The sequence below is a fragment of the Bufo gargarizans genome, chromosome 3, assembly GCF_014858855.1.
Source record: "Bufo gargarizans isolate SCDJY-AF-19 chromosome 3, ASM1485885v1, whole genome shotgun sequence".
NCBI classification, from domain to species: Eukaryota; Metazoa; Chordata; class Amphibia; order Anura; family Bufonidae; genus Bufo; species Bufo gargarizans.
This window is the reverse complement of record NC_058082.1, coordinates 345430137-345562145: the sequence shown is the minus strand read 5'-3', so window position 1 is coordinate 345562145 and position 132009 is coordinate 345430137. Positions and strand designations below refer to the sequence as shown.

General features: G+C 42.8%; 1 protein-coding gene across 1 annotated transcript; it reads right to left on the bottom strand.

The window, feature by feature from the left end:
* Positions 1–10479: 10479 nt before the first annotated feature.
* LOC122932952 (protein argonaute-1) lies at positions 10480–105255 on the bottom strand. Its single transcript, XM_044287644.1, has 19 exons — positions 105161–105255; positions 45787–45970; positions 43249–43369; positions 42978–43159; positions 42740–42876; positions 42290–42424; positions 39113–39200; positions 38884–39031; positions 32764–32883; positions 31822–31944; positions 30640–30773; positions 28444–28628; positions 26741–26900; positions 23395–23485; positions 23088–23282; positions 22865–22999; positions 22514–22615; positions 17604–17803; positions 10480–12265 (listed from the first exon to the last, which is right to left on the bottom strand). The coding sequence occupies exons 1-19, from the start codon at positions 105183–105185 to the stop codon at positions 12157–12159; spliced, it is 2574 nt and encodes an 857-aa protein (XP_044143579.1). The 5' UTR covers positions 105186–105255; the 3' UTR covers positions 10480–12156.
* Between the last annotated feature and the right edge of the window lie 26754 nt (positions 105256–132009).

Here is a 132009-nt window from a genome sequence, read left to right as displayed (position 1 = left end):
ACATACCATCTCTCATGCTACCTCTTTCCTATTCCTTTCTCAGGTTAATTATTGTTGGAAGCAGTTATACAGGAATTTTTATACAATAAAGTTTCTGCCCATAAGACAGGATAGAAATGTGTTATAAAATAGTGGAGAAGCAGAAAGGAACATTGGGGGAGATTTACTAATCCAGTCCACCATTTGGATAGTGTAAACCTAGACCAGTGTCTCTGGATGATAAATTTGGTGCATTTTAGACATCTTTGTCTAACTTCACACCAACATTCTCAACATCTTAAGTCATGCCCTTTGATGAGCGAGGAGCAACAAAAAGGATGGTGCATGGCATGTGCACCACAATTCTGCATCAGTTTGAGCCACAATTCTAGTGCGTTAGTAAATCTGCCTCAATATCTTGAGTTCTCGGGTAGAATCATAAAAACTGGTCCCTGCACCCCATGGTAATAAAGTTAAGAACAATTGATGGAAAAAAAAAGTCCATCCCTAGTGCTTCATTATATATACAGTGTACCAACCAATGTAATCCATTACAAATATGCCAGGCTTGGTTGCAAAAAAATAAAATTAATAAAGAATTTTTATTTTTTTTGTCCATATTTTAATCTTATGAGATTTAAGTGTCTGAATAACATTTGTATGCCCTCATCTAACACAATTCTTTGCTTAAGTGATTCTCTGCATTCAATATTACCAGAAAAAGGGAATCAACAAGGTAAAAGAGGAGAGAATATTTAAAAGAAGAAAAACTGCTACAAGAGGACATAGTTTTAAATTAGAGGGGCAAAGGTTTAAAAGTAATATCAGGAGGTATTACTTTACTGAGAGAGTAGTGGATGCATGGAATAGCCTTCCTGCAGAAGTGGTAGCTGCAAATACAGTGGAGGAGTTTAAGCATGCATGGGATAGGCATAAGGCCATCCTTCATATAAGATAGGGCCGAGGGCTATTAATAGTATTCAGTATATTGGGCAGACATTCTAGGTTTCTATGATCAGGGTAACTTGGCACATTTATATAATAGGCGGCTCTCAAATATATTTAATTGTAAGGCAGCAAGGCAACCTGGAATTGTAAATCATACTGTAAACTGACACTTTCAATTCACCATTAGGGAGAAAACAAAATTAGTGAGGCTCTATTTACGTCCTCCATCGACATTCTCAAGTGCTGTGACAGAAAGAATGGCGCTGCATACAGCACTATTCTTCCTGTGAAAATGACGTAAACCGCAACAGAACCTAAAGAACTGCATTATTTGCATTGTTCGTATCCATCAGAGTGCTGTGGCTTCCATTATAACCAGAAGCCACAATGGTAGAGTGAATGGAGTCCGACAAGATCCATACAATGTGAAATCTGTAATTAACACCAATGAGGATAAAAGTTTAAAATTTTCTAGACTCCTTATGAAATTGACTAAATAAAGAAAATCTTTACCCATAAATGTCTAAGAATTATATGACTATGTCACAGATCATGACTCCCAGAACAGCCTCTCCCTTAAATGTACTCTATAGCATTTCCTTTGCATCACACCCAGAGTGATACAAGTGCTCCTATATTTGTGTTAGGAGTCTCCCTTGCAGGGTGTTAACCCCTCAGGTTACTATCACTGGCGCTTCCCAGAGAAGTTCAAAAATAAATGGGAGCGGTCAGAGCTTTAATTGGAGTGAATCATTTTGGCAGAGGCAGCTTAAAGCTCAAGTAATCCAACTTGCCATAACAACAGAGGGTACAGTCAAAAATATATAATATGCAAAAGACTAGTTTTCCAATCATCTGTGAAAAAAAAGTAAAAACACAATTTGTTAAGTGCATGATAAGAGTATTAAAATGTAAACAATTCACTGACCTCAACTGAAATGGTGACTTTTGGAAATGGCCTATACATGCAACCCAAGCAAAATAGACCAATATGGACACATTAGGTCCAATAAACTATGGTAAGCACAGGCGGTACCTACAACTGATGAATAATATAACCTGTTGGCTACAGTGTCACAGGGAACAAATACCATGGAATTTTTAAACCATACATTTTACTTGGCTATACATTGAAATTTCCTGTGGCCACAAATCTAAAAAAAAAAAAAAACACTTAACTTTCACACGTACAGAAATGGTGTACGGAGTGGTTTCCATTACTGGGGACATGTGAGATAAAGTAATTATGATGGGCAGGCATGTTTCCCAGGAGACAATAGACTGTATAACTACAATGCAAATCAAAAAGGATAGACTATAGGTTTCCAGCTTCTTAATGTACCTACAGCTTCACAGGATAATAGCTGCTGAATAAATGACATTACATGCCTATAAAAGGTATGTAGCGAATAGGATTAGCATATAAAATTGGACTAAGCTACAGGTTTATGTCTATCTAAATGACTGGTAGAACACATCATTGGCAACTGCTTCACATAAAGCTTACTGCAATGTCATGACTCTGGACCCTATATAATCCCCTGCTTTACTCAAAGTATTAGGGCTCATGCACACTAAAGTATTTTCTTTCCGTGTCCGTTCCATTTTTTATTTTATTTTTCGGACTGTATGTGGAAAACATTCATTTCAATGGGTCCGCAAAAAAATGGAAGTTACTCCGTGTGCATTCTGTTTCCACATGTCTGTTCCGCAAAAAATAGAACATGTCCTATTTTTGAGGATCTGTGTTTTGCGGACCGCAAAATACATATGGTCGTGTGCATGAGCCCTTAAAGGGTTCACATCCTAACCTACAGGAGCCAGTAGGACTGAAATACCAATTAGATTCATTCCTAAACCAGAAATCGTGAACCTCCATTTCCCATTTTTGAACATATATTATAGGTCACATAAAAAGTTGGATGGCCATCCCATAAACAGTGCTGGGAACTGTTTATTCTTGACATCTATGATATTCTGAGCATCGGAATATGTGTAACAATCCCTTGAAATCAATGATTCTGTATAACTGCATGCTAGCAGTGGAAATAGGAATAGCACTCCAATGCATATAGTAGTGAGGTTGCCACTAAAAGGGTTCTTCAACCACATCCAATAGTATAAAATATTCAAGGCACTCTTGAGATAGACTTTTGATTTCATATATTTCTTTATTTAGCTTCTTATAAACAAAAAAATATTATATTTAAGTATTCCAGCAATTATTTCTATAACTAGATCCAGATATGGTAGATGACCACCTTTCGGTCAGAGTGACCTTTATCAAGTTCCATCTGTGTAGAAAGATATATATAGAAAAGACAATGTGAAATAACATTATATAAAAGTATTAATAAAAAAAGGAAGAAGAAAAATGAAAAAAGAGGAGAAAAAGAAGAAAAAAGAAGGATACACAGATCAGAAGTAACAGGAAGAAAAGAGGGCTGAGACCAAGCAAAGGGAAGATAACAAGTGGAGAAATATGCTGATGTAGAGAAATGTGGGAAAAAAATCTGTGGAAAGAATGTGGAAAAATTTGAAGGTAAAAGTGATTAAATGCAGAGGTAAAGGTTATGAGATGGTAAAACGTGTAGGAGTGGAGTAGTGGACTGGTGTCTGTAAAAATGCCAGCAGCAATTAGGAATAGTAAAGTAAAAAATCTGGTAAAGGGTCAAACCTGGAAAAGGAAACAGACTGCGTCCGATGTTGGAAGAGGAGAAAGGGAGCCGGATGCGGCAGTGTTAAATAAGGCTGATGGAATGTGTGGCTTCCAAGTGTGCGATTCAATGGCGCGTGCGCCGTCTGCACGCCGATGACATCTTGCAAGGGCGCGCAACGCCAGAGTGTCAGGGACGCATGACATCATTGCACTACAATATGAAAAATAAAGCAAAATATTTTTCATAATTTATAGAGACGGCACTTCATAAAGGTCCCTCTGACCGAAACATCGTCATCTACCATATCTGGATCTATGTATGTAAATAATTGCTGGAATACTTATATACAGGAGACAAAATTCTATATTTGTCTATCGGAAGCTAAATAAAGAAAGACTAGAGATTTCATATATATCTTGAGTGTGCCTTGAATCCTTTATAGTATAACTGCATGCTTCTCCCATAAAAACTACACAGGTTTTCCATGGAGTGATAAAAATAGCTGACACATCAGGACCATCTCTTCCACTCAGTAGAATGTCTAGATAATTATGTATCTAATTAACAAAGTGTCGATTTAACATGGAATTCTCCATGTAAATGATATATAGAACTGCTACATTAATTCACAAACGTTTGGTGGTGAGCGGATTTGGTTTATAATAATGGAAACTCCCCAGAAATACAACTTTTCAATCATCTAAAACTCATTCTGCTGAAAATCGATAGCCCACATTCCTTGCAGCTTTATATATCATGAAGTGTCCTGGACATAACATGTTCTAACAGATTACAGCACAGCAAATGCTCGGATAGTGTACCTTAAAAAGTCAGTAATGCGGCCATAAGTAAATAGGTGTATGGAACAGATCCTTCCATGTGTATTTTGAACTGGTAAAATGTCTTGTGATCTAGGTAAGGCCTCATGCACAACGTATCCGTTGTTGCGGTCCACAAATTGTAGATCCTCAAAACACGGATACCGGCTGTGTACATCACATATATTACAAATGTCTATAATAGGGCATGTTCAGTTTTTAGTTTTTTTTGCGTGGCAGTGGAATGGACATACAGATGCGAACAGCACAAGGTGTGCTGTCTGCATCTTTTCAAGCTCTATTGAAATGAATGGGTCCGCATTCAATCCGCTAAAAATGCAGATCAGATGTGGACCAAAAATATGGCCGTGTGAGGTCTAAATCTGTGATCTAAAGCATTGTGATAGAGGTTCTTGTACTAGACATTTATTCACAGATGAACTGAAGGAACAGAAGGACCTCTGATGATGACAACTGGCTATCTGCTCATAGCTTCCACCAGACAGGTCTTTCTATATAAGCACAACTATTAACCTCTCGGTCGCTATTTGTGTTCCTCTATTTTTGCTCTTCTGTCTTTTGGGTGGTGGGGCGGAATCCTACTCTGTATTACTGCCTCTGTTTCTAAATAAAAAATACAAAAAAACTGTTAACCTTCATAAGCAAAGTACAAAAAAAGTGATCAGTGGCCCTTGAAACTTAAATTGTACAGTTTTATTTCAAAACTGCTCTTACGCATTCAAATAAATAAAAAAAAAGTGAAAATGGATAAGCATCACCATATGCTTGGCCTGTTTGAAACAACTAGCACACAATAAGAGATTGTAAATGCCACGACTCACACCCGTCATCGCAGACACTGAAATGAAATGATGTAGCAATTGAAATTTGCTAATTCCAAACTCCTTCCAAAGTCAGACTTCAGCTTTGGTGGCAAAACTTCTGTAATTATAATGAGAAATGATATAGATCACATAGTGTAGCAGCCTTTCGCTTCCTGTAATCTCTCCTGACGTCTGTTTTAGTAACTACTTGCAGTCTCCATGTAATAACAAATTCTAGGGCATATATTCTTTTAACTCTATGAATGATTCCTACTAGACATTTGAGAATGAATTGCCAGCAGTCCGCAATAAAGGTCCAACTGGAAGTTACCAGTAGGGGGACGGTGTCCATGCACCGTCTGCCACTGACTGGATAGTGGTAGACTGCAGGGACACACCAACAACTTGTAACACTCATTTGGACATTTATTACAGACTGCTGGCAATTCATTCTTAAACGTCTAGTAGGAATAATAAAGGAATGGCACAACAGAGTTATATATAAAGATGCTCCAGAGTTGCTATTACATGGGGAATGCAAGTAGGTGCTGAACAGACATGTTAGAGTAGAGGTGACAGGTCTCTTTAAAGGGAACCTGTCACTGGGATTTTGGGTATAGAGCTGAGGGCATGGGTTGCTAGATGGTCGCTAGCACATCCGCAATACCTAGTCCCCATAGCTCTGTGTGCTTTTATTGTGTAAAAAAAACGATTCTATACATATGCAGATTACTCTGAGATGAGTCCTGTATGTGAGATGAGTCAGGGACAGGACTCCTCTCAGGTTAATTTGCATATGTATCAAATAGTTTTTTTTTTACACAATAAAAGCACACACAGCTATGGGGACTGGGTATTGCGGATGTGCTAGTGGCCATCTAGCAACCCATGTCCTCAGCTCTATACCCCAAATCCCAGTGACAGGTTCCCTTTAAATAAACATACAAGCTCAAGCAACCTTGGCATGCACATTTATGGCAGCGTTAGGTAGAATATTGGCCAGAAGTTATCTTATGTCTATAGTCATCTTTACAGGATTTCACATGATATGCTTAAAGGGTTTCTGTCACCAGATTTAACCCTATTAAGCTAGCTGACATTAGCAATGTGCTAATGTGAGGTAAACCTAACTAGCCTATTCCTACTTTTATCTATTCCCCGTTACGCCAGAAATCTAACTTTTATAATATGCTAATTGCCTCTAGGAGCAGGGGGAGGCGTTGTTCCTGCTCCTAGGGGCTCCGTTCTCGCACCTTTGTCACCTCCCTCCAAGTCCTGATTGACAGGGCCAGGCAGCGCTCGCATCTGTCTGCCAGCCCTGTGCTCTGGTGAAATCTCGCGCCGTTCAGTATTTGGCGCAGGCGCGGTGAGGAAGCTGGCAGCTTATGGCTACGTTGTGCCATTGTTTTGTTATGCCCAGAATTTTAAGAATTCTTACCAGTTGGGGTGGGGCTTGCAGTGAACGGCCAGTGTCAGACTGTGCAGGGACACACCCTGACCAGTAACGCTCAGTTGGCTACCCATTCATTAACTGCTACTAGGAATCATAAAGAAATGGCACAACATAGAGTCATAAGAATAGATGTTCTAGAATTGTCATTTAATGTGGAATTGACTAAAATAGGTATGTCAGGGGGAGGACAATATGGTTTACTTGTTGTTCTTGTGAACAGTTTTTAGTATATGCTGCATTCATATAAAGGGGTGTAGTATATTTTATAATTTCAAATATGTGTTTGCTTACAGAAGCTGCATGAGGTAAGCAGTGTGTACATACCTGGTACACTTGTCAAGCACTGGCTTTGTAGTTGTGTAGAGCAGGATTTGATTGCTCAAGTCTATTGTTCTAGCATCTGAATTAAATAGTGTTATGTGAGGCATATTCATAAAACTGTGGGAGTGTTTTCATGAAAACATGCTCCAAATCTGTACAGCACAATGTATGGAACAATGTATTTTGCCCACACCAACTCCAGTCATACATTTTCTATGGGCACGGTTGCCTGAAATGTATATACTTCCATGCACCAAAATCACAAACGTCCTGTACAAATTTACTGTCAACATTTCAGCCTGCCCCAGCATCTTTATGAATAGCCCAGGAAACGCACGTTCTCTGAACACTGCTCATTCATGAATGCATTCGTTCTTTGAACTAGATTACAGAAAAGAAGTTAATTTATTAGTGAAGGTCAAAAAAAATAAAAATCTAACTAAAAATAAATACTGACAAAATCATCATTTGTTTATATTAACAATGCTATTTTTTTAATAAAATAAGCTACTATGGTATTTACCATATTTTTGGACTATAAGACACGCAGAAAGACATTTTCAAGATTACTTGTGATAAAGGCAGAGAGATAATCATGTTTTTTGATTTTCTTTGTGTGGATTTTCTTGGTACATGAGCTTTAAACGGTATCTTCTAATGTCTTTCAACTAAAAAAAGAAAATCAGTCTAATAGTCAGAAAAAAATACAGTAAATACTTTCCTTTGGGTTACTAATACGTAAGCCAAAGGGAAATCAGGTCATCCAAACGTCATACACAAAAACAGTTCTCTGTGCAGGGATTGTTTAGGCATTGTCATGCCAGAGCACCCTTATTTGTAAGAGAAACCCAATACATTATAGTGCTAGCTGTCACTGAAGGTTTTATATCAAGTGCATCCTAGAAACTAAAAAGAGCTCTTAAAATATTCCATAGTGCTACATTATGAATACGTTGTTCTACTAAAGCCCCTAAAAATGTCTTACCACCTTTGTGCCATGCATGCAGGAACAGAACACTATGTTCTGGTTGTCAAGATGGAGAAATCAAAAAGGCTATAAATCAAATGATATAACCTTTTTATAAATGACATGTTACCCCCATGTCTTAACAGAATGAACTACGATAAAGATGGAAAAACAGAAACATGAACCATTACAGAGATCTAACAAAACATGGTGTAGTAGTGGCTGTCAATGTTACAGAGGATCTGTCACCAAGATGGACCACTTTTAATTTAAGGTTAAATAATCACATCCAATAGACAGTGTAATAACTCTAGACTAGTGGATGTAACGGTACCAACTGAATGCTCCCCTTAAGTCCTAAAAGGGCCCTAAAGGGAAGCAAACAGTATAAGCCAGGCATGCTCAACCTGCGGCCCTCCAGCTGTTGTAAAACTACAACTCCCACCATGCCCTTCTGTAGGCCGATAGCTGTAGGCTGTCTGGGAATGATGGGAGTTGTAGTTTTACAACAGCTGGAGGGCCGCAGGTTGAGCGTGCCTTGTATAAGCAAACCAGCAGCTATACCGTAGTGGATTGGCCCAGAAGGATCACTTGACAGCCTCAGCTATAAGAAAAGTACAAAGAAACCATTCAGGATATCCTTGGAAGCCAATCCAAAAACACAGACGTGCTGCTTTGAATATAAGCACATGACTTGTTTTGTTTGGCCTCCAGATCAGGAGGAGCCAGATCAGGGGTTTTGTGGGTACTAACGCAACATGTGGTTGGTGTTAGTAGTAAATCTATTAGTTGTCCTAACTTAGAAGAAGTCTGTCATGATGGCAGCCCTACTTTAATGTTAAACTCCAGTCTGAAGCCATTTTACAACAGGGAACTGCATTATCAGCAGTTCTGCAACCTAGGACAGATCCCATTAATAAGTCTACAAGTCTACAAGACACAGACCCTGAAAATGTTATCCTCACCATATATCAGCCTCTCTTCTGGAAATAACATTATGCCTATAATAACATAATAGGGGACTGTTCATAATACTGTTGCCTAATATATTATTTAAAGTGGCACCAAACCAGAACCGCATTTCCAGTAGGCAACTCCATGTTTTGGTTAGGAAGTGCAACAATTCACTGAGAGATTAGTTTCTGAACTCCAATAGTTTGGTGGGGCTTGTCCCGAATATGCAGTTTCCATATGGTATGGAAGTGTACAATGTAATATCATGAGTCTAGGGCTGCAACGATTCATCGATGTAATTGATGCAAAAAAAAATCCTTGATGCAGTTTCCCTGCATCTAGGATTCGTTTAAATCATGTGACCACGAAGCGTGAAGCCTTTCACTCACCGCTCCGTGGTCTCCTGTCGGCACCGCGCTGCAGAGCCTTGCATGCACACATAGTCAGCGCGCTGGCTGACCCTGTGTGTGACATCAGGTCCCTCCCAGTGCATGCTTGCAAGAAGACGCGGTCTGACTCCTGTGGGACTCCATGTCAGCGCACTGCCAGGAAAGGTAAGTATAAAGTTAGCACTATCAGGGGCCCAAAATTGGCTGGGGGGAAGGGGTGATGTTGGTGATTTGAAGAGGCTAATGGCGCTGAGGGACATGGATGGCAATGGCATGGAGGGTCTGATGATATCTGATGGCACTGGGGGAGTGGGGGACTTGGCATGGAGGGGCTGATGATATCTGATGGCACTGGGGGAGTGGGGGACATGGCATGGAGGGGCTTATGATGTCTGATGGCACTGGGGGGAGTGGGGGACATGGCATGATCTGATGGCACTGGGGGAGTGGACATGGCATGGAGGGGCTGATGATATCTGATGGCACTGGGGGAGTGGGGGACATGGTGATAGCATGAAGGCACTGGGGAAGGGGGACATGGCAATGGATGGCATGGAGGCACTGAGGGAGGGGGACATGGCAATTGATGGCATGGAGGGGCAGATAGCACTGGGGGAGAAGGGGACATGGCATGGAGAGGCTGATCTGATGGCACTGGGGGAGTGGGGGACATGGCATGGAGGGGCTGATCTGATGGCACTGGGGGAGTGGGGGACATGGCAATTAGTAATGGATGGCATGGAGGGGCTGATGGCACTGGAGAGTGGGGGACATGGCATGGAGGGGCTGATCTGATGGCACTTGGGGAGTGGGGGACAAGGCAATTGGCAATGGATGGCATGGAGGGACTGATCTGATGGCATTGGGGGAGTGGGGGACATGGCAATTGGCAATGGATGGCATGGAGGCATGGCAATAGATGGCATGGAGGGGCTGATGACACTGGGGGAGTGGGGGACATGGCATGGAGGGGCTGATCTGATGGAACTGGGGGAGGTGGGGACATGGCATGGAGGGGCTGATCTGATAGCAGTAGGGGACATCACATGGCAATGGATGGCATGACGGCACTGAGGGAGTGAGGGACATGGCAATGGATGGCATGGAGGGGCTCATGGCACTGGGGGAGTGGAGCTGAAGGCACTGGGGTGGGGGAGAGCAGAAGGCACTGGGGGAACAGAGCTGATGGCACGGGGGGAAGCTGATGGCACTGGGGGATAGTGGAGCTGATGGCACTAGGGGGAACTAATGCATGGGCTGATCGCACGGGGGGAACGAAGGGTGTTGGGGACTGATGGCAGGGGGTCTGATGAGTTTTTATAAAGGAAAACAGTCTATTAATTCATTTTTTCTTATTAGAGTACTTGATTATTTGTAAAAATAATCGATAGAATACTCGATTGCTAAAATAATCATTTGCTGCAGCCCTACATGAGTCTATGCAATGTTGAGAAGGAATCTCCATAGTGTAAACCCCCATTTACATAGCAAGCTAAATCTTTTCTTCAGCTGCTGAGATCTGTAGTAGTGACCCTATCCCAGGGTCTAGTATAGCATTCCTCTTCTGTATAGATCGTGTTAGGATGTTGCAGATACTATTCTCCCTTTTGTGTCGGCAGCATGGTTATTTCGATGACACAACATTTGTTTGTAACATTTTCATACAAATTCAACCATAAAATATCTCTGAACTCAGGAAAGGCAGGATGTGTAGTTCAGAGAAGCATATATATGCTTATGGTATCGCAACTGGGCAGAGCCGCTACATACAGAAAACACCATCTTGTAGTAATTGCGCAAAGACTGATGGACACAGCTCTAGCCAAATTATCAATGAGCTGGTGCTTCTAGTGCCAACTATGTACACACACTGCAGAGCTGGAGAAGCAGGATTATTTTCCTCTTGTCTAGCACTTTAAGGGTTCAAGGCACTTTGCACAATTCTCTTTAACCGCTACCAACTAAAACTAGTGACGTGAAAGTATCTGAATTTATCAAATGCATCAAACGGTTTCACAATATGAAGGCACGCTGGAGTCAGGTCATCACTGGATAAGGACACCCTATTGCTTTGAATAACCCAGCTCCATTCTGCCTCGTCATAAGAAGACCATATGGCACTATTGCATTCCAGGGGAAAAGTGGCAGGTATTTACTGTGTCATGGCAGTTGACTTTATAATTAGGACATGCTTGACTCTTTCCTGTAGACATTTTAAACCCGAAGTATCCCAGGACTTGCACCTGTACATCACCACAGAACTACTGGATGACCTAAGGTTAGCTGAGCAAGCCACATTCTTGTGCTGGTTACGTTCCATAGAACGTCTTGTGTGGAATACAGAACAAAGGAGCATTGTCAAGGGAGATCTTCGATGCTCATGGTTTACCTCGTAGATTCTTGGTTATTTGAATCAGAATTTATCTTTTGTTTAAGGCTCAAAACTGTTTGTCTTTTCTTGTAGCTCTTTTAGTATTTTTTTTGCAGTGCACATTCGATCTATTCCCCTGGAGAGAGGAGGGGGGCTCAGTGTAATTTTTTTCTGCCTGCAGTATTGCATTTCAAGTCTTCTAGAAATTTTCTGTGGCAATCAGAAGAGACCTGCTGAAGTGGTGCTCTCTTACATTTCCACAACATGCAACAACAAAAAAAAATGTAACCATTGTCAAATGTGATTCCAACGTTGGTCACAGAGGACCCCACAAGGTATTTCAGTTTATTTTGAGGTACCCTTCTTTTGTAAGGCTCGAGATCCCAGGAAACGCAACTATTGAGCCAATGAGGTACGGGATGTGGCAAACAAGTCACATCTAGATATAATCCACTAGGAAAGTGACAAGTCATCAGGCAAAATACATGGTGCGCAAAGTGTCTTGGTGAACTTGCACTGCCTTCGCTAAGGCCTGTGGATCTCTTCCATTGCTTTGTCCAGAAATGTGGCTGCCTTCTCCACTGCAAGGGAAGTGGAAAAAAACTGCTAAGAATTTTAGTGGTTAAACGGAAACAATTGTCAGGACTCAGATATGTGGAACATTTCTAGAAGTTGCTGTATGAAATCTGGTTTTATAACACTTCTTGTCCAAGGAAGATGTTTAGCGAGATGTTCCCTTGACATTTAAAGAGCATCTGTCACCACATACCTTCATATCAATCTAAATGAAATGTTAGCTGTGTGCTGGTCCTCAAGTAAAACACTCTTGATCCCATCCTGATTTTTGTCTGAAAATTAACTTGTTGATGCAACAAGGGGGTCGCCATTGCACCTTGGTGCACTAAAAGCAACGCTCCTTACTCCTGGTCTCCCAAACTCCCCCCAGGTATGATTGACAGAGCAAGATGTAGTCATGCCTAGCCCGGTGTTACCATGTGTGTGCTGTTCATCGGGAGCTGTCACATAGGTAGAACAACCCATTGCTTGCCAGGGATGAAGTCATCTGTATTGCGCATGCCTGCACAGTTGCTTTGGGAACTGGTGCATGTGCAGTAGAGATGACTTCAGCCCTGGCAAACAACAGGTCTGCCCTGCCCTGCGCGTGTGCCGATTCGTGAAGCAAGGGTGCACACCGTAACACAGGGCCAGAGACTACATCATTTCCCGGCCCTGTCATTCAAAGCTGCAGGGGTGGGGTGGCCAGGAGTAAGGAGTGTGGCTTTCAGTGCAACAGTGACGCCCTCTAGCGCTGACTAGTTAATTTTATATGAAAAAAAGAAGAATTTGTACAGAATGCGGGCAACAATCAAGATTGGATTAAGAGCGTTTTACTTAGGAGACCAGCGCACATATAAAAATGTATTCAGATTGCTATGAAGGTATGTGGTGACAGGTTCCCTTTAAAGGACCACTCCAGGTAAAAACATTATACTATGTGTTCTTCATAGTGCAGGGCCTGAGAGTTTGGTGCATGACTACTGTTTCTGGTGCACTCTTAATCTAAAAGGACTCATGCACATGTCATGTATTTTTTTGTCTGCATCAGATATGCATTTTTTTGGAGGTCGGATGTGGACTGATTCACTTCAACGGGGCCGCTAAAGATGCGGACAGCACACAGTTTGTCCATTCCGTTGCATTCACAAAAATATAGAACATGTCCTATTCTAGTCCGCCTTACGGACAAGGATAAGAGAGTTCTGCAGACGATACCCTTTTGTTTTTGCAAGACCCACAGGAGTGTCTTGGTGACGTTCTCAGGGGTTCGGGTTAACTGGGAAAAAACTAATCTTATGGTTTTGGATGTGCAGACGAGAGACATTTATACTGGGTATATCAAACAGAATATTTGGGGTTACAAGTAAATAGACAAGTAAGCACCTAATATGTAGATAATATCTTCCCTCTACTGCAAATGGTAATGGATATAGCCCAAATATGGAAGTCTCTTACCCTAGTGGGCAGAATAAATTTACTGAAAATGATGTTGCTCCCCAAATATTTATATTTTTTTCATGGCTCTCCCACTCTAATTCCCACTCTTATTCCCTGTAGTTTTTTCGGTACTCTCCGAGTAGATCCCTTCAGACGATTTTTCTGAGGGGAGTTGTTGTGGACCTTCTTTCTCTTCCCAAGCCTATGATGGTCACTCAAGCTGTGGGACCCTTTTGTTTTAAAGAGGACCTTTCACCTCTACTGACACGCCTGTTTAATAGTTAATTGCATTCCCCATGTAATAACGATTCTGTAGCATCTATTCCTATGACTTTAGGTTGTGCCATTCTTTTATTATTTCTACTAGAAGTTATGAATGAATTGCTATTAGCCTTCACTAAGGGTACAGAGGGATGGTAACCAGTTGGGGGAGTGTACCTGCACAGACTGACTCTATCCAATCAGTGCTGCCATTGTCAGACTGTGCAGGTACACACCCCCAACTGGTTACCTCCCCTCGGTACCCTTACTGCAGACTGCTAGCTATTCATTCATAGCATCTAGTAGAAATAATAAAGTAATAGCACAACATAGAGCCATAAGAATAGATGCTCCAGAATTATTATTATATGGGGAATGCAATTAGCTATTAAAACAGGCATGTCAGGCGTGGTGAAAGGTCCTCTTTATACTAGTCCCAGAGGAGGCATTATGATGGTCTTCACGCTTGGCTCAATCCCCGACTTCCCCATTTTGTGCGGTTCCCTAATTTGCAAATTTGGAGGAGACATGGTACTACTACTCTTGCACATATCATAGATGTGTGGTCCCTTTGTTCCTTTCAATACTTAAAGACTACTTATAATTTTGCCAGTACTGAGCTTTATAACTACCATCAATTGAAGCATGCGCACAGATGGGGGGAGGGGGGGGGGGGGTCTTGATTTCTCTCTCACCACTCCAGTTACAGAAGGTGAGTAAAAAAGACCTAGGGAAACCATTGCCTGCCTGTTACGAATTTATAGTCCAGAGTTTTGTACCCCTGCGAGATAAAATGCTACAGAAAATGGCAACGGGGAATTCTGGATTCGGATGATGATGATTGTAAAGCTCTCTTGACTGCTTCAGGTCCCCCACTGATTAGTGCTAGGGAAAATTGATGTAAGTTAAATTCACACACAGGATCTACTATACCCCTCATAAACTTTATGTTATGGGTGCGTCACCCTCGGCTGAGAGCCTCAGATATGGCATGATACTGCAGATGTTTTGGGAATATACAGTCTTGCAGGCGTATTGGAGAGAAGTACTGGGGTTTATGGAGACTTATCTGAGCATGCTGAACATATTAGACCCTTAAGTGTGCCTCTTTGGGCTAATTGATGACCTTCCTATTACTGTGGCTTTGCGCACTTTATTTAAACTATTACTATTTTATGCTAAAAAAATGATCTTGTATAATTGGAAACATCCGAAGAGACCTACAAAAACAGTCTTGCTTAGAGAGGTGAATATGGTACTCCCACTATATATGCTTACCTATTTGTCCTGATAAATTTGAAAAGGTCCGGGGACCTTGGTTAAGGATTTCTCCCACTGGCCTGGTACCTTTAGCTCCCCAACTTCTTTTCCCTTAGGGTCCATTCACACGTCCGCAAATGGGTCCACATCCGTTCTGCAATATCAGGAACGGGTGCAGACCCATTCATTTTCTACAGGGCTGGAAGGGATGCGGAAAGCACACTATGTGCTCTCCGCATCTGCATTACCGGAGCGCAGCCCCGAACTTCCGGGACGCGGCTCTGCAAAAAAACACAACATCTCCTATACTTGTCCGCAATTGCGGACAAGAATAGGCAGTTCTATGGGGGGTGCTGGCCGGGTGTATTGTGGATCCGCAATACACTACGGACATGTGAATGGACCCTAAGACAGTTGCACTTCCTTAGCCCTGCTCACCCCTTCTCTCCCTGCTTTTCCGTTATTTTATTTTCATTGTTGTTAGGGTATTCTTCTATGCTATATTACTGTTGGTGGCGGCTGGGCTCTCTGTTGATGTAGACCATACGCAAGTAACCTCATTACTTTGATGCCCATGCACGCAATGTTTGGTTAATGTTTGGGCTGAGTTAAAGAAACAGTGTTTATACATTTGGTAGCCAAATGTCATACTATCTGTGATTGTATATGTGACATGGCTGTGCTTTGTGCATGTCCTGTATACTGTATTTTTTTCATACCATTTCTTTGAATAAACATTCCTTTTTTAACCCCTTAAGGACCCTGAGATTTTCCATTTTTGCGTTTTTTCATTCCCCGCCTTCCCATAGTCCTAACTTTTTAATTTTTCTATTCACATAGCCTTATGAGGGCTTATTTTTAGCGGGACAAGTTGTACTTTCTAATGGCACCATTTACGGTTGCATACCATGTAGTAGGAAGCGGGGAAAGAAATTCCAAATGGGGTAGAATTGGGGAAAAACACAATTCTGATAAAGGCTTTTATTTTTATATTTTTTACACTGTACACTATGCGGTAAAATTGACCTGTTATCTTTATTCTGCAGGTCAGTACGATTACAACGATACCACACTTTGTATAATTTTTCTTGCGTTTTAATACTGGAATTTTTTTTTAAACCTTTGAGGAAAAAAAACTAAATTGTTTATAACCATATTCTGACCCCTATAACTTTTTTGTAGTTATGTGTATGGGGCTGTGTGTGGGCTAATTTTTTGTGTGACTATCTGTTCTTTTCAGTGATACCAATTTGAAGAGTGTGCGACTTTTTGCTCACTTTTTATAAAAAAAAAATTATTGGGTAGTTGAAGTGACAAAAAATGGCAAATTGGCTGCTTCAATTTTTTTTCCCGTTACGCCATTTGCCATATGCCATTAATATTGTTATATTTTAATTGTATGGGCAATTTTCGCACGCAATGATGCCCATGATGTTTACGGTATTTTTTTTATTGGTTTGGTTTATTGGTTTAGTATTTTTATTTTAAGGAAAGGGGGTGATTTGAACTTTTAATTTTTTTTATATTTGTAAAAACTTTTTTTCCCCACTTTTTTTAAGTCACCTTGGGTGACAATAACTGGCAATCATTAGATTGCCCACTGTGTTCATTGATGGCTACATAGACATCATTGAACTCTTCATTCATACCAATACAATGCTGCCACCTAGTGGCCTGTATTGGTATATTCCTGAAATAGGCTTCGGGCTATTTCAGTAATGTAACAGGTTCCCCGATCTCAGTCAGAGAACGCTGTTACCGAACCGGAAGCGTGCGACTTACGCTTATGGACTGCGAAAATGCCGTGGTCACATTCGACCACGGCATCTGAAGGGTAAAATGTATGCGATCAGCCTTATGGCTGATCTCATACATGTACGGTGGGTCTCTGCTATTTAAAATAGCATAAACCCGTGGGCTATGGCGCCCTCTGCACGTACGAGCGGGCGCCATCTTTAGGGACCGGACTTCCGCCATACATATACGGCGGAGGTCCTTAAGGGGTTAAGTAGTAAAACTGTACTAGCCCATTTTAAATGCTCTCACACTATTAGGTTAAGTTCAGTTGCGGAGCGAAAAATCCATAGTGGAACCCATAGTGAAGTCGGGCTTTCGTGGAAATTGTGCTGCAGATTTCACTGAATACAATGGGTTGAATCCACAGCTTTTCTGCAAAATAAAATCTCACAAGGGATAGAGCACAATGCTACAGTATGCCCTAAATTAGGCAGACTTTTTTTCCACTGTGCGAGTGGGATTTTTAAGAATTATTTTACGATTTTCATTTAACTGGCAAGGAAAATTTATTAATGTGACTAGGAGGGAATGGATTTGTATGCTTTTAATATCAAAGATATATTATTTCTCCACCTGAGCTTAAAAAAGTAAATGCCAAACACATACCTGTCATGTTCTTTGTCTACAAGGTGATATCGTGCTCTGAATGCAACCAGTCGAGCATAATATGCAGGAGCTGGGATAGATACAGACCGTGTACAGCGCACATATGTGTGACACAGCTGGTACGTGAGGATCTGCAACTCATCGGCTGTAAAACGGTTGTCATCCCAAAGAACATAGTAATGAGAGGGGCGGCTGGTGCCCTGCAGAGAGGAAAAGACAGCAAGTCAACAAAATTCATGATTCAAATAGTAACTCTATGTATAGGTTTTGACATCTATAGCAGCAGATTTGCTGTGCAGAATCTACACTGCAAATCTGCAGCAAACCCACCACATCAGAACTTGCCCTAATAATAGAAGTGCAGTTTTATTTAGTTTAAATTTCTATGTGAACAGATTTTCCACTCACAAAATCTGGATGTAAAATCTACGGCATATCTGATACATCTGAACATTCACCTAAGGCCTCTATAAGCGAACACTACTGCAGTTTACGGATCCTTAAAGGGGTTATCCAAGTTATATATATTTCTTACAATGTGCCTCATAATATACCACAATACTTTTGTGTGTATATATATATATATATATATATATATATATATATATATATATATATGAAAATGGGAATTCACACAGTGTTAAATAGTGTGAACAAGGATTTACAATTCACCTTGTCATTTTCTGACACGGAGATACAATTCCTGGATACCACAGTTCGGTTACTAGATGGCAAGTTGGATACCTCTTTGTATACTAAATCTACGGAACAATCTACTAAATCTACGGAACAATCTACTAAATAACTTTTTACGGTATGAAGGCAAACATCCTAGAAAAATGCTAAAACATCTCCCTTTTTCCCCAGTATCTCAGGGCCAAACGTATTGTCTCTGATCCTTTGGATCTTGATGGTACTCTAGACATTATGACTGATACATTTTTACAAAGAGGTTATCCACATGGCCTATTGCAAACACAGTGCAAGGAGGTTCGTGCGATGGACAGGGGAACTACCTTGATTAGGAATGCACCAAAAAATGTGCAAAGAAGAATTCATTTTATTTCTACATATTCTATGCACAGCTTAGCGCTTCAACGTATTATTATACGTCATTGGGGTACTCTTCGTGGTTGCCTGGGTAGGATACCTGAATTTTTAGCACCACCACTCTTCTCATACCGCAGATCCAGGAATCTGCGAGATCAACTTGTCTGTGCTGATATAGGCCCAAAAGCTAAATTGACACAAAGTTCTTTGACACAGCGTAGCATGGGCAGTTTCCCAAGCTTATGCTGTGTCAATTGTCAACACATCTGCAAAGGCAGCTCTTTTGTATATCCTACAAAAGGGTTGTCTTTTTCCATACAGTATTATCTCACATGCAACTCTAACTTTGTTGTATATGTTTTAATATGTCCTTGCAAACTTTTATATGTTGGTGAGACCTCCACTGACCTCAAGACTCAACTTAACAATCACCGATATACGATTCGAAAAAAGCGCTCTGATCTACCTGTATCTAAACACTTCTCGGATATGGGGCACACTGAACGTGATCTTCAATGTTGGATCATTGGTCATGTCCCCTAACCAAGGAGAGGTGGTAATCGACTGCTTCGTTTGAAAAAAAGAGAGATGTATTGGATTAATACTCTAAATTGCCTTAAACCATATGGGCTTAATATTGAATATAACCCGTGGAGTGTGGTTTGATCGGTGGGCTTGCCCGTACCCTGTGTGGCTTCTGTTCCATTCTCTTCCTATGTAATAGTTAGATGTAGTTGGAACACGTACACTACTGAATTGTGTCTGTATAGATAAGTAATTGGTTTTATCTCTTCTTTTTTCCAGTATTTATGGACTATGATGCAGGAGAACTGGGAGAAGAGGATTGTGCATACCCAGCAATTAGACCCTTTGCTTCATATATCTTTAGTGCTATGTTTTGTTTTATGTGCGGCTAAGGTGGACTTGACGCGCGTATATGTGCTATATATTTTTGTAGGAGATCCCTTAGTCTGACTGCGATAGACTGGAGCCATTTAGTGCACTCGTGTAGTGTGTGCGGCACTATTGTGCTGAACACGTTTATTTGATGTGCCTTTATGGATGAGGTTTTACCTCTCTGCAGAGGCGTGACCTCTTCTGTATGTGGTGTACTGGTCTGCAGTCATAATGTAGCCGTATGAGTTCCGTATTGGCTCTTAGTAAGTGGGCAGCTCGCCAGATTCCAACATGGCGATGTGGGCCTATGGTGTTTTCACGCGCATGCGTACATCACCACCTGGATACCGCACTGAAGATGTCCGGAACGGGAATGTAGTGCGCAGACGCTGAGTGGTGCTGTGCGTCACCTCCTGTTTCTGTACACTTATGTTGCCTCATGCAGTGAAGTGCGCAGACGCCTTGCGCTGTTGTACATCACTTCCTGTTTTTACACACTGGTTTGCACCTGTTGGGTATGATTACATGTCTTCCTCTTCCTTGTTCTCCGCCCCTTAATTATGGTTTTATTTTGGTGTATCAACACAGCTGATCACCATTATGCACTTTTGCACTTTATCATTTGTATATTGATTACATTTTGTATATTATGCTACACTGTCTTATTGCCACATATCTCCTTTTTTAGATAACTTATATTTGTGTGATGACAATCACAGTTTTTATTATTATAGGTATATGTTGATTGATTAATTATGTAATTTAGGCTACTTTCACACTTGCGTTCGGAGCGGATCCGTCTGGTACCTGCACAGACGGATCCGCACCTATAATGCAAATGCTTAGATCCGTTCAGAACGGATCCGTTTGCATTACCATGAACATGGTAATGCAAACGGATCCGTTTTGACTTTACATTGAAAGTCAATGGGGGACGGATCCGTTTGAAAATTGAGCCATATAGTGTCAAATTCAAACGGATCCGTCCCCATTGACTTCCATTGTAAGTCTGGACGGATCCGTTTGCCTCCGCACGGCCAGGCGGACACCCGAACGCTGCAAGCAGCGTTCAGGTGTCTGCCTGCTGAGCGGAGCCCAAATGCTGCCAGACTGATGCATTCTGAGCGGATCCGCATCTACTCAGAATGCATTAGAGCTGGACGGATCCGTTCAGGGCCGCTTGTGAGAGCCTTCAAATGGAACTCACAAGCGGAGCCCCGAACGCAAATGTGAAAGTAGCCTAATTATACACTGCTATTTTGTAATTTGATGTATATATATCACTGTGTACCACTGTTCTTTGCTTGACAAAGGCTCTATTGTTGAGCAGAAACGTTGCCATTTTGCCTCATAGGTCAATAAAACTATGGTTGTTTTTGGAGTGCTGTCCCATTTTCGTCATTTTATATATATATATATATATATATATACACACACATACATACACACACACACTCAATCTATATATAAGTATATGGAGATATATATTTACCGAACGATATCTCTATATACATATATATACCATATCTATCTATATATATATATATATATATATATATATATATATTTATTTATTAAGAAAAAAATGGCAGCACAGACAATGAGCTGGTGCAATGCAATGCAATGGGAATAAGCAATTACCCACTACACAAAATACAAAAAAGGGCAGCACTCCATGGTAAAAAATGTGGTGAAGGTTTTTAATTTTTTACCATAAAGTGCTGCCCTTTTTTGTAATATATATATATACACAGGTGAAAAAGTAGAATATCATGCAAAAGTTCATTTATTTCAGTAATGCAACTTAAAAGGCGTTCCATTAATGTAACTTAAAATTAGAATTTTGTGAAAAGGTTCACTATTCTAGGCTCAAAGTGTCACACTCTAGTCAGCTAATTAATCCATACCTCTGAGCAAAGGGTACCTGAGATTGTGAGCCATAATCATCCAAATTATACCAAATAAAGGCTTGAAGTATCTCACTTTGCATGTAATGAGTCTATCTCATGTGTTAGTTTCACCTTTTAAGTTGCATTACTGAAATAAATGAACTTTGCACGGTATCCAAATTTTTCGAGTTTCACCTGTATATAGTATATATAGATATATATGTATATAGAGATATAGATCGATCTGCAATGTGACAGGAAGATCTTCTGCCTCTGTGAGCTAGGAGATGATGATGTGACTGTGTTTGTATATATGGTTAGGTTGTGCAGGGCGGGCAAGGGCAGATTATTCACACCCACAAATATTCATGAGGGAGAGCTCAGACATTGTTGTTACACGCCCCCTCAGTAATTGTACAATTTAGGATAACAGTACAACAGCTCTATTGTTCTCCTGATGGTTCCAAATAAAGAAGCCACAGAAGAGCATTACATTGATTAGAGTAAGCCTCTATTACAACAGGTGATTTCCGGGCCAATCTTCACTAACGAGCGTTCGCAGGGGGTACTGAGCCCCTGTTCTCGTGATGGGTGGGTATGGCTTGTACCAACCAGAAAACCCCTTTAAACATACAAATATTCAGAGCTTTCCTGCATTTAGACACATGTAGACTTATGTATTCAGGACTTTTATCACCATAAGGGCTCATGCACACGGCCGTGTTTCACGGCAGTGAGCGGTCCGTGGAACCACGGGCTGGATTCCTGCTGAGAGCAGGAGTGCACGGCGTCATTGGTTGCTATGATGCCGTGCGCTCCCTGCTGCCGCTGCAATACAGTAATACACTGGTATGATCTATACCAGTGTATTACTGTATTGCGGCGGCAGCAGGGAGCGCACGGCGTCATAGCAACCAATGACGCCGTGCACTCCTGCTCTCAGCAGGAATCCAGCCCGTGGTTACACGGACCGCTCACGGCCGTGTGCATTCGGTCTATTAACTGTAATAGTATTCAAGTATCATTAGTTTGCTGAAGTTAACCTGTGTCCACAAATCTTTTACAGCAAGTTACCTGGATACCCGCATGACTGCACAGATAGAAATCAAATTCGAACGGATGCGTGATGTTGGTATCAACAGTTGTCCCGGCTGGAATGTTACCACTTTTTCCAATCTATACACACACACAAAAAAAAAAAAAACTATTAAAAAAACATACTATACCATATATATGTATATTTTGACAATAATAGTACCATTATCGATTGATATGTTATTCCAAATGGATCAATCCATTTATAACATGCATATCGTTGAGCAGTGCTTATGTATACACTAGATATAAACACCCTGCCAATAGTGTTCAGCAAAGGAGCAGGGGCATCTAAAGTAATATATTCCATAAACATTGAACACCACGCACCCGCTCACTGCGATCAGCACAAAACAGGCGCGTGTGGTGCCGCTTCTGGACTACAATGTAAGTGATGCCTGGCTGGTAATCCTTCTCCAGTTTGATACATGCATCCCTGATAGCCAGCAGCTCATAATGCAAAATCTGAAAATAAAAAGAAATTGCATTCATATGGAAGAGTTCATATGGAACTCAGGGAAAATATTTAAGCCATGTATGGTCATATAATTACCTGAGGGAGCTGTCCCTCTGGCACCCCATCTCGATAGAAGATAATCCTAGTGGGTTTAAAACGTGTAGATTTGTAAAACTGGATGAGAAGTTCCCTAACCATGTATGAAAGGTCCTCAATGATCTCCTGCCGAGGACGCTGAACCCTTACTGTTGCACAGTATCTGCTTGGATGAGCATCCATACTTCCTACAACCTGTATTCAAAAAAAAAAAAAAAAGAAAGAAAAAGGAACAAATGGTAGTTTCTTCTTTGCATATATCAGATTACCCACCATTCAGATATATATATATTGCTTAGTTTCTAACCGCTGTGATCGAGGGTTTCTTTCCATCACCAGCTGGTGGGTGTGTAACGTCTGCTCCAAGGAAAATGACTGGCTGCTGGAAGACCGCAGAGCTGTCACAAGGCAAAAAGAAGAAACTTAATTATGCGTATTCAAAAAGACAAGATATTGCACTCTACAGCTGATAGACAAACCCATCAGTGGGTCACTACATCTGTCCTTCCTTACACACCAATTTAAAAAAAAGGTAGTAAATCTATGAAAAACTCAGTGACCAAAAATGTTGGTAAAGTAGTGAAGACATAAAGTAAAGGTAAAATAATCTCACTTTATGGCTCAGGGAAGTGTTTATCTGCAAGGTAATCCTCATTAGAATAGTAAGTGGAAGACAGCTATATTGTTCTCTTGATATACATAAATAAACATTCAGACTGAGGAGCAGTGTATTGATAAGTATAATGTGAGAAGTCCTGACCAGCATCAAAAATATATATCACTGTAGTACGGAACGCTATAGGAATTAGATAAAACTAATACTTTATTGATTTTACAAAAAATATATGTGAGGAAAGGAAACCTACTGACTATATATAAAATTCTAAGTGACCAAATCTATCCATGGATCCTGAGACGGGTCGAGATGACACATGAAAAACCGCAATCGACGATGCCGCTCAGGTGTGGATAAGGTCACTAAGAAGTCCACTTCTGGTGCACTACTAATGGCTGCTCCACCACGCCTGCCGGCCGTAGTGATCTCACAGAACCAAAAGTGTGTACCGTGGCACGGACGAGGTGCTCGGCTCAGTCATCCAGCTTAAAAGGCCCTGGACTAAATTAAGAAACTAATTAATTGATAAACATCTACCCATTGGATCCGACCTGAAGGTGAGGTGATTACCTCAGACAGCTCCAGGTGGGGACAAGTGTGGGCTGGCAGCAGGGCTGTGGGCAAGTGAGCGCTTCCATTGTGGAAGAGTTCATCTCTGCATATTCAACTGTATTTCCTTCCTCAGGATGGCGATATAGCCGCATGGAAGTAAATATTTGTGTTTATTATTTTTCCTTAGCAGCATGCTGTTGGGCCACTATGGGGTGGTGTGATTATTTATAACTGGAGGGAGCACTATCGAGACATTGGGAATGCTAAAAAGGGGCATTTTTGTACTGAAACACATTATAAGGGGGGGGGGGGCACTATGGGGCCATTAGCTTTACTGAGACTAATAAATAGGGGCAATTTTTCTACTGGCACACATTATAATAGGGAATTATTGGGACATTCATTCTACTAGTGGCACTAAAAGTTTTTTTTTTTATACTTGCACGTGTTATAAGGGGCCATTTTTTGTACTGGCACAAATAAGGGAGCATTGTTGTGCTGGCACAAATAAGGGGCATTTTTTTGTACGGGCACTTGTTATAAGGGGGCATTTTTTCTACAGGTACACATTATAAGGGGGCATTTTTTTCTATTGGCACACATAAGAGGGTATTATTTCTACTGGCACACATAAGGGGAATTATTATTACGGAGGGCATCATGGTGGGCTTTATTACTCCTGGCGGAATATGGGAAACATGATTACTAATATGTGCACTATGGGGGCATCATCACTGTTAACAGTAAAGGCACTCTGGCAGAGAATTATTTTCATTGGTGGGACATTTGGGAGTACTATTACTGTGGGGGCACTCTGGCACAGTATCAGTTAAGCACAATTATTTTTGGCGGACACCATTAGTGTCAAAGCCATTATTTGCTGGGCGGAGTTATTTTTTTTTAACACTATGTTCCAATTGTTGAAGGGAGCATTATTTGTGTGTTACTAGTATTTTCAGGGGGATTATCTGTTTCTGCAGTATAGTATTGGGGTCGGCAGGATGGGGTACTGAAGGTGACAGGGAGATGGAAAAGTAGGAAACTAAGATGTCTGTGTGTCAAACTCTGCAGAGATAAGAGATGGCTGAAAGCAATCATCATGGCGGTCAGGTCCAAATGGAGAAGATGAGGAAAGAGAAAGTCTATATCACTGGATGTAAGAGGAATGTGGCACTGTATTATCCTGTATGTTTTATTGCCTTGTATAATGTTTTTCCAAGTATGTCTTTAATAGTAGGGCCATAGGGAGAGGGGTTAGGTTGAACATTTGGCATGGAAGGGGAACCATTTCAATTTTCGCCTCAGGCAGCAGAAGGTCTAGGTGCACCCCTGCTGACCAACCACATTAATGGCACAGCACAGGGGAGGTGTGGTGCTCTAATTAATGCACCATTCCTCTATCCTCCTTGGTCTGACTGATGGTCCATGAGTGTTAAGTGAGACCCTTTAAAATGTTAAATGTCCTGACAAAGAGGAAGTTAAAAACTGTGGATAGGAACTGGTATACATTAACCAACATCAAAAACTTTTATCTAAAAAATCATATTACAAAAATGTTTCAGAACTCGCCATGGAGTCTTACCCTATAATTAATTTCTTGCAAAGTAAACAATGAGAAACAAAACCTGTTAACTGTTACACTAACATTAAAACTCAGTAAACAAAATGTAAGCCAGGTGTCAGCAATCTTTGGCACTCCAGCTGTTGTGAAACTACAACTCCCAGTGCCGTAAGATGCTGACCCCTGGATTATGTTTACTGAGTTTTAATGTTAGATAGTGTAACAGTTAACAGGTGCTAAAAAAACTCAGTGATCGAAGGAACTACAAGATTCACATAGAGGGCTCAGATCCCAGGATTTAGTTGTCTTAACAAGCCCAGAAACCTTTGTAAAAAAAAAAATCATTCACTATAAAGTGTGTAAGAACATGTGCAATGAACATTTAGCTATACAGGTTCCTGGGGGAGGTCATGACAACCACTGCCTAGTATGTAAGCAGGGTGCAAGCCTGCAAGAAAACGCCTGTGGATCCTTCAATCGTCAGGGACTATGCGGGTGAGACTTCAGGACTATGTTAGGTAAACCAATAAAACAGTGGTGGCGAACCTATGGCATGGGTGCCAGAGGTGGCACTCAGATCCCTCGCTGTGGGCACCCATGCTTTGGAAAATGTCTAAGGTGTACCAATATGCCTTAGACTTTTCCTGCCATTCATCAGCGCAGGGCGCATTGAATGCAGGCAGCTATTATAGCTAAATGATAAAGTACATGAAAGATATACTATATTGGACTGTAGTATTCAGGTAAAATTGCTGTGTTTGCACTTTGCGATAAATAAGTGGGTTTTTGGTTGCAGTTTGGGCACTTAGTCTCTTAAAGGTTCGCCATCACTGCAATAGAACGATATATGTATTTATTAGCTTTTGCATGGAGTATCACTGTAGCATCCAACATAAGGACAGGTTCGGCAAAGACAAAACATACCGTTGATGAGGCACTAATATGTTGTTGATTCCACCTAGTTTGACATTGATCTTTAGGCACAAATTGCTTAGGGTCTGTGGGGAGGTCTTCACAACATTTTTCACCTGGACACACTGAGTGGCCATGCCAAGAAGAGTGTCACCAACACGCTTCACTTCAGCTAGAAATGAAGATATTGTTAACAACTTTACCTAAAAACTGTTTAGTAATAGAAAAATGGACAGTATACATTTTAGACAGATTATTATTTATAAGGGTTTTCTGAGCATTTAATACTGATCACCTATCCTCTGGATAGGTGATCAGTATCTGTTCAGTGGGGGTCCGACACCCAGGACCCCCACCAATTAGCTGTTTGAGAAGGCAGTGGCACTGTATGGTGGCTCTGCTTGGTATTGCAGCCCATTCACTAATGTATGGTGGCTGTGCTTGGTATCGCAGCCCATTCACTACTGTATGGTGGCTGTGCTTGGTATCGCAGCCCATTCACTATTGTATGGTTGCTGTACTTGGTATCGCAGCCCTTTCACTATTGTATGGTGGCTGTGCTTGGTATCGCAGCCCATTCACTATTGTATGGTGGCTGTGCTTGGTATCGCAGCCCATTCACTACTGTATGGTGGCTGTGCTTGGTATCACAGCCCTTTCACTATTGTATGGTGGCTGTGCTTGGTATCGCAGCCCTTTCACTACTGTATGGTGGCTGTGCTTGGTATCGCAGCCCATTCACTATTGTATGGTGGCTGTGCTTGGTATAGCAGCCCATTCACTATTGTATGGTGGCTGTGCTTGGTATCGCAGCCCTTTCACTATTGTATGGTGGCTGTGCTTGGTATCGCAGCCCTTTCACTACTGTATGGTGGCTGTGCTTGGTATCGCAGCCCTTTCACTACTGTATGGTGGCTGTGCTTGGTATCGCAGCCCATTCACTATTGTATGGTGGCTGTGCTTGGTATCGCAGCCCATTCACTATTGTATGGTGGCTGTGCTTGGTATCGCAGCCCTTTCACTATTGTATGGTGGCTGTGCTTGGTATCGCAGCCCTTTCACTACTGTATGGTGGCTGTGCTTGGTATCGCAGCCCTTTCACTACTGTATGGTGGCTGTGCTTGGTATCGCAGCCCATTCACTATTGTATGGTGGCTGTGCTTGGTATCGCAGCCCATTCACTATTGTATGGTGGCTGTGCTTGCTATCAAAGCCCATTCACTATTGTATGGTGGCTGTGCTTGGTATAGCAGCCCATTCACTATTGTATGGTGGCTGTGCTTGGTATCGCAGCCCTTTCACTACTGTATGGTGGATTTGCATGGTATCGCAGCCCATTTACTTCTATGTGGCTGAGCTGCACCAAGGCCATGTAACCAATAAACGTGTCGTCACAGGCCTAAGAAAATCTGAGAGAAGGCCATGGTGCTACTGAGAGCGCCGCAGTGTTTTCAAACAGCTGAATGGTGGGTGTCCGACCCCCACTGATCAGTATAAAACTACCAGAAATTCCCTTTAATGCCATTTCCAACAGTTTAAACAAATAAAAATAGTTACAAGCGCACACAAAAATAACAAACTCCAACCAATAAATACAATAAAAGAGTACATTTTGTAGCGACAGAACATTGTTGATGCCCTTCATTTATTTCAAAATTCATTTTTTGACCTCTACAATTACTGTCTGTAGGACATGTACAGGTCTTTATTCTTACCATAAACTGGTGTTTTTCCCGGCAGTATAACAATTATAAGTTGGAGCCCAGAATATGTGTTTTTGAGGTGTCTAAACATCGGCTCCACACTGTCCGTGCCTTGTGCGTATTTACAGAAGCATGGTTGACCCTGGATGGGCATCCCAGCATCCTTTGAGATCTTCCTTAGCTGGTCTGTGAAATTCCTGAAACGTTTTAGTAACAAAAAAATATATACATTAGGTGATTAATATTCAACATCAGAAAACAATAGTTGTGGTGGAGTTATCTAATTTTGTGAAGGAGGATCATAGACCAAAGTTGGACAAAACAACAAGAAAATTGACCTCATTAACTGTATTTTGCCCACTGCCTTTCATGCCTACTACTGGGCGCTGTCAATACCAGCATCCAGCTACCATGCAGCAGGGAAGAGTGAGCACACAGTGCCTGTTATATACTTCTACTTCTTCATCTTGCTCCGCATCCCATGACTGAAAGAAAACCGCAGCATGCTGCGGTTTGCTCTCCGGTATGAGAACGCAACCAAACGGAACGGAATGCATTTTGGAGCTTTTCGTTCTGTTCCGTTACGTTTTGTCCCCATTGACAATGAATGAGGATAGAACGGAAACGCTATTGTTAAAGTAGCCTATACTAATGCAGATAAAGGCCACTGCAACTGATACCACTGAAGGAGGGAAATGCAGTGGCTAAGGTGAAAACTACTGAACGTAGTAAAGGTGTTGTGACTACTATTTATTGGGGGTGTCCTGCAACTACTACTGAAGGAGAGGGTTGCTGTAACTATAGCGATTACTGCTAAAGGGGGAAAAATTGCGTCCAGAATCCTAGTGCTAATTCTGCACGTACTATACCTATAACACTGAATCCATTCCAAACTCCTTTCAGTTCACTTAGGATGCTGATATGAAAACATAGCATGCTCTGGGTATAGATAGACTTTTTCCCATAGGCATCACTATTAGACTTGAAAAATACCATAAAACACAGATGTCTAAGGCTACTTTCATACTGGCGTTTCTGGGTCCGCCTGTGAGATCCGTTTCAGGGCTCTCACAAGCGGCCCAAAGCGGATCGGTTTAGCCCCAATGCATTCAGAATGGATAAGGATCCGTTCAGAATGCATCAGTTTGCCTCCGTTCAGCCTCCATTCCGCTCTGGAGGCGGACACCAAAACCCTGCTTGCAGCGTTTTGATGTCCGCCTGACGATGCGGAGCCAAACGGATCTGTCCTGACTTACAATGTAAGTCAATGGGGACAGATCCGTTTTCACTGACACAATATGGTGCAATTGAAAACGGATCTGCCTCCCATTGACTTTCAATGTAAGTCAAAACGGATCCGTTTGCATTATAATGAACAAAAATAAAATAAAAAATGTTGTGTTTTTTTTGTTCATGGTAATGCAAACGGATCTGTTCTGAACCGATGCAAGCGTTTGCGTTATAGGTGCGGATCTGTCTGTGCAGATACCAGACGGATCCGTACCTAACGCAGGTGTGAAAGTAGCCTAAAATGATTCAATATAAAGAAAAAAAACATCTAAAACCACATGTAGAAATGCACCATTAGAATACTTAGGGAACAGCCAGAGTCAGGTTTCTTGATGCAGTTTCAGAAGCCAAAATCAGGAGTGAATTAAAAAAAGAAGTTGTATCTGCCCTTTAGGCCCCTTTCACACGAGCGTGACTCGCACCATTTTGCAAGCAAGTTCAGTCAGCTTTGTCTGCCATTGCGTTCAGTTTTTTCTGCGCGGGTGCAAATGCATTTTGATGCGTTTTTTCACACGCGTGATAAAAAAACTGAAGGTTTACAAACAACATCTCTTAGCAACCATCAGTGAAAAAAAGCATTGTATCCAGACTTGCTTCCGGATGCAATGCGCTTTTCACTGAAGCCCCATTCACTTCTATGGGGCCAGGGCTGTGTGAAAAACACAGAATATAGAACATGCTGCGTTTTTCATGCAACGCAGAACTGATGCGTGGAAAAAAAAAACGCTCATGTACACAGACCCATTGAAATGAATGGGTCCGGATTCAGTGCTGGTCCTATGCGTTCACATCACGCATTGCACCAGCGCGGAAAACTCACTTGTGTGAAAGGGGCCTTATACTTTCTTTCCGTTTGTGATCCACTCTGGATTTCATGGGTTTTTAGGGTTCCAAAGAGCTTTAAGTGACTACACTTACTTTAGCACTTCCTCTCTGCACTGCTTCTGCGGAGCAAAGCAAGCGATAGCCCAAACTTTAATTTCAATGCCGTTGTAGAACTGCTTTCCTCTCATGTCCCACACACCTTGGTTTGGTGTTGCAATTGCTCTATTCTAGGAAAACAAAATACATATTAAAAGGGGTATTATGTTTGTTTCCTTTTGTGTGTGTGTGTGTGTGGGGGGGGGGGGGGGTTCTATGTATTTATTGATTTGATTCATTGAATAAGAATCCATATAATTTTCTAACATACATATATTGTTGTCTAATGTGGTTTATTGTTGTCCAGCCAGATAACAATGTTATTTTATTTTGTAAACCTAGAAATAAAATGCTCAAAGTAAATAAGAAATCTATTTGCAGTCACTGTTAGTCTGTATCATTTCTAAATGACCCTGACACAAACAGTTATGTAGAAATACTGCAGAGAACTTTCCTACCGATGTCCTTCGGCTGAGGGGAAGAGCTTAACCACCTGTTTGCCCTATTGCAGACAGAGCACAACAGGGAGGCTTCTGATCCAGCCAGTTGTGTTACAGCCAGTTAATGCATAGTGGGTAAGAGGAGGGAGAGGGATACATATTTCTCAGTATTAATTGTACAAAATAAGACCAAAAGAGAAGTGAAGATGAAGGGAGGCAGGGTTGGGATATTTGTGTGCGTTTTCTGTGTTTATTGTTCATTTAAAACTGAAATCAATTCAGCTTACTAATATACATTCAGTACAACAGCTGCCCTAATCTTAAGATATCAACCTGGGTCTGCTCCACTGCGACGTTCACTCTGACACAGCAAAACAGCGGTGACATATTTGAATGGGGACAGGCTGTCTATTTCAGTGCCATAGTCCCCTTCAAGCAAGTCACTTGTCACGTGCCACACAGTGGGGGGTCTCCCTTTCAGTATTAGACTAAACCGCAAGTGAAGACGATCAGGGCTGATATCAGGATAACATGGTAGCTACAGTACTTTAAGTATAATCACAAGTTTAAATCAATTCCAGTTTTAAACATAGTGAAATAACGTTCTGTCCGGTTGGTGGTCTTAAAAGGTATATAATTCAAAGAGGTGCATCTGGAGAGAAGTTAAAGCTTCATAAAAATTGCACTGTATGAGTCAGATCAATGATGTCAACCAGCTGCAAAAAACTTGCTGTCTTACTCTTCCTCCATATTGCAATATGGGTGCTGGAAGGACCCTTCCTGTAACCTCTGTCATGTCATCTTTAACTTTGATTCCAAATTCCTGAATGTACGGATCCAAATTGTAACTTGCATTCTTCATCTGAAAGTACAGAGAATAATTACACATTGAATAATTAATTACACATTTCTCCCCGTCAGCTCCATCACCGACACCCACACATGGGGTGCCATGGAATGCCATGGCAGCCTGAGTCCTAACAATGGCCACTAGGTTTGCCATATATGGTCCTAACCAGCAAAAATATTGAGGCATATCCAATAAATTATCAGAATAAACATGAAAGCGGGACTAAAACTAAAACATGAGAAAAAGGACAAAAAGATAAAAATGTAAAACAAAAAAAAAAAAAAAAAAACTAAGAAAAATTGCCTTTAGCAGTAAAAAGCCCTTCAGTTTGAGAGGAAAAAAAAAAATACACATAATTAGTATTGCCATAACTGTAATGACGATGAAATGAACACATTATTAATAATATGATTAGTACAAAGTCAAATGGAGTAATTTATCAAACTGGTGTACAATAGAACTGGCTTAGTTGCCCATAGCAACCAATCAGATTCCACCTTTTATTTTTGACAGCTCCTTTGGTAAATCAAAGGTGGAATCTGATTGGTTGCTATGGGCAACTAAGCCAGTTCTACTCTACACCAGTTTGATAAATGAGACCAAAAGTTGCTATTTCACTTCTTTGCTCACTGCCATTGAGTTAAGAGTTCTGGCTGCTTGCTGTGATCAACAGGGTGATCCAAGAAGATTACTACTTTACAATCTATAATTTGTTATAATAAGGCGATGCATAGGATTCAGACATATAGTTACAAATGTAACATAAGGGAAAAGGGTCAAAGAAAAAATAAAAATAAATTAAAAAAGGAATCATAAAGTAATATTACCCACCAGCCTACTGATCTCTTCTTGTCGGTCTGGGGCAGACCTGGCAGTTGCTTTGATCATAGTAGAGGTCTGGTTATCAGTCAGCTTTTTGATACATCTCTGGCCTGCTACAATGTTACAGACCTGGAATAAAATGTATGTTTAGTCTAATCGTTTCGTAACAGATTGATGTGGTCATGGTAACGAAAGCCAGTAAAAAGGAGATTTTTGTATAAATTACCAGTAAAATCTCTTTCTCGCTCTTCATTAGGGAACACAGGAACCGTGGGTATAGCTATGTCCTCTAGGAGGTGTTGACACTAGTAAAAGCTGTTAGCTTCTCCCCGGGCAGCTATACCCCCTTCAGCCTGGAGAGAGAGCTTCAGTTTGTGTACAAGCAGTAGGAGAAGCAAGCCAACCAAGAAAAACACGTGGAACACCAACCATGTCAAAAGACCCAACAGGGTTATAGCAAGTAACAGCTACAACTGTGGGCGAACAACAATACTGGGTGGGTGCTGTGTTCCCCAATGAAGAGCGAGAAAGAGATTTTACTGGTAAGTTATACAAAAATCTCCTTTTCATATTTATTGGGGGACACAGGAACCGTGGGACATCCAAAAGCAGTCCACAGGGAGGGAAAAAACCACAGACCCATGGAAGCAAGCGTCCCTGCAGGCCTCAAGAACTGTCGCCTGCAAGACCACGCGGCCCAAGCAGCGACCGCCGATGCATAAGTATGCACCTGGTAATTTTATGTGAACATGTGTAAGGAGGACCAGTAGCCGCCTTACACAACTGTGCAGCCGAAGCGCGATTCCTCTGAGCCCAAGAAAAGGCCCACCGCTGTGGTGGAGTGAGCCGTGACACCTAAGAGCGGAACCCTGCTCCAGCGAGGTATGTCTCAGCACTTGCAGACCGAATCCAATGTGCAATCTCCACCTTGGAGACCGCCAATCCCTAGCGAGGACCCTCCGGAAGACAAAAAGGGGTTCTGTACGCCGGAGGGGACTGAAGGCTGCCAATAATGATTAGAGCTATGACAACGTCCAATAATGTAACTCCCTTCTGTAGGGTGTGAAGGAAAGGGACAGTGAAGGAAGGACAATTTCTTCATTAATATGGAAGTCAGAGACCACTTTCGGGAGAAGAAGGAATGGGTCGGAGGAACGCCTTATCCTTGTGAAGAACCAGGGAGGGGATTTGCAAGAGAGCACCCCCAACTTAGACACCCGTCTAATGGATGTGATAGCCACAAGAAAAAACTACCTACTAGGACAGGAGCCGGAGTGAGAACTCCCGCAAGGACTCAAGGGGAGAAGACTGGAACGCTAAGAGAACCATATTCAGATCCCAAGGCGGTAAGGACGATACGGAGGAACCGTATGTGTCACTCCCAGAAGGAAGGTTTTCATGGGCACCAGGGGAAACAGAGGATGCTGGAAGCTGCCCCAGGACAGAAGTGCCAACACCTGACCCATCAAGGAACTAAAGGCTAAACCAAGGTCCAACCCTGATTGTAGAAAGGATAGGACCGTGGGGAAAGAAAAAAAAAACAGAGTGAGGTTGATGTCCCGGCTTTCACAGAAGCCCAGAAAGGACCTCCAGATCCCATAATAGATCCTGGGCGATGCAGGCTTCCTGGCCTGAATCATAGTGCGGATGACATCTGCCGAAACCCTCTCCACATCAGAATGGCGGTGTCAATAGCCACGCCGTCATCTAAATGCTGATGTAAGACTGGACCCTGTGAAAGAAGGTCGACTCTGAGTGGCAGTGACCAAGAGACGTCTCCTAGAAGGAGAACGAGGTTGGCGTACCACGCGCAACGGGGTCAATCCGGAGCGACTAGGATTTGTCGGAATGTCCTCCATCTCCTGATCCTCCGTAGAACCCTGGGAAGGAGGTGAAGAAACACGTAGGCAGGGAGAACTCCCACCAAGGAGAAATCAGGGTGTCCACGTCGCATGCTTCTGGAACTCTGGCTCTGGAGAGAAAAGTGGAAGCTTTCGTGTAGATACCGTTAGCACACCCGGACCAATGGAAGAGTCCCTGTAGAAGGAGGGATGTGGAGGGCGCCACAGCCCACCAGTCGGGACCGGAGCGTGCCTGGAATGAAAGGCCACCAAACGAATACCCCGTGCAATGCAGATGAGGGAAGGTAGTAACGTAGGAACTACCAAGGCATGCGGGGTGGCTATGAACCATGAGCCAGAGAGGAAAAGAAAGGGGAAGAATAGGCTAGGTCTAAGCTCATTCCCCATCTGAGACCGGCACTATACAGAAGTAGCCAAGGATTAAGCGGCTGTGCAAAAAACTCTGCCTGAGGAGGAAGCCAAGCAAGGTAAGTCACACTGTATTGCTAGCCCCATACCCCAGCAGAGGAGGGGGCCACCCGCAAAGGCCACCGAATTCAGTGCTAAAAAGAGTCCACCGCCTGACGAAAGAGCTGTGCAGTAAGAACCAAAGTATGTAGTGGTAACGCAATACCGCTCCCACAGTAGTAGCCAGCGCTTGCCCCGTCAGAGCAAAACCGAAGAGGAGGCCTAAGACTATCCGTAGAAGCCACGTACCATACTGCCCCTGTTAAGTAGAGTGAACCTTAAAAACTCTACCTGGAAGGGCACTGAACAGGCGAAACTGCCAAGCTAGCGCCAGGGTAGGACCCCTACCTGAGGGGAATGTCCCACAGTGACCATGAACTCGAGCATTAGCGAAAAGCTGCACCTGTGGAGGAGAACAAGCTGTAGCAGCTAAACCAGAGTGCCAGCATAACCACTTCCCAAAGAAGGAGTGGTGGATGGAGAATACAGAGTTAGTGAACACTCGACTCGCTGGAACGTTCTCACCATATATGTGCAATGGTGTATGCACTACGTATTTATGCGGACCATATCATGACCGACTAACAATGGAGGCCCATGGAGATGAGGGGTCTCTAAGACACAGAAGTGATGCTAAGTAACCCCCTGCCCAAAACCAGCACCAAAGGAAAAGAAGGATACAATGAGGAATAGCCATCGTATCCACTGGCGGCACCCATATACCACTAGAGAAAGAGTAGCGGGCACCTGCGGGTACTAACCGTTGCCACGCCCCCTTGTGAACTAAGCAAAGGCACCTAGAGCCATGGCGCAGTTGAATTGCAGCATTCTAAGACGCTTAGTTATTCCTCTGCTAGTGGATCACTTTGGAAGGGGAAATGCAACAGGAAGCACGGTGATAGCGCAACAGTCAGACCATATCCAATGGTGGTGCAAATACCCCTATGGAAGGTGGAATGTGTAAGGCAAGTACCTAAGCCAGTGGTAGGGAAAATATTACACCTATGAAGTGGGTTAATGCCCACGGCGAGAACTAGTGCATGTGGCGAGTCCTGTACCCCGTAGGAGTGCAATTAATGCACCTAAGTAAGGGAGTAATGTATACAGCACACATTGTAGCCAGTGATAATGTCATTGCGCCACCTAAGGAAGGGGCTAATGCATACGGCAGGTACTAAACCCAGTGGAGATGCAATTCCGCCACCTACAGAAGGAGGAAATCATACGTCCGGCACTGAAACCAGTGTTACTATACTTAGTCCACCTGTGGCAGGGACAATGTATAAGGTAAGTACTGCATCCCGAAGTAGTGCAAGTATTCCGCCTATGGAATGGCGAGAACTATCGCTGGCCACCGTAGACGCAATCTTGGGAGATTGCTTCAGATTCATGTCAGGGTCTGAATCAGTGATTCTCCCCCCCTCCCCCTCAAAAGGAGGGTGTGCCTGAGTGTGACCCAGGGAGGAAGGGTGGGGTTGCGAGGAGAAAGAGGTGCAGTGGTTCGCACGCGCATAGGTCTACCCCTCAGAATCTCGCCCCTGGCAGTTGCGGACTGCACAGGTGGGGACTTATCAACCAAACGACCCAGGGGGTGGAATGGGAATTCTAGAGGTTTGTCCACCGGATCGCGCAGGCAGTGCATTATCAATCCAACGACTCCGGAGGGTGGGTCGCACAGGTGGAGAATTATCAACCAAACGACCCGGGAGGGTGGACTGGGAAGTTCCAGCGAGCCCCCACTGGATTGCGCAGGTGGGGAATTATCAACCAAATGACCCAGGTGGGTGAATTGGGAATGTCAGGGGTCCTTTATTGAATGCGCTGGTGGAGAATTATCAACCAAACGACCCAGGAGGGTGGATTGGGAATTCCAGAGGCTCTCCACTGTATTGCGGAGGTGGTGGAATTATCAAACGGCCCCGGCGGACGCATTGGAATCCTTCAGAGGTCCTTCACTGAATTGTGTAGGTGGAAATTATCAACCAAACGACCCAGAGGGTGGATTGGGAATACTTCAGCTGTCCTCTGCGGGATCTGCTAAGGTGGAGAATTATCAACCAAACGGCCCCGGAGGGCGGATTGAGAACTATGAGAGGTCCTCCTTGTGCGATATGACACAGGCCCAGCGTAATACCACCAGACAGGGTGGTCCCGCAGTAGTGAGGGCAGAGGAAGGGGACCCGTATGGCGCACATCTTTTTTTTTTTTTAAACTAAGATGCCGGCCTGAAGCGCACAAGAGGCAGGAAGGGGTTAAGTTTTTCCCATTACAAAACCTGCACTAGAGTATAGATCCCCAGATATGCCGGCCTAAGAGGTGGCTGGGCAGAAAGGGTTAAGGCCAGTTGAGAACCGGGGGCGGAGCTCAGCATGTTTCTGGGGAGGGGGAAGTAGGGCGGGAATAATTTGTGCCAGAGAAACGAAAGTTTGCGGCCTAGCAGGCTGCAAAATGGCGAACCAAGCCCCTGCGCACAGCCGATTAGGGCATGCTAGCCCCTGCATAGGCCGGCCACATGAACAGAGCAGCAGGCTGCACCCCGCAGGCCGGGCGGACACCAGTGCGGGCCGGGCAAACAATATCACGGCCGGAACACTGATGCAGTGCGGGCCGAACATATGGCAGTTAACTCCGCTCCGGAAAGGGGTGGCAATGAGGTAGGTGCCGCAATACCGAACTCCCTTCCGTATGTGGAAAATTACTGTCGGCGAGCCGGAGCCTCCTACGCTCCCCTCTTTTCATGTGCGCTCTGGACGGCGGTATTAACCACCTATGGGTATTAACCTTAAGGAGCTTCCCTGCAGAGCAGGGAGGTCTTGCCTCCTATTGACACTAGAAAAAACAAAAGCTCTTTCTCCAGGCTGGAGGGGGTATAGCTGCCAGGGGAGGAGCCAACAGCTTTTACTAGTGTCAACGCCTCCTAGAGGACATAGCTATGGTTCCTGTGTCCCCCAATGAATATGAGCGAGAAATATTGATGTATACATAGATATGACATGCAGCATTATGTTAATTGCAGCTAATTGTAGAATTAACCATAGTGAGAGGCCTTCACTATGCCCCTGAAAAAAAGTTTGGGACTTTTAAAGCGCTATTCACCTAAATTTAGCCAGGTTGGGCGCCTCCTCCTCCAGCACAGGGATATCAAAGATCAGATTTGAAATGGCGGTCTTTCATAAATGACCCCTAGTGTTCAGCAATATTATACTGTACTTACTCCCGGCAAATCCAACACATTGTATTATGCCGGGTGTAAGGGACAGTGCATGACAAAGGTGTTCGCTCTCCTGAGTATTCTTTAAAGGGAGTTTACAAGACCCCAAAAAACTTAGGTAAAGTCAGGAAGTGTTGTTAAATAACAAAATAAGCCTTACTCACCCTGTCTGATCCCTCGTCATTTCAGCCCTACTATTCTGGTGCTCCCTGCTGATCTTTGTTTCCAGCACTGCAGAGATGACCTCCTGACTAACCCACATAATTACTGCAGCCAATCACCGGCCTCAGAAGTCTTAAGGGTTGTAATGATGTTACCAGTAATACCACTTGATCCCTGCAGCCAGTGATTGGGGTAGTTGGGGATATCATAGCTAAAGCACCAAAAAAAAGACTAGTGAGGCGCATGCGAGTGCCAGCGGAGGAACAGCAGGGTCAGCCAAGTAAGTACAACTTGTGTTATTTTTTAACACTGACAGCCTTTACATATTTTTTCAGTGTCTCATATTGCCTTTTTACATTTATATACAACCCCTCATGCCCCTCCAATAGGCACAACACAATATTAGTTGTACCAGGAGTTTTAATTAAAAGGACTATGTTAACTCACCTCCAGAGGTAGATAAGTGTGCTTCTGTTCTTGCCCCACCTGCAGGCAGGGAAGATGAGGGTATTTTAGCTGTAAATTGTATTTTTGTTTAAAGTATTGGGCTACTGTGCATTCAACAGTCTGACCGCTCTCCAGCTGCAGCGGGAACCTACAATACAAGATGAGATACAACATTCAGACACGTCCATTTCTTAATCCATAAAAAGGACAAGCACAAGTGTCTACTTACGTTTGGTGGCTGGCAGGTCGACGAGTCACATTACAAACTCTGTATTTTCTCTTCATTTGTCCACAGTGTGTGACTTCCACTTTTAAACCTGTCCATAGGCATAGAAGTAGTATGAAATATATAGCTCTGTCCATAAAACCCGGTGGGGTGATTTGATCAAAACTGGCGGTGACGGTCTTGATCTACAGACGTGGACAAAATTGTTGGTACCCTTTGGTCAATGAAAGAAAAAGTCACAATGGTCACAGAAATAACTTTAATCTGACAAAAGTAATAATAAATTAAAATTCTATAAATGTTAACCAATGAAAGTCAGACATTGTTTTTCAACCATGCTTCAACAGAATTATGTAAAAAAATAAACTCATGAAACAGGCATGGACAAAAATGATGGTACCCCTAGAAAACACAGAACATAATGTGACCAAAGGGACATGTTAATTCAAGGTGTGTCCACTAATTAGCATCACAGGTGTCTACAACCTTGTAATCAGCCATTGGGCCTATATATATGGCTCCAGGTAATCACTGTGTTGTTTGGTGATATGGTGTGTACCACACTCGACATGGACCAGAGGAAGCAAAGGAAAGAGCTGTCTCAAGAGATCAGAAAGAAAATTATAGACAAGCATGTTAAAGGTAAAGGCTATAAGACCATCTCCAAGCAACTAGATGTTCCTGTGAGTACAGTTGCACATATTATTCATAAGTTTAAGATCCATGGGACTGTAGCCAACCTCCCTGGACGTGGCCGCAGGAGGAAAATTGATGACAAATCTAAGAGACGGATAATCCGAATGGTAACAAAAGAGCCTAGAAAGACTTCTAAAGAGATTCAAGGTGAACTTCATGCTCAAGGAACATCAGTGTCAGATCGCACCATCCGTCGTTGTTTGAGCCAAAGTGGACTACATGGGAGACGACCAAGGAGGACACCATTGTTGAAAACGAATCATAAAAAAGCAAGACTGGAATATGCCAAACTACATGTTGACAAGCCACAAAGCTTCTGGGAGAATGTCCTGTGGACAGATGAGACAAAAATCGAAGTTTTTGCCAAGGCACATCAGCTGTATGTTCACAGACGAAAAAATGAAGCATATCAAGAAAAGAACACTGTCCCTACTGTGAAACATGGAGGAGGCTCTGTTATGTTCTGGGGCTGCTTTGCTGCGTCTGGCACAGGGTGTCTTGAATCTGTGCAGGGTACAATGAAATCTCAAGACTATCAAGGAATTCTAGAGAGAAATGTACTAGCCAGTGTCAGAAAGCTTGGTCTCAGTCGCAGGTCATGGGTCTTGCAACAGGACAATGACCCAAAACACACCGCTAAAAACACCCAAGAATGGCTAAGAGGAAAAAATTGGACTATTCTAAAGTGGCCTTCTATGAGCCCTGACCTCAATCCTATTGAGCATCTTTGGAAGGAGCTGAAACATGCAGTCTGGAAAAGGCACCCTTCAAACCGGACACAACTGGAGCAGTTTGCTCATGAGGAGTGGGCCAAAATACCTGCTGAGAGGTGCAGATGTCTCATTGACAGTTACAGGAAGCGTTTGATTGCAGTGATTGCCTCAAAAGGTTGCGCAACAAAATATTAAGTTAGGGGTACCATCATTTTTGTCCATGCCTGTTTCATGAGTTTATTTTTTTACATAATTCTGTTGAAGCATGGTTGAAAAACAATGTCTGACTTTCATTGGTTAACATTTATAGAATTTTAATTTATTATTACTTTTGTCAGATTAAAGTTATTTCTGTGACCATTGTGACTTTTTCTTTCATTGACCAAAGGGTACCAACAATTTTGTCCACGTCTGTATATCGCGCTGGAGTAAGATACTCCTAATTAAGCGGTTGGCCAATTTTTTGAAATATTTTCCAAAAGCCCCTAATCTATTTTTTTGTGACACAAATCTGTATGTCAAATCAAATTTACCCCTGAGGCACAGCAGAAGGCCCCTGGGTCACCATCTTTGGCTATGCAAGCTCCTTTAATCTGCAGTCGCTGCATCTAAAGGGTGCTTGATGGTGTGGATTATGTAATTCATCCACGTCACCACTGTCTTTACTGTCCCTGGACGGATTTTCTTCTGTGTTTGCGTTAAACATGTTGATTTATTGTTCAGTGCATGTGCAAAAGAGGGTCCATCCAGGGACAGCACAGAATTCAATTATATGAGTCAATAACGTCACCACTGCTATCTTGTGCCCCATGTGGACACAGCAGCCGAGAACTGTAGGAGCTTACATAGCCCACTGATGGGAATCCTCTGTTGAGCTTCAGGGGTAAGTTATGATGTGATATACCAGTTATGGCGAACCTTTTACAGAACGAGTGCCCAAACTGCAACCCAAAACACACTTATTTATCTCAATGTGCCAACACGCACTTTAACCTGAATGCCAATATAGTATATCTTCCATGTACTTTATCATGTAGCTGTAATAGCCTGCCTACATTCAGTGCGCTGCCTGTGCTGTTCATAGTGAGTCCTGCGCTGATGAATGGCAGGAAAAGTCTAAGGCATACTGGTACGCCATACCAGGGAGCGGGTGCCCACAGAGAGGGCTCTGAGTGCCACCTCTGGCACCCGTGCCATAGGTTCGCCACCACTGTGATATACAAATATATGTCACATGAAAAATAGATTATTAGAAAATATTTCTAGAAACTGGGTAAGCCTCTTAATAAATTGCTGCATCTCTTGTCCTCTTGCACCGGAAAGTCAAATCTACGCCAGCTATGAACTGAGCCATATTTTACACTAGGTCCTGGTGTAAGTTATAGTAAATTTTCTGTGTTAGTGGAGGCCACGCCACCTACCACTAACTTACCTAATTCTCAGAAAAATCACAAAATTATGCAAAAATTTGCAAATATTCTAATGACAGAAATCTGGTGTGACAGCTTTAAAAAATGTCCACAAATAGTGATTATGTAAGTGATTAATTTATACAATATTTCATCTTTGGGGCATTTTGGCATTTAAGTAAGAATTAAATAGTGGAAAAAAAAAAAAAGGGTATACTGTAGTGAGTTGAAGGGAAAACAAGAACCAAACAAAGAATACAAATGGTAAAGTTAAAGAAGTTCCTGAAACTTTTTTTTTTTACAATAATGTATTTTGTTAGCACTACTGTAATACATATTAATCTTTAATTACAATGACTTACCTTTGATCTCCTTAGTGAATCGCACCCTTTGTGAGTCTGTTAGTGGTTTGGGCTGCTCATCAATGTTTCGAATATCCAAAACCTCACACATGAATTCTATGACCGGTTGAGCCTTGTAGAACGCAGTTGCAGACACTAAACAAAAGGGAAAAACAAGCCGTATAAGGAACAGATTGCATAAAGTCCTCATCCTTGCAATGACAAATCAGAAGAATGAGAACAGAAAACATAAGCAATTGCTCCAGCACCTTGTGTTGTATATATATATATGCTATGTGGCTACTGAACATGTATAGAAGTAAAAAAAATATATATATACACGTTACACATTATAAGAATCCTGCAGCACTGTAGGTTTCCGGAGCAAAGTTTCATCCCACCATCTTGGCCCTTACGCAAGCTATGGTATAGATTAAATATAATACAGAGCAGATGATGATTCCCTCTCACCATCAATGTTGAGCATCATGTTCCACATAGCTGGACGTACAGATTGATGGAACCCAAACCAGACTTCACGCCCTCCTCCCAGCGGGTGATAGTAACCTTCGGGTGGTGAGAAGAAGGAGCGGCCTACTGGAGTATACCTGCAATGAAATCACCAAGTATGTTCCAGGAGCTGCTGCCTAACAGATTGTTGCATTCTCTTCTACTCTAAAAAGGCATAGAAGTTAGTTAAGGTTCTTACCTCATTGAAGCCAAGTGCCTCATGGCTACATCTAGCGCCTGCACAGATTCAAGAGGCAGCTGAATTCGCCCACTTCCCAGAGCTTCATGGAGCATACGCCAGCTCACCACTGCCATCCATTTAATGGACACTTTGAATATCCTATCCTTTCCCTCACCAGGTATAGTTACCTCAAAATCAACCTGCAAATAAGAGCATATATATGATGGTGGTATAGCCACAGTTCAGGATGAATTGTCAATAGTTCCTCAAGCTGAGTGTAAAGTTTTACCCTTTCATGACCAATAGGCAATGCTGTGACTGTATAGATGTTCTTCTTTCCATCATATACTGGTTTTCTGTCTCCAAATATCTGTGGCTTGAAATGTTGGACCATGTATTCAACAACTTCCCTGAATATATAAAACATTAGAAGTAATTGTCAGATAAGTAAGTTGAGTTATGCAATGCAAAGTCATAGATCACTACACTATGGGCAATCAACATATTGGTGCAGAAGGAAACAAAATATGAGTGAAGATTTGGGTGCACACATTTTATTTGTCTTCCAGGGGCCAGATCGTCACATACTGTACATACTTCTTGTGGCACAATGTTAGGACCTGATAGAGATAAACACAATATATCAACACAACCCCTTTAAAACAGCATTACACTTTAGTACTAAGTTGGCCTCCCTAGATTTGTATATAGATAACATTAAAACCACTGACAGATGAAGAGAACAACATTGAATATCTTCAGACAATGGCATCTGGTATCGGGAGGGATATAATAAAAACAAGTGAACATTCAGTTCATGACGTTGAGGCGTTGGAAACAGGTAAAGTGTACAAACGTATGGATCTGAGTGACTTTCATAAGTCAGGGGTAAATAATGATGACTGGGTGAGAAAATCTCCAAAAAAGCAGGTCCTTATAGGGTGTTCTTGGTGGCTTGTGTTTACCAGAGGTGGCCTCCAAATCCCGCCAGTTTGGATTGCATAAGTGTGTTGAAATGTTTATTTGCCATTTCTTTATTTCCAGTTCTGTTGCAAATGTGTCTCCCGACCAACACCAGGTTCAATGCAGTTCACAATTTATAATAGTAAAGTATGAAGTAAAGCCTTCTTTTAAAGTTTCTACTAGTGCCCGATTATAACAACCCTCCTGTTGTATTGATCACTTAGATACATCTTCACAATCACATCTTTGCACATTGTAGTTCACATTTAGTAGTAAAATACAACCATATATATGAAAACTTTCCTATAGGTACAACTAATAAAAGGGTTGTCCCACTAAAAATATTCTACATTTTTAAACCAGCATTTGGATCAATACGTTTAGAATAGCATGCAATAAAAAATGTTGCACAGCCATTACCGAGTTATTCAACAAATTGTATCTGTATAGCACCACCTGCTGTTTGTTTTTTTCCTGTTTTTCTTTCCACATGGCTATCCATATACACAGTTTCATCCTTAAGCTCCCTGAGAAAGGACACACACCCTGAACTGCCAGCCTGAAATAAGTCTAGCAGGCCATTTGGAGCAATGAATGGGGGGATATCTGGATCCACGTGAGGTGGGTGCTTCTGCTTTATTAGACTGTCGTGTACTTTAAAGGGATTCTGTCACCTCCCCTAACCCAAAAAACGATTTTAAAGCAGCCATGAAGCACAGCTTACCTGGATTAGGCTGTGCTCTTTTATCTTGCAATCCATCCAGCAGTTACTGCAAAAAACAACTTTTATTGATATGTAAATGTGTCCTGAATGTGCCCAGAGGGGCGTTTTGTTCTTCTTAGAGAGCCCAGTACCGCCCCTCTTACAGTGCCCAGCCCGCCTTCCTTGCACTGTCTAACCGCCCCCAGCCTGCCACAGCCTCTCCTCCCTCTCCTCCCCCTCCCTCACGCCGAACGAACTCTCGCACAGGCGCAGTACCCTCAGTCAGCAGGGAAGAGCGAGCATCGGACGTCACTGGGCTCGGCGCATGCCCAGTGACGAGGATGAAGCTCCTGCCCTCAGTCTCCTGCTGATCGCACAGGCGCAGCCCTCAGTGGGTACTGCGCCTGTGCGAAAGTTCGTTCGGCGTGAGGGAGGGGGAGGAGAGGCTGTGGCAGGCTGGGGGCGGTTAGACAGTACAAGGAAGGCGGGCTGGGCACTGTAAGAGGGGCGGTACTGGGCTCTCTAAGAGGAACAAAACGCCCCTCTGGGCACATTCAGGACTCATTTACATATCAATAAAAGTCGTTTTTTGCAGAAACTGCTGGACGGATTACAAGATCAAAGAGCACAGCCTACTCAAGGTAAGCTGTGCTTCATGGCTGCTTTAAAATCGTTTTTTGGGTTAGGGGAGGTGACAGAATCCCTTTAAGGCCCCAATACACATTAGGCTAGCTGGCTGAATGTGTATAGTGTTCTTCCAGTGGGGATTATTCAATAGGCTTCAGTCGAAATAATATAATGTATTTAAAGTAAAATGATATAGCTGCATGAAGTGTTTTTCTATCATTTTGTATAACATTAATATTTATTTTACTCACATATTTATTTTAATATTAGTAGTAAGTATAAGAGCTGACAGGTGTATTGAAGGGTCATGTGACTATGGCTAGTTTACCTGCCCAAAGGACATAGAGTACATGCTTGGAAAGGGGGAGGATACCCCAAGACGTGACAAGCATGGCTCCCTCCTTAGGCCCCTTGCAGACGAGCGTGTCCGGATAAGGTCTGGATGCGTTGCGGCAAACCCGAGCGAGTAGGTACGCAATTGCAGTCAGTTTTGCAGTCATAGATTAAGTTTTCTTCAAACAGTCGAGGACTCACCTGTTGACACGCCTGGGACATTTGTCTGGCTTAATGTCCACTTCATAGTGGTAGACATCAATCTTGGGAATGTCCACTTCAAAGTAGTTGGCAAGAAGCTTTATTGGTTTCCCAACTGTGCCAATCCCAGGACGGCGTGGAGCCTGGAACACTTGCTGTAATGGTGGAACAAACCCACTTGGGGCTATTGGAGAAACAAAAGAAAAAATACATAGATTACATTTTCATGACAAGCATTTCCTTTACATTGCAGTGTCAATTATTCCAGTTATATAAAGTTAATCTCCTATCCATAGGATAGGGAATAACTATTAGATTGGCAGAGACCCTGTACCCCGTGGAGCCCCCCGAAATGAACATATGGGAGTCGTGGAGATGGCTGAATAGAAATGAATGGAGTGGCAGGGCACATGCCCGACCGGCCGATCCATTCATTTCGGGGGACTCCACGGGGTACAAGGCCCTCGTTCTCATGATTGGTGGGGGTCCCAAAAGTAGGACCCCTACCAATCTAATAGTTATCCCTTTTTCTGGGGATAGCTTTATATAACCGGAATACCCCTTTAACACAAGTGAACAGTCTTTTTTGCCCACGATCTTTACCACATTTGCATTGACCACAGATAAGAAAGGCGCTGTTTATGGCACAAAAGTAGCCATGTTTTTCAATTCTCAAATGGTCCCTTTAATGTAGAGTATGTAAAGAATAGTGTGTCGTCATTGTCCCCTCTTGTGATAGTATATGCTTATGAACATAGCGATTTTTTCTTTTGCTCTTGTAGGTCACTGAGTGTTTGGTAAGGAAAGGAAATACTCCTATGAGGGTTTTTCAGCCAGGAATCCAAACTTACTAAGGGCTCATGCACACAAACGTATGTTCTTTCTGTGTCTGGTTCTGCATACTGTTTAAAAAAAAAATGGAACATTCACTTCAATGGGTCCGCAAAAAACAGAAGTTACTCCGTGTGCATTCCATTTCCGTATATCCATATTTCTGTTCCGCAAAAAAATAGAACATGTCCTATTATTGTCCGCATTACGGACAAGGATAGTACAGTTCTATGAAGGGACAGCTGTTCCATTCCGCAAAATACGGATGTCATCTGTATTTTTTGCAGATCTGTTTTTTTTGGACCGCAAAATACATACGGTCATATGCATGAGCCCTAACTGACAAGGTGCACTGGCTGTAGGACCAAGTCCATCCTTAGACTTTAGAGAAATATTCTCTATAGATGAAGTGTCAGGGTTTGTGGATCTGAAGACGTTGCCATAATAGGCCAAAAACCATCATCTCATTGTGCCATGGAAATACTATACTCTACTCCTCCAAATTCAACACTACAGGCATTGTCATCCTCACCGTTGTTACACTAGACACCAGAAGAGCTGAATTCAGTGGTGTGAAAAATCAAGCTTGCTGCTGCTGGCAAACGAGGATGGACTATAGCCAAGTTAATGCAACTATCTGTCTATCCAATTTCCTAAAATACATACTAACACAACTCAGACTTTCTATCCTTTACATTATAGTCAATAAACCACTGGGTAATGTTGATCTCCACATCATTAATTGCTACCATAGATTAATAAATGGGTGCCGTGGCCTATGGTTCCTCATCATTCAGTGCTAACTACCTGTGCAATACTTATGCCTCATTCACACGTCAGTGTTTTACGGCTCATGCCCATGAACGTAAGGGCTCCGTGCCCGTGCTGCGGATCACATGCGGCAGTTAAGCAATACACGGGTCACCAGCCGTGTGCATTCCACCAAATCCGGAAATGGAGTGCGGAAGCACGGATCGGAACCCCACAGAAGCACTACGGAGTGCTTCCGTGGCGTTTCTGGCCGTGCCTCTGCAGCACAAAAAAGTAGTGCATGCACTACTTTTTTGCCGTGTGGACCGTCGGATGGGGATCGTGGACCCCACTCAAGTGAAGCCCTTAGTCAGTAAATTCCATCAGTGATTTTGAGCCAAAATCAGATGAGTCTCTAAACACAGAACACGAGCAGATCTTTCCCTTATACCTTAGGTCTGTGAAGGTTCCAGTCCTGGTTTTGGCTCACAATCACCGATAGAACTGACTGGCCAAACACTGAAGTGTTAATGAGGCATTAAATAGTAGGCCACCATTTGGTGGGTTTTTGGCAAACCCCTCCTGGTCTGGCCTTTAATGTGATACTTACCTGCTTCTCGTTGCTGGGTCCCTGCTCCTTGAATATAGATTGTAGTTTTTTTGGCCTTTTTTGGACAGATGGGAAAAAATGGATATTCATGGATGTGGAGATGAGCAAATTTCATATTTTGAAATTCGTTCACGCTTCGTTTGGTGGTAAAAGCAGAATTGCCTTATGGATTCTGTTACCACCGACCATAACGCAATTCTATGACGGAATGCTTAACGGACTGCCTTTATAGGCATTCCGTTATTCATTCTGTCATAATAGAAGTCTATGGCCTGCAAAACGGATCCGTCCCATTTCCGTTATGCAGGGGAGTCCTCTCCTGCATAACGGAAACGGGACGGATCCGTTATGCAGGCCATAGATTTCCGCAATATCCAGTCCCCATAGCTCTGTGTGCTTTTATTGTGCAAAAAAACAACTATTTGATACATATGCAAATTAACCTGAGAGGAGTCCTGTACGTGAGATGAGTCAGGGGCAGGACTCATCTCAGGTTAATTTGCATATGGATCAAATCGGTTTTTTTTACACAATACAAGCACAAAGAGCTATGGGGACTGGGTATTGCGGATGTGCTAGCGGCCATCTAGCAACCCATGTCCTCAGCTCTATAAACAAAATCCCGGTGACAGGTTCCCTTTAAGCATTCCGTCATAGAATTGCGTTATGGTCTGTGGTAACAGAATCCACAACGCAATTCTGCTTTTACCACCAAACGAAGCGTGAACGAATTTCAAAATATGCAATTTGTTCATCTCCACATCTTCCTGTCACTTTTGATAGATTTTTCACTGGATTGTGATGGAAAGCGCCGCATCCGTTATTTTGCTGGATGAAATAGCCTAAATATCTGCGCTTTCCCATCCAGTTAAAATAAATAAATCAAACAGGAATGCAAGTTAGAGAAAACATATGCACTTCCAGCATATATTTTTCTACAGAAGCCTATGCACCTGTGTTTGAGCAAAAATGGTTATGTGTAACATAAAAAAAACTAGGTGTTAAAGAGGCCTAATATTCCACGGATCTTCTAATAAAAGCAAAAAAAAAAATATTTCATCTGAATACATCTATTGGATTGGCAATACTTAGTTTAGCCCAAAGTAATAATATTTTTCTGTACAGATAAGCATCATATGATATGCAAAAAAGGCATTCATATTGTTGCAAAAACTTGCAATGAATACTGAGCTCACACAAATGTACCACAAAAATGAACACACGTGTGTCTGATTGTGGGTCATACGATATATGTAGGTGCAAACATTGAACCTGAGTGCCTGAGCCACCATCATTATTCCGAAAATATTAAAAGGGGTTTTCCAGGTTCCATGATAGGTCATCAATATCAGATCTCCTGTCTCTCTTCCTGCATAGACATACAGGTCCTTCTCGAAAAATTAGCATATTGTGATAAAGTTCATTATTTTCTGTAATGTACTGATAAACATTAGACTTTCATATATTTTAGATTCATTACACACCAACTGAAGTAGTTCAAGCCTTTTATTGTTTTAATATTGATGATTTTGGCATACAGCTCATGAAAACCCAAAATTCCTATCTAAAAAAATTAGCATATCATGAAAAGGTTCTCTAAACGAGCTATTAACCTAATCATCTGAATCAACTAATTAACTCTAAACACCTGCAAAAGATTCCTGAGGCTTTTAAAAACTCCCAGCCTGGTTCATTACTCAAAACCGCAATCATGGGTAAGACTGCCGACCTGACTGCTGTCCAGAAGGCCATCATTGACACCCTCAAGCAAGAGGGTAAGACACAGAAAGAAATTTCTGAACGAATAGGCTGTTCCCAGAGTGCTGCATCAAGGCACCTCAGTGGGAAGTCTGTGGGAAGGAAAAAGTGTGGCAGAAAACGCTGCACAACTAGAAGAGGTGACCGGACCCTGAGGAAGATTGTGGAGAAGGACCGATTCCAGACCTTGGGGGACCTGCGGAAGCAGTGGACTGAGTCTGGAGTAGAAACATCCAGAGCCACCGTGTACAGGCGTGTGCAGGAAATGGGCTACAGGTGCAGCATTCCCCAAGTCAAGCCACCAGAAACAGCGGCAGAAGCGCCTGACCTGGGCTACAGAGAAGCAGCACTGGACTGTTGCTCAGTGGTCCAAAGTTCTTTTTTCGGATGAAAGCTAATTTTGCATGTCATTCGGAAATCAAGGTGCCAGAGTCTGGAGGAAGACTGGGAAGAGGGAAATGCCAAAATGCCTGAAGTCCAGTGTCAAGTACCCACAGTCAGTGATGGTGTTGGTCCACTGTGTTTTATCAAGGGCAGGGTCAATGCAGCTAGCTATCAGGAGATTTTGGAGCACTTCATGCTTCATCTGCTGAAAAGCTTTATGGACATGAAGATTTCATTTTTCAGCACGACCTGGCACCTGCTCACAGTGCCAAAACCACTGGTAAATGGTTTACTGACCATGGTATTACTGTGCTCAATTGGCCTGCCAACTCTCCTGACCTGAACCCCATAGAGAATCTGTGGGATATTGGGAAGAGAAAGTTGAGAGACGCAAGACCCAACACTCTGGATGAGCTTAAGGCCGCTATCAAAGCATCCTGCGCCTCCATAACACCTCAGCAGTTTCACAGGCTGATTGCCTCCATGCCACGCCGCATTGAAGCAGTAATTTCTGCAAAAGGATTCCCCACCAAGTATTGAGTGCATAACTGAACATAATTATTTGAAGGTTGACTTTTTTTGTATTAAAAACACTTTTCTTTTATTGGTCGGATGAAATATGCTAATTTTTTTAGATAGGAAATTTGGGTTTTCATGAGCTGTATGCCAAAATCATCAATATTAAAACAATAAAAGGCTTGAACTACTTCAGTTGGTGTGTAATGAATCTAAAATATATGAAAGTCTAATGTTTATCAGTACATTACAGAAAATAATGAACTTTATCACAATATGCTAATTTTTTGAGAAGGACCTGTACAAGCAGCGAGCAGGACGAGAGACAGGAGTCGGCACGTGCGCAATAAAGGTAATTAAAGAGCCTACATACATCATACATACGCTTACATCTCATAAATGACTAACACATATATTTGTTACTCTTCTAGAGATAAATATATACACACACTACTCAAATGCATACACCATATATCCGCTACACATATATATATATATATATATATATATTACACACACACACCATACATAAGCCACACACATATACACATATAGAACTGCCTGACTGTCAGCAGAGATGAAGGCTACCTTTACATGAAGTAATCACCTCCACTGTATGAAGACAAGCCACCCATATAGTGATTGCTCATCCCCATAGAGAATCATTGTTCCTGTGCAGCAGACAGCTGTTTGGACAGCATGATTTGCTGCACAGAAACAATTATTTTTGGTGCCAGTATTACGACCCGATCACCAGATGAACGAGTGCTGGGTGGCATTAGACGTTAGCGGCTGATCGGCTGTATAGCCAGCTGACAGGAACCTGACAATTAACTCATTTTTGTGATTAATTTGTCCAACTCCTGCCTCGGTAAGACACTGGAGCAATGCAATAGTGGTGCTGCTCCTACTGGCTCAAAGTCTGCCACTTGATAGGGGAGGGCCCGGTCACAACCCCTACATCCAGGAACATTACACCCCTGTCAGCGCTCATCTCATGAATAGGTTGTGAATAGTGAGCTGTAATACTTTACATTAATTTGGACCTATAAACTTTTTCATTACTGTCTTGTTACAACTTGCCCATTGTTTCTTAAAACATATGCCTCTACTTTCCTATGGACTTTAGGCCTGAATATGCTTAAAGGGAACCTGTCACCGGGATTTTGGGTATAGAGCTGAGGACATGGGTTGCTAGACGGCTACTAGCACATCCGCAATATCCAGTCCCCATAGCTCTGTGTGCTTTTATTGTGTAAAAAAAACAATTTGATACATATGCAAATTAACCCAAGATGAGTCCTGTCCCTGACTCATCTCACGTACAGGACTCATCTCAGGTTAATTTGCATATGTATCAAATTGTTTTTTTTACACAATAAAAGCACACAGAGCTATAGGGACTGGATATTGCGGATGTGCTAGCAGCCATCTAGCAACCCATGTCCTCAGCTCTATACACAAAATCCCAGTGACAGGCTCCCTTTAAAAAAAAAAAAAAAAAAAATGTACACCATCTCCCATCACCCGTCAGTAAATTCCTGGGGAGGGGGAAGATCTGGACCATGATAAAAGGCTGAAGAACAGAAGTAGTGTCTTACAGCTCAAAGAAAAACAGGATACTAGACTGTAGACCCCCCATAAGAAGGAAGCTATTAATGGACATGGGCACAACATACATGTAAGTACCTAGAAATTCATACATTAAGGCTACTTTCACACTAGCGTTCGATCGGATCCGTTCTGAACGGATCCGATCATAATAATGCAGACGGAGGCTCCGTTCAGAACGGATCCGTCTGCATTATATTGGCAAAAAAAAGCTAAGTGTGAAATTAGCCTGAGCGGATCCGTCCAGACTTTTACATTGAAAGTCAATGGGGGACGGATCCGTTTGAAGATTGAGCCATATTGTGGCATCTTCAAACGGATCCGTCCCCATTGACTTACATTGTAAGTCTGGACGGATCCGCATGCCTCCGCACGGCCAGGCGGACACCCGAACGCTGCAAGCAGCGTTCAGGTGTCCGCCTGCTGAGCGGAGCGGAGGCTGAACGCCGCCAGACTGATGCATTCTGAGCGGATCCGCATCCATTCAGACTGCATCAGGGCTGGACGGAAGCGTTCGGGTCCGCTCGTGAGCCCCTTCAAACGGAGCTCACGAGCGGACAGCCGAAATCTAGTGTGAAACTAGCCTTACACTGACTATACAGGTAAAATACTGCGAGAGACTGAAGGAACACACACATTAACAAAATCACAATTCTACAACTAATTTTCTGTTTAATAATTTACAACACAGAAAGTGCAAAAAAAAGCAGGCCCAGCATAAAAATGTTTCTGTTTAACTAAAATAGATACCGGTAATTGATGCATTTTGTACATGGACACTACATATACCGCACAAAATATTGGAGCATTTATTATCTTAGCAGGTAAGACTAGCAAACAGGACACCAATGCTGGTTTCGCATTGCACACATCAGTCTCAATACTAATAATACAAAAAAATAAATAAAAATAAACAAGACATAAAAATGCAGGATTATAGGTATATAAAAAATATGATGACAGCACAAGTGCCTAAGGCGGGATTTCACTATGAAGTACTCTATGCATTGTGCTGCTTCTCATTCCCTCCCCTCTGTGCCAGGTAAAAGATGTGGTGGTCTCCTAATTGGATGCTACACCTATCACTCAGAGCAGAGGGGAGGGGCTGTGAAGCAGATCAATACAGAGAGCACTCACAGTGAAGCCCCACCCTGGGCACTTGCAGGAGCGGAATCAGACAGAATAAACGTTCATATTCACACTGCTTCTGATGAGAAAAGCTCCACAAAAAGGTATGATTCTATTGCTTTCCACATCCCTACCTAGCAATGCCAGCAGTTTATCATGGTCACACTCTTTAGGTAGTAGATTCAATAGGAAATTATATAATTTATGTATACCTTATGTATAGAAGCAGCAGGGAAATCAAAATTTAAAACATTCTGGACAAAAACTCTAATAAAATTTGCTGTGAATGGTTACTTGTGGATTTTGGTGTACAGTATGCTGTGGATCTGTGATGGATTTGACCCCATGCGTTGCAAAGGGTGAAATCTACAGTGAAAACCTACAGCATAAATTAACATACACTTTACATACATATACTTTTAATGACAACATAGCTACAAATAAATGCACCAACATACGTGTGACACAGAAGGGGCACATATATGAAAATACTGCACAGAAGCTAGTCACACATGAAACACTGGACACATGCGGCACACATGACACTAATACATGATACATATGTCACATGCTGCACACACAGCTGATACATACAGAAGATCATAGGTTGCACACACCAATCACAGATTTGTATGCATACAACACTGATACATACAGCCAGGTCCATAAATATTGGGACATCGACACAATTCTAAAATGTTTTGCTCTATACACCACCACAATGGATTTGAAATGAAATGAACAAGATGTGCTTTAACTGCAGACTGTCAGCTTTAATTTGAGGATATCTACATCCAAATCACGTAAACTGTGGGAATTACAGCAGTTGCATATGTGCCTCCCACTTGTTAAGGGGCCAAAAGTAATGGGACAGAATAATAATCATAAATCAAACTTTCACTTTTTAATACTTGGTTGCAAATCCTTTGCAGTCAATTACAGCCTGAAGTCTGGAACGCATAGACATCACCAGACGCTGGGTTTCATCCCTGGTGATGCTCTGCCAGGCCTCTACTGCAACTGTCTTCAGTTCCTGCTAGTTCTTGGGGAATTTTCCCTTCAGTTTTGTCTTGAGCAAGTGAAATGCATGCTCAATCGGATTCAGGTCAGGTGATTGACTTGGCCATTGCATAACATTCCACTTCTTTCCCTTAAAAAACTCTTTGGTTGCTTTTGCAGTATGCTTTGGGTCATTGTCCATCTGCACTGTGGAGTGCCGTCCAATGAGTTCTAAAGCATTTGGCTGAATATGAGCAGATAATATTGGCCGAAACACTTCAGAATTCATCCTGCTGCTTTTGTCAGCAGTCACATCATCAATAAATACAAGAGAACCAGTTCCATTGGCAGCCATATATGCCCACGCCATGACACTACCACCACCATGCTTCACTGATGAGCTGGTATGCTTAGGATCATGAGCAGTTCCTTTCCTTCTACATACTCTTCTCTTCCCATCACTCTGGTACAAGTTGATCTTGGTCTCATCTGTCCATAGGATGCTGTTACAGAACTGTGAAGGCTTTTTTAGATGTTGTTTGGCAAACTCTAATCTGGCCTTCCTGCTTTTGAGGTTCACCAATGGTTTACATCTTGTGGTGAACCCTCTGTATTCACTCTGGTGAAGTCTTCTCTTGATTGTTGACTTTGACACACATACACCTACCTCCTGGAAAGTGTTCTTGATCTGGCCAACTGTTGTGAAGGGTGTTTTCTTCACCAGGGAAAGAATTCTTCGGTCATCCACCACAGTTGTTTTCCGAGCTCACCGATGCGTTCCTTCTTTTTAAGAATGTTCCAAGCAGTTGTTTTGGCCACGCCTAATGTTTTTGCCATCTCTTTGATGGGCTTGTTGTGTTTTTTTAGCCTAATGATGGCTTGCGTCACTGATAGTGACAGCTCTTTGGATCTCATCTTGAGAGTTGACAGCAACAGATTCCAAATGCAAATAGCACACTTGAAATTAACTCTGGACCTTTTATCTGCTCATTGTAATTGGGATAATAAGGGAATAACACACACCTGGCCATGGAACAGCTGAGAAGCCAATCGTCCCATTACTTTTGGTCCCTTAACAAGTGGGAGGCACATATGCAAACTGTTGTAATTCTTACACCGTTCACCTGATTTGGATGTAAATATCCTTAAATTAACCCCTATGGAGCAGGCTCATTTTCACCTTAAGGACCAGGCCATTTTTTGCAAATCTGACCAGTGTCACTTTAGTGTGAATAACTTTAAACGCTTATACTTATCCAGGCCATTCTGAGATTGTTTTTTCATCACATATTGTACTTCATGACACTGGTAAAATGGAGTCAAAAAGATTCATTTTTATTTATTAAAAAAAATACCAAATTTACAAAAAAAATTGAAACATTAGCAAATTTCCAAGTTTCAATTTCTCTAATTCTATAATACATAGTAATAACTTCAAGAATAGTTATTACTTTACATTCCCCATATGTCTACTTCATGTTTGGATCATTTTGAGAATGTCATTTTATTTTTTAGGGACGTTACAAGGCTTAGAAGTTTACAAGCAAATCTTGAAATTTTTCAGGTATTTTCCAAAACCCATATTTTAAGGACCAGTTCAGGTCTGAAGTCACATTGTGAGGGCTACATAATAGAAACCACCCCAAAATTACCCAATTTTGGAAACTACACCCCTTAAGGTATTCAAAACTGATTTTACAAACTTTGTTAACCCTTTGGGTGTTCCACAAGAGTTATTGGCAAATGGAGGTGAAATTTCAGAATTTTGGGCAAATTTTCCATTTTAATCCATTTTTTCCAGTAACAAAGCAAGGGTTAACAGCCAAACAAAACTCAATATTTATTGCCCTAATTCTGTAGTTTATAGAAACACCCCATATGTGGTCGTAAACTGCTGTATGACCAAACAGCAGGGCGCACAAGGAAAGGAACGCCAAATGGTTTCTGTAAGGCAGATTTTGATGATAAAAAGTGACCACACTAAGAAACTATACCCCTTAAGGTATTCAAAACTGATTTTACAAGCTTTATTAATAGTGATGAGCGAACTTCTGTTTTAAGTTCGGCGTCTAAAGTTCGGCTTCCGGTTAGCGGAGAATCCCGATATGGATTCCGAATACCGTTGTGGTCCGTGGTAGCGGAATCAATAATGGCCGATTATTGATTCCGCTACCACGGACCACAACGGAATTCGGAATCCATATCGGCATTCTCCGCTAACCGGAAGCCGAACTTTAGACGCCGAACTTAAAACAGAAGTTCGCTCATCACTATTTATTAACCCTTTAGGCATTCCATAAGATTTAATGGAAATGAAATTTCAGAATTTCTATTTTTTTGTAATTTTTATAGAGCAGGTTCTTAGGGACGCGGCAATACCTAATATGTATACTTTTTTTTTTAATTTTTTTTTTAGGTTTTACACAATAATATCATTTTTGAAACAAAAAAATAAAACATGTTGTAGTGTCTCCATAGTCTGAGAGCCATAGTTTTATTTATTTTTGGGGCGATTGTCTTATGTAGGGTATCATTTTTGTGGTATGAGATGACGGTTAGATTGGCACTATTTTGGGGGGCATAGGACTTTTTGATCACTTGCTATTACACTTTGTGATGTAAGGTGACAAAAAAATTGCTTTTTTGACAACGTTTTAATTTTTTACGGTGTTCACCTCAGGGTTTAGGTCATATGGTATTTTTATAGAGCAGGTTCTTACGGATGTGGCGTTTAACATAAAAAAGCATTTTTGAAACAAAAAAAAAATCATGTTTTGTTTCAGAGACAGTTTTGTTTTTTTGGCCCATTGTCTCATGTAGGGACTAATTTTTTGCGGGATGAGGCGACAGTTTGATTGGTACTATTTTGGCGTACATACGACTTTTTTGATCACTTTTATTACCTTTTATGGGAAGTAAGGTGGGTAAAAATTTCAATTTCATCATAGTTTTTTTTTTTTATATGGCGTTCACCGTGTGGGGAAAGTAACATGACCGTTTTTTAAAGATCAGGTCGTTACGGACGCGGTGATATCAAACGTGTAGGATTTTTTTTTTTTCAATCAGTGATAAGTGTTTTTTTATTTTTACTTTTTTATTTTTTTTACATTTCTTTGACCCAGACCCACTTAGTTTTTGAAGATCCAGTGGGTCTGATGCCTGTATAATACAATACAGTACACTATATAGTGTACTATATTTTCACTTTACTTTGCCTTTAGCAGAAGTCTGATCAGCACCATGGAAAGCTGGAAGCCTGTGAAGGCATCCGGTTGCCATGGTAACCATCACCCGCTGCCACAACAAAGCAGCGGGTGATGGGGGCCCCCTCCCTCTGTGATCCCGTTCAGAATCTGGGTCTGAAAAGGCACAGCAGTCCCTGATGGGAGAGGGAGGGAGCTCCCTCCCTGTTAAACCCTTCCATACAGCGGTCCCTACGGACCGCGGCATGGAAGGGGTTAAACGGCTGCCATCTGTGTGATGATGTCAGCTGTTTCAAGCAGAGTGTCAGCAATGTGCTGACACTCTGCTTTACAAGCTTGGTCATCCTGAAAATGAGAGGGAGGGCGAGCGGATGATTGCGCGCCCTGCCGCACCACCACCCGCCAGCACATCACAAAGAGGGCTGCAAAGGGGGGGTTAAACATAAATGGCATTTTGAAGTTTCTGATCCCCTTGATCAGGGACCGAGGGGATCAGAAACTTCTGAAAGAGCTGCAATTGACCTGTGGTTTGCAGCGATTGCCGATATGGGGGGGGGGGGGGGGGTCACAGGACCCCCTCAGCATTGTCACAGAGTATCTGCTGAATGATTTCAGCAGGCACTCTGTTCCGATCACTGCCCGCCGCGCTGCGGATATCGGAAGTACCGGGACATCTGGGTGTACAGGTACGCCCTGTGTCCCCAAGAGGTTAAAGCTGACAGTCTCAGTTAAAGCACATTTTGTTTGTTTCATTTCAAATCCATTGTGTTGGTGTATAGAGCCAAAAATTTTAGAATTGTGTTGATGTCCCAATATTTATGGACCTGACTGTAGTTCACATGCCATGCGCACACCAAACATACACATAAAACAAGTACAGCTCACTTAAATGTTAAGCATAAATGTCTGGTATAGAACTTATTAAATTATAACCTCCACATATTGCACATAATTTACATTTAAAGGGGTTGTCCCACCATAACAACTTATCACCTTTGTACAAGACAGGTGATGTGTCTGATTGGTGGGGGTCTGACTGCTGGAACCACCACCGATCAGGAGAACAGGGGTGTGCTGCCATCCCATTCAATTACATTTTGCTCTACTAGTCCATGTGCACAAGGGTCTTGGGACCACATTCTTGTGATAGTGGGAGTCCCAGAAGCCCCACCAATCAAAGGCTTATCACCTATATTATGATAGCTGTTATTATGGTGGGCAAAGAGGGCTGATGGCACTGGGGGGGGAGCTGATGGCACAGAGAACTGATTGCAATGGGGGGGCTGATGGCAATGGGGAAAGCTAATGGCAAAGAGGACTGGTGGCATGGGGGGGAGCTGATGGAGGACTGATGGGGGGCTGATGAGTTTTTATAATAGAAAACTTTCTTAGTTTTTTTTCTCATTAGAGTACGATTAATAGTTGGCGTAATCGGTAGAATACTTGATTACTAAAATAATAGATACCTGCAGCCCCATCTACCACACCCCATGCACACAGAGGCACTACAGATATCTGCTGTAACTCACTTAACCCCTTTCCCATGGCAAGTTGCAGGGTGCATTTCCTCCTTCCATATGTTCAGGGCCCTGGCACATTTTGCCACCTTACATACTCCTGACCTCTAGCAGGCCACTGGCATCAAGCAGCCTATGCCTAAAAAAGATTAAAGGGGTTGTCCGGGTTCAGAGCTGATCCCAGACATATCCTCATTTTCACCCAGAAAGGCCCCCTGAAATCATCGGAGCATTTCATACTGCGATACTGAGCAAGACAAAGTATTTTTTGTTTATGTTTTCACACTGCTAGGAGGAGGCTTCCGGCTAGCAGTGTATCCGGTGACGTTATAGGCTTGGGCAGCTGATGGCACTGAGGGGGCAGCCTGATAGGTTGTTATAAAGAAAAACTTATTTTAATTCATTCTATTTGTTATTAGAGTACTCGAATACGCGCAGGGCAAAGGAGAGCATCATATTTAGGGGGGCTGCCTGGGTGAAAACAGGGGTATGTCCAGGTTCAGCTCTGAACCTGGACAACCCCTTTAAGTGACATAGAAGGAAGCCACAGGATAGGGCTGGCCAACCTGCGGCTCTCCAGCTGTTGTAAAACTACAATTCCCACCATGCCCCGTGTAGGCTGATAGCTGTAGGCTGTCTGGGCATGTTGGAAGTTGTAGTTTTGCAAGAGCTGGAGAGCCGCAGGTTGGCCATCCCTGCCATAGGATCTCTGCTGTCACATTTTTCAGCTAGATCTGCATCCAGACAGGTAGCCTATTAAACTGTGGCTTTGGCGGTGTCTAATAGGCCTACATACTTGGAAAGTCCAGAGGCAATTGAAAGGCCTCTGGTTACCATAGCAAGCATTCACACCCCAAGATTGTGTAGTGAGGGGGCGATGGAGTGACAGAGGGAGCCTTATCTATCTAACAGCTTAAATGTCACAGCTGCTACTGACCGAGGCATCTAAGGCGCTAAATGGCCAGGATTGGAGCTAGCTTTGTGCCTCTGACATGGACACAGCAGTTAAAACCAAATATCTCAGATTTTAAGTCATACAAAATAACACATTTCTATTGGCCTGTCCAGTATGGCCATAAATGTTTGATGTACATAACACAAAACATTCTACTACTGTTGTAATAATAACTAGCACCAGTAATGTAGCATATACCAATCAGCCATAACCTGTTATTTATTTTACTCTTGGAAAACTGCTCAAATCACATTGTAGATCGCATACACAGTTCACAAATGGTACCTTTTATTGCCTTGTCTGCTGCTCTTACAGTCAAAAATGAACTTTGAAGTCATATGCAAATGAGATTGTAAGTGCCTACGCACATCACTGCGGGGCCTGGGCTTGCACCATACAATATCGACTCTGGGTAGCTGCATCAATGAAGGGACTGCGCAAGCGCAGGCACGAGATTTAGGGCATGCACAGGATTTCAGGCGCTGGGGACAATGACGTCAGTCGGATATTAGGCTGGCTTACAGTCAGACAGGGGAGGCGTTATTGCCGAATAATGCCTGCAATCCCAGGCACTTGCAGCAATAGACAATGCTCCTGGGTACTTGGGTATTCATTTGCCTGTGACTTCAAAGTTCGCTTCTGGACCATCAGAGCAGCTGACAAGGCAATAAAAAGGTACCATTTGTAAACTGTGAATGTGATCTACATTATGACTTGAGCAGTTTTACATAAGTAAAACAGATGACAGGCTCCCTTTAAAACCACTAACAGGTAATAGAGGATAGCATTGATCATCTCATGACAGTGGCAGCTGTCAAAGGGTGGAATATACACTGCCTGTCCAAGAAAAAAGTCGCCACTGGGATTTAACTAAGCAAATAGTTATGAGCCTCCTATTGGATAATTACTGCATGGGCGATTATCTTTCAGCAGGCAACAAGTTATTTAACCCAACTGATGCAATGAGTCGCTTCTCATTTCTTAAACAACCACGTCGAAAGACACATCTCGTGGTCGTGGAAAAGATGTTAGTCTGTTTGAGAAGGGTCAAATCATTGGCATGCATCAAGCAAGGAGATTGCAGAAACTACTAAAATTGGGTTAAGAACTGTCCAACCATTATTATAAACTGGAAGGATAGTGGGGACCCATCGCATTCGAGGGAGAAAAATCCTGAATCATAGTGATCAGCGATCACTTAAACGTTTGGTGAAATCAAATCAAAGAAAAAGAACAGTAAAACTCAGGGCTATGTTTAATAGTGAAAGTAAGAGCATTTCCACACGCACAATGCGAAGGGAACTCAAGGGATTAGGACTGAACAGCTGTGAACCTGTAAGAAAACCACTAATTAGTGAGGCAAACCAGAAAACAAGGCTTCAGAGTCCAGATTTACCCTGTTCCAGAGTGATGGGCGCATCAGGGTAAGAAGAGAGGCAGATGAAGTGATGCACCCATCATACCTAGTGCCTACTGTACAAGCCTGTGGGGGCAGTGCTATAATCTGGGGTTGCTGCAGTTGGTCAGGTCTAGGTTCAGCAACAGTATTGTGCTCCAAGAATGAGGTCAGCTGACTACCTAAACATACTGAATGACCAGGTTATTCCATCAATGGATTTTTTTCTTCCCTGACGGCACAGGCATATTCCAAGATGACAATGACAGGATTTATCGGGCTCAAATTGTGAAAGAGTGGTTCAGGGAGCATGAGACATCATTTTCACACATGGATTGGCCACCAGTCAGTCTCTACCATCATCAATGCAAGATCTTGGTGAAAAATGAATGCAACACTGGATGGAAATAAATCTTGTGACATTGCAGAAGCTTATTGAAACAATGCCACAGCGAATGCGTACCGTAATCAAAGCTATGAAATATTAGAGTGTGTGCGACTTTTTTTTTTTTGACAGGCAGTGTATTCGCCAGCAAGTGCATAGTCAACTGATGGCCAAGTGTAAAGATCTGCACAATGTTGACAATGGGCAAATTGTAATGGCTAGATGTCACAGTACCTCCAAAATGGAGAAGACGAAGAGATCGGGAGCATGGCAGCGGTGCAACCAAGGTACATGGTCAAGCTTTCATTGGATAGATCACAAATGCCCAAACTGCAGCCCTTCAGCTGTTGCAAAACTACAACTCCCAGCATGCCTGGACAGCCCACAGCTATCAGCCTTCAGCAGTGCATGGTGGAAGTTGTAGTTTTACTTAGTTGTAGTTCGACTTAATTTCTTTCCCTCCATCTGGCAGTCTTCCCTATGATGCGGTCTCCCTTCTCTTTCAAGTGACTCAGGGATCAGCAACCTCTGACACTCCAGCTGTTCTGAAATTACAACTCCCAGAATCCTCCTTTCACTTCTATGGAAGTTACAGGAACAGCCAAGTAAGTGTGCAAGCTGAGAATTGTAGTTTCATAACAGCTGGAGCACCGAAGGTTGCTGATCCCCGGACTATATATAAAATGTCTTGTGGGATTTTCCTGGTATGCAGCCGGTAATAAGTATCAAAATTGGTCCAAGGAACAGGATTATGGTTGCTCACTGACGGCATTTGGGTAGCAAATTTAGCAAAATTAAAAGGGTCATGAAACTCTCCTCAGTGCAACTAAATGTTTTAAAATAATAAAAGAAAATATACTGAACATTTAATAGGAACCTGTCAACATGAAAATGCAAAGTAATCTGCAGGCAGCATGTTATAGAGCAGGGAAACCCGGGGTCCTCAAGCCACAACTCTCCCTGACTCCGTTCTCCTTGTAGGTGCGGGTCGCAGAGGTGGGACCCGCACCTTTCAGACAATAGGGGCATATCCTAGCGATATGCCCCCATTGTCTAAGATGGGATAACCTCTTTAATATATAGTTTTATGGGAAAAGAGTCAGTAAAAGTAATATTTCACACATTTATATTCCAGCTCATTCTGAGCTTTGGAGGCAAGGGGGCGGCCCTATCAGTGATTGGCAGCCTTCCTCTATGACTGTGCATACAAAGATAGCTGTCAATCATTGATAGGACTGCATCCTTGATTTCAGAGCCCAGAATGAGCAGAGATATAAATGTATAAAATACAAATTTTACAGAATCTTCTCCCATATACAGTACAGTCCAAAAGTTTGGACACACCTTCTCATTCAAAGAGTTTTCTTTATTTCCATGACTATGAAAATTGTAGATTCACACTGAAGGCATCAAAACTATGAATTAACACATGTGGAATTATATACATAACAAAAAAGTGTGAAACAACTGAAAATATGTCATATTCTAGGTTCTTCAAAGTAGCCACCTTTTGCTTTGATTACTGCTTTGCACACTCTTGGCATTCTCTTGATGAGCTTCAAGAGGTAGTCACCTGAAATTGTTTTCACTTCACAGGTGTGCCCTGTCAGGTTTAATAAGTGGGATTTCTTGCCTTATAAATGGGGTTGGGACCATCAGTTGCGTTGTGGAGAAGTCAGGTGGATACACAGCTGATAGTCCTACTGAATAGACTGTTAGAATTTGTATTATGGCAAGAAAAAAAGCAGCCAAGTAAAGAAAAACGAGTGGCCATCATTACTTTAAGAAATGAAGGTCAGTCAGTCCGAAAAATTGGGAAAACTTTGAAAGTGTCCCCAAGTGCAGTCACAAAAACCATCAAGCGCTACAAAGAAACTGGCTCACATGCGGACCGCCCCAGAAAAGGAAGACCAAGAGTCACCTCTGCTGCGGAGGATAAGTTCATCCGAGTCACCAGCCTCAGAAATCGCAGGTTAACAGTAGCTCAGATTAGAGACCAGGTCAATGCCACACAGAGTTCTAGCAGCAGACACATCTCTAGAACAACTGTTAAGAGGAGACTGTGTGAATCAGGCCTTCATGGTAGAATATCTGCTAGGAAACCACTGCTAAGGACAGGCAACAAGCAGAAGAGACTTATTTGGGCTAAATAACACAAGGAATGGACATTAGACCAGTGGAAATCTGTGCTTTGGTCTGATAAGTCCAAATTTGAGATCTTTGGTTCCAACCACCGTGTCTTTGTGCGACGCAGAAAAGGTGAACGGATGGACTCTACATGCCTGGTTCCCACCGTGAAGCATGGAGGAGGAGGTGTGATGGTGCTTTGCTGGTGACACTGTTGGGGATTTATTCAAAATTGAAGGCATACTGAACCAGCATGGCTACCACAGCATCTTGCAGCGGCATGCTATTCCATCCGGTTTGCGTTTAGTTGGACCATCATTTATTTTTCAACAGGACAATGACCCCAAACAAACCTCCAGGCTGTGTAAGGGCTATTTGACCATGAAGGAGAGTGATGGGGTGCTGCGCCAGATGACCTGGCCTCCACAGTCACCAGACCTGAACCCAATCAAGATGGTTTTAGGTGAGCTGGACCGCAGAGTAAAGGCAAAGGGCCAACAAGTGCTAAGCATCTCTGGGAACTCCTTCAAGACTGTTAGAAGACCATTTCAGGTGACTACCTCTTGAAGCTCAACAAGAGAATGCCAAGAGTGTGCAAAGCAGTAATCAAAGCAACTACTACAGCAGTAATCAAAGCTACTTTGAAGAACCTAGAATATGACATATTTTCAGTTGTTTCACACTTTTTTGTTATGCATATAATTCCACATGTGTTAATTCATAGTTTTGATGCCTTCAGTGTGAATCTACAATTTTCATAGTCATGAAAATAAAGAAAAATCTTTGAATGAGAAGGTATGTCCAAACTTTTGGTCTGTACTGTATATATATATATATATATATATTAATCTGCTCATCTACTCTTGCTCTATAATATGCCGACTGCAGCTCAACCCCTTAATGCATGTACGGCGGGGGATGCACTGCAGAGGTCCGGCAGTCCCTGGTAGCCAGGCCCCTGCTGTATCCGCCGGCATGGCTTTAAAATCCACGCTGACCGCGACATAGAAGGGGTTTATGTCGGGTGAGGGAGCGCATCGAGTTCCTGCGCTGCTGTGGCGAGGATTCAATGTGTCAGAAGGCAGCCCGATGCCGTGCAGAGGCTGCCCATTGCCTTGCACGACATCAGGACCTGCCTTCTACAGTGTAAAAAGTGTTTTCAATAAATAAAAAATATATGTAGTTTCCCCTGATTTTATTATAAAAAAAAATGAGAAAAGAAAGAAGAAAAAACACACATATTAGGTATCGCCACGTCCGTAACGACCAGCTATATAAATATATGACATGATTTACAGCGTCCGCTTAGATCAGACCCCCATGCTCAGTTCTATAACTTCCCTCTCCTGATCAGGTGTTGGGCTCCTGCTCGGGCACCTGCTACTCTGCAGGTCTGACACGTTCTCCACTGTGATCTGATGAGGACAACATCAGGTCATAGTGCGTGTCTCCACGTACAACGTTCTCACACTGTGTGCATCAGGACATTGTGGAGAGTGAGATGGAGCTGCAAAGTAGCAACAGTGCCCGATCAGGAAAAAAGATCTGAGCATGGGGTGGAGAGTGAGCCGGCCTGACTGCTTCCCGTCTCCACAGCTAGAGCCGCACTTGAAGAAGCAAAGAACCGTCATCTCATACTGAAAAAAAATTAGCCCCTACATAAGACAGTCGCCCAAAAAATAAAAATAAACCATGGCTTTCAGAATATTTTTTTATTTTATTTTTTTCAGAATATGGAGACCCAAAAAATCATTTTTTTAAAAAAATGCTTTATTATGTAAAACTCAGTCATATTTGGTATTGTCGCATGCGTAACAACCTGCTATATAAAAATAGCTCACGATCTAACCTGTCAGATGAACGTTGTAAAGAACAAAAAAATAAAAACGGTGCCAAAACAGCTATTTATTTGCTACCTTGCCTCACAAAAAGTGTAATACAGAGAAACCAAAAATTATCTGTACCCTAAAATAGTCCCAACAAAACTGCCACCTTATCCCGTAGTTTCCAAAATGGGGTAACTTTTTTGTATTTTCTACTCTAGGGGCGCATCAGAGGGTCATCAAATGTGACATGGCAAGTTAAAATTATCCCAGTGAAATCTGTCTTCCAAAAACCATATGGCATTCCTTTCCTTCTGCGCCCTGCTGTGTGCCCATACAGCAGTTTACGACCACATCTGGGGTGTTTCTGTAAACTACAGAATCAGGGAAATATTGAGTTTAGTTTGTCTGGTTATCCTGGCTTTGTTACTGGGAAAAAATAATTAAAATGGTAAATCTGCCCAAAAAAGTGACATTTTGAAATTTCATATCAATTTTCAATTAATTCTTGTGGAACACCTAAAGGGTTAACAAATTTTGTAAAATCAGTTTTGAATACCTTGAGGGGTGTAGTTTCTAAAATGGGGTCACTTTTTGGGAGTTTCTACTCTAGAAGTGCATCAGGGGTCTTCAAATGGGACATGGTGTCAAAAAAAGTCCATCAAAATCTGCCTTTCAAAAACCATATGGCATTCCTTTCCTTCTGCACCCTGCCATGTGCCCATACAGCAGCTTTTGACCACATATGGGTGTTTCTGTAAACTACTGAATCAGGGCAATAAATATTGAGTTTAGTTTGGCTGTTAATCCTTGCTTTGTTAGTGGGGGAAAAAAATGATTAAAATGAAAAATCTGCCCAAAAAAGTGAAATTCTGAAATTTCATATCCATTTTTAATTAATTCTTGTGGAACACCTAAAGGGTTAACAAAGTTTGTAAAATCAGTTTAGAATACCTTGAGGGGTGTAGTTTAAAAAAGGGGGGAATTTTTGGGTGGTTTCTATTATGTAAGCCTCACAAAGTGACTTCAGATCTGAACTAGTCCTTAAAAAGTGGGTTTTGGAAATTTTCTGAAAAATTTCAAGATTTGCTTCTAAACTTATAGGCCTTCTAACGTTCCCAAAAAATAAAATAGGAATCACAAAATGATCCAAACATGAAGTAGACATATGGGAAATGTAAAGTAATAACTATTGTATGAGGTATCACTATCAGTTTTAAAAGCAGAGAAATAGAATTTTAGAAAGTTGTGAATTGTTAAAAATTTTAGTAAATTTGGTATTTTTTTTATAAATACAAATGAAATATTTTGATTCAAATTTACCACTGTCATGAAGTACAATATGTGACCAGAAAACAATCTCAGAATGGGCTGGATAAGTAAAAGCATTTTAAAGTTTTCACCACATAAAGTGACACATGTCAGATTTGCAAATAACTGAAGGACCAGGCTATTTTTTGCAAATCTGACCAGTGTCACTTTATGTGGTGATAACTTTAAAACACTTTGACTTATCCAGGCCATTCTGAGATAGTTTTTTCGTCACATATTGTACTTCATGACACTGGTAAAATGGAGTAAAAAAAAATATTATTTTTATTTATAAAACAATACCAAAATTTACCAAAAATTGGGAAAAATTTGCAAATTTCCAAGTTTCAATTTCTCTACTTCTATAATACATAGTAATACCTACAAAAATAGTTATTACTTCAATTGTCTACTTCATATTTGGATCATTTTTCAAAAACCCACTTTTTAAGGACCAGTTCAGGTCTGAAGTCACTTTGTGAGGCTTACATAATAGAAACCACCAAAAATGACCCCATTCTAGAAACTACACCCCTCAAGGTATTCAAAACTGATTTTACAAACGTTGTTAACCCTTTAGGTGTTCCACAAGAGTTAATGGCAAATGGAGATAAAATTTCAGAATTTCGATTTTTTGGCATATTTTCTATTTTAATCCATTTTTTCCCAGTAACAAAGTAAGGATTAACAGCCAAACAAAACTCAATATTTATTGCCCTGATTCTGTAGTTTGCAGAAACACCCCATGTGTGGCCGTAAACTACTGTACGGGCACACGGTAGGGCGTAGAGGGAAAAGTGCGCCGTGTGGTTTTGGAAGGCAGATTTTGCTGGACTGGTTTATTTACACCATGTCCCATTTGAAGCCCCCCTGATGCACCCCTAGAGTAGAAACTCTATAAAAGTGACCCCATTTTGGAAACTACGGGATAAGTTAGCAGTTTTGTTGGGACTATTTTTAGTGTACATATGATTTTTGGTTGCTCTATATTAAATTTTTGTAAGGCAAGGTTACCAAAAATAGAAATTCTGAAATTTCATCTCCATTTGCCATAAACTGTTGATGAACACCTAAAGGGTTAATAAAGTTTGTAAAATCTGTTTTGAATACCTTGAGGGGTGTTGTTTCCTATATGGGGTCACTTTTATGGAGTTTCTACTCTAGGGGTGCATCACGGGTTCTTCAAATGGGATATGGTGCCAAAAAAAGGCCATCAAAATCTGCCTTCCAGAAACCACACGGCGTTCCTTTACTTCTGCGCCCTGCCGTTTGGTCATACAGCAGTTTACGACCACATATGGGGTGTTTATTTAAACTGCAGCATCAGGGTAATAAATATTAGTTTTGTTTGGCTGTTATCCCTTGCTTTGTTACTGGAAAAAGATGGTTTAAAATGGAAAATTTGCCCAAAAAATAGCTGTTTTGGCACCGTTTTTATTTTATTTTTTTGAGAGTGTTCATCTGAGGGGTTAGGTCATGGGGTATTTTTATAGAGCAGATTCTTATGGACGCGGCGATACCCAATATGTCTACTTTTTTATTTTTATTTTAGTTTTACAAAATAATATTTATTGAAAAAAAATATATTGTTTTAGTGCCTCAAGTCTGAGAACGATATATTTTTTTTCCCGATTGTCAGTGGCTAAATGGAATTAAAATTGGGGAAGGGGATTATAAATTTACTACTCCATGGAAGTGTGGTACTCCCTGAAGCAACCGTCAATGCAGAAGCCCGGATGATCGGGGCATGTGTCACACTGAGTGGTGGTGTCCTTCCGTATCCCCCTCCTGTGACACACACTGCACTTTTTGGGGGACCGTCCCTTCTTTCCAGTATGGGGGACCACACCTGGAAAGTGTTGGCCAGGGACGATCCGGGCGCCTCCAGTTCCCAGGTAATCCGGCCTGCTCTTTCCCGGTTAGAAAAGATCAGGGCCTTGAGGACTGCCTCATAGAACTGCAGGAATTTCCCTGTGTTGCCAGCGCTCCGAAACAGCACAAAAGAGTTGTACAAGGCAACCTGTACCAAGTAGACCGTAACTTTTTTGTACCATGCCCCGGTTTTGCCCATGGCATTATATCGCTTGAGGACTTGATCAGAGAGATCAACTCTTCCCATATACCGATTGTAGTCGACGATACAATCGGGCTTGAGGACCGTTGCCGCGGTACCTCACACAGGGACAGGGGTGATGCCGTTACCGTGAATTGTGGACAGTACAAGGACATCCCTCTTGTCCCTATATCTGACCAGCAACAGGTTTATAAAAGTTATGCACGTACAGGTGGTAACAAGTTTCCCGCTAACAAAAAAAGTGGGGGGACATTCTGGGGGTTGAATACGGGAATCTCGCCCCTCGTACACACAAAATTTGTAAGTGTACCCTGAGGTACTCTCACAAAAGTTTGTACAGCTTCACACCATAACTCGCCCGTTTAGAGGGAACATACTGGTGGAAAAGAAGTCTCCCCTTGTAAGCAATGAGAGACTCATCAACTGCGACCTCCCTTCCAGGTACATAGGCCTCCAAAAATTTGGCCCCAAAGTGATCGATGACAGGCCTGATTTTGTACAGAGTGGGGTCATCCTCGTCCTCACTGGGGCTCTCGGAGTCGAAGGCAAACAGGGCGTATGCCTCCTCGGCCGAGAACGTCTGGCGGGCCGTAGGGGAGTGTGTGTGTGTATGTGCGTGCATGCATGTGTAGAAAACTTTATTCAGTGTGCGTGTGTGTGGGGGATGGGTGTTCACGGACTTTGCCCTACACCTAACAGAAAAAAAAAATAACCCAAAAATTTGAAAATCCCAAAAAGTGTAAAAAAAAAGAAAAAAAGATTCAAACGCGATGATCAGCGGTACGAAGCTGATCAGTGGTGGGGTGGGCGATGCGCTAACAGTGGCCGGACGCTTAGAGTGCCGCCCACAGTCAGGGCATGCAAAAAAATAAAAAATGTGTGTGTGTGGGGGCGGGGGGGAGGGCCCAAGCTGGGTGCTAAACTGCAACAAATAAAAAACTTTTTTTTTTCCCTAACTCTCCCTCACTATCCCTGCCTAATCTACCTCTCCCTACCTCTCCCAAAAACACCGATGTGTGCCTGATGGCACAAAAAAAACTAAAACAGTCGGAGGATCCTCTCTCTGCCGCTCCATGGACCTGTATGAGCAGGGAGAGGAGCTCCAGCAATTCAAAACTGCCGCTCCGCCCGCCCACCTGCCTAGCCGATCAATTAAAAGCGATCCTGAGAGGTGGCGTGACCGTCACCTCTCAGGATCGCAGGACGGTGATTGGTGGTGTATTATTACACCACCGATCGGCATCCTATTCCGGGTTATTGGGTCACCAGAGACTCTAATAACCAGGAAATGCAGCAAACCGCAGGTCTGAATTGACATGGGGGGGGGGGGGGGGGGGTCACAGGACCTCCCAGGCTTCAGCAGTCTTCTGCCATATTCTGCTGATTTCATAATAGCCCTAAATGCCATTTGTTATTAGATCTGTATTGAATCTGCCATTACTACCCCTTAACTAGCTGGCCATACACATTAATGTTGTCTGAAGTCGCCATAGAATTTTCTGCGTGACCGACCAACCTTGAAATTCATATGGGAGTTTATTTTCTGAATAGAGATGTGAACTTGTGATGTTGCGTTCCAAGAGATTTATCAAATTTTTATGACCACCTTAAAAAAACACCCTGTCTATAAATGAGGACCAGGATATGGCACGTTAACTTTTTGACTTAAAGGGGTCTTCTCACTTCAGCAAAAAGCATTTATCATGTAGAGAAAGTTGATACCAGGTAGTTACTAATGTACTTTGATTGTCTATATTGCTTCATTTGCTAGCTAGATACATTTTTCCATCATATTATACACTGCTCGCTTTCATGGTTACGACCACTTTGCAATCCAGCGTGCTGGCATACTACAAAAAAAAAGTGCTGGACTATGGGCACTCCCACAGTCCCAGCCACCAGAGAGACCTGCGCTTTTTTCTATATTGTGCAAGCACAGCCACTTCTACTAGATTACAGGGTGGTCGTAACCATGAAAACAAGCAGTGTATAATATGATAGAAAAATGAGTCTAGCCAGCAAAGTAGGAAATATGGACAATCAAAGTACATTAGCAACTGCCTTCTATCAAAGGGGTTGTCCGGGTCCAGAGCTGAACCCGGACATATCCCCATCTTCACCGCGCCGGCCCTTCCGACATGAGCATCGGAGCACCTTTGTCCTGCGCTGAAATGCGCAAGTCAAAACCTTTTTTGGGAGATCCGGTGACGTACCGGGCTCTCCATTGGGAAAGCTAGGTGGAGGCTTCCGCCTAGCAGTGAGACCAGTGACGTCACTGGCACTAATGGGCAGCTTTTGCACTGCGCTAATTTGTAAAATGGCTAGGGCAGCGCTAATGACTGCCCATTAGTGCCAGTGATGTCACCGGAAACAATGCTAGGCGGGTAAAAAATATAAACAATCATCCAGTGCCCTGTGTAATATGGCGCAGGGCAAGGTAGTTGCTCATATCAAGGGGGCTGCCTGGGTGAAAATGGGGATATGTCCGGGTTCAGCTCTGAACTTGGACAACCCCTCTAACTTTCTCTACATTATAACTGCCATTTGCTGAAGTGAGAAAGCCCCTTTACTAACCATCTAAATAGTTCCTCAGTTGTAGAGCTGAGTTTTATCTGGAGACATAGAAGAATACAGAAATCTAAGCAAAGTGAATGGAAGAAGTATATAGAGAAATTATAAGCAAGCAGCTTAGATTCACAAACCAAATATTATGTCAATGGGTGTTTGACAGTGCTGAAAATGTATACATATGAAATAATAAGTGGAGGCTTGAAGGACCCTGAAAGATGTGTGAAAGTAGTATACATAGAAGGATGGGGGTAGGCAATAGCTTGGGTGCTCAAAACAACACGCTAGTACAAATATATAATTAAGAAAGTAGTAAATGCTCATTTAAACTTTAATGAAATTACTAGAAAAAAGATGTGTTGTAGGCCAATTGATGCACAGGAGGGCGATCTGACCCCAAAATCCCCATTTTGTCTTTTCTTTTGAGTCCTTTAGTCAAAAGAAGACGAAAGTAGATGAGAGGGAACACCAGCTTGGAAAAGAAAGTGTGTAAAGTGCTTCTGAGGGGTGAGAAGGAGGGGGTATTGCCATGAGAAAGATGATCGGCTATGGCAAACAAAGGGGCACATTTCCTCATCTTGAAGCTGCGGGCCTCACAAGCTCCCCATTGTCATGTAAATTGGCTTAATGGAACACTGTTTTGGCGGGAGACAATAAAGATGTTGAATTAAACAGGGCATTAACCCCACTGCTGCCATGCGGGTCTGTAGTAAATATGTGACAACAACACGGGGGTCTTTGTGATTGGATGTTTGGAGATAGAGAAGCTGGAGGAGTGTTATCTGGGGGCTTAAACAAAGCATCCAGTGTCACAGCTATAAACCAGATTCTAGAATATCACTATGCAACAATTTTCCGACATTATGGTAATATATGAAGGAAAAATGCATGCAGCTTGAATATAATAAGTGCTCAATGGGATTGGAGGCAAACAGTAAAAATAGTCATGTAATATAAAACTCAGGTGACAATAATATAATGTAACATGATAGGATGACTTCTGCTCCTAGGATTTGGTGGACCAATTAAACATTATTGGTCCAAAGCAACAGAAGACACAAAGCATGGGTTTTTCCACAACCCCTCCTGCTGGAGAGGCTGTCCATCTGTCAGCCAGGTTGGGGGGAGGGTTAGAGACACAGAAAAGAGATGAAGAGTCACCGGGGTGGACTAAGGGGGAGCCAGGCAAATAAATCACAACGCCAGCAACGCTGCCTCAGCCTGTTAAATTGCTGCAGGGTCAGATGCAGTGCTGGCTAAAATAACCGATCAAGAATCAACACCAGAGGGATAAGAGATTGAAACTTCAATAAGATAAAAGAAGACCAAAGTTAAACCATATAGTCATGTGTTTACTGATATTTTATGGTAACAGATATGTTTAAAACAGCAAAAATGAATAAAAATCAGATACTGCAACAAGCAGTGTAAACATGACAAGTAAAATGACATAAAAACAATAATAACACTTTGATAGATCAGTTTTTACTTGTTAGGTTTAACAAATCCTGATGAATCCTCTTGACTTACATAGGGTTCATTAAAGGTATTGTCCCATGACAAAAACACGTCTCCCCTATAAACAGGACAGAGGATAAGTAACTGATCAGTGGGGATCCAACTACTGAGACTTCTGCTGATCACAAGAATGGAGTTACTGTGTTCTTCTGCTTGAATGGAGCCTTCGTCACGTATGCGTGCTGCCTCTCCATTGAACTCTATGGGACTGCTCGCTTGTACAAAAGCAACAAAACTGCTGACAGACTCCCTTCAACAACTAGAAAACCAAAAACAAGCCTCAATATGTGAAACAGTAAATCTGGCCAAAAGTTTAGTAGACCAATATATACCTACAATGTTGTTTACAAACAAACAATGACAAAATGCCCAAAATGATCATAAATATAGTTCATTTTATTACAACAAATTCATAACATATCATAATGTACACAATAAAATAAAAATAGCAGGGAACACCAGCAGTAAGGCAATGCCAAAATCCACTGGCCTATGCCGCTATCACCCACCAATAGTTGTTAAACATGTCAAGCACAACTAAGTTATGAATGCATACATGATCAAATCAAAAACGTTACATCAATAATTGTTTGGCCCAATATAAGAAGAAGCTAAAAATGTAGCATATAAGAATATCACACTAACCGTGTACAAATCCCTAAAAAGAATAAAACTAAGGTGAAACCTATCACTCAATAGAGCCAATAGCCTAAATATAAGAGCAGGAGAAAAAGTAAATCCCCCCAAAAAATTAAAGTGAAAGACCCTATAGTGAAAGGGTGAAAGGAGCCAAGAAAATAGTTGTCATCAAATCAATGTATACCACAGGACATGATGGGGGGTGAGAAGAGCAGCGCAGGTCAGGATAGGAACCTCGATGCGCGTTTCGCCTCAGCTTTGTCGGGAGGTCCCTTTAACAACTAGGTTATGTCTAACTCAGCAACATTTAAGACTAGACCTAGATGGTGTTTTTTTTGTATAAAAGCCTGGTGTTTTTAAAAAAAAATTTGAGGACATGCCCACACCATGATGAAAAAATGTTCTGCAATCTGCACAGTTAAATCAAATCAAATGTCCATTTAAAGGGGTTGTCTCATCACAGACAATGGGGGCATATCACTAGGATATGTCCCTATTGTCTAATTGGTGCGTGTCCCACCGCTGGGACCCACACCTATATCGAGAACGGAGCCCCGAAAGTGTTGGAATGCGAAAGTGACACACACTCATAACAAAAAAAAAGAAAAAGAAAAGAAAATAACGTACCCAAATAGAACTGTGAAATTGCAGCAAGACTCAGCATGCAGTTATGTCTCAGGCAGATATGTAAATGATTACAGCAGTGGTCTGATTAGACACTGGGTCTTGCCACAAGAGGGTGTAAAAGTGCTTCCCCTGTGCCACCCTGTAAAAAGATTCTCAGGGGCTACTTTTGGGTAGTGTACCTCTTGTTGAGAGATTGTCAACTGGTAGACATGCCTCTACAATGCTCTCCATGACATTTTGAAAGTGAGAGAAACAGGATGGCCATTTCAATGAATTTCCCACTTCTAGGCTGTTCTGACCTAGTTGTTAGGAGGTTGGGACCAGTAGTTACATGTGGGCACACACACATGGCGTACAAGCTCCAGGCAACCCACAAAGACCACCAGTAGAATGGATTGATTGAACACTGCCAATAAGCATGAGCAGCTCCCACAGTTTCGTTATCCACCATCCAGACACAGGTGGCACCTTCATTACACACCTGTGTCTCTGCTTGGACCATTTCCAGGCACTTAGCAGAAGGGAATTTGGTGTAATGACACCCATTGAGTGCCCTGCCATTGACAGCCAGCCACCATCGCCTTCGTTTGCAATGGTATCCCGAGAAATCTGGACTGCTACAAATTGGAACCATATCATCTTTAGAGATAAATTCAGGTTCTGTTTGGGATCCGATGACAGTCATGTTCGAGTATGGAGACCTCGTAGTGAGCACTTCAAACTTGCCTTTGCAGTGGAGCAACACACTGCCCCAACTGCTGATGTGATGATCTGAGGAGCCATCGCATTAAACAGTCGGTCACCCCTAGTAGTGATCCAGGGGACACTCAGTGACATGTGCGGGGCTTCCAACTGGCATTTTTCAGCAGGATAATGCTCATCCACACAACAAGGGTTTCCGAGCAATGTCTCCACAAAAATGCAACAAATTAAATAAATAAAAGAAACTTGCGAGTATGACTTCTAGTGCTTACTCACATATAACGAGGTAAAAAGAACACACTGTCTGCATGTCTGAAAGATTGTCTACAAGATTGCAACACTTCCTTGGCTTGCCTATTTTCCACATTTATTACTAATAGAGACCAGCTAGGGCACTTGCTTCGGCAACCTACGAGTATACAGAATCTACAGGCCCAGCTAAAATATCTGTGGGCAAATGTGCCGCAGGATACCATGTGGAACCTGTATCCCATTCCTAATTGTATCTCATCTGGTATCCAGGCTAGAGTGGGCCCAATGGGGTATTGGAGTCCTTTTTCAATTGTACAGGTTTCCCCAATAAAGGTATCCTTTCGCTCTAATATTATAATCACTTACATACAGTCAGGTCCATAAATATTGGGACATCAACACAATTCTAACATTTTTGGCTCTATACACCACCACAATGGACTTGAAATGAAACAAACAAGATGTGCTTTAACTGCAGACTGTCAGCTTTAATTTGAGGGTATTTACATCCAAATCAGGTGAACGGTGTAGGAATTACAACAGTTAACAAGTGGGAGGCACATATGCAAAGGAACCAAAAGTAATGGGACCGAATAATAACCATACATCAAACTTTCACTTTTTAATACTTGGTTGCAAATCCTTTGCAGTCAATTACAGCCTGAAGTCTGGAACGTATAGACATCGCCAGACGCTGGGTTTCATCCCTGGTGATGCTCTGCCAGGCCTCTACTTCAACTGTCTTCAGTTCCAGCTTGTTCTTGGGGCATTTTCCCTTCAGTTTTGTCTTAAGCAAGTGAAATGCATGCCCAATCGGATTCAGGTCAGGTAATTGACTTGGCCATTGCATAACATTAACATTCCACTTCTTTCCCTTAAAAAACTCTTTGGTTGCTTTTGCAGTATGCTTTGGCATTGTCCATCTGCACTGTGAAGCGCCGTCCAATGAGTTCTGAAGCATTTGGCTGAATATGAGCAGATAATATTACCCGAAACACTTCAGAATTCATCCTGCTGCTTTTGTCAGCACTCACATCATCAATAAATACAAGAGAACCAGTTCCATTGGCAGCCATACATGCCCAAGCCATGACACTACCACAACCATGCTTCACTGATGAGGTGGTATGCTTAGGATCATGAGCAGTTCCTTTCCTTCTCCATACTCTTCTCTTCCCATCACTCTGGTACAAGTTGATCTTTGGCTCATCTGTCCATAGGATGTTGTTCCAGAACTGTGAAGGCCTTTTTAGATGTTTGGCAAACTCTAATCTGGCCTTCCTGTTTGAGGCTCACCAATGGTTTACATCTTGTGGTGAACCCTCTGTATTCACTCTGGCGAAGTCTTCTCTTGATTGTTGGCTTTGACACACATACACCTACCTCCTGGAGAGTGTTCTTGATCTGGCCAACTGTTGTAAAGAGTGTTTTCTTCACCAGGGAAATAATTTTTCGGTCATCCACCACAGTTGTTTTCCGTGGTCTTCCGGGTCTTTTGGGTTGCTGAGCTCACCGGTAGGTTGTTTTTAAAGAAGTTCCAAACAGTTGTTTTGGCCACGCCTAATGTTTTTGCCATCTCTCTGATGGGTTTGTTTTATTTTTTCAGCCTAATGATGGCTTGCTTCACTGATAGTTACAGCTCTTTGGATCTCATCTTGAGAGTTGACAGCAACAGATTCCAAATGCAAATAGCACACTTGAAATTAACTCTGGACCTTTTATCTGCTCATTGTAATTGGGATAATGGGGGAATAACACACACCTGGCCACGGAACAGCTGAGAAGCCAATTGTCCCATTACTTTTGGCCCCTTAACAAGTGGGAGGCACATATGCAAACTGTTGTAATTCCTACACCGTTCACCTGATTTGGATGTAAATGCCGTCAAATTAAAGCTGACCGTCTGCAGTTAAAGCACATCTTGTTTGTTTCATTTCAAATCCATTGTGGTGGTGTATAGAGCCAAAAATGTTACAATTGTGTCTGACCCAATATTTATGGACCTGACTGTATATCATCATTACATTCTCACATACAAAGTATCATTTAATTCCAACAACTGCTTCTTGGGGTGTTATTTATTTGTTATTTTTGGCCCAATCAAGCAAGTGTTCTCATTCCTGAAAGGGGAATAAGCCACTGTCAGACATCTCTGGCATCGGGTTCTCTTCCATGAGAACAAAGAACAGTGTATGTGATACAGACGTGGACAAAATTGTTGGTACCCTTTGGTCAATGAAAGAAAAAGTCACAATGGTCACAGAAATAACTTTAATCTGACAAAAGTAATAATAAATTAAAATTCTATAAATGTTAACCAATGAAAGTCAGACATTGTTTTTCAACCATGCTTCAACAGAATTATGTAAAAAAATAAACTCATGAAACAGGCATGGACAAAAATGATGGTACCCCTAACTTAATATTTTGTTGCGCAACCTTTTGAGGCAATCACTGCAATCAAACGCTTCCTGTAACTGTCAATGAGACATCTGCACCTCTCAGCAGGTATTTTGGCCCACTCCTCATGAGCAAACTGCTCCAGTTGTGTCCGGTTTGAAGGGTGCCTTTTCCAGACTGCATGTTTCAGCTCCTTCCAAAGATGCTCAATAGGATTGAGGTCAGGGCTCATAGAAGGCCACTTTAGAATAGTCCAATTTTTTCCTCTTAGCCATTCTTGGGTGTTTTTAGCGGTGTGTTTTGGGTCATTGTCCTGTTGCAAGACCCATGACCTGCGACTGAGACCAAGCTTTCTGACACTGGCTAGTACATTTCTCTCTAGAATTCCTTGATAGTCTTGAGATTTCATTGTACCCTGCACAGATTCAAGACACCCTGTGCCAGACGCAGCAAAGCAGCCCCAGAACATAACAGAGCCTCCTCCATGTTTCACAGTAGGGACAGTGTTCTTTTCTTGATATGCTTCATTTTTTCGTCTGTGAACATACAGCTGATGTGCCTTGGCAAAAACTTCGATTTTTGTCTCATCTGTCCACAGGACATTCTCCCAGAAGCTTTGTGGCTTGTCAACATGTAGTTTGGCATATTCCAGTCTTGCTTTTTTATGATTCGTTTTCAACAATGGTGTCCTCCTTGGTCGTCTCCCATGTAGTCCACTTTGGCTCAAACAACGACGGATGGTGCGATCTGACACTGATGTTCCTTGAGCATGAAGTTCACCTTGAATCTCTTTAGAAGTCTTTCTAGGCTCTTTTGTTACCATTCGGATTATCCGTCTCTTAGATTTGTCATCAATTTTCCTCCTGCGGCCACGTCCAGGGAGGTTGGCTACAGTCCCATGGATCTTAAACTTATGAATAATATGTGCAACTGTACTCACAGGAACATCTAGTTGCTTGGAGATGGTCTTATAGCCTTTACCTTTAACATGCTTGTCTATAATTTTCTTTCTGATCTCTTGAGACAGCTCTTTCCTTTGCTTCCTCTGGTCCATGTCGAGTGTGGTACACACCATATCACCAAACAACACAGTGATTACCTGGAGCCATATATATAGGCCCAATGGCTGATTACAAGGTTGTAGACACCTGTGATGCTAATTAGTGGACACACCTTGAATTAACATGTCCCTTTGGTCACATTATGTTCTGTGTTTTCTAGGGGTACCATCATTTTTGTCCATGCCTGTTTCATGAGTTTATTTTTTTACATAATTCTGTTGAAGCATGGTTGAAAAACAATGTCTGACTTTCATTGGTTAACATTTATAGAATTTTAATTTATTATTACTTTTGTCAGATTAAAGTTATTTCTGTGACCATTGTGACTTTTTCTTTCATTGACCAAAGGGTACCAACAATTTTGTCCACGTCTGTAGTTGGCTGCTCCTGACCCATACCTTAAAGTCGTTTGCCAGATTCTCAATATCATTGACCTATCCTCAGAAGAGGCCATCAATATCTGATCATCCTGTACCCCCACGATCAGTTGTTTATGGCAGCTCTCAGTGCCATCAACAAAACAGTGCACCAGGTCGGAAGTAGAAGGCTCCATCCACTGTGTAGTGGCTGTGCTGGTGCACTGCAGCTCAGGTCCCATTGAATCAGAGCTGACATGCAGTCATCAACAGAGACACAGGAAACCTCCTTTAAATATTTATCAGTCTGACAGCTTTAAAGGAAATGTGCCACCCAAAATTTTATCTGCCAGTTAAAACCAGATAGCAGAACATCTCCTTTTTTACTAATATGTTTTTATTTTCTGGTTGTAGTTTTTTTTATTTTATGTCCTGAACATGATTATGGGGGCAGCCATCTTGTCTGAGCCGTTAACAGGATTTACAAAGCATTAAAAAAAATTGCTTTACGGCAGCCCCATGGTCTAGAGGCACAGGGGTCAGGAGGACACCCTATTTACCGTATTTTTCGCTTTATAAGACGCACCTGATGATAAAGTTTTCAAAGGAGGAAAATTGAGAAAAAAATAATTAGAAACAAAAAGGTGGACTAAAACATTTTAATAAAATAACATTTTGCAGTACATGGGTGGATTCCTATGGACGAGGGAGGTTATAGTCATATTTAATATAGACACATGACTATTACAGAACAGTGTCTATTTTAAATACGACTATAACCCCCCACATCCATAGGAATTCACCCATATACTGCAGTATATGGGTGGATTTCTATGGATGATGTGGGTTAGTCATATTTGGCACACAGTTTTTAATTAGGGTACCATATATTGCCTTAAGATGTCCTCACCTTGGGACTTAGGATGCATAGGATGCAATCTACGGTACCCAGAGGGGGGGAGGGGGGTGTCATGTGGCACTGAACAGTGTAGCGGTAGCTGATTGGTGGAGGAAGGGGGAGCAGGACTCACCACCAATCAGCACCGGACAAGTAGAGTAGGGGTGAGTAGAAAGTGCCCAGGAGGAGAGGAGAAACTGCCCGGGGGAGAGGAGAAACTGCCCGGGGGAGAGGAGAAACTGCCCGCCTGTGGGGAAGAGGAAAAAGTGTGGGGGGGGGGTCTGGAGAGGAGGAGAAAGTGTCAGGACCTGTACTTGGATACAGCAGGCTGGCGGCACTTCATGGGATACAGAGATGCCGCCAGCCTGCAGGACACTGGGACGACGCACATGGAGGACGGCAGGAGGTGAGGAGTAACGTCCGGGGAGGGGGGGGGGCTTGGGGGGTGGCGCTGTACTACGGTAATGCAGGCTGGCGGCACTATATGGCATACAGAGATGCCGCCAGCCTGCAGACAGTTACGATAGCGGTCCGGACACTCCAGGACCAGCTCACATGGAGGAGATCGGGTGCAGCACTCGGTCATCAGTGAAACCGCCAGCCCGCTGCTTAGTGCCGCAATGTATGCACGGGCTGGCGGCTTCACTGAAGGGTACCGTGAGTGCTGCCCGCCCGTTCTCCCATCCGTCCTCCCATGGTTTTATGGCAGCTCAGGAGCAGTTAGTGAGAGCTCCTGAGCTGCATTAAGTTACACATTTGGGCCACATTCATTTTATAAGACGCACTAACTTTTTCCCTCCACTTTGGAGGGGAAAAAAGTGCATCTTATAAAGCGAAAAATACGGTACTTACATGGGAGAGTTTTCTGGGCATGTTCTGTGACCTGTGCAGAGGTCATTGTAAAAGGAAAGAACAGATAAGATTTGACAATCACCTATTGTGAATGGTGGATCCTGTCTTAGGCCTCATGCACACGACCGTGCCGTTTTTTGCGGTCCGCAAACCACAGATCCGCAAAAAACTGAAGCCGTCCGCGTGCCTTCCTTAATGAACGGAACGGGGGGCCCATTGTAGACATGCCTATTCTTGTCCGCAAAACGGACAAGAATAGGACATGCTATATTTTTTTTGCGGGTCCTCGGAACGGAGCAACGGATGCGGACAGAACATGGAGTGCTGTCCGCATCTTTTGTGGCCCCATTGAAGTGAATGGGTCCGCACCCGAAAAATGGTCGTGTGCATGAGGCCTTACCTGCATTACAGGCAGGTTTAGAATGAGTTAACTGCAGTAAAGTGATCTGTACAAACCAAGAAGTGGCGCCAATTATTAGGCATAGTGGCCTGTGCAAAAACTGCAGGATACTTGGTTTTAGTTTAAATATAAAAAGCGACATGGAAAAAAAATAAAATAATTTACTATTATCCCTGGGTGCCGGTCCGTTCTCCCGTTATGTCCTCCGGTATGTTCGGAGACTTGGTTATAGTAGGCGGAGTCTGCCCTTGTTCTGCTGGGCGTCCCCTTCTCCTAGGCTGTAGCGCTGGCCAATCGCAGCTCAGAGCTCACAGCCTGGGAGGTTTTTTTTCTCCCAGGCTGTGAGCTCTGCGATGCGATTGGCCAGCGCTACAGCCTAGGAGGAGGAGACGCCCAGCAGAACAAGGGCAGATTCCGCCTACTATAACCAAGTCCCCGAACATACCGGAGGACATAACGGGGGAACGGAGCGGCGCCCAGGGATAATAGTAAGTGCAGGGAGATCCCTGGGCGCCGCTGTACATGCCATGATACTTAGTTCACAATGTCAGGATCGGTGAAAGGTCCTCTTTAAGTTGGGTTTACCACCAAATATTCAACTCAGATTTCTGCAGCTTTAACTGTATTTACGGATTTAACCGCTGACCGGTATGCGCAGGCAATCGTAATGAGTACCTAGTCATCTTCCAAGTACATGGATCGCTCTATACCAGACTAATTAGCATCCACACATTATAGTGCACTCTTTTATGGTTTTTATGTAGCATTCACACTGCATCATCCAAACCTCTTTGTGATGCCATTTATACCACTTATACAGTGTGAATACTTTTGTGACTTCAAAGGCTTTTTAAAGGAAAATAACCTGAAATTACCATGAAGACATCTGGAAGCCCTAGCTAACTGCGTGCATGAAGTTCTCAGTTGTCATAGTTACGCCACATACAGTATTGTATAGCGAACATTTACACTGGATGCTCTATTATAGGTGATGGCTTTAATGCAGACATTCCTAATGTGTACTGTATTTCATTAGCACAATATTCCAAAAATAGTAAGCTTGGGCGTAATGCAAACAGAAGTTTAGGATCCAAAAGTCTATATACGATGCCCATTTCAACATATTGTAACATGTTATAATTGACTTAGCCGCATTGAGATATGAGGCCTTGTTTAACATATCTGCTGTACACATTTACTTTACAGCGACAGATACCTCTCAGCACCTTTCCTATAAAGATCTCTGCCTTATTTACTGATCAAAAGTTTATATAAAACCAACTAACCAATCCATCAGTCAAATGCTACTAAAAAGTGTAAAAAGAGACAAGAGACAATTTAGCAGATGATTGGTCAAGAAGAAAGTGCCTGCTCATCATTGGAGGAGAATACTGTATATACTTGCAGTGATCTTCTCTACAGTATGGGGAGGAGCGATCACTTATGCCATAGCAATGATTCAGTATGGGGATACTGAATCATTGTCTGCTGGTAGCAGAATGTGTTTAGAAAAATCTACTGCCAGCAAATTACGATTTAGGTGACCACATGGCATTTCACTAATTCGTTGGGCAATTGGTGGCACCTTTACACCGCCAGATATTTGCTAAGGAGCATTCCTACAAATGCTCGTTAGCGATTATCTGTCCGATTCTCAGCTCTTGTGAAGGACCCTTTATGCATAGCAAGGCTGACAGAACCTCTAGGGCAGGGGTGGCCAACCTGTGGCTCTTGAGCCGCATGTGGCTCTTTGCTTCTTCAAGTGCGGCTCTAGTTGTGGAGATGGGAAGCAGTCAGGCCGGCTCACTCTCCACCCCATGCTCAGATCTCTTTTCCTGATCGGGCACTGTTGCTACTTTGCAGCTCCATCTCTCTCTCCACTATGTCCTGATGCACACCGCATGAGAATGTAGTACGTGGAGAAAGGCACTATGACCTGATGTTGTCCTTCTCAGATCACAGTGGAGAGCATGTCAGACCTGCAGAGTAGCAGGTGTCCGAGCAGGAGCCCAGTGCCTAATCAGGAGAGGGAAGATATTTTTTTTAAATTATAGAACTGAGCATGGGGCCCAGATCTGAGCAATGGGAGGGGGCCCAGATCTGAGCAATGGGAGGGGGCCCAGATCTGAGCAATGGGAGGGTCTTGTTTGAGCATGGGTTAGTCAGGTCTGAGCATGGGTTAGTCAGGTCTGAGAGTTGTCACCAGCAGTGTTCACAATCTTGTTGAAGAAAATTAAAAACGGATAGCTTGTTCCATAGCTTAAAGGGAATCGGTCACCACAATTCTGGGCTATTATCTGCAGTAATACATTAGTAGTACTGAAGACAAGGAGCCCAGATTACCATTTTTTTCCTACTGCCCTTTGTTGTCAGCACTCAAAACTGTGCTTAAATACACTAACAGGACTGCTGTGCAATGCTAACATAATAGAGAGGACTCATGCACATGCACAGCAGTCCTCACAATGTTTTTCAGGGAAGTTACATACCGGCAGTGGGGAAAAGAGGGGCAATAGGAAAATAAAAAGTAATCTGTATAACATCTGCATGGAGTTTGTATGTTCTTTCTGTGTTTGCATGGGTTTCCTCCCACTCTCCAAAGACATACTGATAGGGACCTTAGATTGTGAGCCCCATTGGGGACAGTTGGTTGCTAATGTCTGTAAAGCGCTGCAGAATATAGTAGAGCTATATAAGTGCGTAAAATAAATAAATACATTTCCTATCTGCACTGATACTCATGTATTACAACAGATAATTAACCAAGACCATGGTGACAGATTCCCTTTTGAAGGGCTTGCCCAGGACCAAGCTCACCTCAACAAAACGACCTTAAAGGCTTTTAATATGTTTGTCATGTGTCCTTTATGTATTAATAAACATTTTTATTATGTTACATTATAGGGATTAAGGGTACTTTCACACTTGCGTTGTTTGATTCCGGCAGCCAGTTCCGTTGCCTGAACTGACTGCCTGATAAGGCAAACTGTATGCAAACGCATGTCATTTTTTCTGACTGATCAGGATCCGGCACTAATACAATCCTATGGAAAAAAATGCCGGATCCGGCATTCAGGCAAGTCTTCAGTTTTTTTCGCCGGAGATAAAACCGTAGCATGCTACGTTTTTCTCTTTTGCTTGATCAGTCAAAAAGACTGAACTGAAGACATCCTGAACGGATTGCTCTCCATTCAGAATGCATGGGGATAGAACTCATCAGTTATTTTCCGCTATTGAGCCCCTGTGACGGAACTCTATGCCGGAAAAGAAAAACGCTAGTGTGAAAGTAGCCTAAATCATAGTGAATGTTTAACACACTTCCTTTATTTTTTAGGGGCAAATCAACCACACAATGTGAGCCACGGCGATTAATTTGATGCGTCTTCTGTCATTTTTAAATTTATGCTGCCTAAATTTTAGACAGGAATAGTAAATCTGCTCTAGTTTCTTAAAATTCTAGTTCTGCAAGCAGCTACCACATGTACACGAAAGGAGTAAGCTGTCAAGGGTGCCTGCAGGGATGTCCTTGTGAGAAGCTGCATGGACAGGCCTAATTTCAAGCTTTCTATACAACTGCTTATACCATTGGTATATACGCCAATCAGCTGTAACACTAAAGTTAAGTGAATAACACAGATTTTCTCATGACATTGATACCTGTCAAGAAATTGGATATATTAGGCACCAAGAGAACAGTCAGTTCAAGGAAGGACAACCGTTGACCCAGAAACAGGATGAGGCTACTTTCACACTTGCATTCAGAGCGGATCCGTCTGGGGTCTGCCCAGACGGATCCGCTCATATAATGCAGACGATGGGATCCGTTCAGAACGGATCCATCTGCATTATATTGTAGAAAAAAATCTAAGTGCGAAAGTAGCTTCAGACGGATCCGTCCAGACTTTACACTGAGTCAATGGGGGACGGATCCGTTTGAAAATTGAGCCATATTGGGTCAAATTCAAACGGATCCGTCCCCATTGACTTACATTGTAAGTCTGGACGGATCCGTTTGCCTCCGCACGGCCAGGCGGACACCCGAACGCTGCAAGCAGCGTTCAGGTGTCCGCCTGCTGAGCGGAGCGGAGGCCAAACGGTGCCAGACTGATGCATTCTGAGCGGATCCTTATCCACTCAGAATGCATTAGGGCTGGACGGATGCGTTCGGAGCCGCTTGTGAGAGCCTTTAAACGGAACTCACAAGCGGAGCCCTGAACGCTAATGTGAAAGTAGCCTGAACTGTAGACTTGGGTGCCCAAGATTCCTTGATGTATGTGGGGAAAGAAGGCTAGCCCATCTTGTCAGATCCCACAGAAGAGCTGCGACTGCACAAACTGGTGAAAAAGTTAATGTCGGCTATGATGAAAAGTTTCACACCACACAGTGCATCACCCCTGGTCAGAGTACCCATGTCCACAAAACTGGACCATGAAGCAATGGAAGAAGTTGACCTGGTTTAATACATTTTCTGTTACATCATGTTAACAGCCAAGGGTGTTTGCTCTGTTTACTTGGGGGAAGACATGGCACCAGGAAGCACTCATAAGATAATCCAGATGGGGCACTGTAATGCTCTGTGCCAAGTTCAACTGGGAAACCTTGGGTCATGACCTTCACCTGGATGTTACTTTGACATCTAACACCCACCTAAATATTGTTGCTGACAAGTACACACTTCATGGTGACATTACTCCCTAATCGCAGTGGTCTATATCAGCAGAATAATGCACTCTGGAACACTGCAAAACACTGCAAAAAAAATCTGAAATGGTTCGAGCAAAATGACATAGAGGTCAAGGTGTTTATATGGCATTAACATTCCCCATATCTCTATTCAATCAAGTATCTGGGGGTGTGCAAGAAAAACAGGTCAGATCCATGGAGGGCCCACCTTGCAGGACTGAAAGAATCTGCTAATGTCTTGATGCTAAATAAACAACTTCAGAGGTCTTGTGGAGTCCATGCCTTGACAGGTCTGAACAGTTTTGGAGGAATGGAAACCCTACACAATATTAGGAGAGTGGTTTTAGTGTTATGGCCGATCTGTGTATAGCCATAAAACAAGCACAATGCCAGACAACAAACCCTTTGAAATCTATAGTGCTATTATAACGCTAGTTAGAAAAAGAGATGACCTCTGCTGCCCTTAGTTCAAAGGCATCTCTCAGGTCAAGAAGCTAGAATTGATATAAATCCATGATGAGAAAGACAAATAACTTTGCAACACTTATGAGTTAAAGCTTGAATGAACTGGTAGATAGGTTCGAATCACATTTGGATTTTTTGATGCGGTATTTGTAAGCCGAAGGAAAAAAAAATACAGAAAATACTTCTCTTAAGACTAGGTTCATGACTGTGGCACTTCTCCGTTTTTACGTTCCGGTATAGGAACAGAAAAACTGCAGAGTTGGATCTGGCATATATTGGACACCAACAGTACCCACCAGATTCCAATGACTATAATGGGATCCTGTGGGTTTCCAATATGGATTCCAGCATTCCACTGGACAAAACGCCACTGCATGCAGTGGTCCTATGTCCAGTATTTGTGCTATAATCTTCAATGGAGGTCAATATCCCTTCTTGGGTTTTTGCTCAAAAAAATACCCAAAAAGTTGCAGGTATGATTTCAGCCTAAAACAAAATAAAACCTGAATTCATCTTGCAATTTTACAGATGCATTAAATGGGTTGTCCAGCTGGGAAAAAGTGTATCTGTTTAAAAGATGGCGCATATACATCATTCAACAACCCATAGATAGTGCCAGTCCTCCAACAGTCCTGTGTTGAGGTCAGGAGAACATTTCCTGTGTGGGCAGGGCCGGCGTTAGGGGGGGGGGGGGCAATTGTCTAAGGGGCCCCCTGCTTCAGTGCTGCTGTTCAGCTGAACAGTCTGAGGAGGCAAACGGGTGGACAGCTGAACAGCTGCACTTTACAATGGAGTGTACGGTCTCCTCCCTCACATATAAGAGAAATCATTACCCTAGTGCTGACAGGACCTGCCATAATGTCAGATGCAGGAGGCGGAGCTCAGCGGAGAAGAGGGGATGAAGGACCTGTGATGACCTCACCATCATGTGACCAGAACAGGAGGCGGAGCTCAGCAATGCAGTAATGTAATAAAGAAGACCAGCCATGCATGTGAAAAAGTATGGATTCAATGTAAATGCCAGGGAAATGCTGGTAGTTGTAGTCCTCTCATCTTATACCTCCTGTTATGGAATATCAGAGTATATTACAAGAGGGCATGCGCTTGGCCTTTCAGGAATTTGTATCACAGCTGAACAATAATGATCTTGGCCTGTTTTTTTTTTACTAGTAACACTGATGGTACCCATTTGACATTCCTGGATTTGTCAATTATTATTCATAAATCAAGAAAAATCACCACTAAAATGTACTGCAAACCCATGGCCACTAATAACCTACTCAGATGGCAAAGTGCGCATCCCAGTAGGCTCAAACATGGCATACCAAAAGGCCAATACTTATACTTAAGAACTAGGTGCAACTGTTCTGAGTGGGTGGACTTCAAACGGGCTGCTGGTGATTTGCAACAAAGATTCTCTCAAAGAGGATACCCCAGGTCATGTCTTACTGAGGAGTATACACACGCCTCAGTTAGCAACAGGGACGATCTCCTTCTTCCCAAAAACTGAGATGCAAGCGACGGTACGGTACGGATCATAGGGACCTACGATGTGGCACATAGGGAAATCCGGGACCTACTGCATGAACACTAGGGACTCCTAAAAACGGAGGCAGTGATAGGTCACCTGGTGGGAGACCTTCCCCTGATAACCTACAAAAGGGGATGTAATTTGAGAGACAAGCTGGTACACAAGTCTGCACAATCCTCCACTTCAATCTACTTCGTTAAACACCAAACCTTTGGGCACCTTTAAATGCGGCAATTGCATAGCATGCAAAGCGATATAAAAAAAAAAAAAAAAAAAAAGGCAAAACTGTAAAATGCGCTGCAACAGGCTGCATTTACAAGATCAAGTCCTTCATCAACTGTATATGTGGCCACATGCATTTGCCTTAAACAATACGTACGCAAAACCAAGAGAGAGTTTCGGAGGCGTATAGGAGAACATCTCTCGGATATCTCTAAACAGAACGATACACCGATTGCACAACATGTCAAGGAATGTCACCTGGGAGAAAGGAACTGCATCACGTTTCAGGGTATCGAGCATGTGAGGGGCGCCACTAAAGGAGGTGATGTGGATAATTTATTGTTGCGTAAAGAAGCACAATGGACTTTCACACTACAAACGTTAAAAACAAAGCGGCCTCAACGACTTTATTTTATATGCATGTTTTATCTAATTATTGTAAGTCTGTCGCTACACTTTAGTGAGTGGTCCGTTTATATACCCCATCACAATACCGGTGTCACTCTGTGTTGCACGTGTGGCGTCTCCAGCGTGCAGCACGATTCCCTGTTCCTCCCAGGCTGCAGGAAACACTAAATGTATGGGTGACCTGTAGCTGGGAGATGATATACTCTGCTCCTGATGAAAGGCTGCCCCATTAGGGTAGCACAGAAACGCGTCGAGTAGATGCTACATTAGGCAGGGATCATTTACTATACTCAGGTCAATACTGGGGCATGATCGGTGGCTACAATTGCATATCAGACCAATCAAACCCCCTTCTTGGCAGAATACATTGACGTTAGCTCTGAATGACCTGTGGAGTAACCAGATACTGTATCTGAATGTGTGTGGTGAATCTGTGAAGGAAACAGTAACACTTCCAGCACCGCACACAGTTGGTTTTACTCATTGGTGACAATGGGGCTAGTGGTTAGATATTTATGCTAAAAATCCACTACCCTATAGCACCTAGCCTGAATTGAACTGTTGGCAGGTAGCCACTATATTTTAATATCTATAAAATAAATGTATAATTTTAAGCGTACTTCTCAGGCAATTAATCAGGTATGAGGAGAGGACTACAACTCCAGCATGTCCAGCTTGTTATGTAATATCAGAGTACATTACGTGAGGAGGTATAAGAGGAGAGGACTACAACTCTCAGCATGTCCAGGCCATTATTATATGTTATCAGGGTACATTACAACTCCCTGGATATGCTGGGAGTTGTATACCTCCTCTTATAATGTACTCTGATATTACATAATAATGGCTTAGACATGCTGGGAGTTATAGTACTCTCCTGTTATACCCCCTGCAGTACTGTGCTCTGAATTAGGGCCAGGACGAATGGATAGGGGAGGGTAGTCATCCGCCTAGGGTGCCACTTCTCTACCCATAAAGGGGGGCGCACATATGGCGGTCCAACTTCACAAGCCTCAGGCAGCCAGGTCTCAAGCCTGTTAGGCGTTAGAACAGAGCAAGAAGCCGAAATTACATCACTGCAACCTCCTGCTCTGGGTCTCGCATGATGACATGATCACGTAAGATCTGGAGCAGGAGTGGTGATGTCATTGGGACCACATGGATCTGGACGCAGCAACACAAGCTACAGATAAAATTGTGGTCTCCATCACAGACAGCGGCATTATATATTGGAACTAGTGGGTGGCAATACAGGGGGACATTAGAGCCACTGGGAGCATTATGGTTATATTATTACTAATAGAGTACTGTAGGGGCGTTATTATTATTTGATGTAATATGGAGGGCATTGCTACTAATGGGGGCCATCTTGGGGAGTATTATCACTATTGGGGGCACCATTACTAATGAGGGCAGTATTTTTGGACATGGGGGGGGGAGCACAACAGGCACAGTATTGGGGTAGATTCAAGAGGTTCTCCGTTTTTTTATTTTTTATTGATGACCTATTCTTAGGATAGAACAAAGAAATAAAGATGGCTCCGACAGCATCTCACATCATCCAGTATTTTTTATTGCGACCTCAAGACAAATGTAACAGCAACGTTTCGGCTGAAAATCAGCCTTTGTCAAGCCTGATTTTCAGCCGAAACGTTGCTGTTACATTTGTCTTGAGGTCGCAATATAAAATACTGGATGATGCGAGATGCTGCCGGAGCCATCTTTATTTCTTTGTTCATCATATGGCCTGATGGATCAAGGGCCAGCGGCGAGGCTGTTGCATTAAATATACGCATCGACGTGAGACCGCACAGTGCTGCTTCTATTTACTATTTGTTACTATTCTTAGGATAGGTCATCATAATTAGATTGGCGGGGGTCTGACACCCCCGGCACTATCAACGATCAGCTGTTTAAGGAGACGGCATGCGCTGTGTGCACGTGCCGTCTCTCTTCCTGCTCTGCTGATGTAGGTCTATGGGACAGCAACAGTGAACAGCTGATCGTCGGGGGTGTCAGACATCAGACTGCGTTTTTAGCACATTACTTCAAAATGTGGGCCCCCTCTATGTCTAAAACCGGCCCTGTGTGTGGGTGACCTCTACTGTGTGTGAAGGGGGTCAGCGACCCCTTCTGGACCCCTTCACACACAGCAGAGGTAACGAGTCACACAGGAACCAGAAATCTTCAGTAAATGAATTACACTTATCACATAGATAAATTTGCGCCAGTGTGTTTGAGCATTACAAGTTCAGAGGATTTTTATGGCAGGTTAAAACAGGGTGTAAAGTGTATATATAGCTGGACATATCCTTTGAGCATGCAAACATTTTACAGAAACCTGACTTTTGTCCTATTTCCATCGGTGGCTCCATTGTGGAGAAAATAGTCTATTTATTTTATGCTAATTAGCCCCTGGGTGCAACAAGGGCAATGACGTTGCATCTTGCTACACTCAGGGCTCCGCTCCTTTTTTTACTTCACCCCCACCACTTTCACTGACGACGTACTCATGCCTGGGCCCATAGTCTCGTGATTGCTCGTTTGCTTCACTGTCCAGCGCGGTACAGTATAGAAGCTCTCTAAATGATAGATTCAGTACTGAACCTGTGCCTGCACCAAACAGTGAAGTGAGCGAGCAAATGTGAGACCTCAGGGCCAGGCGTGAGTACAGCTTGACTGCCTGGCCCTGTCAGTAAAAGTCTTGGGGGTGCAGCCTGGAAATAGAAGGAAAAGGAGCGGAGCCTTGAGTGCAGCGAGGTGCAAAGGCACCACCCTCATTGCACCCAAAAGCTTATAAGTATCAAATAAAAGGCCTAATTTTTCCACAATGGGGCCAACGATATGACCAACACTATTAAAATGTATTGAAAACCTTGCATCTGGCATGCAAGATAGTTTCATAGCAAGCTACATGGTGACAGATTCCCTTTAAAGGGGTTGTCAAGCTTTGAGATATTCATGACCTACCTGAATGGGTGCTGAGCTGCAATATGCTGGCACAGCAACTACACCGTAAATGGACCCTTTTTTTTTCCAAATCCATCCACTGTTCTGTTTCCAGCGCTGGCGACTGCCACAAACAGTTTCAACCCCACCCCATCGATCTTATATGGGTAACAGAGGGATAGGTCATCAATATCTAAAAGCTGGATAACCCCTGTAACAGGCAGCCTGATATCACAACTCCCTTTAATTGTCCAGGTGTTCTTTTTCACTTTGATAGTGTATACATAATTTTGTCACATACTTAGAGAGCATTACTGCAATCTGCTAGCCAGAAAGTTATGGAAGATGCTCCCATAGGTTTTGGGAAAGGCTGAAAGGGTGGATAGTTTTAAAGGGGTTAACCTAGACTACACTTTTTTTTTTAACAGACCTCTTCAGAGTGGCTCTACCAGCGGTGGGGTTCATACGTCCTTGGTCATCGCCGCTGGATTCCAGGTGCATCGCTCCATAGCCGCCTCAGGAGGTCCTGGATGTCTGGGAATAAACATCTTGTTGACAGGTGTCACAAGACCACTGCAGCGGTGACTAGTATTGAGCGAACTTGTGTTTTCGAGTTTGGTGTACAAGGTTCGGGTTATCTAAGAATTATTAGATAACCCATACCTTGTAGGCCAAACTTGAAAACACAAGTTCGCTCATCCCTAGCGGTGACCTGTCACTCGTTCAGCACGTGATCCAGTGACGTACCTCATAGTCACGTAATGCCTGTCAATAGGATATTGATTCCCGGGAACTGCATTGGAGGCCGAAGAACAATACAGCCGGAATCCAGCAGTAGGGACCAGGTAAACATGCCCTTCCTTTTTGCGGACCGCATAAGCCCTTACTGGTATTATGGTGAGTTGGGTCTCTGTCACTTAAAGAGATTTTTATTTTCTTTGGATTAACTGTAGCAATCACACACCTACTAAATTAGTGATGAGCGGCATAGGCAATATTGGAATTCTCGATATTTCGCAACTTTTGGGCCGAATATTCGCCAATTCGAGAATTCATGATTTCCAGTCATTTTCTTCATTGTGAAAATCGGCTATTTAATATATGGGCGATAAAAATTTGCGATTAGAATATTCGCGATCAACACTAAGGGGTAGGCAACTTTCCTATTGGTTGCTAGGGATGTTGTTAAGTGCCGATATTCGTAATAAATTTGCACTATATTCTAAGTATTCACGAATTTATGCTTCCTTTGATTCGCACCTCAGATTATCTTCCCAGAGCATTATCGGACCATTCCCTGTTAAAACTTGAGTTGAACCTCAGCAGGGATGATCTGGGAGCGAGGATATGGAAATGTAGCCCGGTATGGCTTCAGATATTGGGTGATATGTCAGGGATGGAGATGGATATAATGGAATACTTTAGTAATAATGCAGGTACTGCATCTAGCCACATCATTTGGGACACTATGAAAGCGTTCTTAAGAGGGCTTCTGTTTAAGTCTATTAGTAGACATAAAACGAAATCTAGAGCGGCCGAGGTTAAGTTACACGCTGAGGTAGAGGAAGCGGAAAGAGCATTTGAGAGAGATCCCTCTTTGACTTCCACTGGAGTGCTGACAGAGGCACAGGAACAGTTAAAGTGTTATTTGCTGCAGGCTGCGGATAGGAAGAAGGCTTTCTATAAGCAGCGTACCTTCATGGAAGGAGAAAGTGTGGGACATACCTTGTCATTCGTTTCTAAAGCCCAGCAGGGCCCGGCTTGCATAGTGGAATTAGTGAACTCGGGGGGTGGGTCATGTACGAGCACTGGAGAGACCCTGGGAGTTCTGAGTGAGTTCTACTCCTCTCTTTATACCTCTAAATCCGTAAGGGTCAGGGAGGAAGATCTGATGCTATTCCTAAGAGAAGCTAATTTGCCTCAGTTGTCAGATGAGGATAAAGAGTCTCTAGAGGCACCTCTCAGCATAGATGAGTTGGTGGAAGCGTTGAAGGATATGGCTAGTAACAAAGCCCCAGGCATTAATGGCATCCCTATTGAAATTTACAGGCAATTTCAGGGTGTGCTGCTACCAGAATTGTTGAAGGTATTTAATTACTCTTTTGAGACGGGTAGCTTGCCCTTTTCCATGCAGGAGGCCCTCATTGTAGTACTCCCCAAGCCGGGGAAGGATCCGAAGTTTCCTGACTCGTACCGGCCCATATCTCTTCTGACATCGGATGTTAAACTTCTGGCGAAGGCCTTGGCGAACCGTCTGTCAAAGGTGATACTGAGTATAATCCACCCGGATTAAACAGGCTGTATGCCTGGGAAGTCTATGGCTATTAATATCCGTAGGGTTTATACAAGCCTGCAGGTGGAGGCGGATAATAGCGGTGACAGAGCTGTTTTATCATTAGACGCCGCCAAGGCCTTCGACAGTGTAGAATGGAGCTACCTGTGGGGCGTATTGACTGTGATGGGCTTCAGCTCACAGTTTATTCAGTGGGTACAGGTGTTGTACTCCAGTCCGAAGCCAAAGATCAGGGCTAACGGGGCTAACGGGGCTAAAGGGGGGGGGGGGGTGTCGAAAGGCTTTCAGCAAGAGGTACGAGACAGGGGTGTCCGTTGTCCCCTCTCCTTTTTGAAATAGCCATGGAGCCATTGGCGGCAATGGTACGAGGGTCTCCTGACATCCATGGCTTTCAATATGGTCGACTACAAAATAAAATAGCTTTGTACGCCGATGACATTCTTTTGTTCCTGGGGGATACTTCCTCCTCTCTGGCAGCCACTATGTCCTTAATGGACAGGTTCGGCACATTGTCGGGCTTGACCATAAACTGGCAAAAGTTGGCGTTGTTGGCTATTGATGGGCAGGAGATGTCTGCGGTGGCAAGGGCTCATGGGATACCTTGAGTGCAGTCTATAAAATATTTAGGAATCCAGATATCTCCCAAACTGAGGGAATATCGAGACCTTGAATCTATCACCGTTACTGGTGCGATTTAGACAGAAAGTAAAGGAGTGGAATAAGCTCTTTTTATCTGTAGTTGGCAGAGTTAATCTGCTTAAGATGGTACTGATGCCGCAATTACTATATGTGCTTTATAATGCCCCAGTGTGGATCCCCCAGGATAGATTTCATAAAATTAACTCTATCTTTAGGGAACTCATCTGGAGAGGGGGTAGCCCTAGAATCAAGCTGGAAATGCTGCAATATCCTAAGTCGAGCGGGGGTTTGGCGGTGCCGAATCCTTGGCTATACTATCTGGCAGCACAGAGTCAGCACTTTAGCGGGTGGAAATCCACCAAGGTGGGCGATTTAACTGGGAAGATCCTGCAGTATAAGCTGGGAAGGGATGACCTACTGTGGATCTTGGAGGGGGCAGGCCTTCCGTTTCTAGAAGCCGAGTTGCCTATGCTCAAACTAATGAGGAATGTGTGTTCCAAAATCAAAAAGGGGAATAGTGGGGATCTGTGAACTCGCTCCGTTGTGGAATAACTCTCTCCTTCCGGAGTTTCTTGCCATGCAGTCCTGGAGGGACAGGGGAACCCTGAGGGTAGGAGATTTAGTTGATGATGGAGTTTTTAAAGCCTTTGTGAACATGCAGAAGGAATTTACGTTGGCTAGGACGCAATTCTACCAATACTTGCAGATCCGGCATGCATATTATACTATGAAAAGGAGAGGAGAGGGAAACGGTGGGCCAGGTAGTTAAACTAGATGCTGCTCAAAAACACATTCTTGAGGGCAGTGATAGTCAGGGAATGATTTCTATATTGTATGCTATGCTATTGGATACATTTCTGGCCCTTCACCCACTGTCGAGAATGAAGAGGTGGGAATCAGACTTGGGGGACATTACAGATGATATGTGGAACGATATATTGGAGGCGGTTCTATTGGTTTCTCTCAGTGAACAAGGGAAATTATCCCAACTGTTTATTATACATAGGGTGTACAAGATGCCTGTCTTTTTACACCGCATTGGTGTAAGGTCTGATGCCTGTTGTCCGAGATGTAGAGAGGAACCGGCGGATCTGCTCCATATGTTATGGAATTGCACTACCTTAGGGAAAATACTGGACGGATATATTAGAGTTGATTCGGCTTTCCATGGAAGTCAGGGTTGAAAAAGATCCTAAAACTTGCATTTTGGGATATGTATCCGATTTAATGACAGATGAATACAGGAACATAGCGGTGGGAAGGTTACTGTATGTGGCCAGGAAGCTTATTGCCTTACATTGGATGCAGTTGATCCCTCCATCCAGGGAAGAATTTATAGCGAGAGTACGTGATATGCTGATATGTGAAAAAACTGTTTTTCTCAAAAGAGGCTGTCCCCAGATTTTTGATAAATTGTGGAGTCATTGGCTTCAGTCTCAACGCCTTACTTTATAATTGACTTAAAAGATGGCTGTCACTTCAGAGGAGGGTGGGAGGTCGTTAGGGTTATTAACCTCCTCAGCTCCCCTAGCTTAAACCCCCTTAATGACCAGACCACTTTTTACAATTCTGCACTACACTACTTTCACGGTTTATTGCTCGGTCATACAACTTACCACCCAAATGAATTTTACCTCCTTTTCTTCCCACTAATAGAGCTTTCATTTGGTGGCATTTCATTGCTGCTGACATTTTTACTTTTTTTTATATTAATTGAAATTGACTGAAATTTTTGCAAAAAAAATGACATCTCTTTCACTTTCTGTTGTAAAATTTTTCAAATAAAACTTCATTTCTATATACATTCTTCTCTAAATTTATTGTTCAACATGTCTTTGATAAAAAAAAAATGCAATAAGTGTATATTTATTGGTTTGGGTAAAAGTTATAGCGTTTACAAACTATGGTGCAAAAAAACTTAATTTACGCACTTTGACTTTCTGAGCTCCTGTCATGTTTCCTGAGGTACTACAATGCCCAGACAGTAGAAACACCCCACAAATGACATTTTTGGGCATTTGGATTCCAGACTTCTTCTCACGCTTTAAGGCCCCTAAAATGCCAGGGCAGTATAAATACCCCACGTGACCCCATTTTGGAAAGAAGACACTCCAAGGTATTCCATGAGGGGCATGGCGAGTTCCTAGAATATATATTTTTTGGCACAAGTTAGCGGAAAATGATTTTGTAAGAGAAAATAAATAAATAAATCACCATGCCCCTCACGGAATACCTTGGGGTGTCTTCTTTCCAAAATTGGGTCACTTATGGGGTATTTATACTGCCCTGGCATTTTAGGGGCCCTAAAGCGTGAGAAGTCTGGAATATAAATGTCTAAAAAAAAATTACGCATTTGGATTCCGTGAGGGGTATGGTGAGTTCATGTGAGATTTTATTTTTTGTCACAAGTTAGTGGAATATGAGACTTTGCAAGAAAAAAAATAAAAATTCCGCTAACTTGTGCCAAAAATAAATAAAATCTTCTATGAACTCGCCATGCCCCTCAAAAGTGATCTTTATAGCGCCGCAGCGATTTTACGGTGTTTTTGCAGTGATCAGAAAAAATAATTCTGTCACTGCGGTGGAGCGGACTAAACGCAAGTGTGCGCACAAGTTCAGGCCTGATCGGGCGAACACTGCGTTTTTTGTAGAGCCTATAGAACATGTCCTATTCTTGTCCGCAATTGAGGACAAGAAAAGGCATTTTCTATAAAGTTCTGGCAATGTGCCGATCCGCAAAATGCGGAATGCACACTGCCAGTGTCCGTGTTTTGCGGATCCGTGGATCCACAAAACACATACGGACGTCTGAATGGAGCCTTGGGAACTGGCATTAGGCTCATATCTAATTAAATGCATCAGAAAATATACTGCTGCTACACTGTCACTTTTTAATCTTTTACTACATAGAGGTCAGATTTTAAAAAAAGTAAGGGAGTTCCTAAAAACTTGCAATATTTGCTTCAAATCTACAATAAACTAGTGTTATGCAGAGCTACAAGAAAAGACCTATAAGCCAGTGGCTCCTAAACTGAAAAATGTAGTAGCCATGTAAAATTTTTAGTCACCAAATTGAAATACTTATGCAATAAATGTTAAATATCCTTCCTGAGGATATGCTATCAATATTAGATTGGCAGGGGTTCAACAGCCCTCCGATCAGCTGGTTGGGGGCAGTTTCATCGCCAAAACTTGCCGATTACTGCAGTGCTCCCCCTATTTACTTGAAAGGTAGCTGAGCTGCAGTACACTGGCATGGCTGCTACACAATGGTCGCATCTCTCCTTTTTCACCATTATTGCAACTTTTCAAAAAGGGGTGTGTGGCCAGCAGCAGTGATAAATTTATCTTCTGAAAACTTGCATAAATAAAGCCAGAAATCGATGGCAGCCGATTTTTGGTTAGGATGCACCCCTAATTTATGACGACGTTTGCACCTTGTCAGAAATTAGACATAAATCAATAGCCAAGGGCTATACCAATCCTGTTTTTAGCCTAATTCTTTCTTTTCTTTCTTTTTTTCTATATTTTATTTTTAGAAGCTCCTAGCCCCTAAAAGATGCCACACATGTAGCAAAACAAATGCAAATACATTAGTGTTGTGAAACAAGGGGGCCGAACTGGAGGCGTCCCCCTGTACTAACTGATTCTAAAAAATAAGGAGATAGACAAAGGAATTGAGAACTAAAATGTAGGGTATTTAGGGAATAGACTGTCTGAGAAAAGCCAGCTCAAATAGAGCAGGAAACCATTACTAGAATAGCAACTAAGGCTACTTTCACACTAGCGTTTCTATTTTCCGGTATTGATATCCGCCATAGGGTCTTAACACCGGAGAAAAACGCTTCTGTTTTGTCCCCATTCATTGTCAATGGGGACAAAACATAACTGAACAGAACGGAAAGCTCCAAATAGCATTCCATTCCGTTTGGTTGCGTTCCCAGACTGGAGAGCAAACGTCAGCAAGCTGTGGTTTTCTTTCCGTCATGGGATGCGGAGCAAGACGGATCCGTCATGACCCACAATGCAAGTCAATGGGGACGCATGCGTTTTCTCTGACACAATCAGACAATAGAAAACGGATCTGTCCTCTATTGACTTTCAGTGCAGTTCATGACGGATCCATCTCTGCAATGTTAAAGATAATACAACCGGATCCGTTTATAACAGATGCAGATGGTTGTATTATCAGTAACGGAAGCGTTTTTGCTGAGCCCTGCCGAATTCAACAAAAGCGCTAGTGTGAAAGTAGCCTTAGATAGTTAAAATGCATGCTGTATCAAGTGAGATTAATAATGTAGCAAACTATCTTATAATAATAAGCAATGTTGCCAATAGAGAGCAACTGATGTTTACAGCTTTCTAGTACACTCAGTAAATAAGCAGAGGGTTTAATACCGAAAAGGGACAGGTAAAGTAGCTGCTTTTGTGGATAAACAAGTTATATATTAAAAAGACAATTCCCTCTCATTATTGCGGTAGTGTGTGAAAGATAACATCGCCCTAATATAGATCTAGACCGAAATACCAGCATCACTGAAATATACAGATTTTAAAAACAGAGAAAAACACACTAATGTTCTTTTGAATTTTTTATTATCACTTTAGGTTTTTGATAAGAAAGATACACAGAGATATATACAAATATATAATTTTGTTTTGCGTATATTTTAAAAGAAAAAAAATAAAAGGTTGTAAATATATAGGAATAAAGAATTAGGCCAAAAACAGAATTGGTATAGCCCTTGGCTATTGATTTATGTCTATTTTAAAAAATATTCTGGGCCAAAAGGGTAATTTTTTTCTAAAACTTGTCATAAATTAGGACGTATCCTCCAGCAGGGCAGGAGATATCAAGACAGGTGCAGAAAGCAAAATGTATGAGATTAGTAGGGCTACTTTCACACTTGCGGCAGAGTGATCCGGCAAGCAGTTCCGTTGCCGAAACTGGCTGCCGGATCCAGCAATCTGCATGCAACCGGACAGCATTTGTAGACGGATCCGGATCCGTCTCACAAATGCATTGCAAGAACGGATTTCTTTCACATTTTTAACGGTCTTCGCATGCGCAGACCGGATCCGGCACTAATACATTCCTATGGGAAAAAAAACCGTCAGATCCGGCATTCAGCCAAGTCTTCAGTTTTTTGGGCCGGAGATAAAACCGTAGCATGCTGCGGTATTTCCTCTGTCCAAAATACCATACAGTGACTGAACTGAAGACATCCTGAACGGATTGCTCTCCATTCAGAATGCATGGGGATAAAACTGATCAGTTACTTTCCGGTATTGAGCCCCTAGGACAGAACTCTATGTCAGAAAAGAAAAACGCTAGTGTGAAAGTACCCTTAGCCTACAAAAAAAATTTTTGTGAGTTTTTTTAAATGACATGACATTTTCACTTTTTTATTTAGTTTTATTTTACACTTTTCCACTCTGACTTGGGCATCTAAAGGAGCCCCAATTATGGGGAAAAACCGCCACCTTTTTTCAACATATAAAGATAATCCAGGTCTGTTAAGACCAAGCAGCTCTACTCTGCTGTAGACACCTGATCACTGGATGCAATTGAGAAAGCCACAGGTGGCCCTGTAGAATGCCCCAGTAAAGCCACAGGTGGCCCTGTAGAATGCCCCAGTAAAGCCACAGGTGGCCCTGTAGAATGCCCCAGTAAAGCCACAGGTGGCCCTGTAGAATGCAAAATGCAGAAACCCAAAGGTTGCCTGAGCTCCACAGCCCCTCTCGCATCTGAATGGCAGGGGTGCTGGGAGATGGAACCCCAATGACCTGATATTGATGTCCAATCCTGTGGAGACATCATCATATTTAATTCTCCTCTAATCAGTGTAGGACACTGGATAAATCAGAGACACTTTGTGCCAAAATTCATGACTCATGCTAATTACATTATTAAGACTATAGTACCCAATATTGAGACGTTGAGCTTTTTTTCTTACCCTGTGCCATTGTGAACTACACTGCTACATTCTGAACACAGGAGAAGAATCCCTGCTGTATGAGCCACTAAAGGTGAAGATTTTGCTGAGCTTATCAAGTTCTCGAAGCATTTCACGGCGTGCACCTACCAAATTCGGCTCCTCGGTAATAAATAGAGGCATTTGGCCTAAACCCAACCTCCCTGGAGAGGTCTGTGTCAACACCGTTCGCTTGGTAGCAGGCTAGATATGCCAGGCTCCAATTATCTAGTTAACCCTTAAAGTTTTCTTTAAATACGTGACATTTTATCTCATACTTGTGGCCTCTATAATATAAATGGGGCTCCCAAATATTTAGTAAAAAATTGTTAAAATATTTGCATGCATGTCTTGTACTTTCCATGTATTTTCAGTCATTACACCAATAGATATTCGAAAATAAAAACTGAAGTGTGACCGGCTGCTTTCAGCAAGACGTTTTTTTTCTGCGACAGTTTTGATATATGAGGCTTCTCCTGTTAAAATTCAGTGCCCGAGTATTGGGGATTGAGCACTTATCTTGGGAAAAGCAGCTGCAGGGGGATGGGGTGGGCCATGAGGTTAGTTGGTACAAGAATAGCCTGCCCTGCGCAGTCACTTTCCCTATAGCTCACTATATACAAGACAATTCACCCTGGATCCAACCAGAGATCCGACACTAGCACTGCGACACCAGGCAGCATGCACTGCAGGAAGTGCACAAAATAATTCCAACTGGTGCAAATATTCTTTATGCACATCGCTATACATGTCTTTTCTTGCTATAATCAGAAAATTCTAATTTCTATCAATGGTGTTGTCTCACTTCAGCAAACGGCCATTATTACGTAGAAAAAGTTAATACAAGGCACTTACTAATGTATTGTGATTGTACATATTGGCTCCTTTGCTGGCTGGATTCATTTTTCCATCACATTATACACTGCTCGTTTTCAGGATTATGGTCACCGCTGCAGCGCAGATATGAGGTGGCTGAGATGGGAGCTACTGCGCATGCATGCCTATGCGCGGTCCCAGACACCAGACAAGCCAGTGCTTTTTCCTATAGTGTGCAAGCATGACCACCACTGCTGGATTGCAGGGTGGTCGTAACAAGGCTTGAGCGAATCCAGCTTCTGATCAAAGATCCAAAGTTGATTAATTAAAAATGCTGTTTCCATACCACATTAAAATGTATTGGCTCTGCGGAGGAAAACTTTGTCTCGGTGAATTACAACTGTATTCATATCTGCTTATTTAAAAATATTTTAAAATAGGAATCTGAAGTCAGGTTCGATACTGGCTGGTGCCTCGGTACCAAAGTCCACTTCAGATTCCTTTTTTAAAATGTTTTTAAATAAGCAGATAGAAATACAGAAGTTATTTACTGAAGCCTCGCACAACTTTAGGCAAGACAAAGTTTTGTACGAAAACAGCATTTCAAAATTTTTGCACAAACTTCAGATCTCAATTCGCTCATCTCTAGTCGTAACCATGGAAACGAGCAGTGTATAATGTGATGGAAAAATGAATCCAGTCAACAAAGGAAGCAATATGGACAACAATACATTAGTAAGTGCCTTGTATTAACTTTCTCTATCTGATAAAGTTCACTTGCTGAAGTGACACAACCCCTTTAAGAACAATTTCGAAAACATATACGTAAGGACTTCATGTTGAAAAAAAAAAAAAAAAAAAAAAAAAGGTCAGAAAGGTAGGCCTGGTTCACACTTCAGTGATTTGTTCAGTTATTAGGAGCCAAAAAACACAGAACAGGCATACGTTTTTCCATTACTCCTGATCTCTGTGGGGGCTTCACTGCTGGTTTTTGCTCACAATAACTGATCAAATAACTTAAGTGTGAACTCTGCCAGTCTCCCCTTCTTGATCTCCCACTACTCAAGAGATCGTCTGAGCCATCATTTCCTGTGTGTAAATCGGTAAGGGGAGTATGACATATTTTATACTTTCTTTTATTTTTATCGTTGGCTGGACAACCCCTATTACGTAATACATTAAAACAAAAGCTGGACTTTCTCTGCCATACACTCAGTTTAGATACATATGGTGAATTGTGTAATGCTCTATTCACTTCTACATCGTGGCAAGATTTCTGTTGTTTCTGTCAGCTAGAATAGTGCAGCATGCAGCGCTTTTCTGTCCATCAAAGCAAGGGAACTTAGATGTACCCAGCACCATGACATCTTACGTTATAAATGGAAGCTACAACGCAGATGTGAACACAGCCTAAAAAGAAAACACAGCACTATCTGCACTGAGTTATTTCAGTCACATTTACATCATCATCGAGAAACCCTTTAAAGCAAAAACGCACCACCTGCAGCCCTATGGCCACGTGACCCACAATGTCATTCTGTGTGGCGACCTACCGTCAGGACATAGACATGCTTGTCTGTCTCCCAATAGTTCAGAAAGACATACCTACCAATAATGGAGTTGCATTACTGGCTACAAAAGTTATGGGGGGCACTCTGCATTACTGGCTACAAAAGTTATGGGGGGCACTCTGCATTACTGGCTACAAAAGTTATGGGGGGCACTCTGCATTACTGGCTACAAAAGTTATGGGGGGCACTCTGCATTACTGGCTACAAAAGTTATGGGGGGCACTCTGCATTACTGGCTACAAAAGTTATGGGGGGCACTCTGCATTACTGGCTACAAAAGTTATGGGGGGCACTCTGCATTACTGGCTACAAAAGTTATGGGGGGCACTCTGCATTACTGGCTACAAAAGTTATGGGGGGCACTCTGCATTACTGGCTACAAAAGTTATGGGGGGCACTCTGCATTACTGGCTACAAAAGTTATGGGGGGCACTCTGCATTACTGGCTACAAAAGTTATGGGGGGCACTCTGCATTACTGGCTACAAAAGTTATGGGGGCACTCTGCATTACTGGCTACAAAAGTTATGGGGGGCACTCTGCATTACTGGCTACAAAAGTTATGGGGGGCACTCTGCATTACTGGCTACAAAAGTTATGGGGGGCACTCTGCATTACTGGCTACAAAAGTTATGGGGGGCACTCTGCATTACTGGCTACAAAAGTTATGGGGGGCACTCTGCATTACTGGCTACAAAAGTTATGGGGGGCACTCTGCATTACTGGCTACAAAAGTTATGGGGGGCACTCTGCATTACTGGCTACAAAAGTTATGGGGGGCACTCTGCATTACTGGCTACAAAAGTTATGGGGGGCACTCTGCATTACTGGCTACAAAAGTTATGGGGGCACTCTGCGGCTGGCACCATTAGGGCTCATGCACACGGCCGTATGTATTTTGCAATCCGCAAAACACAGATCCGCATAAAATATAGATGACGCCCGTGTGCATTCCGTATTTTGCAGAACGGAACAGCTGGCCCCTGATAGAACAGTCCTATCCTTCTCCGTTATCCAGACACTAATAGGACATGTTCTATTATTTTTTTTACAGGAACGGACATGCAGACATACGGAAATGGAATGCACACAAAGTAACTTCTGCAAACAGTTGGCAAAATAAAAAAATAAAAAAGGGTATGGACAAGGAAAGAAAATATGTATGTGTGCATGAGCCCTTAGGGCGAGCAGTGTCAATGTACTGTCATTATGCCACAAGTATCTCAAATGGTAATAGCTTTTCAAGTTTTACTGCAACCTATGGAAGTGGTGAAACCTGCCAATGTACCCTCCGGACAAGGTTGGGCCCCCCTGCTTTGAAGGGCTGTCAGGCTACTTTTAACTTAGAAGTCAAAATGAAGACAAGATGCTGCAGAAGTGGCCACGTGGTCCTATCATTTGTAAAAAGAGTACACAGCTGTGGTGCCAGTTCTCTTTGTGAGGGCACTTTAACGATGCTGTACTGTAAGGTGAAGGGATATGTCACTAACTACAAAGCTCATATACGTTTATACATCGCACATTAGACTATCACTGGCCAATTCTCAGGAGACTGGAAAAAGATAGACTACAAGTAACCCAAAATTTTACAACATACCAACAAGAAAGGACATCATTTCCTAGTTCCAGTCTCTGCTTAGTAAATATGAAAAACATAAAAACTAAATAACTAAATAAAATATCCACATGAAGCAGAGAGACAGAGAAAGGCAGATAATAGAGTAAGAAGTGAGTGTGCTCAGCTTGCCACTGCGAGAACTTCTCCATCACAGACCCCTGCACCTGCTGCTGGCTCCACAGCACCACAAGATGTGAGGAGGGGTGCTGATCAGCTGCCCCTACTACAAATGACCCATTTCCATCCTCCCTCATGTTCTGCAGCCAAGACTGACACAAACTTCTCAGAAGAAGTAATGCATGCAAGTTCCCACCTGTGAAATCAACCTGTTCTAATCCCCTGCTTCCCCAGACTAATCCCAAGGACCCTCGCATCCCCCTCTAATGCCATTGTTTACCCCCACCCCCTCCTCTTGGCATCACATTCCTAATTTGCATTTCTTTAGGGGGTTCTCTCCATTAACATTAGTTGCAGAGACTCTTCTCCCTCCTCCTTTACACTGCAGCACTCCCCTGGTTACCTCTCCTGTGAGCAGAGACCCGGGGATTGCTCACCTGGTGTAGAAGGTCCAGCTTCCATCCCATCCACCCAGCTTGCTCTCAGCCCTTCTGTACAAGATTGCCTGGTCCCTGGCAGCTCTGCTGCAGCTGCTGCCTCTGTTCCCTAACCCTCCAGTATGCCCACGCAAGCGCAGCTGAGCCTCCGCCGAGCAGCCAATCACAGAGCACAGACATTTCTTTTTTTCCTGCAAACAACTTTATTGATAACCACCTGTCCGCACAAGAGGTTCTATTTATATTTTCTGCTAGGACTCACGCGCTGAATGACAGCGGGTCCCTGCTGAGAGGCTGAGCAAACCCTTCACACAACCGGAACTGGACAAATGTTTTATGTTGCCATTGGAAATTAAGAAGAGAGTTTCCTGTATAGAACATTCCTTTAGGCCTCTTGTACAGGAACTTTTTTCCCCCGTTTTTTGCGTTCCATATCCGCAAAAAAAACGGAAGGTACGCCGTATGCCTTCTGTTTCCGTATTTCCATTTTTCTATTCCGTTCAAAGCTAGAACATGTCCTATTATTGTCCGCATAACGGACAAGGATAGTACTGTTCTATCAGGGGCCAGCCGTTCCGTTCCGAAAAAAACGGAATCCACACGGACGTCATCTGTGTTTTTTGTGGATCCATTTTTTGCGGACTGTAAAATACTGAAAAAGCCAAACGGTTGTGTGCAAGAGGCTTTAGGCTACATACACACCACCATATGTGTTTTGCCGTCTGCAAGTTGCGGATCCGCAAAAAAAAAACGGATGACATCCATATGACATGTGTTGTTTTTTTTTGGCGTATCCATTGTAACAATGCCTAAGGGCTCATTCACACGACCGTGTGAAGCCAATGCCCGTGCTGTGGTCCGCAATTCACGGGCACCGACCGTGGCCCAGCCGCATGGGGATCATGGACCCATTCACTTGAATGAGTCCGCGATCCCTCCATTCCACAAAAAGATAGAGCATTTTCTATCTTTTTGCGGTGTGGAGACATGGAATGGAACCCCAGGAAGCTCTTCGTAGTGCTTCTGTAGTGTTCCGTTCCGCGCTTCTGTTCCGCACCGTTCCACATCTCCGGATTTGCGGATCTATTGAAGTGAATGGGTCCGCATCCGTGATGCGGAATGCACACGGAACAGTGCCCGTGTATTGCGGATCCGCAAATGCAGTCCGCAATACGGCAACGGGCAGCACACATTCGTGTGAACGAGCCCTAAAACGGACAAGAATAGGACATGTTCTATTTTTTTGCAGGGCTATGGAACTAACATACTGATATGTCCATATTTTTTGCGGACCCATTAAAATTATCCGTATCCTATCCGCAAAAAAACAGAAGCGGAAACAAAATACGTTCATGTGCATGTAGCCTTAGAAATACAATTATAATGAATTAGTGATTATTGCTACAAAAGACACTGGAGGCTCAAGTCACCTATAGTGGGTGTTGCCTGTTCCATTTGATGATTCACTAAAGTCGTGCCTCTTTCATCCTGCATTTCCATGACCAAGTGGTAGCACTAAGGTTTCTTTTTCCTTTGTGATTCGGACTAGTGTCAATGACACCTGCAGCCCTATGTGTCTCTCTCACTGCAGCTCACTTCCATTCACTATAGCTTTCAGTGAGCTGACAGTCCATCTAGAGATAATGTTAATTTAGGAAATTGAGACAGGTGGCAAAATAGCGGAACATTGTAGAAAAAGGTATTTTATGCTGATAAGATATATTACAAAGTTTCTCATATTCGCCTGTTCTATTCATATGCAAAGCGGAGTGATAATGTAGTGATTATTAGTAAAACTATTGGCTCTGATAATATGTATTGTGGTTGCTACTTGTGCACACCCTAAGGGATCATTCACATGACCGCATCTGTTTTTGCAGACCACAAAACATAGATGGCGGCCGTTTGCCTTCCGCATTTTGTGGAACGGAACATCCTTCTCCATGATAGAAAAGCCTATTCTTGTCCGCAAATACGCACAAGAATTGGACATGTTCTATTTTTTTGTGGGGTCATGGAACGGACATACGGATGCGGACAGCACACGTTGTGCTGTCCACATCTTTTGCGGCCCCTCTGGAATTAACGTATCCACATCTGATCCACAGATCCGCCGGTGGCGAGAAAAATATAGTCGTGTGAATGGGCCCTAAGGCTCCACACCTCGCAGAGACATTGTAGACATACTCTGCCAACATGTAGTTTAGCGCAGTTTTAAATGCCACCTTTTAGCATGACTTTAATTTGAAGTGAACTGCTGTTTTGCTGTATAACACTGTGTCCAACAAAAACCAAGGTGCTTTTAGCTGGCATTTAAAACTGTGGTAATCACTAAATGCAGGTAAATACGAGATGTTAGCATACAGGCAGAGCGCACTTAGAGACACCAGGGAGAATTTGGGTGATAGGACCAGCATGGTCAATTAACCCCAAACACCACAAACATAATAGGATATCTTCCTATTTCCTGCATAAAAACACAGCAGTGAATGCTGCTGCCTTCCTCACTGCGCCTGCGCTGAATACTAAACGGGACGGTGCGGCGCGGGATTTACGGGACAATGAGGAGAACTCGAAAGTCAATCAACTGGACCTGGGCGTGCCAAAGGGTGAAAAGACGGAGCCTCTAGGTGCTGAAGCAACGCCCTCATAGCACCTAGAGGCTCATTAGCATATTATACAAGTGTTTATTTTAAGAGAACGGCTGTCACCACCAGATCTTTGAGAAGTTCTGATAGATGTTCTTCAGTACTTCCTGCATGATCTTCTTAGTGTTTTGTGGCGGAGAATCAGGAGGATTGGTGTTCTTTTCTCTCCCTTGCTGAGTTTGCTTTAAATAACCATCGTCAGGAGTCCTCTGATAAGTCACCATTTTTTGGTGCATATGGGTTTCATCCGCAGTTTGGGACATTCTCTGGAGAGGGGGCTTCTGGTTTACCTGATGAGAAGAGATTCTCCTCGTCTTTGTCATCTATTTGGCAAAAGATTCAGGATAATCTAAAGAGCATGAGTGAGATATATAAGCGTGTGGCGGATAAGAGACGTGTGCCTGGTCCGGACCTGAATGTTGGTGATCTGGTATGGTTGTCTACTAAGAATATCAAATTGAAGGTTCCCCCTTGGAAGTTGGGTCCTAAGTTTATTGGGCCTTACAAAATCTTGTCCGTCATCAATCCCGTTGCCTACCGTCTTGATCTTCCTCAGACTTGGAAGATCCATAATGTTTTTCACAAGTCCCTTTTAAAACCTTATGTCCAACCCACTGTACCCTCCTCTTTGCCTCCTCCTCCGATTGTGGTTGATGGTAATCTTGAATTTCAGGTCTCTAGGATTGTGGACTCTCGTACTGTCCGCGGTTCTCTTCAGTACCTCGTTCATTGGGAGGGTTATGGTCCTGAGGTGAGGATGTGGGTTCCAGTGGCGGACATTAAGGCCACTCGTCTTCTCAGGGCATTCCATAGCTCCCATCTTGAGAAGGTGGGCTCTGAGTGTCCGGAGTCCACTCATAGAGGGAGGGATACTGTCACCACCAGATCTTTGAGAAGTTCTGATAGTTTTTCAGTACTTCCTGCATGATCTTCTTTTGTTTTGCTTTCATTTTGACATCTCTCCTCCCTCTCCCAGCTGTCATCTATTAGCAGTGATTGCCTCCCTATATATCTTCTCCCCATACTGCCTCACCTTGCGGTTTATACAACTGCCTGGACTGTGCTGATGCTAGAAGCTGCTGCTGCTGCTGCTGCTGCATCCACAAGATAAGTCTGTTCCTTTATTTCTGTTTTCCTGTGGTCTTGATCCTAGGTGACCCTGACTCCCTCCGTATTTAGTGTAGGGAGCCGGTGGTCGTGTCCCCTCACTATTATAGGGTGTTCAGGTGTCATACAGTCGAGGAACGAGGGTATGCAATTATCTACCATAGAGATTTTTGCATAGGCTGAACAGTAACGGAGAGTGCTCGGGCTGTTACAGGGCTTACCCTCTTGTTCCTTAGTTTTGGATCAAGTCAGTCAGAGCTTCATTTGTGTCTTCTAGTTTTCTGCAACACCATCCGTGACAACGGCGGCAGGGAGTTATAAAGCACACTGTTATGTACTGCTGACATTAGCACATCGCTAATATCAGTCAGCTACATAACCTTATTTCTCATGACAGAAACCCTTTAAGACGGAAAAACCACGTCATCAGCCATGACACAGCTGAGAAGACACCAACCAATTTTATTGATGATCCAACAGTTGCACATGAGGGGCCTATTATATCACAAGGCATATCCCTGGGAGAAAATCCAAAAAGTTGGGAACCCCCACAAAAAAGACCCCGGAACGCTGATGCTGTGGAGTCATTCCTTGTCCACAAAGCACCACCTGCTAAAAAAAACACCAAAGAGCTGTAAGCGACGATGTAATAGAAACACTCATCAAAAACAAGACAAAGCAGTGAAGGATGATAGTGTATGGATACTTTGTCACAGTGACTCCACCTTCCCAGGCTTCTGGAATAAGGTGCACTATCTTCGGTGCACCCTCTGCCGGTATGTTACCTAGAATATTATAAATGAATGATGTGGAAGGCATTCTATTCTCTGGCGTGGCATGGAGATGTAAATTGTTTGAATCGTTATAACATTTACTTTTTTTTTAAAGGCCCAGGATCTCCCGCAGAATCAGTTTGGGGACTGCCGCTGCTATTCTCTTTCCAGGGTACAGTGTGCTAAAGAAGACTGTGCAAATCTACTACGAAGAGGACAGGGTGCACTAACCTGCTTCAAAAATGGCGACATCCTAGTGGCCGACAGCATCAAGATCAGCAATTTGCCTCTATCTGTTTGCAAGCAGATTAATAACATCTACAGTGTAGTGGTCAATGAGCCCCTGAAACATCTAACATTTCTTAACGTGTATCCGCAGAGAAACACCTATGACTGTGGGGTGTTCACCATAGCATTTGCCTTTGAGTTTCTGACAGATGATGGTGAACCCACGGCAATCTTCCAGCACAACATGATGAGAGACCATCTATTATCCTGCCTGCAGAATGGCAGGATCAGAGGGTTTCCCAAAAAGGTCAATTAGCGACTCCATGTCTTTCATGACATGTCGAGTCTATGATAGGCCAAGAGATCGACCTGACCAGAAGCCTATTACCGAAAGAGACCTGGATTCTGTATGTCATCAAAGCTGCAGTCTGTAACCAACCCCAGATGGTACAGGTCTCAAACCCAGACTTGTTGGCATCAGTAAGTAACCAGTGACTTTTCTTTTATCATCTTCATGTACAGATTGTAATAATGTCTTCTCATGTGATAATATATGTATGTGTAGTAATTACTTAGACAACCACCAAAGGTTCGGGATAATCACACCCCACAAACATTGGCCTTTTAGCCTATGGGCCCCATAACTCTATAGTTATACCTATTAATGAGGGGGGTTTGCTGATTTATTATTTTAACTCGGTCCTAGAGACCTGATTATTAGGCAGTTGTGTCCCGGGAACATGTGTCAGACTATAAAATGATAGGTACCGCATCCATTAGAGGACCTTGTATCTTCATTGGGTATATTGATGATTTAAGATTTTTCTGCTTCTTGATATTTATAGTGTTTTTTGTATAACTTGGAGACAGCGGTATCCACTGACCACTGGAAATAAAAACAGCTTGGGGTAATGAAGGCAATTGCAGCAGATAGGATCACCAGAGGTCTGAGACAAAATGAGGCGCAGAATAAACAATCTCCTGATCTTCACCAGTGACCCCTGCTCGAAGGTATTGGTCTTAAGAAAAAAAATATCCCTAAATAAGGTAAGATCCTTGTTACAGGAGTCATACAATGTAATATGATTTATGACAGGAGCTCATAACAATAACAGACATGATTCCAAGTTCTGGAGACACCAGATTGATGACACAAAATAATTTTGGGTTTAGCTTCTCCACAAAGATTAGCATAGCAGTAGCCATTAGTGGAAAATCATCCAAATCGCCTGAAACATGGCATAAGTATACTACAATTCTAACTGACTGCAGTCACCACTAGGGGGAGCTCCCATTGACCTTGATATGTAGATCATCTTGAGCAATGGCTCCCAGAATTTTAACTATGGAAGTGTGTAAGAAAGCAGGGGTTTTTGGCGATTTGTATCAAGAAAACTGAGCTCCAAACTCTATAAAATATATTAAAATAAATCAGCCCACGATTATAAGGTGTATTCTGTTTATAACCATGTTAATGGAGGTCTAAAATGAAATGACCTACTATTAATATCCTCAGTGGTCTCTAAACTGTATACTAATGAACCGAGTGTAACTCACTATTGAAAAATGAAAACATAACTTTTATTGTCGTCTCTAAACTGTATACTAATGAACTGAGTGTAACTTATTATTGAAAAATGAAAACATAACTTTTATTGTCTTTAATAAATAAAATAATTGAGACACTAAATATAATGCATAGCTGTTTTGACTGCACTTTCTAGAGGGGAAGCTAACAGGTACTGACACATACAGATGGCCCTTATCAGTTATTTTCCTGGAGGGGGAATCGCCTAATAATTGAATGATCAGGAGGGGGTGCTCAGCCTATACTCTTTCCCTTTGCCAACTGGTCTATAGGCAATAGTCAATGACATTGATAAGAGTTGGTATCACTGTTAGGGCTCATGCACACAACAGTATTTTGCATTCAGTATACTGGCCGTTTTTTGAGTTCAGTATGCTGTACATATACTGAACCATTCATTTCAATGGTTCAGCAAAAAAAACTGAAGTGTCTCCATGTGCATTACGTTTCAGTATTTCCGTACCGTGAAAAGATAGAACATGTCCTATTCTTGTCCACAAATCATGGTGCTTGGCTCCATTCAAGTCAATGGGTCCGCAAAAAAAAAGGAACACATACGGAAATGCACCCGTATGTCTTTCGTATCCATTCCGTTTTTGCTGAACCATCTATTGAAAATGTTTTGCCCAGACCAATTTTTTCTATGTAATTACTCTATGCTGTATATGGCATACGGAAAAACAGAATGGAAAAACGGAACATAAACGAAAACACAATGGAAACAAAAAACGGAACAACGCATCCTTAAAAAACGGACCGCAAAACACTGAAAAAGCCATACTGTCGTGTGCATGAGCCCTTAGAAACATGGGGCCTAGTTTAATACAGTTAAAGGGATTAAAATGACCCACAGTGACCAGGAAGAAAATTGTGTGTCACGTACAAGTAATTTTCAGATACTCCAGTCATAATTTGTTTTTGCATCTGCAGATCACTGTACTAGAGTGGGGGGTCTCACTGTGTCCCTGCAATGAATATGGGATACAGCTGGAGGTGATAACTAGAGGCTCTCCGAAGTGATTTCACCGATGCCGGCACATGCAGCAGTGGTCCGGCTATCAGTGACTGCCGGACTAGAATCAACTTCGGTAAAAGTTTGGTAAAAGGTTTTTTACTGTAGAAATTCTCGTGAGACTTTGCCAAGTAATAACTTCGGCTCATCTGAGTCAATACATTCATTCTGCTCCGTACTGTATTCTAACAAAGTTTTATGTGAGTCGGCTTCAGATGTTTCATCCGAAGTCGATTCGCTTATCCCTAGTGATGACTCTACCACAAGTCAACAACATGGTGGCCACTGTGTCAGGGTCAGATGACCTGCGCTTCAGCAAGAGGCAGATTCCGGGCTCGGTCTCTGCACTCACCAACCGGACTTTCTGCAGTCAGACGTTTTCACTAAGGAAGTGAGTTTCCTGCTGCATCAAAGGCAGATTCCAGGCTTGGTCTCTGCAATAACCACTGGACTTGATATTCACTGGACTTTCCGCAGACAGATGTATTCAATAAAGAAGTAAGTTTCCTGCTGCATTAACAGGCAGATTCCGGGCTCGGTCTCTGCATTCACCACTGGACTTGTCATTCACCGAACTTTCCGCAGTCAGATGTATTTATCGAAGACGTGAGTTTCCTGCTGCATCAAAAGGCAGATTCCAAGCTTGGTCTCTGCAGAAGTCAACGCACTTGACATGCCCCATTGATTCAAGGAAAAATCTACCGTCCTTGTCATGTGCCATTGTTTTCCTCCACCGCCTAGGGGAAGGGCAGTCCTTCAGCCATGGTTCCCTAGAGGTTTCCTCCAATGGGGTTTTTTCCACTCCTGAGTTCTGAAGGCCCCAACTCTTCATGAGTCAAAGGCCCATCATCAACAGGGCCAGATTTAAAACCAGTACCCTGACTTCTAATAAGAACATCAACTGTACATTTGATACCTTGCAGTTAATAAAGAAGTCAGTGTATATTAAGTAGTGGTGAGTCTGAGCCTGTTTATGAATCTTCATAGTCAACTGGATGGGGGTGCAGTGTGTCGGACCCTTGCTGATCAGATAGTGATGGCCTTTCTTGGTTTTACAGCTAGGCTTATTTTTTTATCCTCTACCTACAGGATAGGAGATAAGTATCTGATCGGAGGGGACTCATGGGTCCCCCATGATTATGAGAATGAGGATCCTGTGTCCCCAAAGAAATGGAATGATGGGTCAACCATGTTCCCTTCTGTTTCATTCAATGTCTATGAGAATTCTGGAAATAGCTGAGAATTGTACTCGGCTATCTCCAGCAGCCCCATAGAGAGTGAACAGAGTAGCTATGTGCAAGCTACTTCATTCATAAGGGGACACAGGATCCAGTTCTCGTGATCAGTGGTGGTTCCAGATATTCTGTGGATAGGGGAAAGTTTTGTATTGACAGAAACTATCTCCAGACCACATGCCCATTGAAGTCAACGGGTCCACAAAAATGTGGATGTAACATGGACCCCATCCATATTTTTTCGGATCCGCGATTTGCAGACTACAAAATGTATATGGTTGTGTGCATGGGGCCTTATACAGAGTCTACTGAGGAATGAGCCCAGTCTTGGACTAAAGCCCCCCCCCCCCCTTCCCAATATACACTTAATTCTCGCTCCTGAGTCCCTGTCCGGGGCTCAGGCTGTACTTTCCAGCTCCCTGTTTCCTCTGTTCTGTCCTAGGAGCCCCCTTTACTCAGCACATCAGCACCCGCTGGAGTCCCGATTAGCGCTCTATGTTGTCTCGCTGCTGGGCTGGCCAATCAGCATTATCAGTGCTTGCAGAGCCTGCTGCAGATTGGCTTGCCTAGTGCTCAGCAGAGAAACTTTAGTGTCATGTGCCGCAGGCATCAGGATTTCATTCCTCTGCAAGCAACTTGCAAGTGACAGTGTAGAGGATGATGAGTGACTTCTGCGGAAACTATGACTTTAAGTGAGAAGTCACTGTGCTGACAGTAATATGCGTTTTAGGTGTGAAGTGAACCCCTCATTTCCAGTGCTGAACCCCCCAGTTCTGATGCAGAGTTCAGGTGTCTAATATAACAAATGACAGCACCCAGAATGAACACTGACTAACTGAACAGGTATGTCCACAAGAGTGATTTTCCATACAGACCAGCAATAACGTAAGTGCCAGATTTAGTACATACAGTAACTGACAGGAACGGAGCCAAAATGATCCCATTGACCATTATGGGTTCTGTACAGTTTCCAACATTTTTTATAGTGGAGAAAAAAAGACCTTCATGCAGGAGTTTTGTCTTCGCTATTTTGACAAACTCTGTGACAGAGGCCCCGGATAGAGGCTGCAACACATATATCAACATTACCATTACCTAAGAGTTCAATTTTAATTGTAAATTGCATGTCATGTCCTTCTGCCATAAAGGTGATCAGTCTGATATAAATTCCTCCCAGAAAACCCCTTTCTGTCTCTTATCTGTAAACATTTATTCTAGCTGACTATGCCTCATGCGACCAGGGAGTATATCTGCAGTCCTTAAAACAACGGTAAATTGTGCTGCACAATCAATTTTTTTTTATATAACCAGCTCCCTGCCCCCCAAAAAACGCTAAACACAGCACTCAACGTGAGCACTGTATTTAGTACTGAGACTTAAATAAAGAGCTCAAAGTGAACACTGTGTTGGGCAAAGTACACATATATGGCATTGCGCTACACGTAGGAGTAAAATTATACTTTATACTAGATTCCCGTGATAAGAACATAGTCCTACCACTTTACAAATCGCTAGTCAGACCACACATGGAGTACTGTGTACAGTTCTGGGCTCCTGTAAACAAGGCAGACATAGCAGAGCTGGAGAAGGTCCAGAGGAGGGCATCTAAAGTAATAACTGGAATGGGGCAACTACAGTACCCTGAAAGATTATCAAAATTAGGGTTATTCACTTTAGAAAAAAGACGACTGAGGGGAGATCTAATTATTATGTATAAATATATCAGGGGTCAGTACAGAGATCTATCCCATTAGCTATTTATCCCCAGGACTGTGACTGTGACGAGGGGACATCCTCTGCGTCTGGAGGAAAGAAGGTTTGTACACAAACATAGAAAAGGATTCTTTACGGTAAGAGCAGTGAGACTATGGAACTCTCTGCCTGAGGAGGTGGTGATGGTGAGTACAATAAAGGAATTCAAGAGGGCCCTGGACGTATTTCTGGAGCTTAATAATATTACAGGCTATAGCTACTAGAGAGGGGTCGTTGATCCAGGGAGTTATTCTGATGGCCTGATTGGAGTCGGGAAGGAAGTTTATAGTCCCCTAAAGTGGAGAAAATTGGCTTCTACCTCACAGGGTTTTTTTTTTTTGCCTTCCTCTGGCTCAACTTGCGGGATAACAGGCCGAACTGGATGGACAAATGTCTTTTTTTGGCCTTATGTACTATGTTACTATGTTACTACATTATATTAACCCGTAGAGGACCCGCGCTGTACATGTAAGGTGTAGATGCCCGTGACTTAAGGACCAGTGCCGTACATGTACAGCACTGTGATCAGGCGGGTGCAGGAGATGCGCCCGCCCGATCCCCGACAGGGGTCCGGCAGTCACTGATAGCCGGACCACTGCTGCATGTGGCGGCATCGGTGAAATCACTCAGCGCTGACCGCGGCACATGCGATGTCCTTGCGGGTATTGGAGCTGTCATCGGGTCCCCGTGCTGCTGTGACGGGGATCCAATGGCAGGAAAGGCAGCCAAATGCCTTCCTTAGGCATCGTAGCTGCCTTCCTGGAGAGCCTGTGAGATCCAGCCCCATGGATCTCACAGGCAAGAAGGCTGTAAGCCCATTACAGTGGTAATACACGAACAGCCAATGCATCACAATACAGAAGTATTGTCATGCATTGTAAAGGAGATCAGACCCCCAAAAGTTGAACTCTCAGAGTGGGACAAAAAAAAAAGTGTAAAAAGTTTCTACAAAAAAAAGTTAAAAGCTTCAAGTAAAAAAAAAAGTGACCTTTTCCCAAAATAAAGTTAAAAAAAATGTAAAAATTGTGAAAAAAAGAAAAGTAGACAAATTAGGTATCACCGTGTCCGTATCGACCGGCTCTATAAAAATATCACATGACCTAACACCTCAAATGAACACCGTCAATAAAATAAAATAAAAACAGTGCTAAAAAACATTTTTTGTCACCTTACATCACTAAAAGTGCAACACTAAGCGATCAAAAAGGCATATGCCCCCCAAAATAGTACCAATCTAACCGTCACCTCATCCTGCAAAAAGTTTTGACCATAAGTAAGACAATCGCCCAAAAAATAAAAAAAACTATGGCTGTCCAACTAGGAAGACACTAAAACATGATTTTTTTTGTTTAAAAATTGCTGTTATTGTGTAAAACTCAAGTATATAAAAAAGTATACATATTAGATATCACCGCATCCGTAACAACCTGCTCTATAAAAATACCACATGACCTAACCCCTCAGATGAACACCGTAAAAAATTAAACTAAAAACCATGTCAAAAAAGCAATTTTTTGTCACCTTACGTCACAAAAAGTGTAATAGCAAGCGATCAAAAAGTCATATACACCCCAAAATAGTGCAAATTAAACAGTCATCTCATCCCGCTAAAATTATACCCTACCTAAGACAATCGCCCAAAAACTGAAAAAACTATGTCTCTCAGAATATGGAGACACTAAAACATCATTTGTTTTATGTTTTAAAAATTATATTATTGTGTAAAACTTACATAAATAAAAAGTAGACATATTACGTATCTCCGTGTTCGTAAGAACCTGCTCTATAAAAATACCACATGACCTAACCCCTCAGATAAACACTGTAAAAAAATAATATAAAAACCTTACACCTTACATCACAAAAAGTGTAATAGCAAGTGATCAAAAAGTCATATGCACCCCAAAATAGTGCCAATCAAACCGACATCTCATCCCGCAAAAATTATACCCTACCTAAGACAATCGGCCAAAAACTGAAAAAACTACGGTCCTCAGACTATGGAGACACTAAAACATAATTTTATTATTATTTTTTTATTATAGCATTGTGTAAAACTTACATAAATAAAAAAAAGTAGACATATTAGGTATCGCCGTGTCCGAAAGAACCTGCTATATAAAAAATCACATGAACTAACCCCTCAGGTGAACACCGTAAAAAATGTAAAATAAAAACTGTGTTAAAAAAGCCATTTTTTGTCACCTTACATCACTAAAAGTGTAATAGCAAGCGATCAAAAAGTCATATACACCTTAAAATAGTACACCCTAAAATAGTACCAATCAAACCGTCATCTCATCTCAAAAAAAATTAGCCCCTTAACAAGACAGTCGCTAAAAAAAAAAAAATACGACTTTCAGAATGTGGAGACACTAAAAAAAATCATAAAAAAAAAATGCTTTACTATGTACAACTGAAACATATTTGGTATTGTCGCATCCGTAACAACCTGCTCTATAAAAATACCACAAGATCTAACCTGTCAGATGAACATTGTAAATAACAAAAAATAAAAACTATGCCAAAACAGCTATTTTATGTTACCTTGCCTCACAAAAAGTGTAATATAGAGCAGCCAAAAATCATATGTACCCTAAAATAGTACCAACAAAACTGGAACTGGTCCCGTAGTTTCCAAAATGGGGTCACTTTTTTGGAGTTTTTTTACTCTAGGGGTGCATCAGGGGGGCTTCAAATGGGACATGGGGTCAAAAAACAGTCCAGCAAAATCTGCCTCCCAAAAACCATATGGCATTCCTTTCCTTCTGCGCAATGCCATGTGCCCGTACAGCAGTTTACGACCACATATGAAGTGTTACTGTAAACTACAGAATTAGGGCCATAAATATTGAGTTTTGTTTAGCTGTTAATCCTTGCTTTGTAACTGGAAAAAAATTGATTAAAATGGAAAATCTGCCAAAAAAGTGAAATTCTGAAATTTCATCTCTATATTCCGTCAGTTCTTGTGGAACACCTAAAAAGTTAACACAGTTTGTAAAATCTGTTTTGTATACCTTGAGGGATGTAGTTTCTAAAATGGGGTCACTTTTTTGGAGTTTCTACTCTAGGGGGTCTTCAAATAGGACATGGCAACTTAAAATTATCCCAGTGAAATCTGCTTTTCAAAAACCATATGGCGTTCCTTTCCTTCTGCGCAGTACCATGTGCCCGTACAGCAGTTTTCAACCATATATGGGGTGTTTCTGTAAACTACAGAATCAGGGTAATAAATATAGAGTTTTGTTTGGCTGTTAACCCTTGCTTTGTTAGTGGAAAAAAATGTATTAAAATGGAAAATCTGCCAAAAAAGTGAAATTCTGAAATTTCATCTCTATTTTCCGTCAGTTCTTGTGGAACACCTAAAGGGTTAACACAGTTTGTAAAATCAATTTTGTATACCTTGAGGGATGTAGTTTCTAAAATGGGGACACTTTTTGGGAGTTTCTACTGTAGGGGTGCAGGGGGTCAAATGTGACATGGCAGCTTAAAATTATTCCAGTGAAATCTGCTTTCCAAAAACCGTATGGCGTTCCTTTCCTTCTGCGCAATACCGTGTGACCGTACAGCAGTTTACGACCACATATGGGGTGTTTCTGTAAACTACAGAATCAGGGCAATAAATATTGAGTTTTCTTTGGCTGTTAACCCTTGCTTTGTTAGTGTAAAAAAAATTATTCAAATGGAAAATCTGCCAAAAAAGTAAAATTCTAAAATGTAATCTCCATTTTCCATCAATTCTTGTGGAACGCCTAAAGGGTTAACAAAGTTTGTAACATCAGTTTTGAATACCTTGAGGGGTGTAGTTTCTAAAATGGGGTCATTTTTGGGTGGTTTCTATGTAAGCCTCACAAAGTGACTTCAGACCTGAACTGGTCCTTAAAAAGTGCATTTTGGAAATTTTCTGAAAAATTTCAAGATTTGCTTCTAAACTTCTAAGCCTTTTAACATCCCCAAAAAATAAAATGGCATTCACAAAATGATCCAAACATGAAGTAGACATATGGGGAATGTAAAGTAATAACTATTTTTGGAGGTACTATCTGTTATAAAAGTAGAGAAATTGAAATTTGGAAATTTTTCCAAACTTTTTGTAATATTGGCCTTTTTTTTATAAATAAAAAAATATGTTTGACTTAATTTTACCACTGTCATGAAGTACAATATGTGATGAAAAAAACACAGAATGGACTGGATAAGTAAAAGTGTTTTAAAGTCATCACCACATAAAGTGACAAAAAATGGCAGGGTCCTGAAGGGGTTAAACTATAAAAGGTAGACAAGAAGAACATTTGCAAATAGTGCAGTTCTAGTAATTAGAAAACTAGAAACAATAGTTTTGTTTTGGTATAATATTAAAGCTCTAAAAAACATTACGGTATTCACTAGAGATAAGCAAATCGATTCGAAACAAATCAAATTAGTTACAAATTTACCAAAAATTCTACTCCAAACTAAGCCAAAGTTTTGGTGATTCAATTCAGATGGATTGCGCAAAATGGTGCCTGTCATTTTTACAGATTCAGTACACTTGTGAGGGAAATAGCCACAGGATTGCCCATAATGCCTTACAGTCAGTCTCGCAGCTAATCAATGGGCACAATATTGACTTGTCTATTAAACACTATGGTTCTAAGCAGACACGCTATTCTGAGCTCAACCACTGACGTGATAGGACGTTTCAGTCACAGACAATGCAATTAGACACACAAGACAGCCATTTTGTAGAACTGTTAGGAATTTGGAAGATATATTTAGTTAGGTAGATTGAATGACATGATAGAAAGTTAGGTTTGAACACTAGGAATAGGAAAGGGGCCATTAGTTTTTTGTGTGTATTACAGGGCTTGAGCTGTTCACATATATACTGTATACAGACTCTGTTGCACTGCTCAATAGTTTATAAAGATACAGTAGTCTTTTCTTATGTGCAGGAGCCAGCTAGCAGCTCAGTTAATAAAAAAAATAATAATAATTTTGTGGGGTGGCTGATGATATTTTAAGCCTCATTATTTCAGTGTACACTGTGTAAATGCCCTTTTTCCCCAAAAACCTTTTGAAAAGCTTTGTCCAAGGGAGTGTCTGTGCACTTCAGTTTTTATGTGGCTAAAAAAATAACTTTAGACTCGCAGACAGAACAGTTTGCTCTTGCACCACTTGATCTGCAATGTTCCAACTTCCTGGAATTCCACCTTTCATATCCTGGAGCGTCTCTACAAGCAGCATAAAACATTCATTGATTACACCAGGCCACCACAGCATGGAGCATGTGTTATTTTGAGCTCAGACAGTGGTAGCCCAAAATGGACTTGTGTCACATACTCGGGCCCTTTGAAGAAGCCACCAGATTGAGTAGGGACACCAATGGCATCAACTATGTCGTTGAAAGGAGGAGGATGAAGATGAGGGGCTACAACTGGAGGAGGTGGAGTTAGTGGTGCAGGGAAACATGGAGTTTCTCCAGGCACAGCTAGGGAGCAAGGCTGAAACTTATAAAAGACTGCTGCTGACAGTGACACTGGCCACATCCACCCATTACAGTGAGTGCGAAGCCTGAAAGAACTGGGTCCTCGGGTACGCTGGTGAGCATGGTAGGCTGCATGCTTGGTTGCTTACTTGCTGATAAACGTATCGTTGGATCAAGCAAAATGATGACTACTGGATAGCCACAGTCACAGAAGAACAATTTTTGGAAATATTTTTATTCTAAAAAGCGTAACAAAGTGCAGTATGTTATTAAAGTGTTAACAGGCTGTTAACACTGTCAACAATGTGTTTACCTATAGCCATATGTCACCATGAGTTTGACATTAGTAATGCTAATATGAGGCCTTGAAGACCCCAATCAGCGCATGCGAAGTGCAGAGAGCCATGAGCTGCACTGCACTGCACATATACAGGTGAGATTTCAATCAGTGCATATGTGAGAATTCGGAGCCAGGCATCCAAACAGCGAGGAGGCCCGGCCATGTCAATCAGGACATGAGGAGTAGTGGCGACGATAGAGAGGAGATGAAGCTTCAGCCCCTCGGTGCTCCAAGCATCACATTTGCTTAAGAATAGAAGTATGAATTATTGTGACATCGGCAAATCCAATGGCAACCATAGAGGAGCTCATTTAATTTACCCTGATCAACCCTACCAGGCAGTATGCCTCATTTTAAAGGGTTGAACATGGTGACAGATGCTCGTTAAATTCGCTCCATCTCTAATTTTCAGTTCTTCCTGTGCTGGTGGGTGGAGACCAGCTGTGTTGATGTCTCACATGAGTGCACATGGAGACAAGAGATTCTGCTTTCTAACTCTCAATCACTCAAAATCGATATAAGGCTACTTTCACACTTGCGTTCAGAGCGGATCCGTCTGGGGTCTGCCCAGACGGATCCGCTCATATAATGCAGACGATGGATCCGTTCAGAACGGATCCGTCTGCATTATATTGTGGAAAAAATTCTAAGTGTGAAAGTAGCTTCAGACGGATCCGTCCAGACTTTACATTGAAAGTCAATGGGGGACGGATCCGTTTGAAAATTGAGTCATATTGTGTCAAATTCAAACGGATCCGTCCCCATTAACTTACATTGTAAGTCTGGACGGATCCGTTTGCCTCCGCACGGCCAGGCGGACACCCGAACGCTGCAAGCAGCGTTCAGGTGTCCGCCTGCTGAGCGGAGCGGAGGCCAAACGCTGCCAGACTGATGCATTCTGAGTGGATCCGCATCCACTCAGAATGCATTAGGGCTGGACGGATGCGTTCGGGGCCGCTTGTGAGAGTCTTTAAACGGAACTCACAAGCGGAGCTCCGAACGCTAGTGTGAAAGTAGCCTTACACTAATAGCTGCTACTAATGACACAATTACCTTTTCGGATCATGGACCAGGTTTCTCGTTTTTCCTAATCTCTACACTCCATCCTTGGTGCCTTCATTATTCCATGCTTCATGATCAGGGACGCTACAAGGAGGTTTCGATAGAGCTGTCTAGATATTTTGCATAGATTGCAGTCCTGGAAGTGAACACTCACTGTCTGGCCCATCCATACATTTCCTAGACCCTGATGGGTTACAATCTCCCCTAGCTTGCACACTCACTAACAAGGGCCCTTTACTTGTCTTAAGCTCTGTGATGCTTCCTGACATGTTGTACACTTATATTTTGGCAGTTGCTAAAGATGGAAAGAACTCTTAGCATTATGCTAACTATAGAATCTTTTTTTAAATGTATAACTAAAATATTTGCAGAGACCTTATCAACTCTGACTAGTTATGCTTGGCCCCCTAAGAAGACATTTGTGTTTTATTGTGAATTCTGAGATCCAGAATAAATAGGCTTGATACGGCTTAGCAAAGTATAATAAACTATGATAAAGTACGTAAAAGATATATACAAAACATAACATACAAAGTAAGTAGCCAGTCATCTATGCTGTTACCAAATCAGTGGACTCCCTATAGACGAGTTCCCACCATGGCATCTGGCCAACTCACATATGATACAAAAAGAGGTGGTATTAGGAAAAGACATCTTACCCAGATGATGTCCTCATTGGAGCTAACGTCTTTGTTGCATGCCTAGATGTTTTCTAGCTTCCTGGCCTCTCCTAAAGGTCTTCAATGTGCAGTACGCATGTACAAGTTGCTTCAGACCTCAGGAATGCTACCAGGTACTTGGTAACACTAACCAACTACATTACAAAGAATTAAAGGGAAAGAACTACTAAAATACATTGCCACACAATAAAAAGAAACATTTTAAATGCAATTTACAGAGATCAGATTGACCAGATCCTGATGTGCCTGCTCTCCATCAATGCAGAAAAATGCTCTGACCATGCATGTTGGTCAATTATTTTTGCCTTCTTGGAAAAATAGACTTAGATTCTGCCATCAAATTGTGAATATCCTCAGTATTGTACAGTACCCTTTTCTTAAAAATTTTATGAAATGATCACCTTAAACAATTTGTTGCTTATGATCATTAACTCAACCTACTTTCAGGACAGCATTTAACTTTTGTTGTGTCATCTGGAGGCAGCAGTGGTGTCAGTTGTGTTGATGCATCACTACTACAGTGGTCACATGCTGATATGTTATATTATTACTGGAGGCAAGTAACCAAATGCTGCAATGGGAGAAGCCAGGGAATTGATAGGGGCAGTCTTAATACTTTTGCAAATTTATACTGGTGTGAACTGTTTGTAAAAATAAAAAAAATGCATGGGGCTGAAAGACCTCCAACTTCCAAAAATCAGAAGCTCTAAAGATCTCCATGACTTCCCCTGTCTTGAGTAATTTCCTAAATTCTGCTTTGAAATATCTAAGTGTGATGGATTCTGAGACACCTCTCCTGTATTTGAAGTAATAAGATCATATGCCCCTCCTTATTAATCAACTATGATTTAGGGCTCATGCACACAGCCATAGCAGACCCACAACACATGCATACCGGCCAAGAGCCTGCAGACATTTTTCTTTTTACTACTTCACAACTGTCCTATACTTGTCCACAAAATGGACAAGTATAGGACATATTCTATTTATTAATTAATTTTTATTTGCAGGGCCACAGAACAGACATACGGTTGCGGACAGGACATGGAGTGCATCTTTTGTGGCCCCGCTGAAGTGAATGGGTCCGCATCTGATCCACAAAAATGCAGATCAGATGCAAGGACCACGGTCGGGTGCATGAGCACTTACAAAGATTGCCCCTCTGGCTGCCCTTTTTTTTCAGTTCTGAAGTGAGATACTGCTCCCTGTATTCTGGACATGATCTGTGTTCCAAGACTGGATCCATAACTGTACATGTTAGAGTACACAGCTCCCCCAAGGAAAGATCCCCTGCCTGTGATATTCCTCACAGTACCTATGAGCATTCAAATTGAACACCCTCAATTGAATGTCAATCACACCTGCTTTCCCTTCCACTTTTGTCACACTGGGTGCAGAGACAATCACACTGATGAGGATAGAGACATCACTGCATTAGTGTCATTACTTACATGACTTACATGACTACAAAGCACTGCTGGCAGAAGGTACTGGACCTAGTAATTAAGGAAGCCCACCGCACCCCTTTCCCCCACTTTTATGTATTTCATGAATATTTATTGTTTGGCAAAAACCTTATCTTATGTGTTTCCTACTGTCTACAGCCAGAACTTAGGCCTCAAGCACGTGACTGTAAATTTTGTCTATAGAACATGATATGAAATAGATGGTTGAAACTGACCTCTCCTCTAGTGACTCAGTGGTCTCAATATTAAATAGTAAACTGAATGTACCTTGTATAAAAAATAATACTTACTGTAACTTTTATTTATCTCTTATTAAAATATGTGAGATAGTATAAATTAATGTACACACTTCCTTCATGGAAGGGAAGGAGAAGGGACTATATCATAGTTGGCCCTATTGAGTTCTCCTGTACTTGCGGGGGGATCACCTAACAGGACTCTCTTTCATTAGAGTGCTTCCCAAACCTCAGCGTAAGGCCGAATGCACACGGTCGTGTTCCGCGGCCGAGAGCGGTCCGTGGTAACACGGCCTGGCATCCTGTTGAGAGCAGGAGCGCACGGCGTCATTGGTTGCTACGACGCCGTGTGCTTCATGCCGCCGCTGCACTACAGTAATACACTCGTATAGTGTATTACTGTAGTCCAGCGGCGGCATGAAGAGCACGGCGTCATAGCAACCAATGACGCCGTGCTCTCCTGCTCTCAAAGGATGCCAGGCCGTGTTACCACGGACTGCTCTCGGCAGTGTGCATTCGGCCTAAATCACACGGCTTGCTGACCCCTATCTATAGTGAGGGGAAATGCTAACAGGTAGAGATGTCGTGAACATAAAATTTTTGCAAATGTTCGCGAACGGGCGAACCGCCATTGACTTCAATGGGCAGGCGAATTTTAAAACCCACAGGGACTCTTTCTGGCCACAATAGTGATGGAAAAGTTGTTTCAAGGGGACTAACACCTGGACTGTGGCATGCCGGAGGGGGATCCATGGCAAAACTCCCATGGAAAATTACATAGTTGACGCAGAGTTGGATTTTAATCCATAAAGAGCATAAATCACCTAACAATCCAGTGTGTGTATACGATCAGGTATGATGTTGTATCAATCAGGTAGTGTAAGGGTTACGCCCGCTTCACAGACATTGACAGACCAAACTCCCCTTTTAATGCACCGCAAACAGTCCATTTGCCGAACCGCAAACTTCCCATTTGCAAAAAGTTGGATACGAAGCTAGCCATGTCCCGTTGATATCATTGAAGGTTTCTTCCTCCACCCAGCCACGTACAACACCAAGGGTCCCGGAAAGGTGAATTGAATTGATTTTTCGAATGGGGAGATGGTTTAAAAAAACGCTGGCTCCCTCCCCTTTGTTTGAATCCACGGTCACTGCGTCTGCTCCGAGCAATTTACTGTCACACCCGATATGAGTAGTATTTTCTATAGTTCTCTCTTCTCATCAGTTTAATCCCTGTTACGTCCCCAATCTGGGGACCATTTGTTAAATAGATTTTTCGAACGGGGAGATGGTTAAAAAATTGCTGGCTCCCTCCCCTTTGTTTGAATCCACGCCGCGGTCACTGCGTCTGCGCCGTGCAATTTACTGTCACACCCGATATGAGTGCTATTTTCTGTAGTACTAGTCTCATCAGTTTAATCCCTGTTAAGTCCCATGGGATTGCCTTCTGTGAAAAAAAATTTAGGCCGGGTATCTTCGACTGCCTTCACAGTGACAGACCAAACTCTGATACACCAAACTGAATTGATTTTAGGAAACGGGAGATGGAAAAAGCAGCTTGGTCGGTCCTCTTACTCCCAAGTTGGGGCACTGCGCGAGCACGGAGCAATGTGCTGTGACACCCTGACCCTATATGAGTGGTTTCTTAACTAGTCCTATTCCTATCAGTTTAATCCCTGTTATGTCCCCTATCCGGGGACGTGTGTCGAATTGATTAACCATTGTCGAATTAACGAACCATTACGACATCCTGGAATAATTTAGTTCTGAGCTTTGTAATTGATTTGTATTGGAATTGTTGTGGATTTTTTAAATTGTCTGCATTATTTCTAATAAACTATTAAGAGACTTTATTATGATTTTTTTTATTTTATGTATTAAAAACCCACCCATACAACTTAAAAAAGATAAATAAAAAAAATTAAAGTTTTTTCTATGAAAAAACATCCAGCCGTCCCGATCACTTTTGGTCTGATCATAATGAAGCAACGGCCTTATCATCTGGGGTGTGGCAATATTGCCAACACACTCATAGAGGTGATGATCGCTTCATTGTGATACGCAAGCCCCTTCACCACAACAAGGTAACGATCACGAAAGGGGAATTGACACTTGTATGTGCCTTTTTTTTGTTTTGTTTTTGCAGCCACAGTGCAGCACCAGAGGCCAAAAAAATTAAGCATGTACACATGCCTGAAAAACAATGTTATTGTTGCAGCCGCTGTTGTAGCAGCAGCCGGAAAAATTGATGTTTTCAAGGCAGAAAGGTGACTAAAACATTGTGACTTGAACCCTAGTTGGTGGCGGAGAATTCACGAAAGTCATCCGGTATGCAGACATTAAATACAGCAGCGTGGGGACCATTTTGAGGCCAAGGCATGTCAGGCCTTTTGTTAGTTAAATGTATCCCCTACTGTCAGTCCCTTCGGGATCCATGCCTCATTCATCTTAATGAAGGTGAGGTAATCAACACTTTTTTGACCGAGGCGACTTCTTTTGTCAGTGACAATGCTTCCTGCTGCACTGAAGGTCCTTTCGGACAGGACATTTGAAGCGGGGCAGGCCAGAAGTTCTATCGCAAACTGGGATAGCTCAGGCCACAGGTCAAGCCTGCACACCCAGTAGTCAAGGGGTTCATCGCTCCTCAGAGTGTCGATATCTGCAGTTAAGGCGAGGTAGTCTGCCACCTGTCGGTCGAGTCGTTCTCTAAGGCTGGATCCCGAAGGGCTGTGGCGATGTGTAGGACTGAAAAAGCTCTGCATGTCCTCCATCAACAACACATCTGTAAAGCGTCCTGTCCTTGCCGCCGTGGTCGTGGTAGGAGGAGGATTACATTGACCTCTTCCCCAGTTAGATTGCCCTTATAAGTTGTGTAAAGCATATTTTTTAGTTTGGTTTTGAACTGCTGCATCCTTTCTGACTTCCGGTAATTTGGTAACATTTCCGCCACTTTCTGCTTATACCGGGGGTCTAGTAGCGTGGCCACCTAGTACAGGTTGTTCTCCTTCATCCTTTTTATACGAGGGTCCCTCAACAGACATGACAGCATGAAAGACCCCATTTGCACAAGGTTGGATGCCGAGCTACTCATTTCCCGTTCCTCCTCCTCACTGATGTCATTCACGGTCTGTTCTTCCCCCCAGCCACGTACAAGACCACGGTGTCACGGATGATCCGCGAGAATATTGAACTGTCCTCCCAATATTATCAATATTAGTCTCCCTTATTGAGCAGTAGGTCTATTAAACAGTAATTATTTCCCTAGGCCCCAGAACCTACAATTTGATTACTCAGAGCGTCTTCTTCTGTGTACCCAGAGAACAACATAGTCCTTTTGTTCAAGTCAGTCAATAGATGTCCAGCAGATAACACAGTTACAGCTGGCTTCCTTAGGTTGACAAAAGAACTTCCCTTTCTGCAGAGATATCACAGCTAGGTGTGAAGACTGCACCTGGGGGGGAGCCATTTGGTGTCGCTGCCATAAGGGTCTGTAAGCTAGCTTGCTGCAGACAGGCCGGCACCAAGGTTTCCCAGATTGCAACATGAATCTGAGATATGATTTTTACCTTTTTAAGAGAGACCATGCATCTTACGGACGTAAAAATTACATCATCGTGTCACTCAGAATTCACTGGACATGTACATATGACAAATATAACTCTAGGAGATGCCCAGATAAAGTTATGGTGTTACCCCATCAGAGAACCAGTTATAATAGTCAGATTTGGTATCCCTGAACTCCATATTTTGTGGGGAATGTGAATATGTGCTTGTTACTTGTGTACAGCGGAGACATCCCGCGATATGGCACATGCCATATTTCAGAACTGACATTCACCTCAGGAATACAGCCTGCCCAGCAGGCGGACTCTCAATTCCCCGCCTTGATTCTGGGACCCTTTATAACAAAGACCTAGAATCTGCTAAAAGAGATTTAACAAGAGATTTTAACAACACCTGAAAAGGGCCTCAGCCAGAGAACCCGTGGGCTGAGGGCATATTACACTGGACAAAGGCTTCTTGGACTTTATCTCTGCAACGGACTATTTCACCAACGGACATCTTTTCTGCGGAAATTAAGTATTTTCTTTCTTTTCTCTCTTTTTGTTTATTGGACTATACTTTCCTTGATTATTGTGTTAATAATTACTGTGGATCGTGATAATTTGTATTGTATATAGATATATAATAAATGACCTCCAAGTCATTTCTCTAGCCATATGCCTGTTTTCAAACACTGCAAAAACTTACCCTAGCCTCTCCGAAGAGAAAGCTACTCGGTTCTGTTATCTAGATAGTGGGTTCCTTGCTCCCATAACTTGCAAGGTGGTGGCAGTTAAACTACCCTGTGTGTGGTTCCGGTCGCAGTTCGTCACACGCTTACTTGCGGTCGGTCGGCGGTCCACTCCCTGCGCTTTCAGCCTATCGACTGTACGGACTCGAGTTAGACTGTCGGTGTGCTGAAAGTGGCCGGGAGGCCTGTTTGCGGATTGACCACTAGGGGCGCTGTGACGGTTTCGTGACGTATTGTGGCCGCGGCGGTCGCAGTTCGTCACATATTGGTAGGCAGCTACTGGGATTCCTTTTTGCATGTGTTTAGAACATCTGAACAGAGATTAACTAAATGTCCGGGGAATACAAGAAAATGGCTTTGGCAGATCTGGAAAATCTGTGCCAAGAACGGGGCATTGAAGTCGGTCGCAAGACGAAGACCGACCTGATAAAAGACTTGTTCCGATGGGATAACCAACAACTGCGGCTGTTGGATGTGTCTACTGCGGGAGACACCGGCCCATCTGACTCAAGTCCTGAGGAACCGGAGACTGAGAATCCTGACTACTCGGAGGGGAAACATCCTGCGGGCCCTGTTGGCCCCCCAGCGCAGTATTTCAGTACGGATCCTAATTTTTCTTTAAGTACTTGCCCGGAAGCGGCCAGTACCGGACTATCTATTTGTACGGACCCTATGATGCAGCAGGCCCTCCAAAAACTAATGGACACTGACCCGGTAAAGTACCTACAGTACATGGCTGAGCGTGAAGAAAGCCAACGTCGGCATGAACTGAGCATGGCCAGAATAAATAAATTTGCTCCCATTGAAAAGGACACTGACATAGACTTGTTTTTGCGATCCTTTGAGAAAGCCTGCCGTCAGTATCGTATGCCCCAAGAGCAGTGGGCCAGACACCTGACACCCCTGTTGCGCTACAAAGCGCTGGGCGCGTTTGCGAAGTTATCCATGGACCAGGATGAAGATTATTCCGCCATAAAAGACGCTATCATTGCTAAATACCAGCTGAACCCTGAAGTCTATCGGAAAAGGTTTAGGTCCTTACAAAAGGATCGTACGGACTTTTATCCGGATGTGGTCAGCAGCTTACGCACTACATTCCGCCAGTGGACTTTAGGCCTAACAAAAGGGTCTTATGACATCCTAGAGGACTTGATGGTGCTAGACCAGCTTCTTTGTATTTGCCCTGCGGATGTGAGACAATTCGTGCTAGAACGGAAGCCTGCGTCAGCAACCGCTGCTGCAGACTTAGCTGAGACTTTTGTCACAACCCGAGTGCCCGATCTGCGTAAATCTGCACCATCTCACTGGAGAGGAGGTCTGCCCAATGTCAGGGCAGACCCCCCTGCCTCTGTGGGCCATCCACCACAGAGACCACCAAGTGCAGCTACTGCTTCCAGACCTGGGGCACCTAATGGATTCACCTGTCACTACTGCTGCAAGCCTGGACATATGAAATTCAACTGTCCTGAGCGGAGACAGCCACAGCCAGCATCTGAACCACCTGTACCTCGCCCACGACAGACAGACACAGCCAGCCAGCCAGCGTATCCCAGCGTGAACCATCAGCTTCAACTGATTTGTTCGCCGGTGGGGAGGAGATTCACCCCATCACCAGCAATCACCAGCTTGTTACAGTGAATGACCAGCTAGTCACCGGTTTCCGGGACACGGGAGCCGATGTCACCCTGGTGCGTCCGCACCTTGTGCCCACAAAGGACATCATCCCAGACAAGTATCTCACCCTCACTGGGGTGGGGGGCACTCTCTCACATTCCCCAAGCCCGGGTTTCCATCGACTGGGGGGTGGGTGTTCAAGAAAAGGTAGTTGGTATCCTAGACCAGCTACCAGTTCCTGTTTTGTTGGGGTCCGATCTAGGCAAGCTGGTATCCTATTATGAACCCGCCACGAACCCCTCGGGATCCCAGGAAGGGGGTCCACCCTCTGCCCCCACCCAGGTGCTTGGCACCCGGGGGCAAAAGTCTGGGGGAGGGGGGTTGAATGTATCCAATATTAATGTTGATGATATGCATGACGTACCTGCTAATGTGATTTCTACATGTGATATTGAAAATGCTAATCTGCCTTGCTCCGAAGTCATACCTGTCCTAGCTGTGACTCGGAGTCGGGCCACCCAAAACTTGAACTCAGAACAGGGGGAAGAGGCTCCGGTCTCCTCCCACTCCTCTGACCCCAGGGAGGGTGACTGTCAGCCACAGGCCTCGTACGCCACGGGCCAGCTGGCTGAAACGGATCAGGCGGCCTTCAAGCACGCACTTCAAACCGATCCTAGCCTCGAGGGTCTCAGAAGACAGGCTGCTGAGCCCCTCACGGATGGGGCCGGGTTCAAAGTGTACTGGGAAGGTGGGAAGTTGTATAGTGAGGCGATACAACCCACCGAAGGCGAAATGACCGTGAGTACCAAGTCGCTTGTGGTACCTAGTGCCTTCCGGGGGCATGTGCTGAAATCCGCACATGACGTCCCCTTGGCAGGGCACCTAGGAATTCGCAGGACACTTGACCGTATTCAGGGGCATTTATACTGGCCTAGAATGAGGATAGATGTCATCAATTATTATCGCTCCTGTACGGTTTGTCAGAAGGTTAAACGAGCTGGGAATCCGCGCAAGGCTCCCCTGTGTCCACTGCCAATCATAAGTGAGCCATTTCACTGAGTTGCAGTCAACATAATTGGACCTCTGCCCATTCCCAGCCGCAGCGGCAAGAGGTACATCTTGACGCTGGTGGATTAAGCGACTCGCTACCCAGATGCGGTCGCCCTCTCCTCCCTGAGGGCAGACAAGGTAGCAGACGCGCTAATTACCATATTTTCACGTGTAGGGTTCCCTGGGGAGATGCTCACAGATCAGGGACCACAGTTTATGTCTGAACTGATGGACGCCCTGGCGGCAAAGATCCAGATGACGCACCTCGTCTCCAGTCCATACCACCCGCAAACCAAC

Excerpts from the sequence above, each read along its gene's own strand:
- LOC122932952 (XM_044287644.1), bottom strand. The coding sequence starts at position 105,185 with ATGGAAGCTGGACCTTCTACACCAG. Across the intron at positions 32,884-38,883 it reads ACACTTATCTACCTCTGGAG|GTCTGTAACATTGTAGCAGG; the intron begins GTGAGTTAACAT and ends ATTTTATTCCAG. Across the intron at positions 26,901-28,443 it reads GGGAAAAACACCAGTTTATG|CTGAAGTGAAGCGTGTTGGT; the intron begins GTAAGAATAAAG and ends CTTCATTTCTAG.